The 113,869-nt window shown below is 45.8% G+C and overlaps 10 protein-coding genes and 3 long non-coding RNA genes across 31 annotated transcripts; 6 read left to right on the top strand and 7 right to left on the bottom strand.

The window, feature by feature from the left end:
- Positions 1-10,767: 10,767 nt before the first annotated feature.
- Positions 10,768-15,757, bottom strand: LOC9272654 (uncharacterized). 8 transcript variants are annotated; one of them, XR_010737577.1, is made up of 7 exons: positions 15,516-15,757; positions 15,035-15,234; positions 14,213-14,670; positions 13,973-14,092; positions 12,026-13,055; positions 11,721-11,931; positions 10,768-11,466 (listed from the first exon to the last, which is right to left on the bottom strand). XR_010737577.1 is itself a non-coding variant. In XM_015766692.3 (4 exons), the coding sequence occupies exons 1-4, from the start codon at positions 15,718-15,720 to the stop codon at positions 14,041-14,043; spliced, it is 915 nt and encodes a 304-aa protein (XP_015622178.1). In that variant the 5' UTR covers positions 15,721-15,757; the 3' UTR covers positions 13,867-14,040. The 8 variants fall into 8 exon arrangements, 1 of the variants encoding a protein (XP_015622178.1); XR_010737588.1 differs by having other exon boundaries at positions 12,026-12,574; XR_001542646.3 differs by having other exon boundaries at positions 11,721-13,055.
- LOC4325287 (two-pore potassium channel 2) lies at positions 11,951-13,734 on the top strand. The gene is made up of 2 exons (XM_015766691.3): positions 11,951-13,023; positions 13,461-13,734. Exons 1-2 carry the CDS (start codon positions 11,951-11,953, stop codon positions 13,603-13,605), a joined length of 1,218 nt encoding a protein of 405 aa, XP_015622177.1. The 3' UTR covers positions 13,606-13,734.
- A 381-nt stretch (positions 15,758-16,138) lies between the features above and the next one.
- LOC136355007 (uncharacterized) lies at positions 16,139-17,156 on the top strand. Its single transcript, XR_010738986.1, has 2 exons — positions 16,139-16,400; positions 16,497-17,156. It is a non-coding gene; the product is annotated as an uncharacterized lncRNA (long non-coding RNA).
- Positions 16,951-18,259, bottom strand: LOC4323897 (transcription repressor MYB5). The gene is made up of 2 exons (XM_015789038.3): positions 17,778-18,259; positions 16,951-17,684 (listed from the first exon to the last, which is right to left on the bottom strand). The coding sequence occupies exons 1-2, from the start codon at positions 18,062-18,064 to the stop codon at positions 17,144-17,146; spliced, it is 828 nt and encodes a 275-aa protein (XP_015644524.1). The 5' UTR covers positions 18,065-18,259; the 3' UTR covers positions 16,951-17,143.
- A 2,805-nt stretch (positions 18,260-21,064) lies between these two features.
- LOC136357334 (uncharacterized) lies at positions 21,065-22,734 on the bottom strand. Its single transcript, XR_010742601.1, has 2 exons — positions 22,574-22,734; positions 21,065-21,811 (listed from the first exon to the last, which is right to left on the bottom strand). It is a non-coding gene; the product is annotated as an uncharacterized lncRNA (long non-coding RNA).
- On the top strand, positions 21,285-28,219 carry LOC4323896 (ABC transporter B family member 11). Of its 2 annotated transcripts, XM_015766599.3 has the most exons (12): positions 21,285-21,600; positions 21,687-21,741; positions 22,589-22,764; positions 23,041-23,262; positions 23,361-23,599; positions 24,413-24,938; positions 25,030-25,303; positions 25,402-26,020; positions 26,114-26,342; positions 26,457-26,723; positions 26,812-27,075; positions 27,345-28,219. In XM_015766599.3, exons 1-12 carry the CDS (start codon positions 21,331-21,333, stop codon positions 27,987-27,989), a joined length of 3,786 nt encoding a protein of 1,261 aa, XP_015622085.1. In that variant the 5' UTR covers positions 21,285-21,330; the 3' UTR covers positions 27,990-28,219. The 2 variants fall into 2 exon arrangements, with proteins under 2 accessions (XP_015622085.1, XP_025876035.1); XM_026020250.2 differs by having other exon boundaries at positions 25,402-26,342.
- A 6,013-nt stretch (positions 28,220-34,232) lies between these two features.
- LOC4323895 (ABC transporter B family member 4) lies at positions 34,233-45,821 on the bottom strand. 5 transcript variants are annotated; one of them, XM_015766646.3, is made up of 13 exons: positions 45,389-45,821; positions 41,025-41,079; positions 40,192-40,367; positions 39,368-39,589; positions 39,020-39,258; positions 37,864-38,389; positions 37,500-37,773; positions 36,754-37,393; positions 36,440-36,668; positions 35,940-36,206; positions 35,594-35,857; positions 35,308-35,363; positions 35,050-35,188 (listed from the first exon to the last, which is right to left on the bottom strand). In XM_015766646.3, the coding sequence occupies exons 1-12, from the start codon at positions 45,653-45,655 to the stop codon at positions 35,337-35,339; spliced, it is 3,186 nt and encodes a 1,061-aa protein (XP_015622132.1). In that variant the 5' UTR covers positions 45,656-45,821; the 3' UTR covers positions 35,050-35,188; positions 35,308-35,336. The 5 variants fall into 5 exon arrangements, with proteins under 5 accessions (XP_015622128.1, XP_015622129.1, XP_015622131.1 ...); XM_015766642.3 differs by lacking the exon at positions 35,308-35,363 and having other exon boundaries at positions 34,233-35,188; positions 45,389-45,814; XM_015766643.3 differs by lacking the exons at positions 35,308-35,363; positions 41,025-41,079 and having other exon boundaries at positions 34,233-35,188; positions 45,389-45,814.
- A 9,685-nt stretch (positions 45,822-55,506) lies between these two features.
- On the top strand, positions 55,507-58,710 carry LOC9270375 (putative D-cysteine desulfhydrase 2, mitochondrial). Of its 2 annotated transcripts, XM_015766281.3 has the most exons (6): positions 55,507-55,862; positions 55,961-56,003; positions 56,280-56,594; positions 56,889-57,018; positions 57,415-57,594; positions 57,983-58,710. In XM_015766281.3, exons 1-6 carry the CDS (start codon positions 55,536-55,538, stop codon positions 58,209-58,211), a joined length of 1,224 nt encoding a protein of 407 aa, XP_015621767.1. In that variant the 5' UTR covers positions 55,507-55,535; the 3' UTR covers positions 58,212-58,710. The 2 variants fall into 2 exon arrangements, with proteins under 2 accessions (XP_015621767.1, XP_066168599.1); XM_066312502.1 differs by lacking the exon at positions 56,280-56,594.
- Positions 58,045-62,613, top strand: LOC4323892 (farnesyl pyrophosphate synthase). Of its 6 annotated transcripts, none has more exons than XM_066312052.1 (12): positions 58,045-58,174; positions 59,755-59,779; positions 59,887-60,008; positions 60,106-60,192; positions 60,534-60,650; positions 60,731-60,819; positions 60,956-61,007; positions 61,418-61,513; positions 61,619-61,663; positions 61,752-61,841; positions 61,922-61,993; positions 62,327-62,613. In XM_066312052.1, the coding sequence occupies exons 2-12, from the start codon at positions 59,755-59,757 to the stop codon at positions 62,453-62,455; spliced, it is 924 nt and encodes a 307-aa protein (XP_066168149.1). In that variant the 5' UTR covers positions 58,045-58,174; the 3' UTR covers positions 62,456-62,613. The 6 variants fall into 6 exon arrangements, with proteins under 6 accessions (XP_066168149.1, XP_025876026.1, XP_015621771.1 ...); XM_026020241.2 differs by lacking the exon at positions 58,045-58,174 and adding an exon at positions 59,194-59,528 and having other exon boundaries at positions 60,731-60,804; XM_015766285.3 differs by lacking the exon at positions 58,045-58,174 and adding an exon at positions 59,194-59,528 and having other exon boundaries at positions 59,887-60,021.
- Positions 62,614-63,432: 819 nt separating this feature from the next.
- On the bottom strand, positions 63,433-68,104 carry LOC4323891 (glycosyltransferase BC10-like). Its single transcript, XM_015765645.3, has 11 exons — positions 67,804-68,104; positions 67,584-67,700; positions 67,376-67,476; positions 66,714-66,785; positions 66,522-66,603; positions 66,349-66,429; positions 65,447-65,488; positions 64,989-65,027; positions 64,693-64,758; positions 64,446-64,592; positions 63,433-64,025 (listed from the first exon to the last, which is right to left on the bottom strand). The coding sequence occupies exons 1-11, from the start codon at positions 68,065-68,067 to the stop codon at positions 63,858-63,860; spliced, it is 1,179 nt and encodes a 392-aa protein (XP_015621131.1). The 5' UTR covers positions 68,068-68,104; the 3' UTR covers positions 63,433-63,857.
- Positions 68,105-70,075: 1,971 nt separating this feature from the next.
- LOC4323890 (phosphoethanolamine N-methyltransferase) lies at positions 70,076-74,794 on the bottom strand. Its single transcript, XM_015766841.3, has 12 exons — positions 74,513-74,794; positions 74,166-74,293; positions 72,825-72,962; positions 72,542-72,679; positions 72,193-72,336; positions 71,861-71,971; positions 71,635-71,776; positions 71,257-71,537; positions 70,818-70,979; positions 70,670-70,723; positions 70,490-70,564; positions 70,076-70,400 (listed from the first exon to the last, which is right to left on the bottom strand). The coding sequence occupies exons 1-12, from the start codon at positions 74,541-74,543 to the stop codon at positions 70,305-70,307; spliced, it is 1,500 nt and encodes a 499-aa protein (XP_015622327.1). The 5' UTR covers positions 74,544-74,794; the 3' UTR covers positions 70,076-70,304.
- Positions 74,795-79,735: 4,941 nt separating this feature from the next.
- Positions 79,736-85,664, bottom strand: LOC4323889 (putative clathrin assembly protein At2g01600). Its single transcript, XM_015766518.2, has 15 exons — positions 85,423-85,664; positions 85,173-85,242; positions 84,877-84,974; positions 83,869-84,007; positions 83,666-83,793; positions 83,444-83,536; positions 83,279-83,329; positions 82,566-82,631; positions 82,403-82,468; positions 82,232-82,312; positions 82,059-82,136; positions 81,609-81,788; positions 81,459-81,534; positions 81,249-81,376; positions 79,736-80,467 (listed from the first exon to the last, which is right to left on the bottom strand). The coding sequence occupies exons 1-15, from the start codon at positions 85,510-85,512 to the stop codon at positions 80,105-80,107; spliced, it is 1,707 nt and encodes a 568-aa protein (XP_015622004.1). The 5' UTR covers positions 85,513-85,664; the 3' UTR covers positions 79,736-80,104.
- Positions 85,665-88,134: 2,470 nt separating this feature from the next.
- Positions 88,135-89,265, top strand: LOC136355748 (uncharacterized). Its single transcript, XR_010740078.1, has 2 exons — positions 88,135-88,486; positions 88,565-89,265. It is a non-coding gene; the product is annotated as an uncharacterized lncRNA (long non-coding RNA).
- The last annotated feature ends 24,604 nt before the right edge of the window (positions 89,266-113,869 follow it).

Genomic DNA, 113,869 nt, shown 5'->3' with positions numbered 1-113,869 from the left:
AAGTTAAATAGTATATAGAGATGCAATTTTTTATTTTTATTTCATTTTTTTGATATTTTTTTCACACTTAGGAGAACATAGTAACCAACCGTATAAAAAATAAACTCAAACGGACAAAATATGTGACATATAGAATTTTCCAAAACTCTACCGAAACGGACAAAATATGTCATCTATTAAAATAGGCGTAACTTTCTCATACGGACTCGGAATCAGTCAAATAATATATGCACGGACATCTACAGAAAATGTTACATCCGATTCTCCCCGGCTTTGGCGATATTAAAACCTCCAAATTCCGCTTGCAAGATTGTGTTTTTGAGGAGAGAAGTTTTTCGGTGGAGCTTTGGAAAATTCCACATGCCACATATTTCATCCGTTTGAGTTTATTTTTTACATGGTTGGTTCCTGTGAGTTCCTAAGTGTGAAAAAAAATATCAAAAAAATAAAATAAAAATAAAAAAGTTGCACATCTCTCTCCTCTGCAATAGTTCGGAGAGAGAGGAGAGGAGAGGAAAAATTCTACATGTCACATATTACGTTCATTTGAGTTCAATTTTTCTATGGTTGGTTCTTGTATGTCCCTAAGCGTGAAAAAAATATCAAACAAATAAAACAAAAATAAAAAATTTCGGGGGGGGGGCGCTAGCCACTCTGGCGCACTCCCCCTAGCCACCTCAGCATCGCCCCGCCACGTCGGCAGGGGAACGGCGCCAAAGAGGCTGGCGCCGTCCTGTTGAACGACGGCGCCAGCCACTCTGGCGCACTCCCCCTAGCCACCTCAGCATCGCCCCGCCACGTCGGCAGGGGAACGGCGCCAAAGAGGCTAGCGCCGTCCTGTTGAACGACGGCGCCAGCCACTCTGGCGCCCCAAAAAGGACCATTTTTGGGATAAGTTTTTCTAGGGGTCTATTTACGAAATAAGTTTTTCAAAAGGACCAAAATGTGAAAAATCGTCTTCTAATATTTTGATATTTTGCTTGCACTGTTTGATCACTTGTTTTATTATTATTTTTAAATATAAAAAACGAAAAGTTGTGCTTAAAGTACTTTGGGTAATAAAGTAAGTCACAAATAAAATAAATAATAATTCTATTTTTTAATAAGACGAATAGTTAAACAGTGCAAATAAAATATCAAAATCCCTTATATTAGGGGACGGAGGGAGTACATCATATGTATACTATTATTAGTATGAATGTAGTTAAGTTTTTTTTTCAAGATTTATAGTAGTAATGTGTTATTATTTTCGTAATAGATGAAGTGACAACGGCGCGTGTGTGCGAACACTGGCATTTCGAATGAGTTGGAAAACGACGACTTCGATTAGTAGTTGATCGAAAAAGTAAATCAAGTCGCTTGTTCGGATTGGTGTCTCGTCCTGATAATGATCCGCGATCTGCTTGGAGTTCAAACACACGCACGTGCGCTGCGCTGCCGTCCGCGCGCTGGATTGCTGGGAACAAAACGCTACCGAGCGTACCGCGCGCTGTGGCGTTCTGCCTCTGCCTGCCTCCATGTACACCACGCGATTTCCTGCACGGATGGCATCAAATGTATCTATCCGTGACACGTAGCTTAGCTATTATGTAAAAGCATTTAATTTTACATTTTTTTGCGGGGAATTTAATTTTATATTTTTATAACTCTATTTAATTTTATAGTTGAGATAGTGTTCTGAGAAGGACATAAACAATAAATAATATTTTCATTCTTACATATTTTTTAAATATAATACATAATAATCCTGTCTTTGTTTTAACATAGGCTACTGCCTCTTATTATAAAGTTTTTTTTCTCTAAGTTGAACCAAATATGAATTAAGCAACAAAAATATGATGACAAAACAGGTTTGAAGCACATGAACACAAAAGAAGAAATACATATTATTGCAGCCTACCAGTAAATCTCCATACTAATTTAAAGTTGATGAATATTGACATGATCGGTGACTTCGAATTGTTGCATGCAAGTTAAATTACATATTTATTCACGTCGCACCTTTTGTAGTTGGGTTCGAAACCGAAACCAGAATGTTGCCGTGAAAACAAAATATCTTTATCATGAACTTTTGATATATGCTTTATTGCTCTAATTTAGCAAATAATTTACCTCTACAGCTCCAAGTTTTTTTTTAGCTTTAGAAATTATTGGAGTTGGAGCTGCTGATATATTAGAGTTATTAGGATGAGACATTTTATTCATATTTTACACTCCTCCTTTTCCCCTTTAACTTGGACTACTAATTAAGATCCATTAACGGCTAATATTAGTGTATTGCCTTTTTCGCTTAGCTATCACACGCATGCCAAACATGACCATAATGCACATTATGGGCTCCAAGAAAACCATGGAGCGCAAAGTCATAGAGAGAATGGGAGAGGAATTAATGCCGTACATTGTACGCCTTTTTTCTTTTATATTATATGCGGCGTTACACTACAGTCATGCGATCCATCAAGTCAGAAGTCGCCTTCTGTTCCGTTAGGCAGGCAGAGGCCTCCTTCCCCTTTTTGATTTTCTTGGCGTCCAAGGTGCTCTGCTTAATAATTAGTCTCAAATTAATGGCCTGTCAATTGGTCAAACCTCCTGTTATTTTATATACTTCGTCGTAACCAAGAGCCAGCAGCTCATGGACTTTTCGTATTATTTCCACCTTCTGTTTTTGATCTGAGTATCAGAGTATCATGAAGCAGATATGATGCTTGGTCTCCAAGGCTCATGCTTCGCTTCCAAGGCGGCGCCAGTACGGAGGTCCACTTGATATGATGATTAAACTAAGAGGCCATCCATGTGGGGCTGTGGGCATGCAACTAGATCTTAATTTACCATCATCCAAGATTTGCCTTTTTTTAGTTTCAATACTCCGTATGTACTCCCTCCGTCTCATAATATAAAAGATTTTGAGTTTTTGCTTCCACTGTTTGACCATTCGTCTTATTCAAAAAATTTGTACAAATATAGAAAACGAAAAGTTATGCTTAAAGTATTTTGGATAATAAAGTAAGTCAAAAAAACAAAAAATAATTCCAAAATTTTTTGAATAAGACGAGTGGTCAAACAGTGCAAGTAAAAACTTAAAATCCCTTATATTATGGGACGGAGGGAGTAGCTAAGATCGATTAACCTATATAAACATAACATCAAATTTCTGCTAAGCTTTCACACATGACATGTATCATCACTACTCTCTGTCCCATTCTAAGTGCAGCCATGATTTTTCGTACACAACTTTGACCGTCCGTATTATTTAAATTTTTTTAAAAAAAATTAAGAAACATAAGTCACATATAAAATACTAGGTTTATGAGTTCAAATCAGTAGGATATTATGACATGTATGGATTGAATCTGATCTCTAAGCTCAATTAGGCACGTGCTCGATAAAGATAGCCTGTTTAAATTGATATGGACACTTAATCAGCCTCTCTCTCTTTTTTTCTTTTTTTTTTTGCTCTAAAGAACTTGACGACGTTGCTATTATACAGCATGGGTTTGGTTGATAATCCTCGCAGAAAAGTTAAGGACAGGATCACATCGATTGCACAATCCACCAATCCAATGCAATCTCATGGGGTTTATCTCCGATTAAAAATGAGCTGAATCGTACGGTTTTGACTCGCCCATTGATTGCCGAAACGAAGGGCGTCGCAGTTAATTTGTGGTCTCGTGGATGGCCGGAAAGAGCTCTTTCTTAATTACTAATCCCTCCGTCCTAAAATATAGCTATTTCTAGCACAGTGTCTTATCCTAAAATGAAGTTATTTCTTCATCTACCTCCTCCTCTCAACCAATCACAACCATTCTTTTTCACCTACTTTCTCTTTTCAACCAATCACACACTTCCTCCAATCATTCTCACCTACTTTCTTAATACCTGTGCCAACCTTAAAAATAGCTTTATTTTGGGACGGAGGAAGTAGTAATTCTTGTCACTTCCTGGTGATGCTATCTTCTAGAAGAGAGTACTGTATGTAGCTGTCTCGTGTCCGTGGATGCGACTGTGCAAGTGGCGTAATCGATGGTGCAAGTGGAGTAATTGGGAACACGAAACGCACGTCACATGCTACGTACAAGCTGCCGTTGAGCTCTGCACAGCCTAGCAGTTTAATTTAAAACGTTGATACGGTTCATGAGATGCCATGTTCTCGTGTTTATCGTTTAGCTATCCCTGTCTTCTGCATAGAGACGCGGGCACAAGCGATACTCAATCATACAAAACAGGAGTGGTACAGAAAGGCACGAAACTTAGCGTAAAACAAAACTGGAACAACAACTCACCAACACCAGCAAATTGAACGAATAGATTGCTCCATCTGCCTTCCCGCTTAATCAGCGTAGCAGGCATGCGGGAGACACGCCCTCCAAATCACTAAAAGCAGCACTAATAATCGGCAGTTTATGAATCCGAATGAACATTTCAGGCCATTTTGGTTTGACTCCAAAATATGCCATATTAAATTGTTGGTATTTTATTAAATAGTGAAAACCTTGACCTGCAGGAGTAAAATAGCCTCAAGCATCATGCGTAGAAAACCTTCTCACACACATAGGTTAAGAAAACCCCTGAACTTTACCCCACCATAACCCAGGCATCATGCGTTGAAGACCTTCTCAGGCATGTCAAGAAAACCCCCGAACCCGCCCCCATCTTTACACAGCGACACCGTAACCCATGTGAGAACAACCAATGACCTGGCATCATGCGTAACGTAACCCGTGTGAGAACAACCAATGACCTAGCATCATGCGTGGAAGAAGACCTTCTTACGCACGTCAAGAAATCCCCCGAACTCCTACCCCCACCCTTACATAGCACATCGTAACCCATGTGAGAACATCTAATTACCTGGTCCGGGTCTAAGAGCTATACTTTGACATGGGACAGATAAGGGGATTTTTTTTAACCCTAGCCTGGAATTCGCTCCCATGGAGAATCGAATCCAGTGAGGAGTGCTGTTAGAGCCACCTGACCAACTCAGCTAAAGGCTCATTGTCAGGGTTATGGATACCACATACCTAATAGTAGTTGACTAAATCTCGGCAGGATCGACTACATACCATGTCCTATACGGAAGCAACCTTCGGATAAAGAAAGACACCCAGAGTTCTACATGGAAACGACAATGACTACTCGGATTGTATCTATATTGATTTTCCTAGTTCTACTTGGACAAGGAGACACCTATAGGTATAAATACAAGCCCCCTAGGAGGAGAGGGGACACCCACGAGGGGACGACACACACACTCACCATGAAGAGACAATCTGTAGCGCCCGTTCCGTCGTGGCGCCTAGCGGAAAAATTATCTCTTAAAAACCCTATTGCGAAATTTGTTTCTTTGCTTGTTGTCTAGTGTCCGTGCCATCTCAGATCTCAAATCCCCGATCTATCGTCGAGTTCAATCCCGAATCCAAATCCTTCCAAATCAAATCCCTCCGCAAAAGTCTATTTTGCCTCCCCCAGGGTCGATGGGCCGAATCTCTCTCGGCCCATCTCCCCCTCCCTCCCGGCGCTCTCTCTCTCCCTCTCTCTCTCTCTCTCCCTCTCTCCCTCCCCCTCCGCTCCGCCAGCGCCGCGCGCGCGTGCGCGAGAGTCGCGCCGAGCGCCCTCCCTTCCCCTCGCTCTGCCCGCGCGTGCGCGAGCGCCGCGCCGAGCGCCCCCTCCCCCTCGCTCTCCTTCTCCCCATCCCTGGCGAGCTCCCCGCCCGCGAAGCCGGCCCCCGCGCGCCGTTGTTCGCGCGCGCGCCCGCGGGGTTGCCGCCCGTGCCACGCCGTCTGCGCCGTCCGCGTCACCCGGTCCCGCTGCCCTGCCGCCTGCAGCCGCGCAGCCGCTCGGCCCCGCAGCCAGCGCGCGTGCCCGAGCCGCGCCACTCAAACCGCCGCGCCTCCCGTTGCATCCCGCGCGCGCGTGCCGTGGTGGCCGACCGCCCGGTCGCCGCCGCCGTCAGCCTCTGCACGCGCCTGTCGCCCGTGTCGCCGCTCCGCTCCAAACCGTCCCGCCGTCATCGCCGTCGTCATCGCCTCGGCCCCGCCACTCCGCGCGCAAGCCGCCAAGGGACGGAGGCAGAGCCCCTCCTCCCTCTGCCGCGTCGCCCCCGCTCCCCTCCTCCTTTTCCCAAAGAGGCAAGGGGCAAGCCCCCTTTCTCTCCCTCCTTTTCCCCTTTTCCTCCCGCCGGCGTCATCCTCCCTCCGCCCTGTCGCCGATTTGGCCGCTAGCCGGAGCGCCAGCTCGCGCCTTGACCGCCCAAAGTCGGTTTCCAAACCGACATTGCCACCCTTTAAAGCCCAGGCGCCCTCCCTTCCTCTTTCCCCCCCATTCCTCCCCGTTTCTCGTCCGCGCCATTGCCGCCGCCTTCCGAGCTCTGTCTCGCCTCCGCCATTCATCGCCAAGCGCCGGGAGAGCTGGTGCGTTCGTGGACGCGGAAGGGGACTCCGGGCGCGCCCTCTCCTTCCTCTTCCCCGGCCCGAGGCCGGAGAGATTACTCCCGCGCCGTCGGCCTCTCGTCACAGCGCCCCACCTCATCTCGGTAGTGCCTCCCTCTGTTCTTCCTCCTCGCTCCATCTCCTCCCCTTAGACTCGGGTAGTAGCACGAGTAGCCTCCCCGTAGCTAGCCAGCGCCGCCCCGACCGTTGTCGCCGCTCGCCATGTGCTCGCCGCCGTCGCCGCCCGTGCTCCGTAGCACCCGCTCGTCGCCGGCCTCGCTCGGCGTAGCTCCGCCCAATCCGACGCTAGCAACGGATTCCCGTAGCCGCGTAGATGCTCTCGCCGCCGGGAATCGGTCCCTCGTGACCTCGTCGCCTTTTTCCTCTTCCCTCCCCGCCGGTTGCCGCCGCCGCAATCCGCCGTCGACGCACTCCCTCCGGTGAATCCGAGCAGTTAGCTCGTCTCCCCTCGTCCTGAGCAACCACCCGGTGTGCTCGCTCTCGCCTGTATCGCCGTGGTTCACTCCGCCGCTCGTCGCTGTCGTCCGCCGTCCGTTCCGGCCGGCGTCGTCGTCTACCTCCCGCCAGCCCGCGTGGCAGCCACGTAGGCGCCACATCGGCGCCAGCTCGCCCGAGATAGGGTCGGGCTGACCCCGGTCAGCCCCTCCCGTGCGCGCGTTCCACCGCGAGCCGTGAGGCTGCGCGTGGGCCCGCCGCATCCGTTCCTCCGCGAACCACGCGCGTGCACCGCATCCCTTCCCCGCCCGCGCGTGTGCGCCGCGTGCTCGCTCCGCACGGTGAACCGTGTCACCGACAAGCGGGTCCCAACCGGGACCACGCGTGGTGAGCCCGGTCCACCGGCTCTCTCTCTCCTTCCCTCCCGCGCGCGCGCCTTGGGCCGCCTTGGGCCGGCCGGCCCGTTTAGCTCGGCCGAACCGCTCCGTTTCTCTCGGGCCGTGCCCTAGCCGCCCGAGGAAAAGTCTATTTTCCCTCCCTCTTTTCTTTTCTTTTCTTTTCTTTTTCAAAAAAGGATTTAATTAAATCCTTTTCCTTTAGACCAAAAATCCAATAATCTTAGAAATTCAATATTTTCCCAATCGTAAATCCGTTTGACTCCGTTCAACTTCCAAAATTCCTCAAATCTCGAGATCTATCTAATGGCACGCTTAGAGGTCATTAATAGAGCTTTATTTTCGCCGTTTGTTGAGTTGTCCCGTTTCGCGTGTAGTTTCGGAGCCCGAAGACCCGCAGTGCGAGGATTTCAAGGATCAAGCTCCAGATCTCGAGCAAGGCAAGCCACCTTTGAACATCTTGAGCCTATATTTGAACTAAATTATGTTGCTTGAAAAATATTATGCATTGATAGGATTGCACTTAATCTGTTGTCTCGTCTGCAAGGCAGATTGGCGGACCTACCTAATTTGTTGCATTTGATCCTTCCTTTGTTGATTGATATACCATGTCCCCTTGTAACTATCTAGTTGCGTCTCGATATTCGTGCACCCTGTGCGAGTATCGACGGACGCCTTCAAACTTAAAATCTGAGTAACAACTTGGGTAAAACTTGGGTTTTACAAAAGACTTGGAAAACCCGACACCTGGGTCGGTGCTTGCGAACTAAATGAATTTCCAAAACCGCGGACCGGGGAACGTACCGGGTGTACGGTTTCCCGCTCTTGCACCTAAGGACCGTTTCCTTGGAATTTCATCCAAACATAAGACAAGTACGACCACATGGGTGAAATGGGACACCCCTGGCTGAGTAACTAGCTTATCAGGGGAGCCTTGATGCCGAGAGACATGTGGATTCGCCGGGGTGGTGTCGGGGAGGACCCCTGGGCTTCCTGGCACAGTATGGTCTGGGACCTAACCTGTTGTTGGTCTGGGACCCCTCTCGTCGGCATATGGTAAACCTGTGTCGGCTTTCGAAATGCCTTGTCATGAAAGCTTGGAGGTCTCCCGACGTGGCTGATCCCCACGGGCTGGGTGATCCGGGTTAGTAATGTCGTGTGGGTAAAGTGTACCCCCTCTGCAGAGGTTAACAAACTATTCGAACAGCCATGCCCACGGTCATGGGCGGATGTGAGGTGATTCCTAGCTTAGTTTTGTTTGACTACTGCTTGTGAAATTACTGTTGTGGAAAGGGGTTCGATGTTTGAAAAATCTGCAGCTGATGGGATCAGCTAGGCCCGGGTGGCCGTTTGAAAGTTGTTGGCCCGGGTGGCCGTTTGAAAAGCTGTTGGCCGGGTGCCAACCTTGTTTCAATTCTAAAGACTGATACATTGCACATACTCCGACCGGACAAGACGCACTGTCTCATCCGTGTCGTTTGAGAAGCACTCACTTAGTCGTTTTTAGAAAAGAGTTCAAATAAAATCAATTGCAAAAACAACAGCCTCTCCTTGAAGCCTGCATTAAACACTTATTTCCCATGGCTTGCTGAGTACTCCCGTACTCACCCTTGCTCTATATAAATAATCTCCCCCCCAGTTGCTGAAGAAGATGAAGCGGATCCTGCTGATGAGGAATTCTTCTAGGAGCAAGCCGGCTACGATGAGTTTTAGGGTTTCGGCCTAGTTCCCAAGTCGCGCCTGTGTTGTTTGGTCCAAGTCCTGGCTTCCGCTTCCCTTTTGTAATGCAGTTGTGAGCTCGGGATCTGTCCACAGCCCAACATGACTGTACCTCTACTCTTTAATAAAGAGACCTCTGTGCTGTGGTAATCTGTCTTCCTGTGATACCAGCACTGTGTCCTGGGACTGGTATCGATTAACAGTTAATTTGGAGCGTCACGGGCTAGTTCCGGTCGGTACTAGTTCGGGGCGTGACACAATCAACACCCACCAGAAGCCACAACAAAGAAGCCTACATACGCCAAGACAAACCGCCGGATATCGATATCAGAGATACGCCTGGATCGACCCTATCCGGTACCTTCAGAGGCCGGCCATAGGGATCTAGTACTGTCTCTGATTCCGTCGGGCGCTAGCTCGAGGAGGAAGGCTACCCTGTTGTCGACTACGAGTCAGATCGTCAGACCGCCATGTCGACAACAGTTAGATAGGCTACCCCAAATATTGTACTGGTGTGATTATTATAAATAAGAGCAATACCGGCTTTGGCCAACAGGATGTAGGGTTATTACCTGACAATTCAGGGGCCCGAACCTGTATAAAAATCCATATCTCCGTCTTTTTTACCTCAGTCTCGCATATATCTTAGCGCCGACGATCCCCATACTATGCAAATACCAGAATTGCGACATCAAACGTCGACACTCATTCACGGTACTTTAAATAGTCACTTTACTAGTGTTTGGTTTGCTATCAATATATGCCAACAACACACATATAAATTATATATTAAAAAAAGATGGCACTACTAACACTTACTTCATCCGTTTTATATTGTAAGTTGTTTGATTTTTTTTCAAAGTTTTTTATGTTTGATCAAATTTATAGAAAAAAATTTGCAACATCTACAACACTAAATTAGTTTCATTAAATTTAATATTAAATATATTTTAATAATATATTTGTTTTATATTAAAAATATTACTATATTTTTCTATAAATTTGATAAACTTATAATATAAAAATGGAGGGAGTACCAAGGTTTTAGTATTGTCAACATTTTAACATGTAGCTAACCAGACATACCCTTTGGATACGTACTACCAAAGAGACGTGCCAAGGTGTACGGGGAGTCAAAGAAATTGCGTCGCCGAGGGAGGAGGATGTACGGCAGTTATTAGTATAGCTGCAACTTATATTGTTAGTAACTGCGAAAAGAAAAATTGTTATTACACGTACACTGTAGATAAACCTGAACTCTTGGATTCGGATCCAACACGGAAGCCATCACACACACCATAGATTTGCAGCAGATCCGGATCTCTCTCACACACAAACACAAACACGACTCACAAGTCACATGTGACAGTGCAGGATTACAGGGCATTGACATCGGCGAGACGCTGACGTCTAAGCTGACGCCGGCCGGAGCACGGGCACCTCCTCGCTCTTCTTTCGTTTTTTTGTCTGGCGTCCCCCGCCTCTTGGTCCTACACTCCTACTAACTCCTAACCTGGTCGCTTTGCTTCCCCTCCGCGGCCAGGCCCACCGCGCGGCCGGCCGAGACAAGGCCCAACATACTAAGCCCACTGCAACAGCAAAACCGTATAAGCTCGCACCGTGCCGTGCCGGGCCAAGCCGCCACACCTCCGGTGCACTGAAGACTGAACAGCGGCGTGTAGACTTCGCCTGGTGGCAAGCTCTAGGTCCCCATATAAAAACCAAAGAGTCCTGCGAGGCCCATCATCACCCATGGCCACGAACAGACGAACTGATCAAATTCCAATCAGACCATATGTAGTAATGCCGGTTTGCCGGTCTAGCGAACAACGTGAAGATCTGGTTACAGCACAGTATTACATCCTCTGCTTGACTGCTTCAGTAACAAATTTCAGGACTCCGTCGATCACACGGTCCCCAGGTGGAAACTGTGTCTTAATCAACGAGATAGATGATCAAGCTAGATAAGTTTGTTAGGGGCTAATAGATATTCATGGCGACAAATTCATCAACATTTATGCCAGGAAGCTGGAAGGCTGAAGAATGCTTGCTTGCCCGGTTCTCTAAAATACTCCAGTGCTCGGTTATATTCTAGCCTCTAGGCAAGGTCTTACAGTTTTCATCTGCACAGCCTTTTCTTCAGAGTGTCACGCAGAGACTGATCATCAGGGACAAGATACTCCAGTCAAGATCCGTCAGAAAAAGACAGCTCGAAGATACATAGATGACACGGAAACAGGGATCCCCAGCTTGAGAACCTTTCCGTCGGCGCAGCATTTACCTCCCTCACCGGCAATAAGATCTCATAGCCGCAAGAAACTGACATGTTCCCATCCAGAAAAAGGCAACCCCTGTTGTAGAACAGAGTCCTGGAGAATATGGCATTGCCTTTATGTCAATGGATCATCCCAGAGAAGGGAAGGCCAACTTGCAAAATCAGAATGCTAACAAGCCATTGTTAATCTTGATATCTGCAACATAAAATGTAACATCAGATTTAATTCGGGAACACCTAGTAGTGCACGTGCACGAATAGTGGGTCAGTGAAAGATTATCCCTGCCACAACATAGGTAACTACGACGATAATCCTTTAGCCAACATACTGATGTGGATAGCATATGTGAAATGAATAGTTTCAGGTGAGCGTTGACAGCATAGTAAATCTAATTTAATTAGGATATAGATCTAGCAATGCTGTTTCAGATATCGAAAGAGAGAATATACCCGTCTTTTCCTTCCCTTTCATCAATTGCCTCTTGTATCAGCTACTATGCAATATACTGGAAACTACGTGATATAAATGTTGCAATAAATAAGAAAGATATGTTTTGAGATTTGATACACTCCTTTCAACCCAGAAAGAGCAGGTAAGTGTACATCCTTGATTGACGACCATCTCGTGGTTACCAATTCCATCACCGAGATCACAGCAGAACTGCCATGGATATAAATTGATGAGTACAGTCCTGAGAACTGCAAGCTGTGAGCTGATGAATCCAAGATCTAACATGTCTACCATGGAAGAGCACCTGCTGCCTGTAGTCCACCGTGATCAAGTATACTCTTCAAGACAAGACAGAAGAAAATCCTCCGATGTCCCAAACAGGTTCGTGACTTCCTTTCACCCAAGTACAAATAGCAAAGGTAACCCCAATACTCCCAATCATCCGTTACATACTAGCGGAAATGGCAATATAGTTACCGCACAAAATTTCCAGCGGGTGCATTCTTCTCCTTCTATGTTCACATCAATCAAAGAAACTCCCTGTGCAGATGAGTTCAATGAGCAAAGCCATGCTGCACAACACGTACCATCATTTGCAAGGCAGGCTATCGTTAGCGTCATCTTGTACATCTCAATAGGAGTCCTTGTATACATCACAAATGTTGAAGGCTTCAAGGGGAGGTCCACACTGAAGTTAGTTGATGGCCTTTACTTCACCATCATAAGCTTGTGCACCATAGGATACGGTGACATAGTCCCTTGCACTACCTTCACAAAGGTGTTCACATGCTTGTTTCTACTAATCGGTGTTCGCTTTGTTGACATTGTGCTAAATGAGCTGTTGACAAATGTACTTGACAAGCAGAGAACAGTCTTACTTAGCACAATGGATGATAACAAGCTTAATAGGGTATTTGACACCTATATGATTGATGCTGAAAAGAAAAGATCAAGAGGGAGGATGAAAGTACTACTTGCGTTAGGGGTTGTTGTAGGCACCATCTCAATTTGTACAATCATAGTGCATGAGGTGGAGGGTCTAAATTGGATTGATAGCTTCTATTTATCAGTCATTTCTGTGACAACAGTTGGATATGGGGATTATGGCTTCTCAACACCAGCAGGAAGGCTCTCTGCAACAGTGTGTTTGTTAGTGAGCACTTTGGCAGTTGCCAAGGCCTTCCTGTTCCTAACAGATCTAAGGATGGATAGAAGGAACCGAAAAACTACAAAATGGATCCTCCAGAAGAAAATGGACAATGAGCCACTGGCTGCAGACCTAGACCATGATGCTTCTGTAAGGTATTGCACAAATTTTCCATGAAACCATATACCTGCATATGTTGTTTAACAAGTACGTTTTCATGTTTTGCAATAAGAATACCAAGAGTTCAATTACCAAAAATGTAAGAACATTTTTCTTTGTTAGTGATGAAACTAGGGCCAGAGTACAGTTTTGTTTGAACATTGAAAAATGTTTGATAAAGAAACAGAGTTGAGTTACTCAAATAAACATATAGATAGGGCATTAGGGCAAGGTCACATGCCCGTGATGTAGGTGACACCATGAAAATTAACACCTCACGGTCCTTCATGAAATTTACTTTCGTTACCTTTTGTTTTTTTCTTTATTGTATTAATCTGAAAGTAATTTATAATGTTGCATTACAGTGTGACCTTTTGTATTCAAGGCAGTTATCCAGTCCTAACTTTGTGGTCTTTTTCTTTTTATGCCACAGCAAATCGGACTTTCTGATCTACAAACTCAAAGAGATAGGAAAGATCGATGACAAAGACATTGCAATGATCTCAGACCAGTTTGATCAGCTTGGCCTTGCAAAGTGTGGAAAGATCACTCTTGCGGACATCATTGGAAAATTATAAGTATGATTTACAGAATGTATATGAATACCTGATATCATAGTGATAGTTGCTGTCTTATACTTTGTTAAACAGACACTAAAGCATGCACATGTGTGGGTAACCTATTAAATAACCTCGCTATTCGAAGTACTCTGTTTCTTGGTTAGAAGTAAAAGTCCATGTGCTGGTTGAATGAATTCAATCATAACTTCAGCTTCAGGATTTCTTGCATATTTGTTTCTAGATTGTATTGATATTTAGGTATACAAGCAAAGAGGCAGGTAGACAATAAACAATTGATATTAAAGAATCATAAGATCGTCTCATACAAGAAAATAGTGATAATCTAAGCTATGTGCAGTGAAATCAAAACAATGACACAACTTACCATGTTACAAATAAAAGAAACAGGGTTTGATGTCATCAATACATTGCTTTATATACTTCGCTATGACCTCAGTCCTCAGATCCAGCCTCCTTTACTGTATTATCCACAATCTTTGCAATCCTGAAATAATGGGTGGTTATGAAGCTTAAGTATGTAGTAGCCATGCAGTAACTGTATAATTAAAAAGTATCATGCCCTTTGAATACGCTGTGTTTCTCTTCCTCCTCCTCCTCGACTCACCTTTCTCTAGTTTCAGTTACAAGCTTCAATACGTCAGACAATTTTTGCCACTTGGCATTTATTGGCTTCTGAATGTCCACCTGTTCTGCTAGTTGGGAACTGATATATTGTTCAATTTCACATTCTAATGAATCCAGCTGAAAACCAATATGGTCTAGAAAAGCATCATAAGAAGAATGGTTAGTTATGCTGTTTGGTGATTCAAGATCACTGGAAAATGAGAAGCTATCGGACGTCTGAAGTTCACTTTGCTCCAACTGGCCAGTCATGCCTGAATGCACCACATGTTGCAGATCAAATGCCTTTTCAGATGATTTCGCAGGAGAGCTAGTAGTCTCATCAGCCTCATCACCAACTTTACTAGAGAAAACTCTTATGTTGTCATTGGATTCTTTGCCATTAGACATCCCTGGATGCAATGCATGTTCAATTAACATGTTCTGCTTCACTGAAATTGCCTGAATCCAACAAAGTAGAAAAATAGTAGGATCATTTACATAATAGAATTTCAAATGCATAGATGAACATAAATTTGAAATTTGCTTCCTTAGTAGGAGTGGTATATGTGAGATATCAGATATGTTCTTGTTAATGACCAACTCTATAAAGAAAGAGAATCTGTAACTTTTCGTACTTGACACAATCAGCAGAATTGCCAATTTAGCACATCAACAGTACAGCATGTAACTGCTGATTAATGTTTTGGCAATTGGCAGTAGCTAGGTACCATAAGCTTTTGGCACAAACTACATAATATATTCGTTTTCCTAAGAAGAAATAGCATATGGTACATAGTAAAAAAAAAAGACATGACCTCAGTACCTCACTGATTTTCATGGAAAGCTTATCAAGCACCTCAATGCGCTGTTTTATGCTTTCAAGAGCTTTGGTCAGCTTCTTCTTTTGCACAAGTAAATCCACTGCCTCATTCTCTTTGCCCATTCGGATGCTGACCGCAGCTCTTTTCTTAAGATTCTCAGCAGCCTCAGTCAACCGCACAAGCCTTACCCTCGTGCTATTTGCTACAAGAACAAACCACAAATTTGAGTGCAGCAGATACCACAGTGGCTGTCCACTCAATTCGCATGCACATACACAAACAATCTCACCATTTGACTACAAGATCCTACTCAATTCCAATCAAAATTAACTTGACATGGATCATAACGTACTATCACAAGTCTGGAGCATATAACAGATAAGTTCCCCTGTCCCCGAAGGATTCATCATTCCACAACTCCCCAACTACTGAACCAGTAGAGCCGATCTGAATAGCAGCCACGGGATGCCGGAATGCGTATACCTTTGGATTGGGTGAGGTCGGCTTCTGCGTGGAGCTGTAGGAGCTGCTCCCGCAGCCGCTCGAACGTCGGCGGGGCCGGGTCGCCGTCTCTGGTAGATGCCGCCAGCGCGAACCGCGGAGGAGTTGCCCTCGCGCGGCGCCTCCCCCATGCCGCCGCGGGAGAAGGTGGAGGCGGCGCTACCGGCGGCGCGACGGCGAAGGCCATCTCCGGTGAGCGTCCAGATGGGCTTGGCACTGAAAGCGGAAACTTAGAAATACGCGACCTCCTTAAGGCTTCTCCGTGATGGGCCGAAATTTCGGCCCATCCAACAAGTCCTTACCGGACGACGTATCTCGGTGCAGTGGTCTACTGCAGTACTGCTAAATAGGAACGCCCCAAAATTCTTCTGAAAAATTTCAAAACATTTCTCATGTGAAGCTCTTGAATTATTAGGTTCTGATCGAGAATTTAAGTAGATCGCATGAAGGGAAAATTCTACTCCTGAATAAAACATTTTTTCACAAACCGCAAGTTCGTAGCTACCGGTCAATCCAACTTACCAAAATAGTTTTTTCGTACCTGGAACAGAACACATTTCTGTACAGATATAAAGAGGGAGATAAGTTGCCTGAATTTCATGGTCCAGTCCAACCTGACGGTCCATTTGGGCGACGGCCGGCCCGATCGCTCGGCGGACGAACAGCGTCGTTGCTATATAGCATCCACTGCCAGCACAGTGCCAGTGTCCCTAACCCTTCTTCTTCCTCAACTCCTCCACACACAATGTCCATACATATGGAGCTTGCAATTTGAAGCATTTTCAAGTTTGCATGCCCATGAGAAGGAGAAGCAGTTGTGTACTCACACTGAATGCGCGAATGCTGTCGCTACTTCTTGATTCAAAGGTCATTTCCGCTCTGTCAAATTGTGCGATGCATTATATTGCCTATCTGTTTTGATTGAAGTTTGAAGTTATTGTTGGCTGTGATTGACGTTTGTAGGTTCAGACCAGTGTTCTTGCTTACTGGTATTCAGATGCTATAATAAAAGGTTATAATACATATCTTAGGTTTTGGATGTGTTCTTTGCTTTCATGCTTGGCATTACTCTGTGCACTTATGCGCTGTCTGTCAGTGTGCAGAATACATGGAAACCTGAAATTAAGTGATAGTTAATCTGTCCTGGATAAGTGTATATTGCAGGCTTTATCCACAGAATGAAGTGTATATGGCAGGCTTTACCTGAAATTGTGTATTTGTGCGTCTCCTAGTATGACTGGCACTCTCGAACAAAATGAAGTGTTAGACTGTTAGGTGTTTTACTGAATCCACACACAACAGCGGAAACATTTCGGATGACATCAATGGCAGTATGTTCTGGAATAAGAACAGATGTAGCAAACAAAAAAATAACACTAATGAGCTGCGCATACGTGCATATATAGACAGACAAACCTGCAGGGTTGTGAGCTGCAAATGCTCAAATTGATCACTCGAATAATGCACACAGCAGTAGTATAGGTGCAAGCATTAAGTCGTACATACGTTTTCTTCCATCACATACACATCACCGGTCATGACTCAGCAGACAAGCTGTTCTTACATGTTTTCTCATGGTCAACTTATTCCCTGATCAATCTCCCGAAAGATTACTGTTTGGATTCCATGACGTCTCCATGACCAATCTCACCATTGCCATGCTCGTGATCGTTGCCCTCGACGACGAAGAGATCGCCTAACTGCTCGTCGTTGATCAGAGAATCAAGAAACGAGGAGAAGTCGTCGTCACCCACCATGGCGGAAGCGGAACCCATGTCGAAGCCACCATGAACTGCATCCTCGGCACAGAACTGATCGCCAAATCCTCCTTCGAATCCCTCGGCATCGGCGGCGCTCACCATCGCTGCGAAGTCACCGCCACCGTCGGCCGGTCGGGCACGATCGTCGCTGCACTCAATGCCAGCGGCCGGCGAGGATGCCGTCCTCGGCGGCTTGGCCGGCACCGCCTTCTTGTAAGAAGTGGCGGCGACGGCAGCGGCGGCGTTGGAGTGATCGGCGGCGGCCGTCAGCGGCTTGTGCGTCCGCGGGTCGATGCCCTGCGCGATGAGCTTCTTGCTGAGATGCGAGTTCCAGTAGTTCTTGATCTCGTTGTCCGTGCGCCCCGGCAACCTCCCGGCGATCAGCGACCACCTACAAGCACATGCACGGGCGGTCACCTCACCGGAGGAGCAGTACGACCTTTGCACACGAGCGATCGCCTTCGGTGCATCAAGAATTGCTTACCGGTTGCCGAGGAGGCGGTGGAGGCGGAGGATGAGGTCCTCCTCGTCGTCGGCGATGGGGCAGCGCTTGATGTCGGGGCGGAGGTAGTTCATCCACCGGAGGCGGCAGCTCTTGCCGCAGCGCAGCAGGCCCGCGCGCCGCGGCAGCGTGCGCCACCGGTCGCACCCCTCCCGCGCCACGAACCGCGCCAGCACCTCGTCCTCCTCGGGCGTCCACGGCCCACGCTTCAGCGCCGCCGCCGCCGCCTCCTCCCCGCCGCGCAGCGCCGCCGGCCGCTTCCGCTTCATCGTAGGATCGATCGGCGATTAATTTGCGCGCGAGCTAGCTTGGCCTCCTCGAGACGTCTCGATTTGCTTAATTGCTTCCGGCGATGGCTTAGCTCACAACCAGATGAGACGGTGTGCGGGGCTTTTTCTCGCCGTGCACCGCAGCGCCACCTCCCCGGAGAGGAAATGGTCGGTGGGGGTGGGTTTGTTCTCCTCGGCGTGCGGCCTGTGGCGTTTTGCGGGAAACGGGAAGAATTCTCGGGGACGGATCCATCGGGTATTCGGGTTGGGGTACAACGTGTCACGCTTTTTATCCGAAAAGGCACTGCAGATGCAAATGTACATCGTCGCGATTTCGGCAATTCGGCGCCGCGGTGATAGTCCTCACGGGGAAAAAGATCTGTAGCATTAGCAATAAAATTTGGAGCAAACTGAATAGATGGAATTATGAGGATTATTTCTGTCTACATTCATAAATTACATGGCTATGTATAACTTCTGTGAACGAATAATAGCCTAAAATTAAACTCCAAGGCTTCGTCTTTTTTCAACTCCAAACTAGGTTTCCTTTTTGTTCGTTAACACATTTTTTAAAATGTTAAATAGTGTGTTTTTTCTTTAAAAAATAAAATAAGCCTATTTTTAAATTTTGTAATAATTTATACTAATTACAGATGTGCTAATGGTTTGACTCATTTTGCTTGTGCTAAAAAGCTAAACCAAGTTAGAGATTCAAACAGACCCTAACTACAGTTCAAACTTGACAGTTAAACTTGGTGGTCAATACTAAAATACTTTGAGATGGTCTTTTTGGACAATCGGTTTAGTAATGGGTCCAAAATTTTAGCCTATAAATTCTACAAATTTTTTTATTTGAGTAATTTTACTTTGGGTCACCTTTTTATTACCGGTGTCTCGCTTTGGATCACCATTTAACTAATGTTTACATTTTGAACCAGGTAATTTTACCTTTGTGGCACTTTGAACCATCCCTCAACTCTTTTATCCATCTACATCAAAATTATCATATGTCAAAGAAACAATCTACATACATTTGAGGGGGTTTTGACGAGGAGAAGCCGACGTACTTGAGGTCGTTCATCTGCTCGAGAAGAGAGTCGGGGTAGTCCAAAGTTAAGGAAAGGCAAGATTACTTGGTCCAAAATGAAAACATTGGTTTAAAGGGTGGTCCAAAACGAAACATCGGTAATAAAATTTGTCCCAAATATGAAATTTACTCTTTTTTGTTTTTATATTTTTTGTTAAAATATTTTTAAAATATTTTTTCAAACTTTTGCAAATCTATAGCACGCATTAGGAGGGCATTTCCTAGAGGGCTTCTTTATGACATGGTAGATGGTTATTGACGTGTACGTCTATATATGAACGCCCCTCATATTTGTATCCCCAGCTGTGAGAGATCAGCGTCGAGAGGGTTCTCGTGGTCCATAGTGGCGGAAGAGAAGAGAAGGGAGCCGATGAGCTCAAGCTCACCAAGCATGTGCGAGAAGGAGGCGGCGGCGGTGGCGGTGGGCAGCTAGAGTGGATGAGGCCGCAGCCTACAGCAGCGGAGGAGGAGAGGACGGAGGTGATGGAGAAGATGCGCCCAAAATTTTAAGGTGTGCTTAGTTCCACGATAAAATTGGAAGTTTGACTAATATTGAAAGTTTGAAGAAAAAAGTTGGAAGTTTATGTGTGTAGGAAAGTTTTGATGTGATGGAAAAGTTGGAAGTTTGAATAAAAAGTTGGGAACTAAATAAGGGCTTAGTCTATAAATTTCAAAAGTTGAAAGGTTGGGCTGATTTTTTTTTTTTTTTATGTTTTGAGGTTAAGAGAAATGATTGAGTTGGACTATGAAAGATCCCATGGCCTATGGCCCATTACCACCCTTTCAAGCTCAACAAGTTCGAGATGGCCCAACTTGTTGCAGCCGATCGAGCCTATCCTACCCTAGCTAAGCATGACTCGAAATGAACAAGACGTGCCAGCAGGAGTCATGCTGCCTTGTGTAGGAAGCACCCGAGCCGCTGAACAATCAACTGGAGTATTGAAATTTGAAAGGTGCTCTCGTGGAATATTTGCACAGCTGGTGGACGTGCGAGGACTAGGAGACCTCGAATCGGGCTACGGAAAATCCCAAAACGCTAGCGACGTCAACGTGTGCTTTTCTTGGCTTCCAAGCAGGTCTGCCTCCTGCCTTCCTGCCTCCTATGGTGTCCACCAGTTCTCTCCTGGTCAAAGTATGTAAAGTTTAACTGGGCGTTCGGCTTGACTAGAAAGGGATAGATTATTAATGAATAATTAATTAATTATTAACTATTTTCAATTTTAAAAATAGATTCCTTTTTATTTTTTAAAACCTTCTATATATAAAGTTTTTTTAAAAGAAATATATACTTTTAACAATTTAAGAAGTGTGCTCACGAAAACGATAAAGTTGCTCAGTCAAAATGTGGAATCAAATCCAGCTAGGTGAAGGCCTTGCCATTTGCAAATTGCAGTGGCACATTCATGAGGGTGTGTCGCTAAGGTGACAGTGACCTGAAGAATTCCTAGTTCTAGATGTATTGATCTGCTCTACCGTAAAGGATACTCCAGGTTTATATTACTCTCTCTATTTCAAAATATAAGAAGTTTTGATTGGATAGAAAATATTTTTTAAGTACGAATCAGATTCATAATAGTATGATGTGTTCCATCTAATCAAGATTTTTTTATATTTTGAAACGGAGGGAGCATTAGTTTGCTCAAAGCTCGTACGAAATTGACCGTTGGTATCTGCATCAGAAAACATGGATCGGTATTTTACACACGTGTATGTGTGGCGCTAGGCATTTTTTGCGATCACGTGGAAGATTCACACGTATAACACGCACGTAACGTATGTACGCGCAGACGTCCTATTGCCCAGCTAGCCAGCATCGATTGCCTGAACGTACATGCATCGGGACGCCACGACGAAGATTTCGGCCCCAGTTGAAAATTCAGCTAATGATCACGCAGAAAAGGAACAGCAGTACGTACAGCTGAAGAAAAACAACACGGGTCTTGGGCTCGTCGCGCTCATACTTGTGGTTGTGTAATCTTTGCAAAATCCTGGCGTAATCACATGGCTAGTACATCCCGCCTTCCCCGTCAGTTCCATTTTCCAAGCACCGAAAAAACAGGAGTGCGCGTAACAGTCAAAATCCTGCACAGGAAATGCCTATATATGCAGGTACCTCCTCCACCCAGTGATGTCACCCAGCTCGAGCAAATAGGCTGTAGCTAGCCGGCCGGCGAGAAAAATGGACGAGTCAGGCAGAGGAACAGGTGATGATCATGGCCGGGAGACGAAGGATGCTGCGGCGGCGGCGTCGTCGTCGTCGGGGAAGAAGGTGCCGCTGTTCAGCTTGTTCCGGTACGCCGACCGCCTCGACGTGCTGCTGATGGTTGTCGGCACGGTGGGCGCGCTCGGCAACGGCATCTCGCAGCCCCTCATGACGGTCCTCTTCGGCAACGTCATCAACTCCTTCGGCGCGAACACCAGCGGCAGCGTCCTCCGCAGCGTGACCAAGGTGAGTGCCCGCGGGCGCTTAGTGATACGCGATGGAGACACACCGGCCGGTAGCCAAATTAACTTTGGATCTTCTTTCTCCTCCAGGTTGTCCTCAACTTCATATATCTGGGAATTGGAACTTCAGTAGCTTCCTTTCTTCGTAAGTAAAAGTCCTTTCTCTGATTGGAACACCTCTTTAGTGAAGTAGAGAGAAGCTCCTGCCCTTTTCGCTGAAAAAAACAAAGAAAAAAAAAGAATTAGTGGAACCTGTAGCTTCAAATTATGGATGTGAAACATATAAATAGTATTCAGCAAGGGAATTTGTAGTAAACAGTATTAGAAATTCTTTCAATATCTAATTTGTTCCTATTATTCAATGAGTCTCCGGGTATCCATAAGTCAATAAGAAATTTCATTTAAAGGGTCTCAGAGTATCCATCAGATTCCAAAGCAAAATTAACACTTTTTATTCAAAGGGTCTCAGTATCCATAAGTCAGTAAGAAATTTTGTAGGATAGTGTGAAATTAGGCTTTGTTTGGTAAATGGGATTGAGAAATAATATCCCACCCTCCAAAAGGTAATATTGCATCCTAGCTATCCATTCTTCACACCTCATTTAATCCTAGCCATTTATTCTTTACACCTCATTTAATCCTAGTCATTCATCCATTTCCATTTCCCAATCCCACCTGCCATATCCCATTTGCCAAACACACCCTTAGGATAAGTAATTAATTTGCTCTTGCATGGATGCGCAATCACCAATACATAATATTCATTATTAACATCATGGTTGTCAGTTGTTACTACATGTTAGAATTCGGTTATTCTCAACTGTGATACACTAACACAGTATAAACATCATCATGCACTTATCCGGTGAGAAGTACCAAATGCGTTCCCTAACCATATAATCCTCAGCATCTTCGATCTAATCTGTTCGGTTAAATATATCACATGCTAATGGTACAACTGCCAGTAAAAAACTCACCTTAATTTGTCCCAGAGGTATCATGCTGGACTATGGCAGGAGAAAGGCAGTCTGCCCGCATCCGTTCTTTATACCTGAAAGCCGTTCTGAGGCAGGATATTACATTCTTCGACACAGAGATGACAACTGGTGAAGCAGTTTCTAGAATGTCTAGTGATACCCTCCTAATTCAAGGTGCTCTTGGTGAGAAGGTACTAAATACCTAGTAGCTCCGTTGTAAGGAACATACTATTTTTTATTAAATTGCTACTGAAAAAAAAACATATATTTTCATCACAGTGCAAACAAAAGTGTGGATAGACACAAGTTGATGGCAGGCATAATTATTTGCATATTTAGGAAGATATATCAAACGGATATAGTTATCATATTTACTAACTGTATTATTTCATATATTCAGGCAGTAAGTTACACCTTGTGCTACTGTTGCTGATGTGTTCTTGGATTTTTAATCTTAACCTTTACAGGGAGGGAAGCTTGTAGAACTGTTATCAAGCTTCATCGGTGGCTTTATCATAGCATTCACTAGAGGATGGCTTCTCACTCTTGTCATGCTAACATCGCTACCGTTAATTGCTATTGCCAGTGCAGTTTCTGCACAGGCCCTAACTAGAGTTTCTAGCAAGAGACAAACATCATATAGTGATGCTGGGGACACAGTTGAACAGACCATTGGATCTATAAGAACAGTGAGTTTCACATATTTATATGAATTGTTTAATGCTATAACACACTTCTTTTTTTGGAGTAGCAGACAGTAAGTTTGATAAATATCCTGTGTTAACAGGTTGTGTCCTTCAATGGTGAGAAGAAAGCGATAGCAATGTACCGTAATTTTATAAAGAAGTCATACAAGGCTACTATTGAGGAAGGCATTATCACTGGTTTTGGCATGGGCTCTGTCATGTGCGTCGTATTTGGCAGCTATGGATTAGCCTTCTGGTATGGTGGAAAGCTAATCATTGAGAAAGGTTACACAGGAGGAAAAATCATGACTATCTTGTTTGCCGTGTTGACCGGTGCATCGTAAGTTTCAGCAAATCCTCCACTGTTGATATCAAAATACATGCTGTTTAGTGCACTACAATAATGAACCCCCAATCTATTCATGTATTATTTGGATTGATGGAAATATAACAAGAAATTTATATATATTACCTCAAAATCAAGAAGGCTGGTTAGCATGCAATTTTAGAAGTGCAAATGGCAGTTTTGTTCATTTCTCAGGTGTTTTTTAGAAAACTTCTCAGGATTTCAAGATGATTTTCAGAATTACCTTAAATTATTTTCAATATTTTCTTGATTACTATTTACAAAAAGACAATGCTAATTGCCAATGCATGAAAGTAACTTGTTTCTTGTAAACAGAATGGAATGAACTTAAAGTTTGATGGTCAAGTCAATTGCTTGACTATACATAATCCCTAGGCCCTATTACCATTTTAGGCAGACATACCAATTGCTAAGGAGTAGTTATTAATTCCAGTTAGTAAAAGGGGATCATGAACTGAGATATAGACATAAGTACCTAATAGCTAAATCAAGGTATCCTTAGCAATTGCAAGAGCAGGTTTAATCAATATGTTCTGCGCTAACAGGAGAAGTAGACAAACGCTAGGCTTTTGGAATCGTCACGAAGAGAATATTCTCCTGAGAAGTACATTACATGTTATATGCAAACGATTGCATTGGGTTTCACTGCTTTACCTACATTACTTGCTATTTCTCCTAAAATCACATTAAAGTTGAAAGATTTACAACAAAATAGCCATTAAAATTTTATCATTTGATATGGTATATAATGTTCTGAACATGGCACTTTCCAATTGTTTGTGACAGCTCATTAGGCAATGCAACACCTGCAGTTGCTGCAGTTGTGGAAGGTCAATCTGCAGCATACAATTTGTTCAAAACAATTGAGAGGAAACCAGAGATAGATTCCGATGATAACAATGGCATGGTTTTAGAAGATATGAATGGCGATATTGAGCTAAAGGATGTGTACTTTCGTTACCCTGCAAGACCAGAGCAGTTGATATTGGATGGATTGTCGTTACAAGTAGCGAGTGGAACAACAATGGCTATAGTCGGAGAGAGTGGAAGCGGAAAGTCAACTGTTATCAGCCTAGTCGAAAGATTCTACGATCCACAGTCTGGCGAAGTTTTAATAGATGGAATTAGCATCAAGAAACTGAGACTTGATTGGATAAGAGGGAAGATCGGTCTTGTTAGCCAAGAGCCTCTGCTTTTTATGGCCTCCATTAAAGATAACATAATATATGGTAAAAAAGATGCAACGCTTGAAGAGATCAAGAGAGCAGCGGAGCTTGCAAATGCAGCTAACTTCATTGACAAGTTACCAAATGTAAGAAAGGAAAAACTGAATGCTCCAAGTTCTCAAATTTAATTGTATATTAATGAAATAATCAGCTAACAATGTTTTCATGTCATACCAGGGTTATGATACTTTAGTTGGCCAGCGCGGTACTCAGCTCTCTGGAGGACAAAAACAGAGAATTGCAATTGCAAGAGCCATCCTCAAAGATCCAAAAATCCTTTTGCTCGATGAAGCAACAAGTGCACTTGATGTGGAGTCTGAGAGGATAGTTCAGGAGGCACTAAATAGAATGATGGTAGAAAGAACCACACTCGTTGTCGCTCATCGTTTGAGCACTGTGAGGAATGTTGATTGCATCACAGTCGTCCGCAAAGGAAAAATAGTTGAACAAGGTTGAATTAACTTGAAATGCACTGTTTTTCTATTATAGAAAATTTCTGCGGTCAACCTTAAATGATTCATTATACCAAAACATGTCCTGCGTACACAGGTCCTCATGATGCACTGGTGAAGGATCCCGATGGAGCTTACTCCCAGCTAATTAGGCTACAAGAGACTCATCGTGATGAAAGGCATAAACTACCAGATTCCAGATCAAAAAGTACTAGTTTGTCATTCAGACGATCAAGAACTAAAGATTTTCTCAGCAAGAGCAACAGGTATTCCTTCAAGAGCCCCTTAGGATTGCCTGTTGATATACATGAGGATGGAATGACAAGCGAACAACAAAAGGTTGACCACTCTGACAGTAAGGCCATTAAAAAAACACCATTTGGACGGCTTTTTAATCTTAATAAGCCAGAAGTGCCAGTTCTTTTGTTAGGTTCTATAGCAGCATCAGTGCATGGAGTCATTTTGCCACTATACGGTATAATAATGCCAGGTGTTCTAAAATCATTCTATGAACCGCCAGATCAGCTGCGAAAAGATTCTAGATTTTGGGCATTGATGTCTGTTGTTCTGGGGGTTGCTTGTTTGATTTCAATCCCAGCAGAATATTTTTTGTTTGGAATTGCTGGGGGAAAGCTTATACAGCGTGTCCGTACACTGTCATTTCAAAGAATTATGCACCAAGAGGTTGCTTGGTTTGATAAGCCCTCCAATTCCAGGTGCGCTACTCTAATGTACTTTTGCTATTTTATCTTTTATAAAAAAATATTTACATTTAAACCAATGCTAAGAGGCCATCTTATTTCTTACAGTGGGGCACTTGGTACAAGGCTCTCAGTCGATGCGTTGAATGTCCGCCGTTTAGTAGGAGATAACCTGGCCCTTATAGTCCAGGCTGTAGCTACACTAATCACTGGCTTTGCCATAGCTTTTGCGGCAGATTGGAGGCTTGCACTGATCATCACTTGTGTAATTCCTTTAGTGGGTGCACAGGGCTATGCTCAAGTTAAGTTCTTGAAGGGGTTCAGTGAAGAATCTAAGGTGACACATTACAGCTTACAACTGTAAAAATTGCTTGCTGTTTTATTGAGAATGATCTAGACAAGTGATCTAGAATTAAATTGATTGCCATTATAATGGGATCTCATTATACAGGAGATGTATGAGGATGCAAACCAAGTTGCGGCTGACGCTGTAGGCAGCATCAGAACTGTAGCATCTTTCTGTTCAGAGAAAAGAGTGGTGGCAATATACAACAAGAAATGTGAAGCTTTAAGAAAACAGGGAATTCGAAGCGGAATCGTTGGAGGGATTGGCTTAAGTTTCTCAAACTTGATGTTATATCTGACTTACGGTCTTTGCTTCTATGTTGGTGCAAAGTTCGTAAGTCAGGGAAAAACTACTTTTTCAGATGTTTTCAAAGTAAGAAATCCTAAAGTATTTCAAGTAACAATTGCCTATATGAATATTAATTCTAGTATCATTCACAAATGGGCTGGATGCTTTTCAGGTTTTCTTTGCTTTAGTTTTGGCAGCCGTTGGTGTTTCGCAGTCAAGTGCATTGTCTACTAATGCAACAAAGGCAAGGGATTCTGCCATTTCCATTTTTAGTATTATCGATCGGAAGTCTAGGATTGATTCAAGTAGCGACGAGGGAGCGATAATGGAAAACGTCACTGGCAGCATTGATTTCAATAATGTCAGTTTCAAGTACCCATCACGCCCTGATGTTCAAATATTCAGTGACTTTACCTTGCACATTCCTTCCCAAAAGGTATACTTCCACATTCACCTATTTGTCTTCCTTTTTCCTATTTCTTGAAACTAGTGCATGCCCAAAATTTCCATCAGAAAATTAACTTGATTATTGAACTATTTACATAATACAACTAGTAACATACTTCAAAATAGATGCGAGTGTGACCCATCCACTTCCGTGACATCATATGTGTTGATACACAACTTTACATTTTATTTTTTGCATCTCAGCATTTCCATGCACTGAAATAGTTATGACTAAACCTTTTCCTTCCTTTTCTACAGACCATAGCACTTGTTGGAGAAAGCGGTAGTGGGAAGTCCACGATAATTGCTTTATTAGAGCGTTTCTATGATCCTGATTCTGGTAATATCTCACTAGATGGAGTTGAAATTAGAAGCTTAAAAGTCAGCTGGTTGAGGGATCAGATGGGGCTTGTAGGCCAGGAGCCAGTGCTTTTCAACGACACAATCCGTGCCAACATAACATACGGGAAACACAGTGAGGTAACAGAGGAAGAGATCACTGCTGTGGCCAAGGCAGCAAACGCCCATGAGTTCGTATCAAGCCTGCCACAAGGATACGACACAGTGGTAGGTGAGAAAGGGGTGCAACTATCTGGTGGGCAAAAACAGAGGGTAGCAATTGCAAGGGCCATCCTAAAGGACCCTAAGATACTGCTACTTGATGAGGCAACCAGTGCTCTAGATGCAGAATCAGAACGTGTTGTTCAAGATGCATTGGATCGAGTCATGGTCAACAGGACTACCATTGTAGTGGCACACCGCCTCTCCACAATCAAAGGGGCTGATATGATTGCAGTCCTCAAGGAAGGAAAAATTGCAGAAAAAGGAAAGCATGAAGCACTATTGCGGATCAAGGATGGTGCATATGCTTCACTTGTACAACTCCGCTCTAATTCCGAGTAAAATGATGTATATTTTGATGGTGTATAACTTATTTAGCCATAAATTCTAGCTACTTGTGATTTGAGAAGTTGATGCTAAACTAGAGGGTGTTCTTTGGTAGTTTGTTACTTTGTTGCATGAAAGACCTATGGTTCTGAACGTATGATCTTGGTAGCCACAGACAGTAAATTCAACTGTGTCTGTGTGTACGCACTAACTATGATGGAATAAGCCTTGTGGTCTTTGGTCTTTGTGGTCCTTCTCTTGCTTTTAGGTTGTTTTTCCCCTTTTAGGACAGCATCCTTTCAGTTTTGCTTTTAGCATCTTTCGGTTTTGCTTTTAGCATCCCTAGGACAGCATCTAGCATCTCCTTTATGCTTTATTCAGTTTGGATGCTCTCTAGGACAGCATTGCGTTCAAATTTTAGACTAGTGTGGGCAGCAATTAGCTAGCAGCCATCCAGCCAGCTATGGCTATATATATATGTATCCAACCTCCCTCGGGAAGGTATGGCTTTTGTGTTTAGTGAATGAAGAAAACCAGAAAATTGCCCCATCTCGAGTGCCATCCTCTTCTCAATGAGAGTAACCATTGAAATTCTAACATCTGGTATCAGAGCCACACTTTCCTGTAGGCTAAACATCTCTTGTTCCACCCCTTCCCAAGCTCGGTTGAGCTCTCAGCCAGCAGCAGCAGCAGCACCGGTTGCTCCTCCTTCCCCTTTCCCTTCCCCCTCTCCACGCAGCAGCCCCCCGGAGGTGCGCCATGTCCGACGCTCAGTCTCGGCGTTCGGTCGCCTCGAGCACTCGGCGTCAGCAGGACGCCGAGCTCGCCGCAGCAGAAGAGCGCAGGCGAGCAACGGCTCAGACCGCTGCAGCAGCAGCGAGGGCGGCCAGACTGGCGGCAGCGGAGTTGGCAGCAGCCAGGGCGGAGGCGGAGGCGGAGGCGGCGGAAGATGCGGCACGTGCGGCGGAGGTAGAGGTTGAGACCTTGCGCAGCAGCATCAACGGCTCCATCGCCGGCGACATCACCGCCGACAGGGAGCTTGAGGAGCTGGCAAGAGGAAGGGCACGGGAGCGAGCAGAGCGGTGGGCAGCAGCCCACCTCCACGGCGGCGGCGGCGGCCCAAGGGACCGCGCGCCCGCCGACGGGAACCCAGACGGGCGCAGGCGTGCCGGCGGCAGCCCGGAGCTCGCACGCGGCCCTCGCAGGCAGCACGGCTCTCTCTCCCCTGACCGGCGCCATGGTCACCACGGTGTCCAGACGGTGGTCAGGGACTTTGGTCCCGGCGGTGGGTGGCCTACCCTCACCAAAACCAACTACATCGAGTGGGCCGCGGTGATGAGGGTGAGGCTCCAGGTGCGGCACATGTGGGAGGCAGTCCGGTACGGTGACGTCAACTACGACGAGGATCGGCGGGCACTGGATGCCCTCATCGCTGCAGTCCCGCCCGAGATGCAGTTCTCGCTTTCCCAGAAGCGGACTGCCAAGGAGGCCTGGGACGCCATCGCTGCGGCACGCATCGGCAGCGACCGCGCCCGCAAGTCCACACTGCAGGCACTCCGCAAGGAGTGGGAGAACCTGGCCTTCAAGCCAGGTGAGGATGTTGATGACTTTGCTCTCCGTCTCAACACTCTCTTGCAGAAAATGGTGCAGTACGGCGACGACACCTACGACGAGGAGAGAGCTGTCGAGAAGCTCTTCCGCTGCGTCCCTGAGAAGTACAGACAGATCGCTCGCTCGATCGAATCTCTGCTGGACCTCTCCACGATGTTGATCGAGGAGGCGTTAGGTCGCCTCAAGGTCGTCGATGGTGATGAGCCACAGCCTTTCTCGGGGCCCATCACCATCGGCGGGAAGCTCCATCTCACTAGGGAGCAGTGGGAGGCCTCTCAGGGTGACGGGAGGAAGGGGGAGTCATCTTCCCCGACAGGCGGCCGTAAGCCGCGCAAGGCGCGGGGAGGTGTCCAGCTACGGTGGGCGCGAAGACGTGCCGAGGGTGGCGCCCGCAGAGGCGCCCAGGGCGTTGCCACCGGCAACCACAAGCCGGCACGAGACGACGCCTGCCGCAACTGTGGCAAGCTTGGCCATTGGGCCAAAGACTGTCGACAGCCACGACGCGGCCAGGCCCACGTCGCACGGGTGGAGGAGGAAGAGCCGGCTCTGCTCCTGGCTCACGCAAGCATCGAGCTACCTCCAGCGGCACCGGCCGCAGCGGCTTTCCTCCACCTTGATGAGCCGAAGGTACTCGTCTCCCTCTGCAACGGCTCCAGCAACGACAAGGCTGATGGGTGGTACCTCGACACCGGCGCCACCCATCACATGACCGGCCGACGGGAGTTCTTCACCGAGTTCGACTCCAGCGTCCGAGGCTCCGTCAAGTTCGGGGACGCCTCCGGCGTGGAGATCAAGGGTGTTGGCTCCGTCACCTTCACCGCCAAGTCCGGTGAGCACAGGCTGCTCACCGGAGTCTACTACATCCCCGCGTTGAGGAATTCTATCATCAGCGTGGGACAGCTGGATGAGAACGGCTCACGCGTGTTGGTCGAGGACGGACTCATGAGGATTTGGGATCGCCGTCGTCGCCTTCTTGCCAAGGTAACCAGAGGCACTAATCGACTCTACATCCTCAGCGCGCAGGTCGCACAACCAGTTTGCCTCGCCGCTCGTCGGGACGACGAGGCGTGGCAGTGGCACGAGCGCTTCGGGCACCTCCACTTCGAGGCCCTGAAGCAGCTCAGTGCCAAGGAGATGGTGCGAGGCATGCCGTGCCTTGACCACGTGGAGCAGCTCTGCGACGTCTGCGTGGTGACGAAGCAGCGGCGGCTCCCCTTTCCCCAGCAGATGAGCTTCCGAGCCAAGGAGCGGCTCGAGCTCGTGCACGGGGACTTGTGTGGCCCAGTGACACCGGCCACACCAGGAGGACGACGTTACTTCCTGCTGCTCGTCGACGACCTCTCCCGCTACATGTGGGTGACGGTCCTCGGCAGCAAGGGAGAGGCTGCGGACGCCATCAGGCATGCACAGGCTGCTGCAGAGGCGGAGTGCGGCCGCAAGCTGCGCGTGCTGCGCACCGACAACGGCGGCGAATTCACAGCGGCTGAATTCGCGTCGTACTGCGCTGATGAGGGCATTCAGCGCCACTACACCACGCCGTACAGCCCGCAGCAGAACGGCGTCGTCGAGCGGCGCAACCAGACGGTTGTGGGGATGGCTCGGGCCCTCCTCAAGCAGAGGGGGATGCCGGCCATCTTCTGGGGGGAGGCGGTGGTGACGGCAACGGCAACCTCAACAATGGCGTCGGATGGTCAGGGACAGGGGCGGATGTGGCTAGGGGCAGATGCGGCGGCGTGGGAAGGCAGAGAGGAGTGCAAGCGGCGGCGCCGGATGCAGCCGGGGGTGGAGGTGATGGTGTCGGATGTGGCGGCTCAACCGGGGGAGCCGGATGAGGCGGGAAGGAGCGACGCTGGAATACTCGCCATGGGTGCTCCCTTGAGGAAGGAGAGAGAAGGAAGAGGAGAGGTTGCGGGAAGGGGGAGAGGGCATGGGGCACACCATTGGCCAACTGTTGTGGCTGGCTAGATTTGGCCAGTTGCTAGCAGGGTTTGGCCAGCGGGATAGCTTGGTCAGCCCGTTAGAGAGGCTGTTGGAGGACATTTTTTTTCATGTGGTTGCTATAATTTGGTTTGGAGATGCTCTAACAATTGTGGGTGGGGCGGAGCCAAAAGAAACCATCTTCATGCATAGTTTTTTTTTATAGATAATGCGGTGTCTCTTAGATTAATTAAGATCAGACAGCAGTACTTCCTGGATTGGCTCAGGGATTATATCACGGTAGATATTACAAGTTTTTAGCTCTGAACATTGAGCTAAAAGGTGAGCCGCGGCATTAGTTACACGACATGCATAGTTAAACGTGTGATTATGACACACTCCGTTGTTTCCAACATGAATTTTCAACTTCTGACTAATATCGGTAGATTCCATTCCGATGGCCCCTTTTCCGACATAATACTGATATTATCAATATCACTACTTTTTTCAGATCTACCAATCTGAGTCCATTTTCGATTAAAAAATGGAAATGAAAATGGTAAAAGGTTTTTCCGACCGTTTTCATCCCTAGCTAAGTTGATTTGTTCTTGGTAAGTCTCTTTATATCTTCATTTTTTTCACAATATTTTGTATAAGATTTTAATGGGAATTTGGTTTTAAGTCTAGCACTCATTGATTTCGTCATGTCTATTCCTCTGGGGCTAGGGCCAGTGAACCCGCGGAGGAGGGGGGCGGGGATGTTCCTATCCAACCCACCCTCGCCCTGCCCCATTGCCACCTCTAGCGTTCAAGCCTAATTGTCTCACCCTTGTCCCTACCCTTGATGGGCACCATAGTGTCCGTTAGACTTTTGATGTACGAAAGGTAATCCTGCTAAATTTTCTCTCCAAAAACCAAATCTAAATAGTAAGTTTATGAGACTTGCATTTTATGAAATATTTATCATTTCTCACAAATCTATTTGCAAAAATTATGTGAAGTTTTCATTCTTGAAGCTTAAATTTAGGGCATATTGTGCGATTATTTTTCTGCTAGTGGAAAATTGTAGAAATACCCGTTATTCATAGATTATGAGGTAATTTTCACTTTAGATAAATGTTGAAGGACTAGAGGGAATGAGTGATATGTTTTTTGTTTACTATATGCATTGGTCATCTAATAATGCGCTGAAACCATGAAAACAAAGAATAGTATAATTTTACCTGTATTGTCTTAGAGCATCTCCAACAGTGTGGCCATTTTTGACTCTCCAAATACCTATTTGGCCAGCCTAACAAAAATTTAGAGAGTGAAATTTATCTTCTATTCCAACAGACTCTCCACATTCCACTCTCTATTAACCAATGGACCCCACCTGTCATTCTCCTCTTTCTTCTTCCTCCCCTTTTCTCCCATCCTCTGCTCGTTCTTCTGCAGAGCTCGTGCTAGCGGCGGCGGTCGTGGCGGGCGACGACGCGGACTGCAGCGGCGGTCGCGGCGGGCGACGGTGTGGCCGCGGACGGCGGCGGGGCTCGCGGACGACGGCGGAGGTCGCGGTCAGCGACGACACGGATGGCAGCGACGGTCGTGGCGGGTGACGGCGCAGACTGCGGTAGCTTAGGCCGCGGCCGGCGATGGCGCGGACGGCGGCAGTGGCCGCGGCGGGCGACAACGCGGATGGCGGCGGCGGGCGTGGCGGACGACGGCGTGGACGGCGGGCAACGGCGTGGCCGTGGCCGGTGACGGAGCAGACGGCGGCGGGGCTCGCGGACGACGGCGGAGGTCGCGGTCGGCAACGACGCGAATGGCGACGACGGTCGTGGCGGGCGATGGCGCGGACTGCGGCGGCGGAGGCCGCGGCCGGCGACAACGCGGACGGCGGCGGCGGTCGCGGCGGGCGACGGAGGCCGCGGACGGCCGTGCGGTCGCGTGCAACAACGAGAGAGAATAGCCGGATGTTAATGTGCGTAGGGCCCATAGTTGGCTAGTCATTTTGGCTGGCCAAATTTGGCTAGTGGAGGGAGGGTTTTGGCCAGCCAGATGGCTTAGCCATCCGGTTGGAGAGGCTGTTGGAGGGTGTTTTTTTCACTGGAATGGCTAAAATTTGGCTTGGAGAGTCATTTGGAGAGGCTGTTGGAGATTCTCTTACACCTAACAAAATCTGAAGTATAGGTGATAAGTGGTTTTCCATACAATCTTGAGAAAATTCCCTCTATGCCCCTAAAACTTTAGTCGATCCCTTCTATGTCGCTAAATTTTCTTCGCTTCCTTGTATACCCCCTAACTTTAGATTTTGATCGCTTCCATACCCTTGCCATCAATTGACCACTAGTTGACCGTTAAATAGGTGTAAAAAAGTTAGTTTTACACATGGATGTGTAAGGAATATGTAGTGATTTGTGAAATCTATTGTTGAAAATATAACAATTTATTGCGTGACTATTATATTCATAAGTTTATTTCATGAGGAATTATTATACATAGAATTATTACAAATACTTCCTCATGAAATAAACTTATGAATATTATAGTCACGCAATAAATTATTATATTTTTAACAATAGATTTAAAAAATCATTACATATTTCTTCCACATCTAAGGGTTAAATTGACTTTTTTTAACCTATTTAACGGTTAGGGTATGGAAGGGATCAAAATCAAAACTCAGGGGGTATACAAGGAGGTGAATAAAAATTCAAGGACATAGAAGGAAATTCAGGGACATAGAAGGGATCGGCTAAAGTTTCAGGAGCATAGAAGGAATTTTCTCGTGCTTTAATGCATAATATTTGTGTGCATTTTTCCGGCTTGTAGATGAACAACGCTAGGGTAAAAGAAATTACATCTCTTTATGTCGTGTCATCCAATACCCTGAAACTACGAAAACAAATTATTGTGCAATTTTACCTTGGTGTCTTAGGCCAAACAAAACCTAAAGTATAGGCAATAAGTGATGTTCCATATATCTTTGATGCATAATATTGTGTGCATTTTCCCACCTTGTAGATGAACAAACCTAGGGGAGAAAAAAATACATCTCTTTATGTTGTCTTTGAGTGTAGGTCTACCAACGATGCATAGACTCCACCATTGATCCTCATGAGAGAGTCATGTTGTCCCTTTTCAGCGATTGAACCATCCTTGATGACTGCAATCACATCTGCCCCTTTAATCGTGGACAGACGGTGTGCTACCACAATGGTGGTCCTGCTTACCATAACTTGATCTAGTGCATCTTGAACAATGCGCTCTGATTCAGCATCAAGGGCACTTGTAGCCTCATCCAATAGAAGTATTTTTGGGTCCTTCAAGATGGCCCTTGCTATAGCTATCCGTTGCTTTTGCCCACCAGATAGTTGTGTTCCTCTTTCTCCGACAGTAGTGTTATATCCCTGAGGCAAGCTTGATATGAACTCATGAGCATTGCTTGCCTTAGCAACAGCTATAATCTCTTCTTCGGTTACTTGTCCTTTCCTCCCGTATGCTATGTTGGCATGAATTGTGTCATTGAAAAGTATTGGTTCTTGGCTTACCAATCCCATTTGATCTCTTAACCAACTCAATTTTAAGTTTTTAAGTTCTACTCTGTCTAGTGAGATTGTGCCAGAATGTGGGTCATAGAATCGCTCCAGCAAAGCAATTACTGTGGACTTTCCACTGCCGCTCTCTCCAACAAGTGCAACAGTCTGCATATGACAATTGGTTTATAGCATGTCAGTACAAGTTTAATTATAAAGGAAAATAAATATAGAGAAATTTGTATTATTGGTAATTTTCATTTGAAAGGCATATTTAGTTCTCTTGCCTTGCTCAATGAGGATGAGAAGACAAGGATCAGGGCAATCCAACATACTGTAGGAACTATCAAGTTTAAAAAGGCAAACCTTAGTGCATAGGAACTCATATTTGTAACAATTGAGTGCACACCCTATATTAAGAGCGTACAAGCACAATAGTTGTAGGAAGCAAGATATTTCCTCCAAAAATAAAGCGCTCCTAGTTTGCTGCTTTTTTTTTTGGGTGCACAACATCTAAATGTTTTACCCTTAGAAGTAAAGGAAAAACAATTAAAAGTACCAAGTTAACTGTACCTTTCCGGAGGGGATGCCTAAGGTAAAATCACATAAAACTTGGACATCTGGGCGAGATGGGTACTTGAAGTTCACATGATTCAATTCTATTGTGCCATTAACCTTTTCTAGTATGATTCCTTCATCAATGCTTGAGTCAATATTGGACTTTCTGTCTATGATTGCTAATATTGAAGCTGCGGATTCATGGGCTTTTGATGAATCCGATGCCATTGCGCTTGTTTGAGAAATTCCAAAAGCTGTGAAAACTAAAGCAAAGTAAACCTGCAAAGCGATTACAAGATTGACATATTGTCATTGAATAAAAACAACCTTATATAAGTGATGCCAAATGTGTATCTCTTACTCTGAAGACATCTTTAAAGGTTGATTTCCCCCCATGTACAAACTGTGCACCAACATAGAAACAAAGAGCATATGTGAGATACACCATTAAATATGAAAAGCTGAAACCTAGGCCTCCAACCATTCCACTTCTAATACTTTCTTTCATTGAAGCTTGACATTTTTGGTTGTATGTTTTAATCACTCTCTTCTCTGCACAGAAAGACGCTACAGTCCTAATGCTACCAATTGCTTCAGTTACAACTTGACTTGCATCTTCATACATCACCTGTAGAAATCGCTAGCAGTTAGCAAAACAATATTTACTAATATTGCAAGAAAAAAATTCATTATGCGATGCCAATCATGAAATATGTCAGTTGTAATACCAAATTAGGTGTCATCTAACAAAACACACATCTTCATCAAATGTGGAAAGTGTCAGGATTGTCTGTGAATTTTTTATATAAAAAACAGAAATGGTAGAAATTGCTTTGTTCATACTAGGGACTTTGTTTTCACCTTAGCATCTTCACTGAACCCTTTCAAGAACTTCAATTGTACATAATTTTGCAAACCCACCAAAGGGATCGGACACATGATGGTCAATGTGAGCTTCCAGTCAGAAGCAAATGCTATAGTAAATCCTGCAATAAGCGTTACAATGCACTGCACTAGTATGGCTAAGTTATCTCCCACAAGGCGTCGGATGTTCAAAGCATCAATGTACAACTTTGCTCCAAGTGATCCGCTGTAAAATTTAGAAGGGTGAATTGACATTCAAAAAAAGTGTTAGATATAAGAATGAAACTTATAAATCCATTTGAGTAACAAACCTAGAATGGGAAGGATCATCAAACCAAGAAACTTCTTGATGGACGATGCTTTGGAAAGACAAACAGCGGACACGTTCTATAAGTTTTCCACCAGCCATTCCAAATAAGAAATATTCTAATTGAATCGATACCAGAGAAATGATTGCCATTAGAATGCACATCAAAGCCCAGAACCTAGAATCTTTTCGAAGTTGGTGTGGTGGATAGTAAAAAGTTCTTATACCACCAGACATCATTATACTAAATATCGGGAAAAGAAGTCCATGCACAAAAGCAGTTATAATAGCTAATAGTAGAATAGGTGCTTCTGGCTTGTTGAGATTAAAAAGTCGCCTGATTGGTGCTTTATTAATATCCTTGTTGTCACCACATTCTTTATCTTCAGGTTCATCTGTAAGACCATGCTTGTGCAATCCATCGGATCCAGATGAGCCAATATGTTTTGCTAAAGAGTTTTTTCTTCTATTTCTAGGAGAATCATTGATCATTGATTGTTCCAAAGACAAACTTCTACTTTTAAGTCTTGAAGTTGACACCTCACTATATTGTACATCATGCATTTCTTCAGTATGAGTCTGTTGTAACTGAATAAGTTGAGAGTAAGCTCCATCGGGATCCTTGATCAACTCATCGTGGGAACCTGTGGGACATTCATTTTTGGAGAAACAAATTGAACTACCTCTGATTCACAATGATTATTTAGTACGGAGAAAATACCAAGTAATGGGTATGGAAGTATGGCTTACCTTGATCAACTATTTTTCCTTGGTGAACCACTGCTATGCAGTCGGCATTCTTGATTGTACTCAAACGGTGGGCCACAATGAGTGTAGTTCTCCCTATCATGACCCTATTTAGTGCCTCTTGAACTAGCCTCTCAGACTCTACATCCAATGCACTAGTAGCTTCGTCCAACAGGAGGACTTTTGGATTTTTAAGGATAGCTCTTGCAATGGCAATCCTTTGCTTTTGTCCCCCAGAAAGCTGAGCACCATGTTGACCCACCATTGTGTCATATGCCTATATCATGTGAAGATAAAAGGGATAGTTAATTCTAATACACTAGTATATATGGTACTGTTGGAAACAAATGGCGTATCTAGGAACTACATTAGGCAACTTATCAATGAAGTTTGCTGCATTTGCAAGCTCAGCTGCTCTCTTGATTTCTTCATCTGTAGCATTTTCTTTACCATAGGTTATGTTATCTTTGATGGAGGTCATAAAAAGCAATGGCTCTTGGCTAACAAGACTCATTTTTCCTCTTATCCAGTGGAGTTTCAAGGTCTTGATGTTAATTCCGTCTATTAACACTTCACCATCCTGTGGGTCATAGAATCTCTCTACCAAACTAATTATTGTTGATTTACCACTTCCACTTTGCCCAACTATTGCCATTGTAGTACCATTAGGTACTTGTAGACATAAGCCATCTAGTATCAACTGTTCAGGCCTTGCGGGGTAGCTAAAGCACACATCCTTGAGTTCAACATTCCCCTTGATATCTTCTAATATTATTCCAGAAGTTCCAGTGATGTCAATATTTGGTTTTCTATTGATTATTTCGAATAACCTATGAGCTGCAGATTGGCCTTCTGCAATAGCAGAAATAGAGGGTGATGCGTTACCTATAGCCCTGTTACAAACAAAAGATGCATTTAGTGTCAAAAAAAAAGAAGAAAAAAAACCTATTTTTGTAGTTGACCAAATAGTGCAGATCATCACTACATAGTTATTTGACACATGAAGTTTGGGTCCACTTGTTGAGTTGAACAAGTTTCATATTATCTTATGCTTCAAAAGTAACACTGTTGAGAAATATGGTATTTAGTATAATCATAGGTTAATACCATAATAATTAGATAATTGGGTGAAATAACAATTGTATCAATAACAAGAAATCTTTTTAAAGAGAACTGGATACCTAGGCATGGAGTTGCAAACCCTATTCCTACATATATGATGAAAAATTATAAAGCTTTACAAAATCTATACTTGTAACAAAATAGTTGTGTCATGTTATTTAATTTAATTTAATTTATTTTTTTAGCATTATTCGTCTTGATTTTGGCATATGGCAAAGGAGTATTATATTGTAATGTGGTTAATTCTAACTATTGTAGAAGTAGGCATCAAGTGCCTAGTATGCCTCAGTCTTTTTACTTGATAATAACATGGTAGCTGAGAAACTATATCAAAATGTTTAGTATATGTACTAGTGTGCTCTAGCATATCATGTTACAGAGTCAACAATTAGGAAACTCACATTGAACCAGTCAAAATTGCAAATACGACATTGATGACTTGCCCTCCAGTGTAGCCTTTGCTAATGACTAACTTGGCACCATACCAAAATGCAAGAGAGTAACTGCAGTAAACAACAAAAAAGATAGAGCCTATTCCAAAACCACTGATAATCCCTTCCATGATAGTGGCCTTGTATGCCTTTTTTATGAGAGTATTATACATTGTAATTGCTCTCTTCTCACCATTGAAGGAGACAACCTGTTTTTTTAAATGTTTTTTTATGTTAAATAGTTGCAAGTAAGCATTATTATTGATGTACAAAACTAAGCATTATTATTTGTCATAAATTGAAATAATTAGAACATACCATTCGTATAGATCCAATGGTCTGCTCAACAACATTCCCCGCATAGCTATATGATACATGCGTCTTTCCAGATATTTGAGCCCGTAATCGAGAGACTAATGCAAAAGAGAAAATACTTGGAGGTATACAAGCCATCACAACAAGAGCCAGCATCCAGCCTCTTATGAATCCGATGACAAAACCACCTACAAAGGCTGTCAAAACCTGTATATATTTTCCTACCTGAACATGAGTAGTCAAATTATTAGTGTTACATCAGATCTTTGCATTATGTCATGAGCATGGAAATCTATGTACTGAAATTGGACCCCCCCCCCCTCTTTAGAAAAACAGAGTGTCGTACTATTAATAAACTAGATAATTACCCTGACATGTTGCTGTGAGAAATTAAGTTGCCTAATATGTACAAATAAGTTGCAGTATGCTTTTTTAAACCAAAACAAAATGACTTCTAATGTTTTATATAATTTGCACGTGGTTGCAAATATAGTGCACGGTGAGCATATTTTATGTATAATTGATACTAATTATTGTGAGAGAAGAAAGAAGAGACAATTTGTACCATAGATCTATTATCTAAAGACTACAAATAATTATGATGATGTGGCTTCATGAGAGAAGAGAGAAATAACATTAACTATATTTTGTGGGGATGAACTATATAAATATATAACCCAGTAACACTAAAAACACATCTTTCTAGTTAATGCTATTTCCAAAGAAAAAAATTCTCAATGCATGTGCATCTTTTCAAATGGTGCTCTAATGGAAGTTTTCTTCTAGTTTCATTTAGACTAGTCTAGTGTACTTTTTAGTCTTGTTACCTTCTCACCAAGGGCATCTTGGATCAGTACGGTATCTGCAGATATTCTAGAAGCAGCTTCTCCAGTTGTCATCTCCACATCAAAGAATGCAATGTCTTGTGTGATAATCGCTTCGAGGTACAAGGATCGAATGCATGCCGACTGCCTTTCTCCAGCCATTGTCCAACATGACACCTCTGGAATAGGTAGATGGAGCACTCATGAGATTCTGTCATATGTGAATGTACAACCCAACTAAACAGAAATTTTGTTGCATTGTTAACATGTCCAATTGTTCCAGAAAATTTGTAAATAGAAAATTACTGGTAAATTTGCTTTCTAATTGTGGCAAATGTAATTAATTAATCTGTTGTCTCATGAAGTAATAGACCAAAACCTCTTAATATCATTTTGCTGATCTGACTATGAAGTTCAGGAATGGTAACAAGTAGTAAAACTATGACATTAAAATAGCCAAACATTCAACAACTTTAGAAACCATTTTTATACTCTTGGTGTGTGGATCGCTATGTTACTCTTGCTAGTGATCTTAAATAATTTCTACGGAGTTGATGGTTTAAGGGCATGTACAATGGTTGATAGGGGTATTTTTCTTTTGGAAGTTCAACTAAAAACAACTTAAAATTCAACATATAGGCATATGCAAGAGACATAAAATATGACAACTAATGTCACTCGTTTGTACTTTGTGCTCATAATATAGTTGTGCATATATATGCCCTTCCTCTCTTACCCTTCTCTCATCTACATCGTTAAGATGTACTATGAGGCGATATGTTAATTGTGGTGTTTTACATGCCCCCAACATATAGCTTGAGATTAAGCATTCTTACGGAGAAAAGAAGCCATTGATGTTCCCACTCCCAAGTAGATGTAATACAGAACAACCTGGGTAAAAGAAAATGCTAGAGGGTAAAAGAAAAGGAAAAAAATCATAATAGGGAAAACATTTTGAGATATTGAGTGAAAGTAAGTCATATAGAAGCACAAACTGGAATTCTATCTTTTTCCCCGTTCCAATATTAAGGTTACCATGGGAAAGTCATTTCATGCCTTAATAAATAGTTAGAAAAAATTAACCTAAATTACCATGTCATATTTGACTTTACAAACTTGTAAGGCTAAACTCAATATACATATGGAGAAAAATATAAATGTGACTAAATTTGTTGATAGAATGCAGCATTACAAGTTTGTACTTTGTAGGGTGAAATATGAAATCATAATCTATTGTAGGCTCCATTCAAAAAAAAAATTCTATTGTAGGGCAAAATACGAATCATAATATAAATTATCATCCCATTTTCAATTCTTGATAACTATTTAAATGATGTGTATAAAATGAGGTTATGCGATCCTAAAGTATGAAACCTCACAACTAGGTCGGTGGACCAAATTAATATTGTAAATTGATACAAGTTTGATATGATATATGTCTGATTTGTAGTCATTGTGTCATGCAAATTATTGTGGATGTTGGAGTTTGTTTTATATGTTAGGATTAGTCATATACCTCCTAATTATTTCACATATTCAGATCATTTTTTTGAAAACAAATATATTCAAAGCTTAATAGTATTGTCGTTTGCAACACAAATTAAAATGAAAGTGGTTGAAATCTTCAAGGCATTCTCCTATCCGTGTCACTTCCAAGGGTGACCAGGCCAGATGGAGCTCAAGCAATTGCTGCCACCACCCCCACCTCCCTTGCACCACCTAAGCTACTCATCAGAGGTCCAGACGGCTGCAAGATAACAAAGGTGGGACTATTTTCTTCTCCCCCTCATGTGCACTAGAGTGGTCACGGTGAGGTGTTCGAGACGAGCGGTGGTCATGGCAGTGCCTAGATCCATGCCTCTGTAGCTAGATATAGGGTATTTCCTTAGTGGAGACTAGGAAGAACTATGTATGTACCCAACGATTGGCATAGTTTCTTTTATTTTATTCAATGGTCCCATTTAGTTGATTACATGGCCCAATTACATACCATGAAACCTTTTCTTTTTGCTACTTTAGATGTCCATATTCAGGCAAGGTGGTCGGTGGCTGACGGGGGGCAGTGGTGAGGCAGGAGGCCAATGCACATGGTGGAGCGGCGGATGCAAGGCATGACGATGGCGACCGTGGTCTAGGTGTGGAGGTTGGTGATGGCTGTGGGGCAAGCCCACCCGCATGAAGGCTGGAGACAAATGCCTTTAGATCGATGATGAGGCTGGTGGCTAGTTGTGGAGAAGAGGTTGACAAGATAAAGTGCTTGGATTTGGCCACATAGAGTCAAATGGTGGCTGCAGTTTGTCTTTTGCTACCTGGCTTGGCTCTCTCTTTGTATGGCAGGTCTACTTCTAGATATGGTAGCAAGGAGTACCATGGTGAGGGGTGTGCCAGTGGCTTAGGCAGCAGGGGAGGAGGGCTGTTGCATCTTGAGAACGGTGATGGCGAGTCATCTTGTCCCGCCATCTTGTTTTTTCCGATCTGATCTCCCCTTCTTTATAGAGCCCCCCACCCCCACCCCTACCCAAAACAAAAAAAAATTGTGGCCGATCTGCTTCTAGATTCAGCCATATGGAGCTCCACGGTGAGAGTGAGACAAATGGGTCGGGTAACAAGAGCGAGAACAATTCGCGAGGAGTCGGGTAGAGGGGTGTCGCTGCGCATTAGCCATGTGTTGGCAATGGTTTGAATGGTTGTGGCTGGCTAGGTGGATGGTGAGGCCACAACGGCAATAGGAAAGCATGTAGGCTCCATGCAAAAAAGCCTAAGCTAAAAAAAGGACGACGCTTTGGGTGCTGCGATCCCCCTTGAGAGCATTGCCAAGTAATCTTCCTCTCCTTCACTAACATGATCCTCTATGTGAAAATCATATCTAAGATTTCTTGAAAAGGCTACAATGCTTCGGTGTCATGATGTCTATGGGTGAAAATGGTACGGAAATTCCCAACCGAACCGATATCGTTTCCATAAAAATAAATATCAAAATAATGTTATTTTTTACCATTTCTATTTCTAGCCATATACAAAATTTACTTTTTTAAAAAAAATATGTCAGTGTTGTATTAAAGTCGCTACTAAATAGTTAAATTCATAAATCTACGAACTGATGTCGTTTCTCTAAAAATAATAAATAATGCTACCATTTCCAAACGTTTTATCCCTAATGGTCTCCATGGAGGTAATGCTTTGGGAGGTCCCATTCAATGGGATGTGCATACGTGGATCAACTATAAATTCATACCAGTGGTTTGCTTGGTGCTACGCTCCTTCCCGCATTGTCGGCATGTGGTGTAGTATCCTATTTTTTTATCATGATTATAGCCTCCGGTTCTGTAGTCTTGTATTTTATTCTATTTTGTCAGAAGAAATTTCACGTTGTCTAGTGTGGTTCATTTAAAAAAAATAAGTAAAACTATTTTTCTCTCAGAATAAATGAAATTAATTTGCCAAACACTTTTTTAAGATAATATTTGTCAAACACCTACGCTAAACATACCTAAGGAGTGGCATTAAACAAGATTATTAAAAACCACGACAATATGAAACAAGCGTGGGCCCATCACGATTGTTCCATGATTCCACCCACTTGCCGCGCGTCTAGGTAACTACTACTACTTTCTCCGTTTCACAATGTAAGTCATTGTAACATTTTCCACATTCATAATAATGTTAATGAATCTAAACATATATATCTATCTAGATTCATTAACATTAATATCAATGTGAAAAATACTAAAATGACTTACATTGTGAAACGAAGGGAGTACCAAGCAAGCGCGGACCACTAACGTAATCTAGTGCAACGGATTGACTCCACTAGAGACGCCTAGATCGTGACCGGACATCTGAAACTGCAGTTGCATCAGGGTGAGGTAATTAAGGTGAGCCAAACGAAGCGTAGTTGATTACACCTACAGTAAATTAAACGCGATTTAGACAACATACTCCGCTACGCGTACGAGAGCATCTCGTCCGGTGGTCTCGCGCTAATGTTCCATTTAGAAAAAAAAAAGGTCGGAAAAGAAACTTTAATCATTTCTGTGGCTATATTTTATTTTATTTTTGAAAAATGGAAATCGAAACGGTATTAAAAATATCAGAAAATCAATTGGAAATCAGTACTTAATGCAGGAATCATTGAGCTACAGAATCACATATTTGATTTAACATGGCTATATGTTGTGATCACGGAAATTCAAACTTGCACTATATAAATTAGAATCTCTCTTATATTTATTAATGTACTCAAAATAGCTATTTGGTTGAGAAGTTAAACTATAGGTCAAACAGAGACATGTATCACAAATATTGGATATTTAGAAATAGAGTAAAATTCATAAAACTACAGATATTTTGACTAAATTATCACAAGATATAGATTTAAAGTGATGTATAACAAAACTATAAATTTAACAATAAATTTATCACAAAATTATAAGTTTAAGGCTAAGTATCAATTTAATAATAGAATTATCACAAAACTACAGATTTTTGGGGTTTAAATCCTTAACACTAATACTATGTTGAGTTATAAATGTCCGAAATTTATGATTAAATTTATATTAAACCTGTAGTTTTGTGATACAATACTTTAAATATGTTTTAAATATGTAGTTCTGTGATAAATTTAGTGATAAGTGAGTGATTTTACGATACATCATGTTAAATATGAAGTTTTATGATAATTTAGCAAAACTACTTATAGTTTTGTGAATTTATTCTTAGAAATATGGTGATTACTATATTATAAAACTATAATTTCCACTTAAATATAAAAACAGTTGATAAAACAACAGTCGTTTTCGTTCCATATTTTACCGTTTTCGTTTCTGTCAGTTACCATTTTCAAATAATTTGACCGGTAAAAATTATACTCCACCCGGTGCCTGGCTGACTGCCGCCCGATCGATCAGAGTTGCCACAACAGGCAGGCCGCGGGTACGTATATATATAGGCTGTGTTGCTCGGTGTGGGTCGGGAATTAATCCCATGCAAAAAATAAAGTGGTAGATTAGCATATTATTAATTAAGTATTAGCTAAAAGTTTTTAAAAATAGATTAAGATGATTTTCAAAACAACTTCTACATATAATTTTTTTAAAAAAATATATATCATTTAACAGTTTAGAAGCGTAACCGCACGAACGAGAGAGTCGTGGTTAGAAACCACCACAAACAAACTCAGCCACAGTACGTGTGACAATACCTTGCTGACCCGGTGGAGAACGGTACTGACGTCGTCGCCGCCGAAGCAGTCGATGACCGCGGAGAAGACGACGGTCATGAGCGGCTCCGACATGCCGTTCGCCATCGCCGCCACCGTGCCGACCGCCATCAGCGCCTTGTCGACGCCGTCGGCGTACCTGAACATCCCCAGGAACGGCAGCTTCCCGGCGTCGCCGTCGTTGCCGCTCCCTTCCTTCTTCTTCTTCTCCCTCTCATCATCCTCTCCTCTACCTGCAGTCGACGCCATTGGCAAGAGTTACTGTTTCTCTCAGCTAGCTACCTAGCTGCTGCTCCTCTGAATCTCTGGTTAAGTGAGAGGCTACTCGATCTCTGCCCGTCTCCGTTTTATAAATTTGTCGGGTCTCTTCGCGCGCTCTCGTGGTGAGTGGCCGACAAAGACGCAACCGGAGCGGCTGCGTGATGGATATCAAAAGCGAATAAATAAATCGGCACCATATGCCCTCTCCGATCCATCGGTTGCCTGTGCTGTGAGGGGATGTTTAGTTCGCGAAAAAGAAAATTTTAGGATTATAGGGTGTTATATCAAACGTTTGTCCAGATATAAGAAGGGATTTTCAGACACGAATGAAAAAATTAATTTCATAACTCGTCTGGAAACCGTGAAACGAATTTATTAAGACTAATTGATCCGTCATTAGTACATGTGGGTTATTGTAGCACTTATAGCTAATTATGGACTAATTAGGCTCAAAAAATTCGTCTCGCAATTTCCATGCAAATTGTGCAATTAGTTTTTTTATCTATATTTAATTTCTATGAATGTGTCCAAAGATTCGATGGGACGATTTTGAGCAAAATTCTCTTGGAACTAAACAAAGGCCTGAGTTTGCCTGTGTGCTCTGGCCCTCTTTAGATTTCAACTTTTTTCTTTAAACTTTTAACTTTTCCGTCACATCGAATTTTTCTACACACATAAACTTTCAACTTTTCCGTCACATCGTTCCAATTTCTTTAAATTTTCAATTCTGACATGGAACTAAACACAGCCTCTGAGTCCCTCCGCATGCAGTGATACACTGGTACAGACGTACAGTGGAACAAGGGCCTAGATACAACCACACAAATTGGCACCCGTTATTTGCTTGTGAATTAAGCGTTTATAAAAAAATTTAAAAAATAGTTATATTAATTGGATTATATAAGTATGTAAAGAAACATGTCAGGCAAAATTCGACTTTTGACTTGAGGGTAAAAATCAGAAAATGCATAGTACATTGTACAACGTAAATAAAATTTGTTATTTTCTTCTTAATGTAATAGATCAAATTTAGACATGTATCTTTGTGTGGTGTCTTATATTATCATAATCTATCTTATCAAAGTTTATAAAAAAATTTATATAATATTTAAACCGCATATATACACCTACACCTAGGTATATTGTGGAAAAGGCTATACGTACTAACTTTTTCTTACTAATAACACTAATGTGTCATATTATGAGTGCATCTAGATTTTTTTTGTAACTTCCATCTACTTAAATCAAACGGTTGAGATGATTGTTAGTAAAAGTTTAGTAAAAAAAATTTACGTGTAGCATTGCTCGTATATTGTAATAGTACCTAGTGTTGTAGAAAATATTTTCTGGAGGTATGGTGGGGGGCGGCAGTTTCTTAACTACTGGTGGAATTTAAAGTGTTTAAAGTCGATTGCCCTTTAATTCATGTGCGCGAGATGGTCACGGCCACTCGTACAGAAACAGAAGGGATATGATGTTCTCCTGTGTAGATTCGGAAAAAATAAAATAAAACGATTATGATCATTCCCTTCTGTTTTTTTATGGTGGAATCTGTGCGGTGCTAAAGGTCGAATGTCTTTTAATTCGTGTGCAATTATGGTCACTTGTACAAAAACAAATAAGAGGGCACATCTTGATTTGAAAAAAAAAATGATGATGACCGTCCCATCATTGTTGTTTGGGTTAAATTTTACGGTTTAAAAATATACCATTACTATCCACCTAATTGAAACAATGTCATTATAAATATGTTGAAATCGGAGATATGTCACTATATATCCCTTCACTGTATTTTTTTATATTTTTCTTGGACCAAATTATCCCTTATCTGCTACCTTCATCCGCTGCACTCTTCTTCCTCCCACGATCGAGCGTGGCGGCGGTGGCGCTCTGCACTCCTCTTCCAATGACGGTGCGGATGGCAGCGGCGCTTGAGCTCGGCAGCATAGAACATGTCGGAGCTCAAGCGTAGTGACGCGGTAGTCAGCAGCGAGGCCAGCGCAACACTCATGACTATAGAGGCGAGCATGCATTATTCACTCGGTACTCGTCACGGAAAGCCAAGCACCCAAAACCCCAAATCTCCAAAACCTCCCCAATCGGTGGCGGCAACCATGGACACATCCTCCGTATGGTTGTCTCCCACCTCCCTGTCAAGAATGTCACGCTCTCAACTGGCTAGCGCGGCATTTGGCGCTCTACCCTGCTCATCCTCATGGACGCCAACCTCCTTCTCGCCGGATGTCCGACCCTAACACCATGGCTGCATGTGAGGAGGCTCGCTCTATCATCTATGCCGTGGATCCATGGGCTAGAGGGATTGGATACGGTTGAAGAGAGAAGAGGAGAGAGGGAGGAAGAAGACATGGACAATTTGATTAATAAATTTTATAAAATAGGCTAAAAGAGTAAGTAGTGGTATATCTCAAATACACATTGAATTGTAATGGTAATTTTTAAAACTAATAAATTTATAACGATATGGATCCAATTAACCCTTGTTTTTATGATGGAATATGTATAATGTTACTATAATCGACTTTCCTTTAGTTCATGTGGAATTAAGTCCAGGAGATGTTTATGGTCACTCGTACGTAATGCCGTAAAATGTAGAAAAATATTTTTTTGTTGATTTGAAAATTTTAAAATAGCGATGGCCATTCCGTTCTTTTTATATTGGAACATGTAAAAGGTTAAAATTGACTTTCCTTTAATTTATGTGCAATTAATTAAGCCCAGGAGATATTTAGGGTGTGAAACAAAGTAGATTATGTGTGTTGGTTATTTAAAAAATTAGACTAAATTATATACATCGTACATTGACTTGGCATGTGGGTGGAATTTAGAACAAGAACTTTAGAAGTGAGTGTGCTAATGCACGTATAACTTGGTAGATAGGTGCAATCTAGTAAAAAGAACTTAACAAATGAGTGTAGGAGTATAACATCTTGTAAGGTGAGTACGATTTTAATACAATAACTTAATAAATGTTGCAACAACGTTATTATTTCAAGTATTTTTTTACACGTTAGTTTTTAAGTACTTAGTTTATCAATATACTTGTGTGTATGTCTATAAGCATACATAATTTTTGTCATTCAATAATGAAAAAGTCAATTAAATTTTATTGTGTAAAAAAATATTGTATTTCGGTTAAGATTTGAGAAGGTGAAATAAAAAAAATCCAAACCGATGGTGCAAATTGGATAAATAGTGTGATTCCTATAGATTAAAACAAGGATTGTAAGGTCCTATAGATTAAATCAAGTATTGTAAGGTAATATCCTTAATATTGCTATGTAATGGTATATTGGCATCATGAAAAAGTTTGTGGAGCACTCAATAACTAAAACAGCATACGTAGCCAAGTTGTTGCACCAAATTCTAAATCGTCGTTCTTGTACACCTACTGGCCAAGTTGTTGCAGGCCAGTTGTTGCACTTGAATGTTTAATTCCTAAGTTTATATACTAGATCATATCCACTTATCAACTTACACTACAAGAAATTTTTCTATCACCATGAAAATATTGCAACAAAATATTATTTGTAGTAAATGTATTATTCTATTACCATGATCTAACTTTTCGTGCAATTGATAAATTATATTAAAAAAATGTACCATTGTTGTTATAGTTTATTTTTTGTTGCAATATATAGTGGGCTATAGCCACATTGTGACGTGGAAAACTAACATTGCGACATGGCAATTTTATTGCCATAATTTTTATTTTCGTGGAAATTGGCGTAATCTCTTCGTCCATGCTACATTATCGTTGCATTAATAATTTTGAGCACCTCACAGTATGTAATTGTTGTTGGCACAATTATAGTTCCTTGTATTAAGTTTGTTGCAATATAAATTTTCAACATATAAGTTTTAAGGGCTTTAAATTTTCATATTTTCTATACATCCGCCGATAGATTCTTTTGGTTTAAATTAGTCAAATTTTCATATGTTGGATTATGTTGAGAGATGTACTCTCGCCATAAATTTTCCTGTAGTGATAGATGGTTTTTCAAGTAGTGGTTTTTACCGTTAGTACAATTTACTCAAAAAGTAATTATGGTATTTCATTTATCTTAATTCAATTTGGTTATGTCATCTCTCCATCCACAAATAATAGCATTTCTACCTTTTTAAATTCTATACACAAATATATAAGCATTCCTATATTTTTGCTGTTGTGCTTTTCATTAGCTGCTAACCCATATGCACACACCCAAAACATAATTGGCCTGTAAAATGAGGGGTATTATCATAAATAGAAACAAAGAATAACTTTCGTTTGTTTTTATCTTAATCTGTATTTTAAAAAGATAGGAACGCTTATATTTGTGGATGGAGAGAGTAAATAGTTCAACTAACCGATATGATCCAATTAACAATTGCGAATTGAATGAAATGTACTACTGGTATTTTATCAGACCGCATGCATGTAAAGCGCTTGGGGTCACCATATTAATCAACTCTTTCTTTTCCTTCGTGTGCATGTGTGCGTTATATCATATTTTCGCCAACCTTTTCATTTATTTTTTCGTTATCTCTTCTTAATTAAGTTTGGTAAAGATATTCTGTAGAGTGCATTGTTCGATGATTGAGACATATATGATCTTTTGTAGTTCTCGCCTCGAAGGGAAATATGATCGATACCTACAGATCGTCTAATTAATGCCGCCAACTACAATGGTTGGTAAGAGTAGGACGTGGCCTCTCTATTTTATTTGTCCCAACCTATTTTATTTGTCCCAACAAAAGTTGTTTGTACCACCAGTCGGAGATCTATAAGTAGATTTCCTCTGAATTAACAATGATGCGGTGCTGATGCTTGCGTGATGTTGCATTATTAATTGGCAGTGTCACTGAAAATTTCTTATGTCTATAGCTGGTGATTAGCTAGCATAGGCATCATCTCGATCTCCGAATGACAGATAATATAATAAAAGATGATCAAGGAAATTTTTCTCAGCTGTTGTTTTCGGGTGGTCGATTGGTACATGTATGGTAATGGTTGCTTTGCGGTCAAGATGAATAGATATCTGTCAAAAGTAACTTTGATTGCACGCTGATTCCCTTTTGGTGTTTCATCTTCTCTGCCTAGCTCGCGTTGTTGTCGATCGATCGGGTTGGTTGTTCTTGCAACGTAAAGGTTACTACGTGACCAAAAACTGACTCATATCAAACAGACAACGACCAAGGTTGTGAAAGGAACTCTGCTATCTAGGCCAGGACAGCAGCGATTAATTATTCCGACTCGAGTTCAGACTTCAGACTTAAGCTCAACTGAAGTCTAAAGTTTTGTTAGGTGAGGCGAGAACATCAGCTGTTCCATCAGGCATGGGTTGCTGTACTGCCGACCTCGGCTAGTCGATCAGGTGAGACACACGCATGGTCCCTTCGCCCGTGCATCTACCGTACCAACCTCGGCTGAGACCGCATCAGATTTACAAAGAAACGGAAAAATGTGTTCTTGCCTCTTTTATACTTTGTGATTTTATCCTTGTTTCTTAACTGAATCTTGTGTTGCCGATGTTTCGCTTAGAGGACTTAATATAATGGTGTAAAGACATGTATTGCCCTTGCAATTTGTCCCTACTTTCACGATGGATTTGTAATTTTGTCCATGATTTGATATCAAGCCTATTGATATGAATTTTGCTCCTATTTTAGCATGAATTTTTCGCATTGTTAAAGCCATCCTAACAGAATAGGGGCAACCGGGCAAGCATAAGCTTTAGTAAAAAAAATAGGATAAGATTACAAAGTTGGGAAAATAAAGATAAATCACCATTAGAGTTACTAACATGGCTAAGAATACAATTGTCTATATAAGGAATGGTTTGGTTCACATCACATGTTTTTAATATATAACGCAATTGACATTTTGTTGGCATTTTTTAAACAAAATTGAGTTATATATTAAAAAAACGGAGGTAACAGTAGTATACTTGCATTCTCTACGGTTCATCCGGATCGGTAGTCTAGCAGAGGTTGAGTAGCACAAAAGGAATATGGATCATTTGCCGTGTCGCTAACCAAAAGAGGACAATGATAAAAGTGTATAATTAGGCGCACGCCCGACCATTTGATTCATGATCAATAATTTAGATTGAAATGCTACAGTAAATTAATGCATGATTGAACCTGTGAGAGATGTGTATAAGGGTACAAACATATTGTTTTCATGCCAACTGCATATTGTTTTCGTCAACGGGATTTCTCAGATTACTTGCAATCGTATAGACACATCCAGTGGCATATGTATGACTCTTTTCTTATATATAGCTCCAAACAATTGCCCACCACTGATAGTTTGGAAGACCATTATCGAGTATATATATATGAAAATTCTTTGATAGGACGACTTGAAATAGCTCTTTTATTAACGACAACATCTGTTCGTAATGGACGAACCAAGAAAAACTAGTTCTTGGTATGAAGTTTAGGACCACTAATTTTTGTCCCATGATAATAAGGCAAAATTGGACACCACCTAGACACTGAAAGACTCCTCTCGATCGGGTAGACAAAGAAAAACCAAAAAGGCACACTGACGAATCTACAGATGTACAAGGAACAAAATGTACCGTACCTTTCCAGGATGCAATAGGCTAGTATTACCCTTAAAAAATGAAAAAAGATGCAATAGGCTACAGTACATAACTGCATTTTTTAGGTATCCATCCAAAATCTCCACGAAAATATTTTTCGGTGCGTGCTTTTGGTGTCAGTATCCTTAAATTTCTTCTCCTTTATGTAAAAAAAATATTTGTAACCATTAACCCAGGGAATACCTTAGTAATACTTATGTATTTTCCTACTGCTTTCAGTCAAATATAATTATTCTGCTTTCTTTTTCTCCAATACAGTTTGATACTTGATAGGGATTTTGCCTTTATATATTCTCAATTTGCACTACTGAAGAATAATGCGCCACATCTTAACTTTGTGGATGTGTCAATCACCTCAGGCGCATAATGTTTTGTTGGTTTATCATGCAAGGAGGAGCATATGAATGCTCGATGTGACCAGCTAATTTAATTTTATTCGTTAGGACTTAAAACTAACGGGGTTTCCTAAAAAAAATAATCAGGGATTTTAGAGGAGTTAACAGGATTTAGTTCAATTCCTCTATTAATTTCTAGCTTCCTCCACTCTAAGGAAGGCCTAAGATGATTTTATTGTATAATTAGGGTATGTTTAGTTGGTGAAATGAAAATTTTTGGGTGTCACATCGGACGTTTGACCAGATGTCGGAAGGGGTTTTCAAACACGAATGAAAAACTAATTTCAACTCACCTAGAAACCGCGAGGCAAATCTTTTGAGCCTAATTAAGCCGTCATTTGCACATGTGGATTACTGTAGCACTTATGGCTAATCATAGACTAATTAGGCTCAAAAGATTTGTCTCGCGATTTACATGCAAATTGTGCAATTAGTTTTTTCTTTTTATCTATATTTAATGCTCTATACATGTGTCTAAAGATTCGATGTGATGTTTTTACGAAAAGTTTTTGGGAACTAAACATGGCCTTAGCATGCATGTTTTAGCCAAGTACTCTCTCCGTCCCAAAATACAAGAGATTTTGGTTGGATGGGACTTTTTGGACAGAGGGAGTAATTCATTTTCATTTCTTAGACAAATCTCTCCATCTCAATTAGTTGGCACCTTTCACTTGGCTGTAAGGTGATTGCCATAGTGCCATCAAAGATCAAGATATGCCAATCAATTAGAGCAATGCTACCGTACTAAATTTTTCTTACTAAACTTTTACTAACAATCATCTCAACCATTTGATTTAAGAAAAAGTTAGGACGTATAGCCTTTTCCAATCAGTTATATGGTCATGTCCACCTCCCTTGTTGTCGTCTCCGACTGGCAGTTTGTTCTACCACTCATTTTTCTAGCATGTAGTAGTAGCTGGAGCCGGAATGTCAGTTCCTTGCGCTTACAACTTGTCATTGAAATTGTAAGTTTGCCTATTGCCATGTTAGTATTCACTTGCATGGCAGCATATGTATGTCACATGCATGATGTCATCATGGCATCATCTCACTGAAATAAATTGTTGACGATGATTGTCTCCTAAGTCTGCATTCTTTTCTTCAATTCTAAACTATAACTTCCTTCTTTTTCATTAACACATTTTTCAAATTGCTGAATTATACTTTTTTTCAAAAAAGAACTTTATATATATATATATATATATATATATATATATATATATATATATATATATATATATATATATATATATATATATATATATATATATATATATATATATATATATATATATATATATATATATATATATATATATATATATATATATATATATATATATATATATATATATATATATATATATATATATATATATATATATATATATATATATCTTTAAAAATCAAATAAACATATTTTTTAAATTGTAATAACTAATACTCAATTATTTATGTGCTAATAATTTATCTCACTTTGCGTGCTAATGAAAAGCTAAATTAAGTTGGAGATTCAAACGTACCCTAAGTCCTAACAAAGTTCATTTGGTATGCACGTTAACGTTCGATTTGCATAGGTTATATTGATCTTAATTTGGAATTATTCCCTATAGATCTTTAGAAAAAAAGGTCTTAATGGCAAATCAAATATTGTCGTGAAATGTAGTGCATGTTAGGACCAAAGTATAATGAGACTATTTACTGTTGGTATTGCTGTAGAAGTTATGGGTTAGCTCTAGGGGTGAAAACAGTATGGAAACTTCCGGCTACCGTTTCCAGTTTGCACCAACCGTTTTAGTCGGTTTCAGTAACCGACGGTGGCGGAAATGGAAACGGTAATATCTTCTGGAAATGGTAGCGGAAATGGGACGGGCTTTTTCCGACCGTTTTATCGGTAACCATATTTGTATGGTAATTTCCGTTAAAATTCCGAAAAGAATCCGAAAGTTCCCCAGCGGCTCAGCCAGCCCAACCCATCGGAAGCCTATGAATGAAGAAAGCTTGGTAGGCTTGCAGCCTATAAAAAAGTGGAAGTGACTAGGGAAAATATTGTTAACCCTATGACGTTGCATGTGGATTTTGCTGAACTTTGGTCTTCTCAACTTATCGATGTTGAAGCATTGTTGAACTTTGTTTATATTGTTTGTCAAACTTATTATCATATCATTAATTATCATATAACGGTGTTATGTGGAGTGTGATGATGCAAGAATAAAGTTAAAAAATATCTACGTGCATAGTTAAATGTGTGCTATGCCACACTCCGCTAATTTCGACATGAATTTTTGACTTTCGAGTTTCGACCAATATCGGTATATTCCGTTCCGATGATCCCGTTTCCGATATACCAATATTACCGATATCGTTACCATTTCCGGGTCTACCGTTCCGATTTCGTTTTCAAGAAAAAAAAAGAAAATGAAAACGGTATAGGGTTTTTCCAACCGTTTTCATCCCTAGTTAGCTCCATGGTTTGTAGACTTGTAGTTGTATGTCTAAGAGAATGGTTTCCAAATTTTCTAGTTTATCCACTCACCGAAAAGAAAAAAAATATGGTGTATCGTGAGACCTGAGATACCAATATATCAGACATATTTAGCGAGCTTCTTATAATCAAAACCTTCATCCAGATCTTGAGAAATATATTTACAGAATTTTTTTAAAAAAGAAACTAAGAGTTATTTTTTAGCTTCTCCAAATTCTCGTAAACTGGTTATCAATTAGTAGTTGCTACTCCGAACAACACCCAATCAGGACCGTAATGTCTCACGTACCAACACTCCATGTTCTCCGCCAACGCTTCATGAAGGCGTACTTTGACTTTACGTGACCCGTCCCCGGCCGCCATCTGCCCATCTCCTCATGCGGCCATCGCCGGCGCTCGCCGGCGGCGGCAGGACGGTCGCAAATCTTCTCTCCGCCACGGAGTGGATGCTTCCTTCTCCGGCCACCCAAGTCCACACCATCTCCGTCCTCCCCTCCCACTCACCGCCGTCCCCTCCTCACCACTTCGCGTTCTCCAACCTCACCACCGCGCCTAAGCGCAACGGAGGCAAGGGGGAAGAGGAGGGCCGCCCAAGGTTCGAGGTGGTGCGCGACGATCTCCTCCACCCGCTCGCCAATGGCAACAAGGCCCGCAAGCTCGACGCCCTCCTGCCGCTCCTGCGCCGCCGCGGCGCTACTGACGTTGTCCGTGCTCACCGTTGCATTCCCCTTCACCCAGCCTTGATCACATCTTGTTTTTCAAATCTGATGGTATCTTCACTGTTCTGGACTTCGGATTGCAGGTGACTTGTGGGGGTTGCCAGAGCGCCCATGCTGCGGCCACTGGTGAGATATGGATTACCCATTTTGTTTTTCTTCATTCCACTTGAATCTGTGTGTAATTTCCAGTTCATTCTTTACATGAGCTATGACCTTATAAGCCTTGGTAAACGATCCCAATGCATCCCTGCAAAATTGCTCTCTAGGTCATGCAGATTTGTCCCTTGATTAGCGCGCTGATATAGTGAATGTGCTGCTTTTCTTTCTTGAATTCGGTTGAGTCCAACGAAAATGTTGCTTTGCTCATAGCATTCACTTTTTTTTTTTCATTTACTGCATTAGCGGTCCACTGTGCTGAGTGGGGAATGAGGCCACACATATTGCTGAGAGGTGAACAGCCAGATATCCCGACAGGCTACAATCTTATCTCTTTGATGTTTGGCAATGTGGCTTATGCCTCTCGGTCAGTGTACGCACACAGAGATGAAATGCTTTACAATCACGCCAGAAAAGTTGCAGGCACAGGTGGTACAGTGTTGTGGGCTGATGATATTAGCAAAGAGGATTTTGTTTTAGATGAAGATAATGGTTGTGAAATTGGTTCGAGAAGAGTAGTTATTATTAAGGAAGGGGCTGGTGACGTCCAAGCATTGCTAGGTAAGTAATGGACTGTTTTTGCCCTGAACTCCTGATTTTAGTTCCGTTCATCAGTAAAAATAAATTTTCGACAACAGAATAATCTAATACCCATAACTTAGAATGCATGTGTCCTTGTATTGCTATATTTGCTTATAGGTTGAAAATTTTCACTTTGAGTATTAGGATCAGGGCAGTCAATTTTGCTTTCACAGTATGTTGTTTTCTTATTCACTTGTTAATCTGAAACCTTTAACTTGGGCCCCAAAGAAAAGGGAATCTTGCATATTTCACATGGCTTTGTTGTACCTTCAGGTGTTATTCGGCTAGTGGAGTACCTTTACAATCTGTCGTCATTTCATAAACATGAGAATGTTCATGTCGTGGTAGATGCTGGGACAGGCACAACAGCTGTGGGGTTAGCTCTTGGAGCGGTATGTCTAGGGTGCGTTTGTTAATACTACTTGCATATTATGCTGCCAGAATAAATTGAGAGTTATCATTACAGCTTTTGTACACTTTGAACTTTTGAGAGTTTCTAATGGTATTACAGGTATCATGATTTTCCATTTCTTTTATATAAAGGCTTTGTTGTTGGAGATACTTTTGGAATATCTAAAGCACAACAATGAGAACAGTTCTTGCACTTGATCTATCAAAGAAAAATTGGGATAAATTAATGTCTCTGATGACAAATGTGGTGCATTTTAACTTGGTCAAGCAATACTAATTAAAAATCGTGTCAATCAAAATGTTCATCACCTAGTATTTCCATGTCTATGTTGTTGCTTTCTCCATCCATCTTTGCTAGAGATCACAGTTTTTCTCACGATCCTTGCAGATTGCATTGGAGAGTAACTGCTGTCATGCTTGCTGACACACTCGAAAGATATAAAGAACGAGAGAAGTCCTTAATATCTGACTTTAAGAAGCTTTGCCATAACAACTACCATGAAATGGTGGGAGAAAATGATATTGGTGACAGTTTAGTTGAATGGGTGGAACGATTTTCACCAAGACGGTATGCTTCAATCAATTAATTTAATATGCTGCATTTTACTGAGCATTCATTTTATTCAATACATGCTGCTTTCTCAAGTGTTTCTGCAATACAATGTTGTCTTGGGTCATTTTCAAGGCATGTCACTATAAATTACAGAACATTCTGGACGTATTCATGATTTTGTAATTTGAGGGTGTTCATTTACTAAGTACTAGTTTCCTTATTAGTATCTAGTAATTTTCTTGGTAATATTATAGTCGGCGGTTGAAGTGGACTTGATGTTCTGATTATTATTTGTTTTGGTGAATAATTATGTCCTTCTCATGCCTTTAGTTCTTGCTATTAGAATCTTTAGAATTTGCGTTCGAATACTGATTTTTCTTGGGGCCTTTTTTTTTTTGTTCAGATTTGGCAAGGTGCTGAACGGTGAAATTGCATTATGCCGCCAGATTGCGCAGCAAACTGGTATCCTGTTGGATCCAATGTACACCTTAGCTGGTTGGGAGCAAGCTGTGGATCTATGTGTTGGAGACAGTAGAACCAAAGTGGTGATGATCCATACGGGAGGAACGCTTGGCTTCTGCGGATTGGCGCAGCGGTACTCATCGCACTTCACCTCGGATGAGCAAACTTAGGCCCTGTTTCTTTTAGCTTAGGATTATTATAATCCAGATTATTAGGAGTAAGCTAAAAGATAGCTTATTATAATCTGATAAGCTCATTTAGGTGAGCTTTTTCTAGATTATTGGGTGAAAAATTACCCATCATGCCACCCCACTCCCTCTTTAGACTTGCAAACCCAATAATCTAGGCTCTAATAATCTAGGAAAGAAACAACTAACCACTTATTCTACTACAGATTATAACAATCTAGATTATAGTAATCTGACTCAATAATCTAGATTATAATAATCCCAAGCTAAAAGAAACAGGGCCTTAACCAGGCCAACCTTACTGCAAGAGTGCAATTGCATTTTTACCTCTATTTATCCTCCTTTTTTAAGTCCTTTTGCCACTTCCCAGGGCTAGAGAGGTACTACTTTTGTATACGAGTCAGAATTGCTTGAATAGTCAGAACTCTGAAACTCTGAATTGAATTGCCTAAGCCACACTCCAGAACAGACAATTTCATCCTGCTGATCTATTGTGATTACCCATCAAATTCATGGTCTTTGGCTGAATCTGCTTCCCATTTTCATCTGAAGATTGAAACATACGCACGCTGAAACGCCGTAACTCTGATGGTAGTGCAGTGCAGGTATAGTTCTGAAGTCTGAAATCCTTGCGGTCCTTCACCGCCTCTGGATCCCGCGCAGGGAAAGTAGTGGTGGAGACGCGGGCGATTTTTCCCGCCGGGGTCGAGACAGACAGTCCTTTCAGGCGGGGACAGACCACGTCGCCGTCTGATCGCGAGGCGTCGAGAACGACGACGCCGCCAACGACGTCGTCGACGACCCCACGAGAGCGCGGCCGCCGGTGTCGCTCGCTCCAGTCCACCCACGCACGCACGCACGGCACGTTGGCGCGCGCACGGCGTGACGAATCGGAGAAACCGCAGCAAATTTCTCGACGCAACGCGACACGACGTATACGTCACGACCCCCACCGCGCGAGATCGATTGGGCCGCGCGCGCGCGCGCCACGCACGCACACCGGACGCAACGCAACGGAAGCCGCCTGCCCCGTCTCGTCGTCGCCATCGGGACGGCTGGGCCGCACGCTGCTCCTCGGTCCTTCGCCGCTCGTCTGCTCTGCCTGCCGCACGCGGACGCGGGTCGGCGCGGCGGAGTGGGGGTCTGGGGTCTATGGCCGCCGCGGGTGCGGGGGCGAGCGGACCGGCGGCGGAGACAGCGGCCGCGACGTTCCGGCGGGTGTACGGCACACTCAAGGCAGAGCTTCTCAAGGACCCCTCCTTCGACTTCAACGACGACGCCATCCAATGGCTCGAGAGCGTCAGTGCAACTCGTAACTCCTCAAGTTTTTTTTTCTTTTTTTTTGGGGGGCACTGTCCTTAATTAGATAAACTACAATACATGAAATATTTGATGTTTTTTGTCTCTTTAGCTTTGGTACGATCTGCAAGTTGCAACTTCTTCATTGTTTTTTTTTTTGGGTATTAAATGCAATTTGTCAATGTTTAGCTGAAAAAAAAAATCACTGAACCTTATCTCTGAACAGATGCTGGACTACAACGTGCTTGGTGGTGAGAAAAACATGCTATTCAGAAACAATGCGACCAAACCAAACAATGGCACATTGCGATATGGTTGGCAAGTGATTTAGTCATTTAAGATCTCTGCTCTTGTACAGGAAAATTGAACCGTGGCTTGGCTGTTGTTGAGAGCTACAAAATACTGAAAGCTGCTAGCGCAACAGAACCGAGCGAGGAGGAATTGTTTCTTGCATGCATCCTTGGTTGGGGCATCGAATGGGTACATGATACTTGTATGATTTAGTGACCTGGGATTATGAAACAACAATATTAGCAAAATATTTTCTAAACTTTTTTGTTCTTTGAGTAACCTGCAGCTTCAGGCCTATTTTCTGGTTCTTGATGATATAATGGATAACTCACAAACTCGACGAGGAAAACCCTGTTGGTTTAGGCTTCCCAAGGTTTGTCAAGTAGGATTAACTTGTCCACATAGAAATGTCCTTGTGTTACTGTAGATTCTCGAGTGTTGTTAAAATGTTATGATTGTACTCCAACTAAACAAAGGAAAAGGTAAAAATAATAACGGATGATAATATTGTTCTCAGATGCTACTGTTGGCTAAATAGCAAGGGGCAGCTCCACACTAGGGATAGGTTTGATCATGGTATTAGCTTGATTATCTAGTAACTAGCATAAGATGCAAGGAATGATATAGATATGTAGATTAATGCTGTTTACAATTTGAGTCCTTTCCTTGTCTTGGTTAAATGGTGATTTAGCTCATATTTTCTACCTTGAGCAGGTCGGCCTCATAGCTATAAATGATGGACTCGTCCTTCGCAGCCAAATTTCAAGGATCTTTAGGCGCTATTTTCGTGGAAAAAGTTACTATGTTGATCTCCTAGATTTATTCAATGAGGTAGTTTTACATTCTTAGGATTTCTCTTATTTGAGAACCAATTTCATTACTGAAGCATAATTTTGTTGCTTCCTCCCTAGGTTGAAATTCAGACAACTTCAGGCCAGTTATTAGATCAAATTACAACAAATGAAGGAAGGAAAGATCTGAACAAGTATAATGTACATGTGTATGCCACTGAATTACGAATTTCTCCATGGTGTCATACTGACATACTGCTTGCTTAGTGCCCTAGAAGGCAGTTGTTTGTCAGTTTCATTTTTACTCTTCTTGCTTGATAATAATCATTTTTGAATTTTATGCAGATATAGGCGCATTGTGGAATATAAGACAGCTTACTATTCATTTTATTTGCCGGTAAAAATGAATGACTCCCATATAATATTTTGAAACTTTTATAGCATCAATTCAGGCTGTTGCTCGTCGATTTCTTCAAACTGAGAAAATGTTTCCGCTTTTGCTGCCCCTTGGGGAAATGTTTTATACTTTTCATGAATACTTACACTGTTCCAATATGTGGCTAATCAAAGTAAACTTAGAAATCTAATTCAAATGATCAGCTTTCGCTGTACCATGACTCATGACTCATGAGCATGGTTCCTCACAAACAGGGGTACATATAGCTCAGAATGAAACTTGATAGTCCTAGAAACAACTTCTTGTAATTCATCTTGTGGAAAAATGCTTGTGCACATGTCGTAGTGAGGTTGAGTTTTGTGGTTGTTTTTGTTTGGTATTCACAAGCAAAACTTTTTCAACCTTACAAGGTTGCATGCGCACTGCTGTTGTTTGATGAGAGTTTGGACAATTATGCTCAAGTGAAGCATATCCTAGTTGAGATGGGTGTTTACTTTCAAAGCCAGGTAAGATCATCTTGATGTTTCGTTCTCTTTTCCACTTGAATGCTTCTCTTCTTGGTTTTTCTGTTTTCATTCATATCAGTATCGCTAGTAAGGTTTTCTTTCCAGGATGATTATCTGGACTGTTTTGGTGAACCAGAAATTATTGGCAAGGTAAGTACACTCCTGCAGTACTATCACAAGTTTCATAGTACACTATCAAATGTTCTTTGGACTTGATCCCCAAGCAATCTTACCACAGATAGGAAGTGACATTGAAGATTTCAAGTGTTCTTGGCTATTTGTTCAAGCACTTGAGCGCGCTGATGAGAAACAAAAAGGAGTCTTGTTTGTAAGGCCCCCGCGCAGTACTAAACTGTATCTTTGCATAGTTAAGCATGACGTCTTATTCTGTGAATGGCATGATTGCAGGAAAATTATGGGAAATCAGATCCAGCTTGTGTTGCCAAAGTGAAGGATCTATATAACGAACTTCATCTCCAGGTGTTCCCCCATTATTTTTGTTTTCTTTTAAAATATTTTTTATACATAAAATGGTTTTTTGTTTTCCATTTTGTCGTTCAATGTTGAAAAATATGTCTTTTTTTTCTTAAGATGGTATAATCCAGCCAAGTTTCAGCCTTCAATCCTTGATTTTGAATGTTCGACTTTTTACAAAAAGATGCAATGAAGCCTTGATATTATATGCAACCGAGACGCTTACCCAAAAAATGCTGTGATCTGTATCTGTTTACTCATTTCTTTCTGCAGTTGCCGCGTGCTTTCCTGCCATGACAAATTCATTTATCATACCTGATTTTTTTTTAAATCTTTCAGCGGGTGTTTTCTGAGTATGAAAGGGAGAGCTATGAAAAGCTGATCTCAGCCATCGAAGCACAACCGAATGAAGCAGTACGAGCGGTTCTGAAATCTTTTCTGCACAAGATCTACAAGAGGAGCAAGTAGAACACGGCTGAAAAATAAGGCCAATTTTGGCATCTCGTGGATTATTCTGGTTCTTGGCTTCTTGTTGGGATGTATAGCATAGGTGTGATAGGTTTCTAACTTCTGGGACTTTGCAACGAGGAACGTGCCTGATAAATAAGAAAAATAGTTTCTCATTATATGTTCCATGGATCATATGGCTAGCAGGATATTTCGTATTGCACAACATGACCAGTGTGCTGAACAGCTTGGCGATTACAGAAAAAAATTTGAGAATATATTTTCTTTTTAAATATTTGCATTTATATACATGCATAGGAATAATTTGTAAAAATATACCTCTTCCGCACAGTGTTAACGCGGGATCGCTATGTAATCACAGCATCAATACGCGGTCAGATCGTTCAGCGCGGCACGGCTTCGATCCCGCGGGACGGATGCGCGGAACCGCGGTCCCGCGGAACCATAGTGCGGCACCGACGAGCGGTACCGCAGAACCATCCCGCGGCACCGGCGCAGACCAGCGCTCCCGCATGCCAGTGGTGCGGCACCAATTACTTAATTAACCTAATTAATCACACTGGCCTTAATCAAAGCAAATCAAAGCAAATAATATATATAGCTAAGCAGCTGCGCAAGCTAGCTTCCTCTGCTAAGCAGCCGGTGCCGCGCCATGGTTACGCGGGACCGCGTTCTCCACCACGCTCCCGCGTGACAGGGCAGCGCGATCGACCCTATTCCGCGCTTCCGACCTGCGGAACCGAAGCTATGTCGCGTGTTTGTAACGGTCCCACGTTCCCATCATGCGGGAGAGGTATATTTTTACAAATCATTCCCATGCATATATATAAACATAAAATATTAAATAAAAAGGTATATTTTCAATTTTTATTCGGCGATTACATCTATTCCCTGCTTGCATAAGTTGCATAATACTATGAGATTAAACTTGTAACAGATAAATTGCTGGGATGTTTTTCTCTTGCGGAAAAATGGAATAACAAAAAATATTTTCTTTGTACTTTATTAAATTTGTTAATGTGTATATGATCATTTATCAAGATATTGTTACAGCTTTCCTATCCTGTAATTAGTAAATACCATCGGGAGAAGGGTTGAGCATTCTTCATTCTTCGTCACAAGATACCTGATCTGATCCTGCCTCATTCTGTCGTTGGATATTGCAATGTAGCCGAGCTGACAAGCTCCAAAACTGATGCTCTGTACATCAAACCTCTTCTGTCCCAGTGGTCTATGCACAAATCTGAACACTATCAATAATAATACACTATGGTACTCCGGTCGCTCCGCAGATTCAGCTGCAGATGCTACTGAACCTAATGATGCTGATGGACTATAAACTATGGCCGGCCATGATAAACTAAAAATGAGAACTCGTGTGATCAAAATTTTGTAGTAATAGTTAAGCCAGTAGAGCAGATTTTAGTGGACCGACCGTCCCAGCCTCTAATAGATGCATGGCTGCACTGTAGGAGAACTTCCTGGCAAATAGGAAACATGGAACGGATGTAGTATTGCATTGGCACCACTCAGTTCTGTGCTCCATCTGATAATTCACATGATCAATACCCTGTAAAATGCAGCAAACTTTAAGTGAGAATCAATTAACAGAATAACGTGCCATAGAAGGTAGAGGTCCTGCACTACAGGATGCGGTGTCTGACTTTATTCTTAGGAATAGAATTTAACATCAGGTAGTATAGACAGGGAAACCAGTCAACATAAACATGGAAACACATTCCTTGTAACAAAGGTTGGAGTTCGCAAACTGGAAAGGACCTCTGCTATGCAGATACATGTTTCTGAGTAGATTAGTTCTTTATTCAGGACAAAACAAGGAGAATTGATTACACTATCTAAATTGAATTTCCTACGAGATGGACAGGTTGTGAGGCAAACAAGTGAGATAGAACACTAGAGCTTTTTTATCATTCACAAGCCAACTGAAAAAGAAAAAAAAAGATGACAAAACAAAATCCACAGATATTACCTTAATTGAATTGATTTGCTCAGGACTTGCTGACTCATACTCAAATGTCATTGGATGCCAAGTCATTTTGTCTTTAGGATCTGAGGACTGGTTCCATGATGTATATGTCAAAGTTCTTCTTTCCAGTTCATTTTCATGTCCATTGATCTACAAAGTTAAAAGAATGGGAAACATTATGAATTGTTGTGAAGAACATACGATTATGTCCTGCAGTCTGCAAATCAATATCAACAATAACAAGCCTTACTGAAAATAATGTCTGCACATAGTGTTCATCTGGAATGCAATCATGCTCCATTCGAGTAGATCCTTTCTGCAAGGTTTAGCATGGATATCATGTCTCAGTGAAGAGCTCAATTGCAAGAAACTTTTGTGATGTGAGCAACAGCTTGAAATTGACGGTAGCATTTCATATGCAAACATATGAACAAGTTTGACAATCTGAACTTCCATTTGTCAAATAAATATATGAAAGTTCCATCTGAATGCGTGCTTGACATCTTGAGAATAGATAAAAGAGAATGTGACCGGTTGAAACTTTACCGATATCTGCTTTCGACGAAGTCCAAATCCTAATCTTCGCTGCAAGAGAAGCATAATACTTAATAAGTGCAACAATCGTAGGTATTGATAAATATAATTAATTCAGGGAACAACAGTACTATTGGGTACATAATGAAACATTCCTTAGAAGGGTGTAAAAATGAGATAAATCATTTGATTTTGGTGATCAAGAGAAAACAAAAAAGACTATTCGTATTCACATCATATAAAACTACATGTCAGACAGCAGAATAAAAACTCGCTTTAGTTATCATTGAGCGAAGGATAGTATTACATATGAAAAGTTGTTTATACCTACGGTAAAGAAATGGTGTCACTTAAGAATTGGAAGACAAAGTCAATGATTGTTATTATACATGATATTAGCCAATGTATGTTAAAATGATCCTCTCTTCAAACTAGACTGAAAAGGAATCCAAATTAAACTAAACACTTACATAATTAGGCTTCTGTCCAAGCAAAGCCTTAGTTACTACCATCTGCAACAATCAGGTCAAATTCAATAGAATCGTTAGTGCTACATATAGAAGAATATGTAGGATTAATGGACCAAAATAAATACGAACAGTTGTCTTAATTCAGCATAAGAACAATTTAACTCCATTCATTTTTTTTTCAGTTTTACACAACTTTTAGAAGTTGGATTAATCTAATGAGAACATAATCAGTTCGCATTGTGCATAAGGACAATTCTACAAGGAACAAACAATTGGCTAAGATAAATATATATATTCTTATCATGCAGTAATTATGTAGCTGGATGATATAGGCTATCAGAAAAAGTATTGCTGATAAAATGTAAATGTATAGCACAAAACCCCCATTCTGAACATATATAGATTTTTTTTTTTGACTGAACTGAACATATATAGATTTGATGGAACTTTTCTCAGACAATTATGCTGCAACTTGGTTGGCATTTTTTTCCCCTAAAAAATAGCATATATATACAGACAAAGCATTGCCATCGAGGCAGCAGAGCACTAGGATACTATCGTTCTTAATTGATTAGATAGTATCATTTGATTATTTAACACTGTAAGGCATCAAATATCTACAAACAAGGGAACAGAAAACTAGTCTCACATTCACATCCCATATAAGCAAGCCACATACCTACTAACATGTTTGCTAAACAAGTTGAAGTTCAAGTCACAAAGGTTCTAACATTTACAGCAGAAATTTGAGGGAAATTGAAAAGGATACTTGGAACAGACTAGTAACCTGGTTAATAACTAATTTTCTTGAAATGGGTTAACATGTGAAGGATTGAAAAGGACTAAATCAAGCTAAGCAAGTACTCCAATGTCGAAAAGAATAAACTCAAAAGGCAATATACCTTGCAATGCCTTCTGAATACTTGCAAGACAAGTTTGTCGCCAACGACTACTTCTGCATGTCTTCTGGTCAATGCTACCCACTGAAATGAGAGGATAGATGGTTCAGTGTAAAACTCTGAATAAAAATGAAATACTGATTACAAGAACAAGAATGGCAAGAAATTACAGAAACCTGTGATCCTTTCCTCCATTTGTCCTTTAGGATAACAGGAGACATGCTTGGATTGTAACGCTTCTCGGTCTTGTCAACAAAACTGGAAAATATCAACATACTAATTTTGAGAAATAAAAATTGAAATATGGCATGTAGCCTATAGGAACAAACATGAACTTGCAAGATTTCAGATGATCTTTTTACTCTTACCTGTCTACAAAACTTTTAGTCGAAGCCATCAAGTAAGTATATATGTAGCTGAAATTGTACAGAGGAACACAGCTGCAGTAGAAAAGGATATTTTGAAATGTTAATGTTGAAAACGTCTATAAGATGATAAACATTGGTACATAAAAAAAATTGAAATTCAAACTACAACATAAAGACTTAAAGCATACTGACTAGTGGGGAATATGATCAGAATGTCACTCTAACTCTCTCTAACCTATAGAGATGGGTAACACTCATCATGGGAAACTCTTCAAGGTGAGCACCCACAAGGGAAACCAAGAAAAGGCATTCACGGAATTATGGGATGCCTTCACAGTTGCATTTTTTTTTCTAACATTACTTATGAGACCAAGCAAAAGCGAGAGAGCTTCTCAAGAAACCTTAGCAGCACCACAACAGGAAACCACAATCTAAATGCATCACTAAGAAGAATGCCCTCTATAGAGTCCTGCAAAGTACAAACTGGTTCCGTACGAGTTCACTTGCCGATTTGCCATTACTAAACCTTCAGCTATTAAACCAATCACGAGTCTGACAGCCACAGACCACAGTTGAACATTTAATCATGGTCCACTCCCCATAAAATTTGAACTATGTACGAGCAAGAACAGGGCACTCGCATGTGGGGGAATGTACCGTACCTATCAGAGAGCAAAACAAAGCGCTGGTTCGCTGGATCCTCGAGGGCGGCGGCGAACAACATCCTCTCTGCCTCCACCATGGTAGGTTCGCCCCACGCCACCTGCAAGGCACAACCATATTCCTCGCTACTCAAATCGTACCCAGGTCTCATGTCGATACACGCCATCACATCAGAAGCAAGAGATCACGCAAAAGAAATGGCCGAACCTTTACGCTCCTGGCGAGCTGCCGCCCGTAGAAGTACGACGATCCCGTGGTGGTGCGGTCAAGCTGGAAGCCAGGCGCCGAGTGGACGTACACCGAGAACTTGCCCTCCTCGCCGTTCTGCCGAACACCCGGTCGATCAGAACCAATCGAATAGTCAAACAGGGACGAACAAATGAACGAACTAAACGAAAATCAGCGGAGGTGGATGATTGGGGCTCACGCGGAAGAAGGCGTCCCAGAGGAAGTCGAGGGGGACGCCCGCGCGGACGAGGAAGAGGAAGGCGACCCTAGCGGGGCCCCCGGAGGGCGGCGGCGCGGAAGGCGGCGCCGGGAGGGGCTGGGTGCGGAGCAGCGCGGCGAGGAGGAGCAGGAACGAGAGCGGCGCGGCCAGGCGGAGGCAGAGGCGGGCCCGCGCGGCGCGGCGTCCGGCCACCGTGAGGGCCAGCACCGACCCCGCCGACGCCGACCTCTTCGCCGCCGGCATCGTCGGCGTCTTGCGCGGGCGCGGCGTGCGGTGGACCAGCCCACACCGTGGGCCTCGGTGGCATTTAAAAGCGAGCGCGAGGAGAGAGAGAGAGAGAGAGAGAGAGAGAGAGAGAGAGGGGAGATCTCCTTGTGATCGCCGCGGCGGCGGAGAAACGGAGACGTGGGGGGGCGGTGGTGGTGGTGGTGTTGTGTTTTCCCGTAGCTTTTGGTGCGATTTTTGGGCCTCGTGACGCGCGCGGCGTCTGCGTCGTGCGCGGGTGGGTGCGGGGGCCGGTCGCACAGAGGCGAGGCGAGGCGCGGCACGGGCGTGCAAAGTGGCTGGCCAGTCGTGGCTCGGGCCGGTGGGGGATTCGCGATTTCGCGGCGTGGTGGACAGGTGGGACAGGCGGGATCAGCGTCAGTTATGACGGAACTTCCGTTAAGGGCAAGGTGTTACTGCCTCTAGGCTAAAATACAGAGTACTCCCTCTCCCTCTGTTAAAAAAATACCTAGTGCTAAATGTAATAAATCCTTATACCATAAATTTAGATATATCTTTATCCAGATTTCACTTCAGTTCTAAATTTGTTTTTTTTTGGACGGAGGGAGTATTAAGTACTACCTTTGTTTTGCTATATAGCTACCTAATACTGTAATACATATCCAATACTATGAATTTAGACAAGTTACAATATGGCTCATATAGTACTATGGATAAGCTATAGTGATTGATAGTATCAGATGATATCTCATATATTGTATTAGGTACCTCCATTTTAAGACGGGTGGTAGTTTTGGCTCCTTTCAACTGAGTAAATTTAGTGGAATTTTGTATTAAGTAGTACTTAAGAAATTAACTATATTCTATGATTCTTTTTGTAAAATTTTCTGTGTCCTAATGGAACCTTTTAGTTTCACCGATGACCATCGAAAATTATCATTGGTTTTGAGCATGATAATGTGGAGCTTTGCCACTTGTTTTCTTTCTTGATGTCATTATTTTTTGTGTATGTGTGCAGCCCTTGGGTCACTTTTATACCACACAGAACCAATGTTGGCGTTTACCTTCAAGACCACACTGTCCATTCGACGCTAAAAATCAATGGCATGTGGACGGTTGGAACGGCATCATCTGCCATCGTAAGAAAAGAAGAATATATATCACCACAGTCCCTCTCGAATCTTTGGTTTACAAATCAAAAGAGAAGACAAACGTTGCAGGGAGGAACAAATCCAAGGACGGTGCAAGTTCGTTTACCAAGTTCGTCGTTTACCGCGGTGAGAACTGTGCATCCCCACGCCAGCAGTAGCCAGTAGGACCTCTGGAGTCTGCACCTGAGATAAAAGCAGCTGATTATTTTTTTTTCTAAAGAAAAAGGGAGCTGATTAGCATTCTCTAAAACTCCGGAAGCCCGCCTGTCTAGCATTCTCTAAAAAGAGAAAATGCAGGAATGCGGCGATGGTTGTAGAGGAGAAGATGCAGCAATGCACATGGCGCCATCACGCGCGTACAGCGGTACAGGCAAGGCAGACAGGCAGGTAGGGGCAGCCTTGTAGAGGAAGAGAGTCTGTGTCTTGGCCAAACTCTGAAGACTGAAGTCATCGTCCATGCCACCCGTGTTGCCCTGCCGGTTGCCGCTACTTCCTTTCAGCTACCTGCCTCTCGTCTCTCTCCGCCACGTCCACGCCCTTTGCGCATTGCGCGTGGGGGATCTGGACCCGTTCCTGGTTGACTACTTGGCTCGTGAGAAACGGATGTGGCGTCGTTGGCTCGTTTTGCGGTTTCGGCTTCCCTCCCGGTCCCTGTAGAAACTAACGCGGGAAGCTGCGAGCCTGCGACGGGAGATGCATGAAGTGCGAGGACTTCACGCCGCTAGTTATTCCGGCTTGCTGTTCTGCAATTGCCCACGGATAACGCTTTTGCTTTAAGGAACTGAACTTTCCAGCTCTACAACAAGTCGAAAACAATGGGGGCCGAACTTTGGTTTTTGTTTATATCCAAACAACATCAAAAGTTTCACACCGAGTACACCTGAATTTTCTTTATGCAACTGAACTTTCCAGCTCAAGAAGTCGAAAACAACGCGGGCTGAACTCTGGTTATTTTTGTTTTTTGTCCCAACAACATCAAAAGCTCCACAAGAAGTACACCGAATTCGAAATTAAATAACTTGACAACAAAAATGTAATATGATGGACACACGGCATGAAACCAATTTATTTGCGAGTCCCCCCCACGCTGCGCATCTTGATTCATCACTTGGTCGCGATGAACAGCCCCCACCTCTGCTCACCAGCAGAACTCCTTTGAAGTTTTGCCTTCCATCCATTCACAATGGCGTCGTAGTCCTCCTGAAAATAAGTGAAACAAAGAATTTGATGTGCATACCAGCAACATGGAAAGAAGGCAGCTACTAAACTCGCAGTTTTGCCTAAATTACCTGGCTGAAATCAGAGACGAACTCGTTTTTGTTCTTTTCAACTTTAGCAAGCTCCCTCTCTAGAACATCGAGGAACTGCAATACAAGATTGAATATGATCAGTACCACAGAAAATCATATCTACATTTCAGTTGAAGAGAATATGGGAATGCAGCCAGTGTAGCTCCAGAGGGGGATTACCTGATCGGTGCGGTCTTCAGCAATGACATCATGGAAACCAGCATTCTCAAGCATCTGGATAATTTACCAAACAGATGTTACCATAGCTCTACACTTTCATGAAAGAAACAGTACTATTAATCATATAGAGTGTAGCTAGCAAAAGCACCTGTCCGTAAGCCCTGACGTCGTGAAGGTCATAACCCCTTTGCTTAATGTAAGCTGCGAACTCTTCTGAAGGTTTCCCAGGGCACTTGCAGTAATCACTAATTAGGACCTTACCCCCAGGTTTGAGCCACTTGAAGAAACTTTTAAATAGTGAGGGTTTATCCTGCAAAGAGCAAAAACAGCACTGGTCAAAACACAGTTGTTCTGGCATCAAAGAAAGGGTAAAACATATTTAGTGGCAGGTAATTCAAATAGTTCCAAGAATTTATTTTTCCCACAATCCCACTAACAATTACTACAAATGTATATACAGGTTCTCAGGGCTTGCCTAAAACAGTCCATTTCAAGCTGAAAATATTTAAACTGTTGTAGGCTGTAGAGCAATAAACCAGGAAGAAACAAAACATCCAAATGGGTTGTAAATAATGTGTAAAACGTACTTGTATGTGAAGGATAGTATCACGACTGTAGATGACGTCAAACGTGTTGTCTGGGTATGTCTTTTTGGTGCAATCAGCGACTTCAAACTCAACTGAGCACTTACGCCCAATAGCACGCTCAAGTGCAAAAGAAACCATGTTTATCGAAAGATCAATACCAACAACATGAACATCATACTTGTCAGCCATATAAAAATCACCGCCCCCAATTCCACATCCAACATCAAGAACGTTCTGGCCAGGTTTGAGATCCAGCCTGTCCACAAATTCTTTTGTAGTTTCTGGTGAACGAAGATAAAAGAATAGGCATACTACAAATTAGAACAAATTAGAATATTACTGATTTAAAAATGACAAAAAATACATGCATTTACTAACCAATTCCACCAGTGCTCACAAAGCCTTCTCCAAAGATGCGTTCATAGCGTAATATTCCACTGGCTTTGTACTGCACATTGTCCAAAAATCTTTGAAACCCCCGATCTTCTGTTGAATCAACCTTTTGCCATAGCCAACATATCTGCATAGTATGGCATCAAGTCCATCAGTTCACTTGATCACAGGACATGAGTGTGTATGTGGATGTGCAAGGACAAAGAAGTACCTGGTTTTGATTTTTCTTGCTTTTCACGTAAGCTCCAACACACTTGCAAGTAAGTACAGAGAGTTCAAAGGAATTCCCATCTTGATCAAGAGCTTGACACTCTTTAAACACCTATTTTTAAATCAATCTGTTAGCCTTCAATCATCACAACTTGTTACAAAGTAGCGCAAATAACATTGCTCAGTGCTGCTATAAGCATACTGTGTGTATAGTTTAGATTCAGTAAAGTGGGTAACATTTAACGAGGCAAGTCTAGTAGAAAACCTTGAACTGTCAAGCTTGAGATTCAAATGATAGAAGGGAACCAGAAACAAGATAGTTAGCATACTGACCTTAGTGTAAAACCTTGGCTCCCGGTAATGTGTAGGATTCACTTTCCTTTTTGAATCTCCAGACTGATGGAAACAAGATTCCCTAAAGAAGATATAGCCGCCAACCTTTAGCCATCTTACCATTCTCTTTACTAGCTTCTCAACCTACAGTAACAGTATGAGTTAGCAAACTCAGAAGACATAGCCAAGACATACCAAGTTTCAACACAAAGTCGATTTATATCATCCAGGGTTCATTTCCCAAGACATATTCAGATGTGCAAAGAAGGATCGCAACAGATCTTAAATATGCTTATTTATTTGAAATGAGACACGATATGAGGCCTATTAAGTACTATCTGCTCATTACCTCCTCGTCTGAAAGATACATCAGTAACCAGTTTGAAAATATCAGATCAATGGAGTTATCCTCAATCATCAGGTCTGGACATGTGACATCCGCACACATAAAGGATGCATTCTTGTGGTGACCGTTTATGCTTTCATTCTACAAGAAACGACACACAAGACTAAATGAATCAGGCATAACATTCATGTAGAGATAAAAGAAGCCAATCATAGTTCAGCGAAGCCAATCATAGTTCAGCTACCAAACTGGTTTTAAGGTTTTAAATGAGATGTGAATGTTAAACCTTCTTAATCACACTTTCAATGAAATCCATTGCAAGAACATGCCCAGCTGTTTTCACTAGTTCTCCAGTGAAGCGACCTATTCCAGCACCAAGTTCCAGTACTGATTTTCCTTCGTAAGGAGGAAGTAAAGACAATATCTGCAGAAGTGTCAGAAGAGATACGTTAGAACATAAGTCCAGGAAAACATTTTCCAGCATCCAAAAAACATGTCTAATCAATGTGACTATGCTAATTTTAAAAAGGTTAATAATTACTGTGACAATTGAGTGAGAGGGAACAATCTCATTCACCTGCTAATGGTAGTATTATTGACAGTTACAGTAACACATTCTCGTGCGAGTACAGTCCCCAAAAATTCTTAAGTGGGTATTTTTCTTGTGAAAAGAGTTTTACTTCGTACAGTCAGCAAACAGGTCTGTGATCATTAAAGTAAAAGGTCTAGCATCATCTTCTAGTCTGGAAAAAGGAAACAGCAAAACAGAATTTTTCCTTTAAGTAAAACAGTGACAACAATTCAGCTGTCTACCTAAGAAACACCTTATGTAATATGGACCCTATGTGATGCTACTATGTCAAGGTCTGCTGTCATGTCAAGTGTTCACTCCATTTTGCTAAGGCCTTGTTTAGTTCCCAAAACAAAAACTTTTCACGCATCACATCGAATGTTTGAACACATACATGAAGTATTAAATATGGACAAATAAAACCAATTACATAATTTGCGTGTAAATTGCGAGAAAAATCTTTTAAACCTAATTGCGCCATGATTTGACCATGTGGAGCTACAGTAAACATTTGCTAATGACGAATTAATTAGGCTTAATAAATTCGTCTCACACTTTCCTGACGGAATCTGTAATTTTTTTTTTGTTATTAGACTATGTTTAATACTTCAAATGTGTGTCCGTATATCCGATATCTGATGTGACAACCAAACACAAAAAGTTTCCCTAACTAAACAAGGCCTAAGAAAAATCACTTTTGACTCAAGGATTACCCAAAAACATACGAGTCAACATCAGTCACTCTCTCAAAAGAAAAACGAACACCAGGCTCTCCAACCTCCGTTCTCCTTTGAGTACATCTGTGTTGAACAATTCTAGAAAAGCAATGCACGAAATGCCGACCAGTTTGTCCCGGTTCATCATTTACCACGCGCCACTTACTACCACGTAGGAACTGTATTTGGTTGGGAAAAGTACCAAAAAGTGCATGCACGCGCCCCAGATCTAGTAAGCGGATAAGAAAATGACCAGTACATTTCACAGAAATTACTGCTAAGCACCAGTAAATCACTGGACAGCGGAGAAGGAATTAGGCAGGTGGCACTGTGGTATCACCTCGGGGCGCTCCTCCTTGTCGAGATCGGCGGCGCGGGAGTCGAGCATCATGGCCTCGACGGTGAGGTCCTTGGAGTGCTCCTCCCAGTAGCTCTTCTGCGCCTTCCTCTCCTCCACCTCAAGCACTCCTGCGAACACAAACGCAGACGCGTCAGAACATCACCCCGCAAAAACAACGCCCTCCGCACGAACGAGATCCGCAAAATCCAACACACCAACACCAACACCCCCACGCCCCCATCCATCCCCAAACCAGATCAAGCAGAACGAGAACAAAACGCAGGGCAAAACAGAACAGATCAGGCCCGATCCGATCCGTGGGGGGGAGGAGACGTCCTTCTGCTTACCATTAACAGCGGTGGCGGCCGCGGCGTCCATCTCGGCGGGATCGTTCGACCGTTCGTTCAGTGCGATTTTAGAGGGGAGGGTTTAGCGACTGAGAGTCTGAGAGAAGGGAGGAGGCCGGCGAGATTAAGACCCCTCGATGGCGAGGCGGGCGCGGGAGAAGCTCCGGGAGCGGCGGTTGAAGGATCGCCCACGAGGCTGCATCCACCACCGGATCACGGCGGAGGTTTTGAGGGGGGAGGGGAGGAGGTGCGGGCGTGCGTGCGACGATGAGAGGTGAGTGCGCAGCGAAGGGGAGGAGGGAGGGACTCTTATAGGCGGGAGAGGGGAGAGGGGGAGAAGAAGGATCCAGGGGAGGAGCGGCTGAGCGCGCGATCAGATCGACCGCGAGATCCGAGCAGATCAGATTTTTTTTTTCTTTTCGTCGTTTTGCCTGAGATGAGGTGGTGCGCTTGGCTTCATTCGGGTCCCGCGCAGATTCAAAGCGGCCGAATCACAGGAGTATTTCTGCAGAAATCTTTAGGCAATGTTTAGTTCCCAAAAATTTTTTCTCAAAAACATCACATCAAATCTTTGACACATGTATGAAGTATTAAATATAAATTAAAAGAAAAACTAATTACACAGTTAGGGAGTAAATCATGAGACAAATCTTTTAAGTCTAATTAGTCCATGATTAGCCATAAGTGCCACAGTAATCCATATTTGCTAATGGCGGATTAATTAGGCTCAAAAGATTCGTCTCGCGGTTTCCAGACGAGTTATGAAATTAGTTTTCTCATTCGTGTCCGAAAACTCTTTCCGACATCCAATCAAACGTCCGATGTGACACTCAAAAATTTTTATTTCGCGAACTAAACAGGCCCTATACTCCCTCCCTCTCAATTCTAAGTACGGATATAAGTTTTCGTGTCTAATATTTCACTCTCCATCTTATTTAAAAATTTTAGAAAAAAGTTTAAAAATAAATAACACATAAGTGCTATTCATATTTTATCATTAATATAATAAAAATATAATTATAAAAATATTTTAAATAAGACGGACGATGAAACATTGAACACAAAATCCACGACCGTGGCTAAAATAGGATGGAGGGAGTATGTGAAATGGTGCAGAATCGAAGCGCTCGAATAAAGAAATTTTCCTGTGTTGTGATGCAGCAGAGAGAAAATATGCCTTTCGTTCCAGACGGCGCTAATGCGCGCTGCCTCGTGTACTCATGTGCTGATATACGACACTCTATCGTGTCTCGCCACGTCGAAATCATCTCGACAACATGGTACTACTCCCCAAGCAAAAGGAAAAGGATCGGACCACGTGCAGCTCCTCGCTGATCGTCGCGTGTAACCAAGCGAACGAAGCAGAAAAGTTGAGAGTTGCATCCCCCGACCTTGCACGCTGCTCGTTGTGGCACTAGTATAAAACTGAATCGTAGAGGAATAGCCATGTTCGGTTGGCAAAAGGGTGAAAACTTTGTGAAGATCAAAGCGAGAACTCAAAGCAGTACTGCCATCGATTTTGGCATTTTGCCCACACGCACGAGCGCAATACGAGTAAGAGATTTGCTTCAGTTAAAAAAAAAACACCTCGAGGTACCGGTACTATCAAAGTATCTTCGATCGTTTAATCTAACCATGTCCATCCTACCTAGATAGATTCAACGTTCAACGATAAAAAACGATTTGGTACTATGAGATACCGATATGTCACGTCCTATGAGCCAGGCTTCAGGCACTGGGCTTTGATCCAGGCAAACAGGGTGCATGCCTTTAAAAGAGAAGGAAGAGCAACAGATGAGGCATCGATGAAGAAATCAACAGAACTGAAGCCAAGGCTTCTTCCTCCTCCAATTTCCTCTCATCTCTCTGTTCTTCCAATCCTAGGCTCTGTTCTCTTATTCCCAGTCCCCTGCTTCTCTTCCCAATCTACATTGCTAATTCCTCTTAATTGTATCCAAATTACTTGAGTGATTACTGCTGTGAATTATCGGTTGCTTCCGGTGTTGGGCATTGATCGGTGGGTGGGTTGAGGATCGTGACAATATGGTATCAGAGCAGTCAATTCGTGGGATTCCAAGCAAGGAGGCGTGTTGGGCGACACACAGTTGCAATGGTGACCTTTGGAGGCGGAATTTGAGCCGTGGAGGGGTTAGTGCTGGTGGTGCCCGCCAGGTGTTCGGTGAAATGCCGAGCTGGCTAGGAGATGGCGCAGGCGCTGCTCTTCGTGTCCAAGTGAGCCAAGTCCTTTACCCGGTGACCAGCGAGGTGCTGCATCAAGTTTACAACACCTATGGAGCTGTGGCGGTGCAAGTCCTCACCACGAGTCCTTTGGGTGTTGAGGCCTTCGTGTGGTTCCGGTCAAGCTGTGATGCAGAGAGGGCTCGATCTGTCACCAATGGGCGCAATATCTATGATGGGTGTTGTCTACTTGATGTCCAGCACGTGCATCCTTTCAACGGGAACGGTGTCAACATGACGCCCACCAAGTGTTCGACGCCGGTACCAAGCTGCGCCAACATCAAGTCTGATGCCAAGAGCACTTCTACTACTCTAGAACATGTGTTCCCGGCCACCATGAGTCCATCCACGCCCTCAGACGAATCAGCAGTTGTGGTGCCACCGATTTCCCTCACCGCGACCAAGGAGAATTGGGCTGACATGGGCAAGGCGGAGGATAAATCAGAAAAGACCTTCCATGATTTGTGTGTTGAGATAAAGGACATGATCAATCAGATACTCGTGACATGCCGCGACATCAAGGTTGAGTCAACTACGAGCGTTGATATCACCAGAGTTGTGGCAGCTACAAGCACCAACACCAAATCAGTCCCCAACACATTGGAGGTTAGTAATGAGGCCAATTCAATCAGCTTGGTTGATACTAATGAGTTGTGCATGGTGACAGCCACCAAGTGTTTGACGGAAGGCAATGAACAAATGATCAATGATGATGACGATGACATGGCCACCGAGGATTTAGTTGAGCTCACTGAAGTGAACTCCAAGTTCACACTACAGAAAACAGGTAGCTCTCCACCAGTACCACCTTGGAAAGCGGCAATTCCATGGTACAAGGCTGAGATGACCTTAGGTTCTCGGCCTTTACCATGGCCTGATCCGTGGTTGAGTCAAGACAGCTGAGGCGTGGTGATGACGAAGCTCTTACATCCCCGGCAACCACCTTCTCAAGCAGAAGCTAAAGCTGAAGTTGGAGCACTACAATTATTTGGCTGTGTACTCAATTCCATTGAGGTTGATTGTCAAGGTGAGGCTTCAAAAACACTGATTTCAGAGAGGACGTGTTCTATTGAGTTGAGGCCTTGGCCACCACCTTATTTTCTGTTAAATGAGGTGATCAAGGAAGTATTGGAGATATGTCATCAAGTAAATATGAATTGGATTTCCAGCTATGTATGGGAGAATATTCAAGGACTATTAGTGCTGGATGATCAAGTCTTTCAAAGCTCGACACAGTGGCAATCTGCTATATACAAGGAAATGAACTGCTTGGAATTGTTGATTGGATTGGAGCTATTGCGTGGAAAAATACATTCTTGTTGGAGGGAGATGGCTCAGCTGAAAATACCATGGACACCTCCTCTTAATGCATGTGCTGTTACATTACTTGCGCATGCTAGAGAGAGTTTTTCATGCAAATGCAAGATTAAAGGAAGTCATACTATCGTGGGGTTATGGAAGCATGAGTACTGGCAGGTAATCAGGTGTCAACAGAAGAGTGCAATTCCTCTCTTAGCTGGCAAAGTGCATAATTGGCACAACCTCAAGTGTTCTTGGTCGGGTGGAACTTTTATAGAGGTTCAGGTTTCAGTTTTCACTCTCTGGTCTGCAGAGTATAATGAGCTCCAACTAACAATGCATGCACTCAATCCATCCTTTTGCCCCAGTTCAGTAGTTGTGCCAATGGTGTGTTTGTGTAGCAGATCCCTTGAAAAATGGATGGCTTCCCATGACAACCGACATTTCTTATTGGTGAAGACTATGGCATTGTTTGGAGATGCTACAAATTGGACATTACAGTGTGAGTTTCTCTCTAGTGCAGTACTGCAATGTCTACAGCCTACTATGAAGACTAGTGACTGGTATACAAAGAGTTGCACATATTCATGGGTATCACTGAACTCCAAGTTAATTAATCTGAATGAAGTGATTCCAGTTGACATGTTACAGCTACCAACTTCAGATGAGGAGTTTGTAATATGGCCCAGACCCATTGGATGGTTTGCAACAAGTGATCAGTTTGTCGATCTCGGGTTGGGCTATTCTTCTTATCATCTAGTCAGGGTAATAACTACGGTTGTTTCACTGAAGAAATCCTGGTTGCGGGAAATTATTGAGGAGCTTTCCGAACCAGGACCTCAAGGACAAACATTGCAAAGGCAGGATAACAAGCTTTGGGAGTCACTATTGCTTAATGATCATGATACACTATGCTCCTTGCAACTAATATGGAATCCTGGAGGCATCAAAGGCATCGGCTTGGGGACAAGCCGAAACTAAAGGAAGGGAGAATGCCACGTCCTATGGGCCGGGCTTCAGGCACGGGGCTTTGATCCAGACAAACAGGGTGCATGCCTTTAAAAGAGAAGGAACAGCAACATATGAGGCATCGATGAAGAAATCAACAGAACTGAAGCCAAGGCTTCTTCCTCCTCCAATTTCCTCTCATCTCTATGTTCTTCCAATCCTAGGCTCTCCAATTTCCTCTCATCTCTCTGTTCTTCCAATCCTAGGCTCTGTTCTCTTATTCCCAGTCCCCCGCTTCTCTTCCCAATCTACATTGCTAATTCCTCTCAATTGTATCCAAATTACTTGAGTGATTACTGCTGTGAATTATCGGTTGCTTCCGGTGCTGGGCATTGATCAGTGGGTGGGTTGAGGATTGTGACACGATACCTCAAGATATTTTTTTATAGGACCGGAGTAAAATCTCTAGGAGTAAAGTTGAATCGATGAGAAGAATTACTCGTACCACGTCGATGGATGAGGTAGCGAACCCGGTGTCCCACGTGATTACACTCACGAGCGACAGGGAGTATCCCTCTACTGTCGTTTCGTCGGCGTGCTTCTGACCATATAAGACATATAACTTGGGGGTAAAACAAAAGAATAGCTGTAACATATGCCACGATATGGATCCGCGAGCATTCCAAGCTATCATAGCAGAATTGCCATTGCTACTCCTACAGTTCGATGCACAAAGTCTAAACTGAAAATATCTTTAGTTACAAAAGTATATATACTCTGGTAGCTATCACCAGTTTTACGACCTTTTTTTTTTGACATGTAACTATGAATCAGAGAAAATAAATTTCTTTACAAGGAGAATCGTCCCAGACCAGCCGCCGTCACAAATGGTGAAAAAAAAAAACAAATACTACTGCACAGGAGGTTTACAGGCTTGAACTACAAAAAATCAAGATCGCCAAGCGGCCACACAGCCCAAGAGAAGCCAATACAAAGTATGTATACCATTGCGACATCTGCAAATCTCACTTCTGAATATGCAATATGCAACTCAATAGACTTGAATTTGCACTGCCCAAGTGCCCATCTCGTGTGTTAACTGTGACCCTACAAAAGTTGGGCGGTTCCAAACGGGTTGGCTTGCGGGTGCATCCCATTTGATGCTGGGAAAGGGCCGAACCCAGCATCGAGGAAGGGGTTGGGTGCCTGAGCAATGCCTGCATGCTGCGGCTGTAGTGGTGGCCCGAAGGGATTTGGCTGCATCATCATAGGCATCTGCTGGGGCTGCTGAGTCATGCTAGCCATTTGAACTGATGGTGGGGGAGCTACTTGATTCGACATAGCGAAAGGATCACTCGCCATGAAAGGGTTGGGGGCAGCTGAACCATACAGCTGCTGCTGCTGCATCTGCTGCCTGTAGGTTCCCTCGTCGTATAGGCTGTCCAGAATGAGTTTGTCAAATCCACCACCCTGCAGACAAAAACAAGAGAATAAATTTTGGCCTGATCAGCTAGACCAATAATGGCAAATATGGAGTAAAAAATCACATGGTTACTGAACCCAACCCGAATCACTCAACAGTTCAAAATTTTAAATATTACCATTATGAGATCATAAGTATAAAAGTAGAACAAATTGTAAAGATGCCAACTATCAGCTCAGTCATTAAAATTTAGAAGCAAATCCAAAGACTGTGTCTATGAAAAGCGTGATTTTCACCTGAAAGTTGAGTTTGGGGACACTTTTGCCCAAATAAATTGAAAACGCAAAAGGAAAAGTCCAAGCTCAAAGTTAATCACTATTAGGATGAGATATTGCAGAATTTGCTAGCATAATGAACTTTTTCTTTGAGAAGCAGAGCATGTCAGCAGGTCTTTCATGGACTTAACCTTAACCAAGTTTGTTACAACCACTTTCTAGATTAGCCCAAGACTCCATGAGGTCCATTAATTCTAGGAAATAAATCATTTACTTGCAATTCACACCAATTACAAAGTTATCATTTTTTCTCACTTAAATGCTTTCTGATAAACAGATATATATGAGTAGTTGTGCTCCCTGTTTTCACCAACAATGAACCAGCAAAGCTTTTCCAGCCAGATTGATTTGGGAGCTATGGCTAAAACCCCGTCCGATCCAAAACCAAGACAAGCTGGCAGGAGCCACTAACAGCAGAATAACAGTTTCCAAATCCAAAGCGGGACATTATACTAACCATAAATATCCTCAGAGAAAGAGTAAGAAAACCCACCAAATTACTGTCCATGGCCATTGAGTTTGTGTTGGTGCTCGGGGTAGTAACAAGAGCAAGTTCCCATCCTGTAGGGTCAAATCCTTTATCTTGCAGTGTAGCTGTGCCACTTGTTGACGTCTCACCACCTGTTATATTGCACACAATTTTCAGAATTATCTAACACAAGGTTCATGATAGGCATCACTGGATTGAAGGATGACAAAATACCTGTAGGAATAATAGCCAAGGCCAAAGCATTGCTTTCCTCTATTGCTGATACACTAGGGGTTGGATCGCTTAATCCCTAGGAGCATACATATCATTAAATTGTGATAAATGAACCAGTGCAGCATGCAGTAAATGGTTTCTTCTACTTACCAATAAATCACCGGTGTCTACGACCTCAGGTTTAGGAGGTGGTGGTGGAACTACTTCAGTAGATGGCACTGCAACAGCAGGTTCTTCAATTTGTGGTTTTTCCTCCTCAGCAGAAACAGGCTCAGGAATCTCTTCTGATTCTTCTGGTTTGTATGTCAGGAGGAGTCTCTCAGGAAACTCCTGGTGAAATAACAATTATTAAGAGTTTAAGAATCCGTTTTATAGATCGAATGATTATTTTAGTACAAATCAACATGTGATTATTTTACTGTGGTGACACAACACATGTGATTCTTCTTTTGCTATGGTTTCAAATTTCAATTGAAGATAAATATTGCACAAACATCATCATCAGGGCTGCTGCTTGATTATTATAATATAAAGGAGGCATATCGAAACGTAGAAGGCATTTTTAAAAGAAATAGCAGGTCATTTTAACTAAGAACTGACCAAAGGTTCCTTAATTGGAACCATGCGTGGAGCCTCTCTCACATACTCCTCCATGGTCGAAAGGAATGATTGTGGTGGCTGGAACAAATATAGAAAAAGAAAGTGATGACAATGATTTATCTGATTCTGATTTACAATACAAGAAGTTGCACAGTTAGCACAAAAATACTTGCCTCCCTCAGAGTAGGAAACTGGAAATTTCTTGCAAGTTCTAATCCCCGACAGTTTTCATAGAAGTCCGATAGGCTTCCAGCCTAGAGCATAACAGTGTTATTTCTACCATTATCATCATCTTTGAAATACCACAAATTTCAGATAACCATCCTTCAGAATCTTAGAATCACCTGCTGTCCAGCTCTCCTGTAAATTTCAAGGGCTTTGAGTGCTTCGTGCCTTGGCATCTCAAAAAACTGCATCATTTTCGAGCAACAAAAGAAAATATTAGTATGCACAACTTGCCAGAACAAAAATAAACAGTATAGTGCTGTCAATATAAAAACAAATTACCTTGTCAACAAGGTTGATAATTCCATCGTTTATTGCACAATAGATTTTGAAGCTTTCTTTAAGAACCTGTGCAAAGCAAGGAGATTCACTCAACTTACCAAGTTAAACTAATATAAAATTAAATTACTAAAACTATCAAGAAATTTAATTCATAACACTAACTGGAAATTTAATTCATAAAAGGACAGTGATCGTTTTTGTTTTCTTATGACCAGAATGTTATTACAAAAAACACCAAAGAAACTTTTATTTCCTTATATGACTAAGGATATCAACACAAAATAGAATGCCCCAAAAGATTTAAATTCTGAAAAAAGAACTGTCCAAATGTCCTAAGATAGTATATAGATATAAAACCATTTTAACAAAGGAAAATTTCTAGGAATGTACTCTACTAAGGCATCACCACCTGATCATAGTTTGCTCTACAAAATATTGCAAAAGATCTGTACAAGCAAGCAATGACATGAGCAAAAAGATAGCACAGATACAATGTTGCACAAAAGATGCCCTTATTCTAAGAATAGACTCTAGTCCAGAGAAGGAACTGCTCAATTATATCAGTAATAGCAGGATATGGCTCTTCATCCTGACAAATTATGAAGTGCCAAGGCAACCAAGATGTTTGCAATGGAGCGATTGGGTAATAAAAAGAAACACATCTGCATCCACAAGAAGAAAAACACTGGTGTAAAAGAAAAAACATAGCTTACCAGAGCTAGAGCATACTGCACCAAATAATTGCTATTTGCAGCTCCTTCTGGCTGCATAAGAAGAAAGAAAGCTGTCAGGTTATCTTCACAAAAAACAGACTGGAAAATTAGATTTTAGAATGTTTATTTCCCCCATTAGTCCAAACTGGCAAAAGAGAAAATCACCCGACATCCAATAAGTCGATAGAGTAACTGCTGCAGTGCTGGTAATTGCTCCAGCAAGTCCGGAGAATCTAATTCTCTGGTTCTACTGTGGCCCTGAAAAAGTCACAATATGAAGAATTCAGCAAGATAGAAACCAATAATTGACAAAATGTTGTAACTCTAATTATAATCATGGTAGCTAATTTGACTACAATAACCAAATGAGATTGATAATAACCAAACCTTTTCAGGCCCTTGACCCTGCTTCGACAAACGCTCAGCTTCAATATCGTACTTTAAGACCCTGAAGCATTCCAGTCTTTCCTCCAAAAACAAACCGTATGTACGAACCCATGAAGAATAGTCCCAAGCTGGATAAAAAGTTGTATTAGAAACAATGGGAATTTAGGAGGTGATACTAAAGAAAATTGATGTGCTCTACTAACCAACAGGGGTGGAGTCATCCTTGAAGTTTGATAATTGCAAAATCCGCACTCTTTGTGTGAAAGTAAGAAACTCTTCACGGAATGTAGGATCACCATCCCGGAGAAGCCTGTGGATCACCACAAGTGTCTTCAGTGCAACCTACATAGTGCATGAAATGAATGTTACATTAATTGGCTCCAGATGTGGACCAGCGAATACTTGCAAATAGAACAGAACACTGAAGAGTGTCTGAAGTATTGCTGATCTGCTGTTGAAGTGGTGGCACGAAAACCATAAATCAGAAAAACTTGTTTGGGACCAAGCCGATTTACTCCCTCCGTTTCACAATGTAAGTCATTCTAGCATTTCCCACATTCATATTGATGTTAATGAATCTAGACATATATATCTATTTGGATTCATTAACATCAATATGAATGTGGAAAATGCTAGAATGACTTACATTGTGAAACGGAGGAAGTAGCACATTGAGTTTCACCAAATCAGCCAAAAAAGATCCAGATCAAAGCAAGCATTTAATATGAGACAGAACATCACAGAATCGAAAAACATGATTCAGGGCAACCAGAAAAATAGAGAAACCATGGATGGTGAACAAAAGGCTATCAAAATCAACAAGAAAGACCAGAAAAATGCAGACCATCTCAGATATAGAGAAGAGAGAATGTTAATCAATTGAGTTAAGTTATATTTCAAGTTTGAGATATATCGAGGGCATAAGCGGTAACATAATTTAAATGTACATTCTACTATCCTGGATGGTTGGATGCCCACATTAGCACCACTGTACCACCGCTAAACCACAAAAAGCTCAAGCTCAGTATCCTAACTTCTTACACTGCGGCAGTTACATAAATGACTACATTTATATACTGCAAAAATTTCAGTTTTGCAACCCGCCTGTTACTCGACTACAGTATGGCAAGCGCTCAACGCAACCTAAGCATAAAAGATACAAACATAAAACATAAACACGAAAAATCTCAACAGGAGTGCACGGTGCTTACAATCCAATTCCGGGTCTTGGCGAGGCGACGAGCAAGAGCATGGATGCAGTAGGCGACATCCGCCCGAGGCCTACCGATGGACGTCGCCGCTGCAATCTCTGCAACACAACCACCAACCCATCAAACACCAAACCCAACAGAGAATGGGGAAAACCCCAACAGCAAGTACCCTCCATCCCACCGAACAATCTCAATTCTCAAATCTGATTCCACACACACTGAACTAAATTAAGCAGAAAATCGCAAGCGAGGATATAGGAGATTGGCAGATTGGTAGTGAGGACGAATCAACGTACTTCGCAGGTGGCGCTCCTTGGGCGGGCACTCGACGTGGTTCGTGGCCTTCACAATCGCCACATCCAGATCCTACAGAGGGGAAAAGAAAAACATCGCAAACTAAAATAAATCCCAATGGATGCGTACAACACAGATCCAAACGCCTCCCCCTCCTGGACTCCTCGTCCCCCAGTCGGTTGCGGCAAATCGGATGAACTGAACCAGTTTGCGCCACTGGATTGGGGGAGGGTGCAAAAGCTCGACGCGGACCTTGAAGTCGGAGTTGAGATTGGCGAGGCTGACGGTGGTGGTGTCCTTGAGCGCGCCGTACGCCTTGCGCCAGCTCTGCAGCGCCGACATTCTCTGCTCCTCCTCCTCCTCCGCTCGCTCGCTCGCCGCCGCCTGCTGCCGCCTCCTCGACTTTTTTTTTTCTCTCTCTCTCCCCCCTTTGCTTCTGATTATTTTTTTCTCTCAGCCCTGCGGCCTGATTCGATTTCCGGCTACGCGTCCGCGAGATTGCTCGGTGCACGGAACGGCAAATAAATAGGAAGGCTTCGTTTTTCCGATATTGCCAAATGTGAAGGCGCGTTGGCACTTTTCATCACACCTTCTAAAGCCTGACGAGCAGAAGCTATAAAAAGGATTTCTTTTAAATCGAGGAGAGATGAAACTTTTTAAATACTCGGATTTAAATTAGAAAATGAATCACTTCTCGAATTTAAAATTCCAATGGCCGCCTGAGACAGCGTGTCCAGATGATTGGTTTGTTGGATTGTTGATTAATTGGTGGAATCTCATATTTTAGACTGTAACAGAGTACTAAGTAGTAGTATTTTTCAAGCCTAATTCGAAGGCAATAAGCTAGAGTCAATTCAGGCCGGCTGCTGCTCCTATCAAAAGCGGTAGTGTAGCAGCTGGTTTGGTTACCAGGCAGTTCCATGAAAGTGTTTAGGTTGGCTGGTCCAACATTGTCAAAAAGGCCCAATTAAGCTACGGTTTAAAAAATTTGGGAAAATTGGAACCATGCCATTATAATTTTATAAAATTTGAGATATGTCATTCTAACTCACATGTCATTGACTCATGTAGGTCCTACATGTCATTGAGATACCAATGACATATCTTAAACTTTGCAAAGTTATAATGACATGTTTCCAAATTACCCTTAAAACTTTGGTTAAACCTTTCTTCTGCGCATGGCTTGACTCGTGAGCATGCGCTAGGCATGATAGAAGAAAGAATCTCAGCACAGACAAGTCATTCATATTTTATGCTGTACAGAACGAAAAATGCGTGGTGGTTTGGCTGTAAAGACGATTGACAACTCCAGTGTGTCCTAACACCGGTGGTCCTACCGCAGCAGCATGCAGCTTGGTTTCTTCCTTGGAAAGGTTTGGTACCAGAGAAAGGTAGGGAGAGGTGAGTTGCCACCGTGCCAGTTCACAGGCACGTCTCACCTGTGACAAAACTGCGGATTCGTGTGGCTTGGAAGATTTAACTGCATGCACGGCGTCGGATTGACAGGGACTACGAGAGAGGAGAGTGATTCGCTGCTGATTCTGAAGAGGAGGGGAATGCGGGGGACGGTTGCGTTCTCCCTTTCCAAGTCGGTCGGGGTAGCTGGGTTGTCTCGCCGGGTCCCAGGCTCGCCACCGCTCACCGGACTTGGATGTGAGGACGAAGCAGACGGCTGGCGTTGGAGTCGACCGGCAGTTGGTCCGCTTGCATATGGCACAGAAACACACTGACACGCATTCGGCCCGTTCCCTCGATGCGTCGTTCGGAATGGGCCAAAATCCCGGCCCTGTATTTGGTGATGGCCTGGGATTTCAGTGGACTTAGCAAGTCAGAAGCCTGTGAGAGCCCAATAAGCCCTACGCTGTGGACAAACTTCTGCCGTGCGTTTTGTTATACACTCTTTTCTTTGCCATCGACGGTTTCACCAGTGGCGCGACGCGATCCGCGTCAGGCGCATCTGACGGATCTGCTTCCTTCTGGACCGAAAATTGTGCGCATGTATGCTATCCCGATGCAGCGTCTTGCTATTATAACTCCAATCAAACTACGAATTCTGGTAGAGGCCCTGACGATCTACGTGCGCCTCAGCGAGGGCCCCAAAGATCAATTCTCCGCCCTCGCCATCCATGTGATGGAAAAAGTGCACCAAGGTCCCTCAACTTGCCATCGAATTATAAAATTATCCCCCAACCACAAAACCGGATATCCGGTGTCCCTCAACTAACCAAAACCGGTCATAATAGGTCCCTCGGTGGTTTTAACCCGGTTTTATCCTATGTGGCTGCTAACTCAGCGTGGGACCCACGTGGGCCCCACATGTTAGGCTGCCACATCAGCGCATACTCTATTTCCCCCTCTTCTCTCTGTTCTCTCCTTCCTTCCTCCCCCTCGCTCTCTGCTCTCGCACGAGCGGCAACGCGTGCGGCCGGCGACGGTGGCTCCCGAGTGGCGGCGCGCGGGCTCGCCGGCCTCCCCGTCCCCCTAGTGTGGTCGGCGATGGCGGCGTGCGGTTGCGGCCATCATGCGGAAATCGACTCGACGACGCCGCCATCAAGTCGCTGCCGTCGGGCGTCGGCGATGGCGGCGCGCGGCTGCGGCCGGCGGGGGAGGCGGAGGAGGTATGCGCGGACGACCTCGCCCTCGTCGTTGATGTCGCCACCGATGAAGAGGTCCGCACCGCTCACCAGTTCGCATGCCTCGTCGTCGTCGACACTCGCCACTCCGGTCCGGCCGCGGCCCAGCGAACAAGCGACGAGAAGCCGGCGGCGCGGCGCCCCCGCCGCGGACGAGCGACAAGAAGCCGGTGGTGTGGCGCCCCCACCCGAAGCCGCCGACGACGATGAGGCCGAGCGGCGCAGAGTCGTCGACGCCGCCGCTCCCCATCCAGGTCGCGCTCAGGGTCGCCGCGCTGAAAGCGGCACATCCAGCGCCTGATGAGCTGCCGCGCCTCATGACGTTGCAGTTCCTCGCCGGTCAGCTCTCCCCTGTCATGGTCAAATTGCAAGGGATCGATTCTCCTCAACTCGGGTACATCCAACCTGTCGTTTGATTGCGAATCCATGTAGACGAAGCTATCCAGCTGCTTGGTGGGTGTGGCGCCGCCATACGACGGCGACGAGGCTACCGACTCACCAGTGAACTACGACCTCTCCTCATGCGAACACATCCTGTCTCTGAAGATGTGCGTCCTCGACGCCATCCATGGTTTCTACATCTGGGCACTCGCCGTGCTCCCATCGGCGACGATTGGACGACACGGCGGTCATTGCTGCGGCCCTCTCGAATCCGCTTCCAACATCATCCTCGTCACCGTATGGTACGCCGCCACCGCTCCTCCTCTGCCTGACGACGAGGCTGACTTACCGGGAGACATTTTTGACACCGGGCTGACCAGCACGTCGCGGCCGACGACGACGTACACCTGCGCGAGCTCCGGCAGCGTGCGCGCGCGAAGAGGGAGGAGGTGGGGACGTCGACAGCGAGCACACGGAGAGAGGGAGGATGCGGCGCGGGAGCAAGCCGGGGCTCCGAGTCCGCCAGAGTCCACCTCCACGGCGCCCGGCCCTGCCTCCACCTCCGCGGCCACCGCCGCGGCGCCCAACCCCGCCCCGCCTCCACCTCCGTGCCCACCACCGCGGCGCCCGGCCCCGGCTCCGCCTCCGCGCCCAACGCCGCGGCGCCCACCCGCGCGGGGCCGTTTCGCCGGCGGCGGCGACGCAGCGCCGTCGGTGCCATTCTTGACCGGCCGCTGCCCTCGTCTTCTCGCGCGTCACAGCCGCTGCCGCCTACTCCTCTGTCGCCTCGTCCCCAGCCGCCGGCCGGCTTGCCCCAGAGAAGAGAAGAGAAGAGAAGAGTGAGAGAGAGAGAGGAGGAAGGGAGAGGAAGGGGAAGAGAGAGGCTGACGTGGCATCCTGACATGTGGGGCCTACGTGGGTCCCACGCTGACTCAGCCGCCACGTAGGATAAAATCGGATACAAAACCACTGAAGGACCTATAGTGAACGGTTTTTATAAGTTGAGGGATGTCATATATCTGGTTTTGCGGTTGAGGGACGATTTTGTAACTCGATGACAAGTTGAGGGACCTTCGGTGTACTTTTTCCTCCATGTGATCGACGAGGCGTTGCGGGGGTTCGCGGCATCCAAACACCTCAGCCGCAGCCCCTTTCCCAATCACCTAAGGCCGACGGCCTGCATCCCCTTCTCCTGCCTTTTGGAGGGCGCGGTGGATAACCTCGTCATCCCTACCGCGGTCTTCAACAACCATAGGGACGTGTGCTATCTCAGGACAGTAGCAGTGCAAGGCACGCTACCGTGCCTTCATCCCAATCCAGCAAGGATTTTGGCCCTAAATTCATCTCTAAGTCACACACCCTACAGTGCTAGTGACCTTAATCTCGTGACCTTCCTTCTTTTACGTGGGACCACAATGCAGGGGACCAAGAGTGCCCAGCCCAAGAAATTAATTCTCGCAACTACCCTTCTCTCGAACTCTCCACATTGCTCCCGTTCTCCTTATCCCGGTTGCGAGCTCGCCGAGAAGCACTCTGCCTCAGCCGCCGCTCCGGCTCCCCTCTTCCCTCCACCAGCGGCTAGCGCCGGCTCTCCTCCCTCCGCCGCCGGCGCCGGCTTTACTTCTCCGGCAGCCGCGGTTGCCGGCTCGCGCGAGTTCTTGAACCCCATCGCCCACGAGGTGGTGCTCAAGATCACCAGCTTCGGTGGCTGCAGCGGCCTCGTGGCGGCGGCGACGACGGGGGGGCGGCGTACTCGCGTCGGCGGCAGAGGGAGGAGGCGGCGCCGGCCGCCGGTGGTGTCGGTGACATGGGACCGGGAGTATCGTGACTAGAGGCTTGGGCAGCCGCGCTCACCCACGTGGCCTGACCCCCTCGGGGGGGTCAGGCCCGAGGGTGACGTGGCCACCCCTCCCTCTGTCTCCCCGAGGGGTCGGGCCGCTCCCGTTTCGGCCCCGAGGGCTGGGGCGCCCCGACCCCCTGTGGTGTTGGCGCCACGTGTGCGGGTTAGGTGAGCACAGCGGCGCTCACCTAACCGCATTTATTGCGGGTTGGACGAGCGCGCCACGCCGCATTTAATACAGCGCAGCGCGCTCGCTTATCCGGTCCGTGACCGGTCGCAGTATGTGACCAGTCACAGATCGGTCGGATCGCGGGTTAGGTGGCAGCAGGCGGCCTGTCACACGCCTCGCCCCGTCCCGTCGGAATGATGAGAGCCTCCAGGCACTCGTCCCTAGCCGGAGCCGGTGTGCTAACTCCTGGAGTTAGCACGCCAGTCCCGGCTAGATACATTCCAGGCTTCATCGCAACCATTGCAAAGAAGTCATTGTATGAAGAAGGACAGACGTGCGACATGCTAAACTGACACGTGGTGGACAAGAATGACCGGTCTGTGACTGGTCTGACGCCGGTCACGTCATCAGCAGACAAACCGTGCTCCCACGTTGCATCTGCTTCCAGCGAAGTGGAGGTAGGTATGACCCATCCCATCGGAGGGTCATTCGGACAGCGGCCATTGCAAATCTCCGCCCATTAATGGAGGAATGACAGGGTGATCCCCTGTGTCAGGCGAGTGACGGCGCTGGGCCTCACTCAAGGACAAGCTGTGATTTAGCTTCCAAGCAAAGGCGCGAGCCAAGTTCTGATCAAGATAGGGTGGATCCCCACCCAAAAGAAGGGTAGGTAGAAGTGGTGCATGTGGTATCCCCTTGAGATATAAAAGGAGGACCTTGCCCACCGAAGAAAGAGAGGGGAGATCTAGAACAAGAATAGGGGGGACGACTCTGAGAATACCTGAGCTCAGGGAGATCCAGAACAAGAATAGGGGGGACGACTCTGAGAATACCTGAGCTCGTAGAGGACAGAAAGAGGAAGAGGGGTTCTAGAGCCTGAACTCTTTTGCTCTCCAGCTCTCTGTAACTCCTTCACACACAGATCCACCATAACACAGGAGTAGGGTATTACGCTTCTTAGCGGCCCGAACCTGTCTACATCGCCCGTGTCTTTTGCATTGGCTCTCTCGCGAACATTCCACAGATCGAGGGTGAAGAACCTCACTTAGCGCCCCCGGCCGAACCGGCAAAGGGGGACCTGCGCGGTCTCCCGGTGAGGAGCCCCACGCTCCGTCATCTGGCACGCCAGGTAGGGGGTGCGTGTGACTTTTTAAGCCCTCGTCCTCTTTCGTGTGCCCCAAGCTTCTCCCGCTCAGCCCAATGGCCGAACGGGCAGTGGCGCACAACCTCTCTCCGAGCGCTAGCGGTGACGTCGGGGAGCAGAACCCGCGCCGTCGAGCTCGTACTCCACCGCCCCCCTCTCGCCGAAGTCTTGGGTGGGAGGAGGCGCTCGAGGGGGTCGAAAGATCCGCGACTTCGCCACCCACGGGCGATGGAGAAGGACGGCGAGACGGGGAGCGTCGCCTCCTCGTCTACGGCGATGGCAGCACGCCCCAGGGCGCGCTCCAGGCTGCGGGCGCGCTCCTGCGTCACCCGCCCGTCGTCCCCGATCCAGAGACTCTAGCCCGACGTTGGCTGGATGACGTGGCCGACTTGGTCATGACGGCGCAGCATCGCCTAGGCGCCGGCGGGCGGTCCTCCGCCACCAAGGCCTCTGGCGCTGCTACCGCCGGCTCCGTGTCGTCGAGGCGGAGGGCGCGGCGAGCGGCGGCCGTCAACCGCCGTTCGTCCGCCATTCCCTCGTCAACGCCTCCGACCCAAGAAGATGTGCGTGGGGGGCCGGATGCCCGCCTCAATATCGAGCGCCGGCGCAATGGTCGTCGTGTTGCCCACGCAACGGAGGGCGCTTCCTCGTCCGGAGCGCCACTTCGGCCCGGGCACGGGGGCCACCCCCCGTGTCCCCGGTTGGCGGTGTCGGCTATCGAGCCTTTGTGGCGAGCCTTCGGAACGTCCGTTGGCCCCCAAGGTTCCGGCCCACCATCACCGAAAAATACGACGGAAGCGTCAACCCCGCCGAGTTTCTCCAGGTCTACACGACCGGGATCGAGGCCGCTGGGGGTGACGACAGGGTCATGGCGAATTTCCTCCCCATGGCCCTGAAGGGTCAGGCGCGGGGTTGGCTAATGAACTTGCCACCCGCATCGGTCCACTCTTGGGAGGATTTGTGCCAGCAGTTCACTATGAACTTCCAGGGCATATATCCGCGCCCAGGTGAAGAAGCGGACTTGCATGCGGTACAGCGAAGGGACGATGAGTCTCTTCGCTCGTACATTCAGCGGTTCTGTCAAGTCCGCAACACCATACCATGCATCCCCGCACACGCGGTGATCTACGCGTTCAGGGGGGGCGTGCGGCACAACCGCATGCTCGAGAAGATCGCCTCCAAGGAGCCCCAGACCACCGCGGAGCTTTTTCAGCTCACGGACCGTGTGGCTCGCAAGGAGGAGGCCTAGACCTGGAACTCCTCCGGTTCCGGTGTGGCAGCTTCGGCCGCCCCCGAGTTCGCCGCTCGGTCAGGGCGGCGGGACAGGAGGAGGAAGAAGAGGTCGGCCCATTTCGACGACGAGGGTCACGTCCTCGCCGTCGAGGGCGCTTCGCGGGCCACCCGAAAGGGGAGGCTTGCGAGCGACAAAAAGAAGGAGGCTCGCGCTCCCAGCAGGGAACGCCCGACCGGCAAATGGTGTTCCGTGCACAACACCTCCCTCCACGACCTCGCGGACTGCCGCGCGGTCAAAAGTTTGGCTGAGCGGACGAGGAAGTGGGAGGAGGAGAGGAGGCAGGAGCGCCGTGAGGGCAAGGCCCCGGCGCCTCCCACCGGCAACCGGCGAGATGAGGCCAGGCAGAAGGCCACCGCCGAGGATGTCGACGATAACCTGGGGTTCCAGGAGCCTGAGGCCACCATCGCCACCGTCGATGGGGGAGCGTGCGCTCACGCTTCTCGCCGGAGCCTCAAGGCCATGAAGCGAGAGCTTCTGGCCGCGGCCCCTACCCATGAGGCGACGCGACGAGCGCGGTGGTCGGAGGTTGCCCTCACCTTCGACCAGACCGACCACCCGCCGTGCGTTGCCCGGGGAGGACAGATCGCGATGGTGGTTTCCCCCACCGTTTGCAATGTGAAGTTGGGGCGTGTCCTCATTGACAGAGGTGCAGCCCTCAACATCCTTTCCCCCGCTGCCTTTGACGCCATCAAGGCCCCAGGGATGGTGCTCCGGCCGTCCCAGCCGATCATCGGTGTGACGCCGGGGCACACTTGGCCGCTAGGTCATATCGACCTCCCGGTCACCTTCGGTGGTTCCGCTAACTTCCGCACGGAGCGGGTGAACTTCGATGTGGCGGACCTCAGTCTGCCCTACAACGCGATCCTGGGGAGGCCCGCGTTGGTGAAGTTCATGGCGGCGGTCCACTACGCCTATCTCCAGATGAAGATGCCGGGCCCCGGTGGCCCCATCACCGTCCATGGCGACCTCAAAGTCGCGCTTGCTTGTATGGAGCAGCGCGCGGACCACCTCGCCGCGGTGTCCAAGCCCGCGGGTGGCGACGAGAGACTCAGCACCTCCGTCCCAGCCGCCCCGAGGCAGCGGATGATCACATGCGACGAGGTCTCGGTCAAGGAGGTTGCCCTGGGCGACGGCCCGTCCAAGACCACACGAATCAGTGGTCTTCTGGACGACAAATAGGAAGACGTGCTCGTCTCCTTCCTGCGGGCAAACGCCGACGTCTTCGCCTGGAGACCGGCGGACATGCCCGGGGTCCCTAGGGAGGTGATTGAGCACCGTCTCGCCGTGCGGCCAGGCGCAAGGCCGATCCGGCAGAAAGTGCAGCGGCAGGCCCCGGAACGTCAAGCCTTCATCCGCGAGGAGGTGGCGCGACTTCTGGAGGCCGGATTCATCCATGAGGTCATCCATCCGGAATGGCTGGCGAACCCGGTCGTCGTCCCCAAGGCGAACGGCAAGCTTCGGATGTGCATCGACTACACCGACCTCAACAAGGCATGTCCTAAGGACCCTTACCCCCTGCCACGCATAGATCAGATTGTCGACTCCACCGCGGGGTGCGACCTTTTGTGTTTTCTAGATGCATACTCTGGTTATCATCAGATTCGCATGGCTAGGGAGAATGAGGAAAAAACTGCATTCATTACCCTCATAGGAACTTATTGTTATACGACAATACCTTTCGGGTTAAAGAATGCAGGTCCTACTTTTCAACGTACTACTCGAATTTCTTTGGGTAACCACGCGCAACCAAGAGACCTTACTCTCGGATCTAGCGGAAACTTTCGAAAGTCTCCGCTCCGCCCGCATAAAGCTGAACCCCGACAAGTGCGTGTTCGGTGTGCCTGTGGGCAAGCTTCTCGGGTTCTTGGTCTCTGCCCGAGGCATCGAGGCCAACCCCGAGAAGATACGAGCTATAGAGCGGATGCGCCCCCCCAGCAAGCTTAGGGATGTGCAGTGCATCACAGGCTGCATGGCCGCCCTAGGTCGGTTCATATCGAGGTTGGGAGAGAAGGCGCTACCCCTATTTAAGCTCCTCAAACGCTCCGGGCCGTTTACCTGGACGGAGGAGGCCGAGCGGGCCTTCACTCAGTTGAAAGCGTACCTCAGTTCTCCCCCAGTCCTGGTCGCCCCGGGGCCAGATGAGCCGTTGCTACTCTACCTGGCGGCAACCCCGCAGGTGGTCAGCGCGGCGTTGGTCGTGGAGCGCGACGAGAACAACCCTCACTCCGCGCATCCCCACCCTGTGTCGACTCGACCCGGGAGAGAGCAGGGAGGAGAGGCTCCCGAGCCGAACGGCGGCCCGAGGCCCCCGACAGCCGGAGCTGGCCCTCTGCCCGCTTGTCCGACGGTGCCTGTCGCCCTCCGACCCCGAGGTCGTTGGCACAGAAGCCGAGTGCGCCCCGCGTGGCCTCTCGGACGAAGAGCGCCCTGGGAATGCGGCCCCTGGCGAAGAGGATCGGCCCCGCCGAAAGGTGCAGCGGCCCGTCTACTTCGTCAGCGAGGCCCTCCGGGACGCCAAGACCCGATACCCTCAGGCCCAGAAGATGCTTTACGCTATTCTGATGGCTTCGAGGAAGTTGCGCCATTATTTCCAGGCGCATCGGGTCACAGTGGTTACATCTTACCCCCTCGGCCAAATCTTGCATAACCGAGAGGGTACTGGACGAGTGGTGAAATGGGCAATCGAACTCTCTGAGTTCGATTTGCACTTTGAACCACGCCACGCGATCAAGAGCCAGGCCCTCGCCGACTTTGTGGCAGAGTGGACCCCAGCTCCCGAGCCCGTCTCTGTCCCCGAGGCCAGCTCGGGCCCCGCGCAGCTGCCTCACACCGCCTACTGGGTGATGCAGTTCGACGGCTCCCTGTCTCTTCAGGGCGCCGGGCGGGGGTCACGTTGACCTCGCCGAGCGGAGACGTCCTCAGATACCTGGTTCGCCTCGACTTTCGGGCAACCAATAATATGGCGGAGTACGAGGGACTCCTTGCGGCCCTCAGGGTGGCAGCTGGACTGGGGATCCGCCGCCTCCTGGTGTTAGGCGACTCCCAGCTGGTCGTTAACCAGGTCTGTAAGGAGTACCGGTGCTCCGACCCGCAGATGGATGCTTACGTGCGCCAGGTGCGGCGTATGGAGCGCCATTTCGACGGGATAGAGCTTCGGCACGTGCCCAGACGGGATAACGCGGTCGCCGACGAACTCTCAAGGCTCGCTTCTTCGCGAGCCCAGACCCCACCGGGCGCCTTTGAAGAAAGGCTTGCCCAGCCGTCGGCGCGACCCGACCCCCTAGGGGAGACGGACGCGCCTGAACGGCCCCCGAGGCCCGTCGGAGTCCAGGCCTCGGGACCCGAGGGGAGCACTCCCAGCTCCCTTAGATTGATCGCTTGGATCGCTGAGATCCAGGCGTACCTCACAGATAAGACTCTACCCGAGGACCGCAAAGGGAGTGAACGCGTCCAGCGCATCTCCAAGCGCTACGTGCTGGTAGAAGGGACCCTGTATCGGCGCGCGGCTAACGGAGTCCTCCTGAAGTGCATTCCTCGGGAACAAGGCGTCGAGCTTCTCGCCGATATTCATGAAGGTGAGTGCGGAGCCCACTCCGCCTCACGCACCTTGGTTGGCAAGGCCTTTCGCCAGGGTTTCTATTGGCCGACGGGCCACCATATATTGCGAGACTGATCAAGATCAGCTTCGCAGAGACGACCTCGACTACTTGGAAGAGCGAAGGCGGCGCGCGGCCCTCCGAGCCGCGCGCTACCAGCAGAGCCTGCGGCGCTACCATCAGCGCCACGTCCGGGCCCGATCACTCTGCGTCGACAACCTCGTCCTACGCCGCGTCCAAACGCGTGTTGGACTGAGCAAGCTCTCACCAATGTGGGAGGGTCCGTATCAAGTGATCGGCGTCCCCCGGCCGGGCTCCGTTCGGCTGGCCACGGGCGATGGCACAGAGTTGCCTAACCCGTGGAACATCGAACACCTTCGTCGCTTCTACCCCTAGTGGGGGTCGGGTGTCAGGTCTCGGGCTCGGGCCAACCCCGCACCCCCCCGGGCGTGCAGGGTTGGCCGGGGGCTACCACATGCATATACTTACCTTTTTTCTCTTCCATATTTCAATAAAAACATTTTCGATTTCCTAAGGACTGTGTCTGTGCCATTGTTTCCTTTTTGAAGAATCTTGGCTTGAATTAGCACGCTTGTGCTCGATCCTGCCCTCGGTGGCTCGGGCCGTCTAAAATCGCCAAAAGGGGCCCAGAACCGAGCCGTGCCCCGGGGTGTGGTGAACTCCGGGGGGGAATCGGCAAAGGCCCACAATCGGGTCATCCATAACCCTCGGTCACCACGCTCCCGGCCTGGCCAGTCTCGACACATGGATCTCCCCAGGCACTAGCCCCGACCCCCGCCGTTTGAGGCTGGGACCTGGGCACGAGCCCTTGTTCAAGCCAAGACACAGAAGGACCGCGGCACAGACCATCCTCGTCTCATACACACAACAAATAGAATTGACACAGAAATTTCCTCTTTATTTGATTGCAGATTAAATTGGTCTATACAAGAAGGGGGCCCGAAGGCCTCGGAAGAAGAAAGAAAGAGCTATTTAAGATTGGCAGGGGCCTGGGGGCTCACTTCGACGCGCCCGGGTCGCCAGCCTCGTCGTCGCTGTCATCCACACCACCGTCACCGCCCTCCTCGTCGGAGTCGAGGGCGAACGCGAGCCGAGGGGCCGTACCCTCGAAGCTGTGGACGATGTGGTCGGCGGCGTCCCGGACCTGCGCGCGCGCGCCGTCCTCGGTTCCGGGAGGGAACTCGTCCAGCGCTGCCCACGGGGAGAAGTCGGGGTCCCTGGCCTGGTAGCTTGCCAGTACGAGCTCCACTGCCCCCCAGGCGAGGTCTCTCGAGGATGACTTGATCGTCTCCTCGAGCTCCTCGGGGAGCCGCTGGAGGGTCCCAGCCATCTCTGAGAGGCGCTGGGCGAGGCCCCCCTGGTTGGCGGCGTACTTCGCGGTCCGCTCGCCCCAGAGGCCCGCCTGCCGCTCGGCGCGGTCTAGACGGGAGACGGCGTCCCGAAGCATGCCGGGCCCTACCTCGCCTGCCAAGCGGAGGGCCTCGACCTCCCCGGCGGACGAGTCCAGCGCGCCCTGCAGATCGGCGATGGTATGTTCGGCGGCTGCAAGGCGGGCGGCTAGGTCGCCGTCGCCCGCGGCCGCCCCGCCGCTGCGCGCTCTCGCGTCCAGCTCCTTTGCCCGCACCTCGGGCTCAGCGGCCCGCCGAGCCAGTGCGGCCCTCTCGGCGCGGGCGCCTTCCAGATTGCGGCGCGCCTGCTCCTCCTGCGCTGCCTCGCGGAGGAACAGGCTGTCCGCCAGCCGCTGCGCCGCGGCCTCGGCCTCCTCGAGAGCTCGCTCCCGCTCGGTGAGCGTATCCTCGCGGAGGCGGAGTGCGGACTCCTCTTCGGCGCAGGCGGCCTCGTGCGCCGCCAGTGTTGCCTCCCGGATGGCGACAGCGGCCTCGCGGTCCGCCAGGTCCCTCTCCTTTGCGCTGGCGCGCTCTTCCAGCGCCGTGGCGCGAGCCTCAAGGGCCTCTTCGCGCCGCCGGGACGCCGCCTCGTTCTCCGCCGCCCGCCGTTCCCAGGCAGCGGCGGCGTCAAGGACTCCCCGAGCGGTGTTGAGCTTCTTCTCTAGCTCCGCCGCCCGGCTCCCGTATTGGAGGCGGAGGTCGTCCCGTACCTCGTCGAGCACGGCGGTGGCGATGAGAGCAGTCTCCCGCTCCTCCTCCACCTCCTTGGCGATCTCCGCCAGCTCCCTCCGACGGGCCTCGAGCTCTGAGGCGTGCCGGCGGTGTGCCTTGCGGCCCGCCTCCACCATGGCCTCCACCGAGCGTCGCCCCTCTTCGACGCGCGCCCACGCCGCGTCGAGCTCCGCCCGCTCCGCCTGCAGGACCTCCATCTGGGCGCTTAACCCGTCCAACACCGTGGTGTTCGCGGCGGCCAAGGCCTGCGGGAGGGGCTCCGCGCTCGGTGGGGCGGCAGAAGGCAGAGGGGAGAGCCGCCTCGGTGTGGGCGCCGCGCGGCTCGGCCCGCCGATCGACGTGCCGGACTCGGGGGCGTCCCCCGAAGCTGGCTCGTCCCGAACATCGTCCGAGGGGTCGGACCCGAGCGGTGTGCCCGCGGCCTCGTCGTGGGTGGCTTCGGAAGTCGTCGTCGCCTCGGGCGGAGTCGGGTCGGGGGCTTGGTAGGCCGCCTGGCGTGCGCGCGCCGCCTCCGCCTCCCGGACGGACTCCTCGGCCCGGCGGAGTCTGGCCTCCTCCCGGGCGGCTTCCTCAGCCTGGCGAACCCGGACGGCCTCCCGGGCAGCTTCCTCGGCTTCCCGGAGGCGGTCCGCGGCTTCTCGCCGGTCAGCTTCCCGCCTCCGGGCCTCCGCGGCCGCCGTCTCCTCGGCCTCGGACCGGCCGGACTTGGAATGGCGGGAGGGGCACGACGGGATCTCGCTGAGGCAGAAGAAAAACCAGAGGACAAAAAGAAACGAGTGAGTGAAAACTCGCCTTGGGAGATGGGAGAATGAATACGGCCGTGGTAGGCGCGGGAACAAACCTGCGGGGAGGTCGGTTAAACGACCACCTCGGGGGCGAGATGAGGTTCCCCCGGCATGACTCGGTCCCCCCCATCTTGCGGAGCCGTTTCTTCTTTCGCTCCCCCTCGGGCTGCGACGTCGGCACGACACCCTCTGGGCGCCTGCTGCTGGCACGCACTGCCCCGCCCCCTCGGGGAGGAGATGGGGAAGGGGTACCCTCCTGCTTCCTCTTCCCCCGGGCGTCGGCAGGGCGGCTGCCCCCCGGGCCCCCGTCGCGGGGCCCAGAAGCATGACCCCCTCCCGGGGTAGATTGTTTCCCCCTGCGGCTCCCGCCCGCGCCATCGTGGCCTCGGGGGGCTCGCTCCCCCGACGCCCCGACCGCCTACATGATGGTCAGGATGTTGGCGCGATCTGGATCGCTGCAGAGGGGGAGGACTCCTTGGGGGATGAGGGATGCCTCCACGGAGCTGAGATTCAGCACCCGTTGGACCACCATCTTGAAGTCCTCAGGGGCCCAGTCCCATCTGCCCCCCTGGTGGGTCCTCATGTAGTCCTCGGACCCGGTGTACTCCCAGGCGCCCCGGGCGCGCCGCTGGAGCGGCGCGATCCGGCGACGAAGGTAGTCGCCGTACACCATGGCCCCCGTGAGCCCCTGGGATCGCAGACCCGCCAGGCGGTCAAGAACGGCGTCGTAGCCGTCTCCCAGATCTACCGGCGCCCGCCAGCTGGAGGCCTGCGCCGGGGGCTGGCTCGGAAGTCGGAGGCGCGCTTCGTCGGCGAGGGGGGTGTAGAACCAGTCGCTCTTCCAGTCGTCCCACTTCTTGCGGAGGACGCAGGGAATGTAGCGGCTCAGCACCGGCCCCCGCGGCTGGAAGTAGCAGCCACCGACTACCGACGGCGGCGACACCGGCTATACGGTGAAGAACCACCGGAACAGCCGAAGAGATGGGCACACCCCGATAAACATCTCGCACAGGTGCGCGAAGATGGCCAACGTCATTACCGCGTTGGGGGTGAGGTGCGCCATCTGGAGATCATAAAACTCCAGAACATCCATGAAGAAAGAAGAGAATGGCGGGACCAGCCCTGCCATTGCGAAAGAGAGGAAGAAGACGGACCGCCCCGGGTAGTGTGGCGCCGGGCGTCCCTCGCCCAGCTCGACCACCTCCCGGCCGGTGGCAGATTCCGGCATAAATCGGCGCGGCAGCCCGGCCTGCCTCTCGCTCACGATGCGGGAAGGCGGCAGCACGCTACCGTCGAGCGGTGCGGAGCCCCGTGCCATGACGCCGGCGGAGGAGGAGCTTGAGAGCGAGCGAGTGCGGCGAGGGTAGGGCACAGGAAACGAAGAGTTGGAGCGCAAGTGGCGAAGGCAAGGGGAATAGTGGCGAGAGGAAGGAAACGAATCTCTTCCTCGGCGTCTTTATACCCTTTCCAACGCTATGCCCGGCTCCTCGCTTCCCGCGCCCACTATCTCGCCCCCTCGTTTCTCGCGCCCACACCTCCACTAATTCCGCTCGCCCGTTTGCGGCGCACGAGGCAGATGTGCGGCCGTGGCAGCCGAGATGGGACATATCGTGCGCGCGTTAACTACGCTCGCCGACCAAAGCGCCATCATCATGTCTCCAGGCGAAACGAATCAGCTCGTCCCGATTCGCGCGCTGCTCGAGTAATGTAGCGGTCGCGAAGAGGCCGCTCATTATTTTCAGTTGGTTTTCCCTTACCGATGCGCACGATTTGCGATGGCTGGCTTTCTGCCCGCCTGTAGAGACCGGCCCCACCTGTCACCAGGCCTAAGGAGTGGCGTCACGCCCGAGCGCTTCCCTCGAGGGGGGCGATCGCCCTGGCATAACGCCGGGGGCTACTGTCGGTGACATGGGACCGGGAGTATCGTGACTAGAGGCTTGGGCAGCCGCGCTCACCCACGTGGCCTGACCCCCTCGGGGGGGTCGGGCCCGAGGGTGACGTGGCCACCCCTCCCTCTGTCTCCCCGAGGGGTCGGGCCGCTCCCGTTTCGGCCCCGAGGGCTGGGGCGCCCCGACCCCCTGTGGTGTTGGCGCCACTTGTGCGGGTTAGGTGAGCACAGCGGCGCTCACCTAACCGCATTTATTGCGGGTTGGACGAGCGCGCCACGCCGCATTTAATACAGCGCAGCGCGCTCGCTTATCCGGTCCGTGACCGGTCGCAATATGTGACCGGTCACAGATCGGTCGGATCGCGGGTTAGGTGGCAGCAGGCGGCCTGTCACACGCATCGCCCCGTCCCGTCGGAACGATGAGAGCCTCCAGGCACTCGTCCCTAGCCGGAGCCGGTGTGCTAACTCCTGGAGTTAGCACGCCAGTCCCGGCCAGATACATTCCAGGCTTCATCGCAACCATTGCAAAGAAGTCATTGTATGAAGAAGGACAGACGTGCGGCATGCTAAACTGACACGTGGTGGACAAGAATGACCGGTCTGTGACTGGTCTGACGCCGGTCACGTCATCAGCAGACAAACCGTGCTCCCACGTTGCATCTGCTTCCGGCGAAGTGGAGGTAGGTATGACCCATCCCATCGGAGGGTCATTCGGATAGCGGCCATTGCAAATCTCCGCCCATTAATGGAGGAATGACAGGGTGATCCCCTGTGTCAGGCGAGTGACGGCGCTGGGCCTCACTCAAGGACAAGCTGTGATTTAGCTTCCAAGCAAAGGCGCGAGCCAAGTTCTGATCAAGATAGGGTGGATCCCCACCCAAAAGAAGGGTAGGTAGAAGTGGTGCATGTGGTATCTCCTTGAGATATAAAAGGAGGACCTTGCCCACCGAAGAAAGAGAGGGGAGATCCAGAACAAGAATAGGGGGGACGACTCTGAGAATACCTGAGCTCAGGGAGATCCAGAACAAGAATAGGGGGGACGACTCTGAGAATACCTGAGCTCGTAGAGGACAGAAAGAGGAAGAGGGGTTCTAGAGCCTGAACTCTTTTGCTCTCCAGCTCTCTGTAACTCCTTCACACACAGATCCACCATAACACAGGAGTAGGGTATTACGCTTCTCAGCGGCCCGAACCTGTCTACATCGCCCGTGTCTTGTGCATTGGCTCTCTCGCGAACATTCCCAGATCGAGGGTGAAGAACCTCACTTAGCGCCCCCGGCCGAACCGGCAAAGGGGGACCTGCGCGGTCTCCCGGTGAGGAGCCCCACGCTCCGTCAGGTGGGGTTCAGTTTCTGCTCAGGGGTGGCAGCAGCTTCAGTCCGCCGCCATGCGGAGGCAGGGAGGGGTCGGCGCGGCCAGGGGCGTGGCGGTGGCAGCGGCGGATCTCGGTGCGCGTGGCGGCAGAGCTCGGCGTTGACCTGGCCAAGGCGGCGACCGGGAGGAGGGCGCGCTCCTCCTCAACGTTCTTGGCGGCGGCTCAAGAACGGGCAGCGTGGTCGACGCCGCCGCCTCGCCTCGGCGTTCTGTGTTCTTGATTTTTCTTGTGTGATTTTGTGTGACTTGATTTTCTTTTGTGATTTTGTTGGTAGCTCGGCGTCGGATCTCGGCACGGGAGTGGAGGAATCTTTTCTTGGTTTTGTGTAATGTAATGAGATTTGATTTCTTGTGGGAATGGGGGATCCTTTGTGAGTGAGATTTGGGTTCTTGAGATGGGTGGTAGCTGCTCCGACGCCATTCCAATCGATGCCGAGGCCGCCATGGATTTTGTCCTCATGGCGGCAAGGCCGATGCCGGCGCGGGCAAAAGGACTCGGTGGCGGTAGGATGAATCGCAGGCGCGGGAAGGGATTTTTTCGTGGGCGAATCTGGAATTTCTCCGAGTGCTGCGTGCGCGAGGTCACGGGCGGCCAAGCATCGACGCCCACAGCGCTCGCTCCTCGTGTTTTTCTGGCGGCGCGTGGATTCGACCGAGCAAGGTTGCGCGTTGCTCTGCTTGGGGACGAGCAACCAAGTTTGGTCCTGGTTCCACGCGACATGTCGGACAAAATCCTCCGTGTCGCCCCATAGCACCGGTCCAGGGTAGAGCACTGTGAAAGGCCTCATCTATGATAACATCAACGAGTTGCTCATCATGATTCCACTCGCTGATCAACGAGTTACTTAGTAACGATTGTCGATGTAGATTGCACGGATGGCATTCTCAACAACTACTAGTTCCATAGAGGTCGTGTCAGTCGTGGCCTACGTGACCACCACAAACAATAGGGGAATTGGGCTTGACGTCGGAGCTAGAGCATTTTGTCAAACACATGGTGGGCGTCACCTTGGACTGCTTGTCCCAACCGAATTTTGCAAGTCTTCGGCATTCTTCTGGACTTTGGTCATCCACGCTTCTACCACCGTCTTGAGAGATAGCAAATCAGCGCTCGTCTGATCTGCCTCCACCCGCCTTCACTTGAACTCCTCAATCCGCCTCAAAAGCGTGTCAAATTTATCCTCACTTGCCATGGTAGCTTGTTTGGTAGGCTTGGTGAGCTCTGACACCAGATTGCTAGCAACCCAAATCAACCAATCTCAGCACCAACTCAACTAACAATCTAGCCGTACAAGTAGCAGCAAAGTCTAGTACATAGGAGATATTTGGATGGGGAACAAATAGGAAGATACAAGTGGTGGAAGGTGCCAGAAGCTTCTAGAACAAGTAGTGGTAAAAGGGAGGTAGGGAGAAATCGACAAGGGAGCCCCCGACCACCCAAGTCGTCACCACCGCCAAGAGCTTCCGCTCGCCAATTGATTTGTTCGATGATTTCCTGGAAGTGCTGCTGCTTCTTATGTATAGTTGTCTCTTGGGTTCGCTTGGACTTCTTGAAAAGTAGATGATCCACTCCAAGTTGCAGCCCAGCTGGTTCCTATTCCCTCCGTCCCAAAATATAAATATTTTTGAACTCTGACACGGTCTTCAAAATGTTACTTTGACCAATAATATCTATAAAATTAAGGTGTTTTAAATAAAAAGAGTTGCATATTATGATAGTTTGTTCAATGATAAATCTAGTAACATCAATTTTACATGATTGATTTTTTATATATTTTTGCTATTAATAGTCAAAGTTTAAAATGTTTTGACGTGTCACTATGCTAAAATGCTTATATTTTAGGACACGGAGGGAGTAACACAAAGTTATATTAACTTATGTTGGTGTTCAAGCCCCTTCCTAGGGATGAAGTTCTCCGGGATCAAGTTAGTTATCATGCAAACAATCACGAGACCGTTGAAAATTTAAGGAATACATGAACACATGATCAAATAGGTAAACTACGCAAATATGCACTCTGTTATCAAGTGCTTAATTATTCCCCATTTTTGTGAAATGATCAAATCTGACCATGTATATCACATCCATGTTGCCTGAAGATGCGGTATATGTACCCTCTAATTCGCCTGCGCCAAAGAAGGCCCAAAAAAGAGACGAAGGACGTCATCGGTAGGAAAAGCCACCGGCGAGGAAAAAAAACGAGAGAGACGACGACACACGCACCATCAGACGAACACGGACACAGCAACACTGTGAACACACACGCACACCGAAACAAACAGAATAAGCGGCAGCCCGACCGCGTCCGTCGGTGCCAGAGGTATCGATCGGCCAATCAGTCGCGGTAGCACACGAGCAGCGCGACGCAGCGGAAGATGATGCGGAGCCTCGCCTCGTTCCCCCGCGCGACCCTGCAGCCGCCACCGAGCTGGCTGGCGCCCCTGCGCTTCTTCGCCCCGTGGCTCCTGGCGACGACGAGCTCCATGGTCTCCGCGCGGCGCGCGCTCCTTCGTCGCTGGCTCTCTCTGCCGCGAGAGCGAGTGAGCTAGCTAGCAACTACTAGCAAATGCGTCCGCGCGCGAGAGCCAGCTAATTAACCGGGCGCTGGCATGCCAAAAAAACACTTTGACGACGGTGTGGGTGCGCGATGGAGTCGGGGCTGCTTGTTGATGTGTTTATATACCGCGCGGCGCGCGCTAGCTCTGATCGTACGTACACTTGGACGGACGCTGGAAGGTTCAATGTAGGTCGCGCTAGGCGCTAGCTAGGTGCAGTTCCAGTGCAGCTATCGAGCTGTACGTACGTGCAATGCGTACGTACGACGCCTTGACCGTGGGTAGCTCATGGTGAGTTCCGTGCAAACGCATGCACCAACCTGCAAACTTTCCTGGCCCGATCCAGCAACCAGATGGATCATCGATACGTCGGCTCGTCCATCCGGCATTTAAAGTCAAACCGCCTGGTGCTTGATTATTAACGTCCGTTCGTTTTGTTCAGGGAGGTTAGAAACAGTCCAGGATACACGATCGGATCCTGCAGCTAATGTTGCCATCCGCCATCGGCCATCCGATGCCGGGTATGCCGATACAGCCGTCAACCCGCTTGTTGTTCGTCATCGCTGACCAATGCGTCGTATCGCGAGCCATTAATTACCTTTTCTTTGTAGGTTTGCGAATACGTCCTGTCTGCTTCCATGCCTTGACCGAGCGGCAAGAATCTTTTTCTTTCATCTGCAGTGCAGTGCAATCAACCATCGATCTGAACGTTAGTATCAGTTCGTCAGGGTTGCTATGATACACGTCTACTCCCTCCGTCCCAAAAAAAAACAAACTCTGGTTTTCGTGCCCAACGTTTGACCGTCCGTCTTATTTTTAAAAAATATAAAAAAATTAAAAAGACAAGTCACGCATAAAATATTAATCGCATAAAATATTAATCATATTTTATCATCTAACAACAACGAAAATACGAATTATAAAAAAATTTCATATGAGACGGACAGTCAAAGTTGGACACGGAAACCCAGAGTTTGTCTTTTCTTGGACGGAGAGAGTACACTTCCATATGGTTCTGAAAATTTAAGGAGCGCAACTAATCCAGTATATATATAACAAGCCACCGGCCCTATCCAAGTTACTCTTTGACTGGCCACACAATAATACAATGGTCTTGTTTGGATGCTCCGAGCTATTAAATAGCCCTCCAGAATCTTGCTATTTAGAAGTATTAAACATAGATTACCGATAAATCCGATTCCATAACCCCTAGGCTATTTTGCGAGACGAATCTAATGATGTATATTAATCCACGATTAGCGGCTGATTACTGTAGCATCACTGTAGCAAATCATGGATTAATATACCTTGTTAGATTCGTCTCGTAAAATAGCGTAGGGGTTATGGAATGGGTTTTATCAATAATCTACGTTTAATACTCTTAAATAGCAAGATTCTGAAAGGCTATTAAATAGCCCTCCAGATCCAAACAGGGCCAATATATCGATGCTACTCCCATGAGCTAAGCACGATCCATCCATTTTGGACATGCATATGCAGGATACATCGCATCAGGACGAAGTTAAAACGGCTACGGGATTTGGCCGGCACCTCAAGTTTAACGTACGTCCTATACCATCGCATCGATCACTCGTCTACGGGACAGAATCGCTACATTGGCGCACAAGCCAGTTGACTGAAAACCTCGGTGGGCACAAACGCTAACGTTGGCATAACAAATTGTGTGACCACGGCTCTGTGTGTCTTTTAAAAGCCGGTCAAAGAAGAGCGCTTGCCGTTGTTGCAATCCAGAGAAAAGTGAGAAAACTGTTACTACTACTAAACTGGCTTATGAACTCCTAGTAGTCAACTGACAGCACACTCAAGCCTCTCTGCAGTCTGATTATTCAACCAGCGATTCGTGTTCAGGTGACGTGCCATTTAGTCCTGCAAATAGAGAGAGACGCTACTGCCAGAGTGTGCTGACTGGCGAGAATTTGGTAGGGTTTCACATGCATATCTACGGCTGTGTGGTTAGTTCGTATTCCCTTTCAGAAAACAAAGGCGAAATGCTTGCAAGTTGCAACCTCTATAGATAGATTTTAAAGAAATGCAATCCATATCATGTACGTGTCTGTAATCTGTACAAACAAGAGCTTGTTGTTAATTGTTGCAATTTGCAAACATGTATGCCGGGCCGGCCAAAGAGTAGGTCGGCCAAATTTCATTAAGAAAGAGAGTGTTTTTATACAGGTTTTGCACTTTGAGTCTTTGACAAGAGGCTGTCAAAGCTGAAGGGAGAGTGTTAAAAACCCTCCCAAAAGATAAATTTGCAAACATGTAATCCAGATAAATTGTTAATGGCTGATGAGCTCCTCATTGCCAACCCGTAACACATTTACAATCTTCTCTTGCTATTCAACCAGTGGTCATTGTTCGTATTACGTCCGATGATTTAGCCCAACAAATAGAAGAACCCAAAATCCGCTATTACTCTCTACAGTATTGGTGCTGCTACTAATTAACCGGTAAGAATTAGGTAGGGATACACATGCATCATCTACAGTATGTGGTCGCAAAACTGCCGACGCCTGCGTTAGTTTGTGTTATTCCTTTAGGTGAGGTGCTTGCAAGTTACAAACCTCTATAGACTGATTTGAAACAAAATGCAATCTACGATCATGTACTTGTCTGCAATCTTTGCAGACATATCAATAACACAGCAGATCATTGATGACCAGAAGTTAGCCTCCAGATCATTAATTTGGGGGAATCTGACGATCTCAGCACATCAGGATCTTGCAAAACCGAGGACAGAAACTCAGATATGTATGGCCAGGGCCAGACAGAACCAAGTTAGTGTCAAACAAGTTGGAATGTTAGCCATACGTATAGCTAAACAAATCCCAGAGCAAGATTCATGAGGCATTATAGGCCACAAAATTTTTAGAGGCGTTGTCCCCCAGATCGATCTTGCATCACACTTCGTGCAAGTTGAGAAACCGTGGCATGTGCTCTGTGGAGTACTTGCAGCTACCCACTCTAAAAATATTACCAGTACATCAAAATGTATGATATATTATTGGTAGTTTACAGCTAGACAATAGAAGGCTTCTTTTAAAGAAAAGGAGCTAGAGATTTGGGCGCTTCTCCTCTATATAAGCACGCCAAATGCAACAGGCATCACCATGCTAAGCAGAAGCACTTAAGCACTAAACACTTGTGAAGGAGGGCTGTCTTTTTTCTTCAGAGGTGTGATCTGATTTCTCCAACAGTATGGGCAATCCAAGGAGCCAAGGGAGAAGAGGAGGCCTCGGCAGAATGTTGAAGGAGCACAAGGCGAGGCTGTACATCATCCGGCGATGCGTTGTCATGCTTCTCTGCAACCGCGACTGATCAGTGATCATACTGATCATCACGCATTTTTGTTGTAGTCCGGGTCCTCCGGGATATGGACGGACAACTTCTTTTTGTTCTGGATTTCACTTCCAGAATCTAGGGTTAACAATTCTTTGATCGATGTATATAATCATGTATGGAGGGCTAGCATGTTATTTTCCAATATTTTCACCTTTTAACACCGGTGATTTCGCACTCTACTTTGTTAGATTGACATAACAGTTCTCTTTTTGATCGTTCAGAAACTCGATCTGTTATTCTGGATCCTTCAGAAAAACAAAAGTAGTTCCCGGATAGTGTTTTATCTGAAGTTCTGCTACTTGTTTTTCTTTCACTTTCTGCTCCAAAGAGGAAACAAGTCTCCATAATAATTCACACACTAGTCACCAGCAAATTAGAATACTGTCATCAAGTTGACAATGAATATTTTGTGCATAAGTTGGGAAACAAGTTTACACACTAGATACTCTTTGTTGTCTTGCCAACAAAGCAGTGCAATTTGCAGCAGTGGACAACAGCAACTGAACCTGAAGCTTCAAGGCAGTAGTAGTCTCTAGCTTGAAGAGGCTTGTAGCACCATGTTCTGTACTTTCATAGTTGTTCCCCTTCGCATCTATCCTTGTGGTCTTCCTTGGTACTTTCTGCGTTTGGATGTTACGTTTGGTGCTGTTCTTTTCTCTAACAAGAATTGAATGAAGATTAAAATTTTTATGGTACATTTTTCAAACCGCTAAATGGTGTGTTTCGTGCAAAAGCTTTTTATATGAAAGTTGCTCTAAAATATCATATTAATCTATTTTTTAAGTTTGTACTAATTAAAACTCAATCAATCATACGTTAATACCACCTCGTTTTGCGTAAAAAACTTAATCTTCATCTTCATTTTCATCTTATCTTGATTGCCTGATCCGATGGCTATCAAGACCATTTTAGACCTTAACCAAAAATCTAGCCATGTTGAAGGATTTTTTTGTGCGAAAGCATGAATGATGTATTGTTGAATACTATATACATGAATACATCCAACTATCCTACAAATGATTTCGATTTTAGGCACTGAACCTTTAAAAGGTACGGGCGGTTTTGGGGTATGCTCTAAACCCAAACCTTCTTCCGCTCTCGCACAAAACTGACAAAAGAACCCTCAAACCTTCTGTCAACGCCCTGAAGTAGCCTTGATTTGTTTCCAGTATTATGAGGGGACCTGCAGTCCTGCAGGAATGATGCATTTTGGTGTTATAGTTCTATGCTCACGCTTTATAGCTACATTAGGAGGATTTCTGACGAATGGTTTTTATATGATTCAATTTTATCTTTCAGTTTTTTTATTTTTAATTTTCTATGTGGTGGGAGAAGTATGATGACTCCACTTTTACAGTAGTAGAGGTAGTTTTTTTTTATAACACAAAGTTAAGATTTTTTTTTTGACATTCAACAGAGATAAGAAATGCTATTGAAGCATTGAGAGTTTGAGACTAAGGCTTAAGTATGTCTGCAAAAATGCCACGCCGCCTCACCGCCCTTTTGCAGGCGGTCCCAAGGGGACTGCTTGCAAAAAAAAATCGGTGTCCCCTGTGGCCGGCCGTTATGGGAGGGCAACGGCCGTCTGCCATATCGGCAAAATCGTCTTCTAGGAGGGCGAGGGCGATGGCGTGACTAGTTTTGTAAATTTTTTAAATAGAAAATTATTTTTGTAATTATTTTAATAATAAATAAAATTAAAAATAAAAAAATTCCACTTAACTGATCGCTTAACGGGCAAGATGGGCCTCCGCTCCACTGGCCCAACCACGTAGCAAGCTCCCCTTGAACAGAGTGGAATTTTTTTTATTTTTAATTTTTTTATTAAAAGTTTTACAAAAATAATTTTCCATTTTGAAAATTGACGGAAGTAGTCGCCTACCGCCCTCTGGGAAGGCGATTTTTAAAAATCGCCCTCCCAGAGGGCGGCGAAAATGACGTGGCAGACGGCCGTTCGCTCTCGGGCGACGGCCGTCAACGAAATTTGCAGGCGGCCCCCTTGCCGCCCTCCGCGAGGGCGATTTTGTACTGTGCGGGGGGCCGCCTGCAAATGGGCGGCGAGGGGGCATGGAATTTTGCAGGCGGCCCCCTTGCCGCCCTCCGCGAGGGCGATTTTGTACTGTGCGGGGGGCCGCCTGCAAATGGGCGGCGAGGGGGCATGGAATTTTGCAGGCGACCCCCTTGCCGCCCTCCGCGAGGGCGATTTTGTACTGTGCGGGGGGCCGCCTGCAAATGGGCGGCGAGGGGGCATGGAATTTTGCAGGCGGCCCCCTTGCCGCCCTCCGCAAGGGCGATTTTGTACTGTGCTCTATATTTTTGTATAAATATCAATAGTTATCAAATCTTTTTATATTTAAAACTATACAAGATTAAAATCTCCAAGACTGGTAAAATACAATTTTATTATTTTTTAGGGCATATTTGGATTGTTACCGTACAAATATTTTGTTACCGTACAAATATTTTATTAATTTTTAGGGCATATTTGGATTGTTAGTGCCAAATTTTTCTTCACGACCAAATATTTGGTAAGGTAAAATTGCATTTGATCATGTTTGGTTTGCTGCCAAAATGTAAAATTGTAGTGAAGAATGTTCTACATAATCTCAAATCTAGATTACGTATTACCAATGAATAGGCTTCCATTTTCGTGTGTTGTGTGCTAGTGGGAAAGAAGATATGAAGAGGTTGCCTTCAGATTGTCAATTATATAGCGTCGTTTTCACTGCAATATATGTGAACTCAATGAGATACATTATTCATTAGATGTGACAAGACGATCACGCGTGGGCGTGATTCATTTTATGTAAACAGGCAGCGCCGAAAGTTGATAGTGATAACTCGAGCTGCCGCTTTTCATGTGTGCTGTTGTGGACTGTGCGCGCTACTGGATCTGACACTACCGTGCAGCGCCGAAAGTGTGTTGTCGTGAGCATAAGTTGTTCTAGCACCATATGAATGAAAAGAACTATGTAGACGAGACAAACACAAGTAGTACTGCAGTAGTAATAGCAAAAGTAGTACTGCTTTACAAGTTTGTAAGCCAAAAGAAACGGTCACATAAGGACTGAAGAGGTAGAACACTACTGACGAGGCCTCTTACCCCTGTCCCTCCTACCCTGCGCCCTAATGTGCCCGTGGGAGTACGTGAGTCGGTCCGGGGGTACGGCACGGCCAACCCGTCCTGCCTGTACAGGTGTGACCTCTGGCTGCTCCTGAGTGTGCGCCTCTGGAGCTCCTCCAAGCTGAGAGGAGCCTAGTACGTCGTGGTGGTCTGCACCGTGCAAGTCGTCGTCGTAGAACTGGCTAGTAGGACCAGTCCTACCGGCGTGAGACGAAGAGGCCCCAGTACCGAAGATCCCGGCTGCAAATTCTGCTGGACAAGGACCATCAGTTTCGTACAGGTATTTAACAGTATTAATAAAAAGTAAAGTACCGTGTGGGCGAGGGATCGACGCTCCGTGAGAGGAAGAGCTGGCGAACGCGCCCGAAGAGGTGGCGAACGCCCCTGCGGATCTCGTGGAAGCGCCGGTCGTGCCTGCGAACGCGCTCGAAGGCAGACGAGGTCCTGCGATGAGGAAACGTGCAGTTAAAACATGGTGACATAATCGTGCAAAAGCTGAAACAAAAATGAACTAATATCTGGGCTGAACTGTACCGTGCGAAACCGGTGCTGTAGGTCGCACTGATCCGAAGCTAGGGGCGCTCGAAGGCAAACGAGGTCCTGCGAGGATGGATCATCAAGTTACGACGGGGTGATGTTTTCGTACAAAAACAGAAACAAAACTTAAGAAACCTCTGGGCTGAGCAGTACCGTGCGAAATAGGTGCCGTAGGTCGAGGTCCTGCTCCGACGGTAGGCGCGCGAGGCCGTGGTTGTACCGGACCAGCTGGAGGTACGACGTCCACGGCGCTGCGACAGGAGAAGACGCGCATGACCGCACGCATCTTCTCCTGCATCCGGTCGAAGGTCACCCTCTGCTCAACGTCAGTCAAGTGCAAACCTCTGTTCAACCTCACTTGGACTGCGGTGATATCGGCACTGATATCCCGTGCGGCATCAGCCTATGCAAGATGGAAATAACAAATTCAGTAGTTGTCCTATATTATGCAAGATAAATGAAATAATTGTAAGAAGTAATACAAATTGGATGTACCGCCACGAAGTAGTCTCGGTCACGGTGCGTGGGATACGCGTCCGTGACAGCGGCAACGTGCGGCTCTGGGGCGTCTGGAGTGAAGGTCACACGCGCACGAGTGCGAGGAAGGTACCAACGAAGGTAGTCACGGTAGTTCTCCTCCGTGTGTGGGAAGAGCTCGTTGATCACCTCCTCTGTAGCTAACACCCAGTCGTCAACGTACTGCTGTACACGTGGAGCCCAAAGTGCGCCTGCTAGCTGTCCCCGTCGAGTCAACCTGTGAAGAGAGGTAAATTATATGGCTCGATGAAGTAATTATCATAAAAATTTAGAAATGAACAATCCGAACTCACGAGTGGTCGGCAGGGAGGACGGTCGGCTGCACGTTGCCCGGAAACACCTGCCTAAGTCCGAACTGTCTCATCACACGCTGCGGGCAGTGAGGCTCAACGAAAATGTCGAACACCATCGGCAGGATGGTGAGTCAGTAAGCCTGGTCGCGTGTGCACAAGGACGAAAGTCCTAGCGGTGCTCTCGCAGCGACGGCCTCTTCTGTGTACGGCTCCCAGATGACGTCGCTCGGCTGGAGACGGTCAAACTCGAACACGAAGTCTGATGGACGACCCTGACCTCCTTCTCATTGTTGGTGGGTCATCATGTAATGCACCAAGAGGTATGGGAGGCTCGTCACCTTCAACTAGTGGTCTGCGAGATTGCTCATCTGTTTGCTTCGTTGTCAACTCATCCAACTTGTCCCACAACTCATTAAATTTCTTCTCTTGGTTCTGTGCACAGAGCCTCTTAAAGAGCTCCATAAGATGCTTGTTCTTGAATTGCTTGTAGAAATTTGCACCCATGTGACGCATGCACCACCGACTCCGAATATCAGGCCACTTAGCTGGAAGTCCCTTCTCATCCCAACCGTTCTGCAAGTAGTCAATAGCCCGCAACATACCCGCATGACGATCATGTATAAGGCAAACGTTGGGCCTCATACGCACCACTGCAATGTGCACTCTCTCTAGGAACCAGTACCAGCTTTCAGTGTTCTCACTCTCTACAAATGCAAAAGCCATAGGTAGAACCTGGTTGTTCCCATCACACCCAATTGCTATCAATATCTGACCTCGGTATTTACCTGTCATAAAAGTTCCATCTATGCATAGAACAGGTCGACAATGCACAAAAGCATTGATGCAAGCACCCAATGAGAAAAAGGCTCTTTGCAGCACACTCTTTGTTCGATCATCAACCGATGTAAATGTATGTAGGTCATAGTACGTATTATTATTCCTCTGGGCAATGGTGGCTAACAAACGAGGCAAATTATCATAAGAAGCTTCAAATGTGCCATACCTCATCTCAATGATCTTTTGTTTGGCTCTCCAGGCCTTTGCATA

Source organism: Oryza sativa, chromosome 1 (assembly GCF_034140825.1).
Source record: "Oryza sativa Japonica Group chromosome 1, ASM3414082v1".
NCBI lineage: Eukaryota > Viridiplantae > Streptophyta > Magnoliopsida > Poales > Poaceae > Oryza > Oryza sativa.
Note: the sequence above shows the minus strand (reverse complement) of the source record. Positions and strands in the feature narration are given on the sequence as shown.

What these genes read in the sequence shown, in the direction of transcription:
- LOC4325287 (XM_015766691.3), top strand. Translation starts at nt 11,951, where the DNA reads ATGAGTACAGTCCTGAGAACTGCAAGCTGTGAGCTGATGAATCCAAGA. An exon ending in GACCATGATGCTTCTGTAAG is followed by an intron (nt 13,024 to 13,460) that starts GTATTGCACAAA and finishes TTTATGCCACAG; the next exon opens with CAAATCGGACTTTCTGATCT.
- LOC9272654 (XM_015766692.3), bottom strand. Translation starts at nt 15,720, where the DNA reads ATGGCCTTCGCCGTCGCGCCGCCGGTAGCGCCGCCTCCACCTTCTCCC. An exon ending in CGACCTCACCCAATCCAAAG is followed by an intron (nt 15,235 to 15,515) that starts GTATACGCATTC and finishes TTGTTCTTGTAG; the next exon opens with CAAATAGCACGAGGGTAAGG. An exon ending in GTAACTGAAACTAGAGAAAG is followed by an intron (nt 14,093 to 14,212) that starts GTGAGTCGAGGA and finishes CCATTATTTCAG; the next exon opens with GATTGCAAAGATTGTGGATA.
- LOC4323897 (XM_015789038.3), bottom strand. Translation starts at nt 18,064, where the DNA reads ATGAAGCGGAAGCGGCCGGCGGCGCTGCGCGGCGGGGAGGAGGCGGCG. An exon ending in CACCGCCTCCTCGGCAACCG is followed by an intron (nt 17,685 to 17,777) that starts GTAAGCAATTCT and finishes ATGTGCTTGTAG; the next exon opens with GTGGTCGCTGATCGCCGGGA.
- LOC4323896 (XM_026020250.2), top strand. Translation starts at nt 21,331, where the DNA reads ATGGACGAGTCAGGCAGAGGAACAGGTGATGATCATGGCCGGGAGACG. An exon ending in GGTTCAGTGAAGAATCTAAG is followed by an intron (nt 26,343 to 26,456) that starts GTGACACATTAC and finishes CTCATTATACAG; the next exon opens with GAGATGTATGAGGATGCAAA. An exon ending in CTTTTTCAGATGTTTTCAAA is followed by an intron (nt 26,724 to 26,811) that starts GTAAGAAATCCT and finishes GATGCTTTTCAG; the next exon opens with GTTTTCTTTGCTTTAGTTTT.
- LOC4323895 (XM_015766642.3), bottom strand. Translation starts at nt 45,655, where the DNA reads ATGGCGTCGACTGCAGGTAGAGGAGAGGATGATGAGAGGGAGAAGAAG. An exon ending in AGGAAAAATAGTTGATCAAG is followed by an intron (nt 37,394 to 37,499) that starts GTAAGCCATACT and finishes AATGTCCCACAG; the next exon opens with GTTCCCACGATGAGTTGATC. An exon ending in TAGGCATCCCCTCCGGAAAG is followed by an intron (nt 35,189 to 35,593) that starts GTACAGTTAACT and finishes TGTCATATGCAG; the next exon opens with ACTGTTGCACTTGTTGGAGA.
- LOC9270375 (XM_015766281.3), top strand. Translation starts at nt 55,536, where the DNA reads ATGCGGCCATCGCCGGCGCTCGCCGGCGGCGGCAGGACGGTCGCAAAT. An exon ending in TGACGTCCAAGCATTGCTAG is followed by an intron (nt 56,595 to 56,888) that starts GTAAGTAATGGA and finishes TTGTACCTTCAG; the next exon opens with GTGTTATTCGGCTAGTGGAG. An exon ending in GAACGATTTTCACCAAGACG is followed by an intron (nt 57,595 to 57,982) that starts GTATGCTTCAAT and finishes TTTTTTGTTCAG; the next exon opens with ATTTGGCAAGGTGCTGAACG.
- LOC4323892 (NM_001424315.1), top strand. Translation starts at nt 59,382, where the DNA reads ATGGCCGCCGCGGGTGCGGGGGCGAGCGGACCGGCGGCGGAGACAGCG. An exon ending in TTGGTTGGGGCATCGAATGG is followed by an intron (nt 60,009 to 60,105) that starts GTACATGATACT and finishes AGTAACCTGCAG; the next exon opens with CTTCAGGCCTATTTTCTGGT. An exon ending in GTTGGTTTAGGCTTCCCAAG is followed by an intron (nt 60,193 to 60,533) that starts GTTTGTCAAGTA and finishes TACCTTGAGCAG; the next exon opens with GTCGGCCTCATAGCTATAAA.
- LOC4323891 (XM_015765645.3), bottom strand. Translation starts at nt 68,067, where the DNA reads ATGCCGGCGGCGAAGAGGTCGGCGTCGGCGGGGTCGGTGCTGGCCCTC. An exon ending in AGCTCGCCAGGAGCGTAAAG is followed by an intron (nt 67,477 to 67,583) that starts GTTCGGCCATTT and finishes TGTGCCTTGCAG; the next exon opens with GTGGCGTGGGGCGAACCTAC. An exon ending in AATGGAGGAAAGGATCACAG is followed by an intron (nt 66,430 to 66,521) that starts GTTTCTGTAATT and finishes CTCTCATTTCAG; the next exon opens with TGGGTAGCATTGACCAGAAG.
- LOC4323890 (XM_015766841.3), bottom strand. Translation starts at nt 74,543, where the DNA reads ATGGACGCCGCGGCCGCCACCGCTGTTAATG. An exon ending in TGTGAGCACTGGTGGAATTG is followed by an intron (nt 71,538 to 71,634) that starts GTTAGTAAATGC and finishes TTCGTTCACCAG; the next exon opens with AAACTACAAAAGAATTTGTG. An exon ending in TCGTCTCTGATTTCAGCCAG is followed by an intron (nt 70,401 to 70,489) that starts GTAATTTAGGCA and finishes ACTTATTTTCAG; the next exon opens with GAGGACTACGACGCCATTGT.
- LOC4323889 (XM_015766518.2), bottom strand. Translation starts at nt 85,512, where the DNA reads ATGTCGGCGCTGCAGAGCTGGCGCAAGGCGTACGGCGCGCTCAAGGAC. An exon ending in AGGGTCAAGGGCCTGAAAAG is followed by an intron (nt 83,537 to 83,665) that starts GTTTGGTTATTA and finishes TGACTTTTTCAG; the next exon opens with GGCCACAGTAGAACCAGAGA. An exon ending in AGTTTCCTACTCTGAGGGAG is followed by an intron (nt 82,137 to 82,231) that starts GCAAGTATTTTT and finishes TATTTGTTCCAG; the next exon opens with CCACCACAATCATTCCTTTC.